At 40.1% G+C, this 144,179-nt stretch overlaps 1 protein-coding gene and 1 long non-coding RNA gene across 4 annotated transcripts; one reads left to right on the forward strand and one right to left on the reverse strand.

Annotated features, from left to right (window-relative positions):
* Positions 1-46,720: 46,720 nt before the first annotated feature.
* On the reverse strand, positions 46,721-53,315 carry LOC128619860 (uncharacterized). 2 transcript variants are annotated; one of them, XR_008388017.1, is made up of 3 exons: positions 51,178-53,315; positions 50,013-50,147; positions 46,721-49,725 (listed from the first exon to the last, which is right to left on the reverse strand). It is a non-coding gene; the product is annotated as an uncharacterized LOC128619860 (long non-coding RNA). The 2 variants fall into 2 exon arrangements; XR_008388018.1 differs by having other exon boundaries at positions 46,721-48,860; positions 48,977-50,147.
* A 234-nt stretch (positions 53,316-53,549) lies between these two features.
* Positions 53,550-104,268, forward strand: slco4a1 (solute carrier organic anion transporter family, member 4A1). Of its 2 annotated transcripts, none has more exons than XR_008388016.1 (13): positions 53,550-53,937; positions 76,582-77,205; positions 77,318-77,693; positions 84,955-85,045; positions 85,288-85,409; positions 86,515-86,626; positions 88,621-88,775; positions 90,040-90,277; positions 93,793-93,955; positions 94,164-94,339; positions 94,451-94,515; positions 95,094-95,983; positions 96,235-96,355. XR_008388016.1 is itself a non-coding variant. In XM_053644339.1 (13 exons), the coding sequence occupies exons 2-13, from the start codon at positions 76,792-76,794 to the stop codon at positions 99,189-99,191; spliced, it is 2,241 nt and encodes a 746-aa protein (XP_053500314.1). In that variant the 5' UTR covers positions 53,560-53,937; positions 76,582-76,791; the 3' UTR covers positions 99,192-104,268. The 2 variants fall into 2 exon arrangements, 1 of the variants encoding a protein (XP_053500314.1); XM_053644339.1 differs by lacking the exon at positions 95,094-95,983 and adding an exon at positions 99,012-104,268 and having other exon boundaries at positions 53,560-53,937; positions 96,235-96,383.
* The last annotated feature ends 39,911 nt before the right edge of the window (positions 104,269-144,179 follow it).

Below are 144,179 nucleotides of genomic sequence, written 5' to 3' on the forward strand. Positions count from 1 at the left end.
TGCACTCTAAATCATCCCTCATTTATGGATTATGGGAAATATTAGAAAAGCTGGTGGGGAATTTATTTATTTATTTATTTTTTAAATGGAAGTGTATCTTTTCCATGAGTCGCAAAAAATTATTTAGAAATGCTATACATGCACTTTTTGGACCTGGGTTGTCATAGATCACTTTTTTTTTCACCCATTCCTTTCCAATGCACTTTTTATTACACCAATATTATGCTCATCCACACTAGCAGTTTGTTCCATAGCAGAGATGTCTTTGTTGTGTATATATGAGAGAGGGTGGGAGGGAGAGAGAGAGAGCAAGAGAGAGAGAGAGAGAGATAGAGAGAGAGAGAGAGAGAGATGTTCTGATAGGTACGCAATAGATGCAAAAGTGTATTTTTTTTTTTCCCTGTTTGAGTTCCTCCTTTTCTGCTTTTTTTCTCCATGTTGGTGCTGCTCATTGAACTGCATTTGTGGGTGTGTGTGTGTTTGTGTGTGTAATGGACCAGTCAATGATATATACAATACATAGTTTGGTATTTAAGATTTTATCCCACCTCATTAAAGAGTTTACCATATGATGCTGCAGTAACAAATAGAAAGAAAGTGAATACAATGAAATAAAAAAGTCACAGTGCAGTAGAGGAGCTCCCCAGGAATCTCATTTCAGACTGTACAAGACAAACAATGCAACCTCTAGTAAATCACTATTAAGCAAGATTACAAAGAGACACAGTACAAATTTTAAATCTTCAGCAGTTTAAGAGTGTTGTCTCTGAATATTTTACTAAGACAGAGAGAGAGAAAAAGAGAGACAGAGTGAGAGCATGGTGATCACAAACACAAACATTAAATATTGTTACAATGTGAATTAAAAGATTTAATGAAAAACTTTGATTTGGGAAATTAAACAAGTGAAATTAAAGATCAAGGATTAGAGATGCCAATAATCACTATATAACCTTTACAGTTTAAAATTAGGATAATTAGATAGGATAAGCTTGTGTAACATCACACAATATAACAAGCAAAAGAGCACAGGCAACACAAAATATACTGACTATTTTTAAAGTACCCCTTCCCTTTTTTCCCCCCCCTGTCACACTGGACATTCTGGGCCTCTTTACTTTGTGTAGAGGAGAACACATGGATGAGCGTTAAGGCTTTTGTTACTGTCGCACTTTGCCTGGATCAGCCAATCAGGGGCTGAAAGAGTGCTGAGTAAGGGCTGAACGCTCACGTCCAAATGCAGGGGTGAGCGGAAAGGAGCTGCAAACGCACTGCAGCATGGTTAACACCTCTCGACAAAACCACACAACTCCAGTCCCAGGCTTGAGTGCATGTGATTTGCCTCATCAGGGCCTTAAAATGTCTAATGACTTCTTTTTTGCTCTGTAGGAATCTAAACTAGAAATAAAAAATAAAATAAAAACAATAGTAAATAAATAAGAGCCTAGTTAATCATGGGCACACACTAAAGTTTACAAGCAGGTCAGAAGTCAGTGTAATAAATAGCAGGTATTGAATGAGGACGATTAGCAAGCTGGCTGATTGTAACAAATACCATGGCTATGTGCAGTTACCACACAATAACTGGAATCCTGGCTATGGACTATGGCATTATACATCATTCTATTAACACCTTTAATGTTTGGTAATAAACTACATAAAAGCAAGTAAAACATAGTTTACTAATGATGGATTACTGATTCATTACTTAACAATTAATTAATAATTATGCATCAATAATTATTCAATAATTATTGTAAGTTTAAAATAGATTTTATATAATGTAGTTATATTTCAGTATAAGTTTTATTTTACATTTGCTCATTTAATGGTAAATTTAATTCTTAGACTCAACCTAGTCACTGACCTGCGCAGTTTCATGCTTCCTCTGCTCCTAGCACTCCTCAACTTCCTAATAATGAGTTGAAGAGCCCTTTATGAGTTATGAGGATCAGGTGTGTCAGGAGCAGAGGAAAACCTTATTCTTTGCAAGGAAGTGTGTCCCTGGAAGTCCCTGCCAACATTTCAAATATTTTTTTTGAAAGACTTAATTCACATATTTACTAACGTTTGCTTATATATTGTATTAAGAACATAGGTGTGAGATAAATTAGTTAACCACATATTACTCAACTGTAAATAATTAATTACCATATCTTAGATTAATGTTACCATAATTCTATTAGCTCCAACAGTGAACATATGACAGGAAAAACTACTGTGGTTGATCAAATTCAATGTAATTGAATTTATCTCAAATAAACTTGAAATGATGACCACTAGCTTATTGCTTGAAAGGTAAAGTGAAACTGCCACAGTGTTGTGGATGGTGTAGACCAACGACATCCAACCAATCAGGATAAAGTATATAAAGTGTCTTTATATACTTGTCAATCATATTATAAATTAATTCAAAAACGCTCAATCTCAGGTACCCTGTGTGGTTGTTTGGCTGTTTGTGCTGTAATTCTATACCTAGAGCTCCTTCTGGATTTGCAGAAATGTATTTTTACTGAATTTGCAGTATTAGGACTGGAAGCTTCACTATTTTTCTCTATATTCCCAGACCTCATGCTCAAGCCCATACCGCTTGATTTATTAAATATGCATTTACAGGAATTATTCTGTGTTTCTTCATTTCTTTTATCATTCTCTTAATAATGAATGAATCAATCTATACTCCCTGGAATAAATGCTTGCTTTATGTGTCTACTGCTCTGAAATCATGTTAAATCTCTGTCAGTGCTTGGTGTGAGGGTCAGATCTGTAGCACTGTCATGGCAAAGAAGGCATGGTGATAGGAGCCAGAGGCTAAAACCAGTGACAGGATGAAACTGATAGCTGAACAGGTGTCGCTCTTTGACCATTCCCCTGAGTGCACGTGTGTTTGTGAGAGTGTGTGTGTGTGTGTGTGTGTGTGTGTGTGTGCGCGCGTGTGTGTGCGTTGGGGGTTGTGGGCATGTCAGTCACACCACAAACTGAGATGCACTAAGAAATGTCCAGATAAGGCGAGAGAGAGAGAGAGATGACAGGAGAGAAGGGGGGAAGGGGGGACTAAAGGACCAAAGATGACTAACGATCATTAAGGAGAAAAATGGAGGACACAAAAAAAGTTGTGTGGTGAAAATGAAGGGAAAAGTGACATAATGAAAGCAGATAGAAGAACAATGCCTTCCCTGACTTTGAAAGCAAAATGATGGCCTTGAATAGTTCAGAGCTTGGATTATGTCAAACTCCATAGTTATTCACAGGAAACCATTCTCAGCTGTCCAGCCCCATACATCACCTGTACATTGCAAGCCTAGTTCCCGCATTCTAGTGTACACTCACGCACGCCTCAGCTGTCCTAAAACGTGACTGAAGAGATAAGGAATGGAATGTGACAGGGACACACATCCTCAGAATAGACCAGGGTATGCCATCTCTCCTGATGATACAAAACATGCACCCATATTGCACATTGAAACATTCACACCAGCTTTCAAATCTTCTACTATCACTAAAATGACAAACTTTGTACTCATACCCAGAAGAAAGCACTCACAATGCTTATACACATAACTACCCCGTCCTCCTGTAAGTTGAATTGCTTCTGCACTTTAGTGTTTCAGCCTTAAATCTCTGTTCTAAAGCATTATTTTTAAATTATTTGTAATGTACATATTATTTATTAATTCCAAACCAACCAAATGCTGTCATTCCTGCTACATTGCATGCATCAAGACACGAAAAGCCAGGGCTGTGATTTCAGAGAGGCCTCTAGGGTATAGCTTTGGTTTTGGCTATTTGTCCATAGAGGAGACTTTGGGGAATGAGAGGCCATGTTGGAACAGACTGTGATTCACTGATCTGTTATTCAGTTCCCTGCAGTGAGTGCTCTTCCCCTTGTAACATACCCTCTCAGCACATTGCGGCCTTACACTGGTTAGCTGATCACTAATTAACAAATGGTTTGTCACCACATTCATTGAAATGATGCATATACAGACCAGGTAGAAAAAAAAATATTCAATATATTTAAACTATACTATTTTTAACACAAACAACAGTGCTACACCTGCAGTAGAGGGAGGAGAAAAATATAAACAGGAAAAAATACAGTAGCTTTCTTGTAACTCCACCTTTCTCTTCCTCATATCCTATTTTATCCAATACACCCACAGTAAATCCCCAACATCCATCTACTACTGTCTCTCTACTGAGATTTGTATTAAGCTCCTAAGAAGCATGAAGGTACACTCTCCTTTTAGGTTCTTTCCACTCTCACATCTTCCTGCATAGCACATCGCAGTGGTGCAGTCATCACACACACACACACACAGCAAGGTGTCAGCATTGTCCGTTGTCGTTCATTCTGTTCTGTCTCCATCACAGGGTTTATTTTTAAAAGGACGGGAGGAGGTCAACAACAAAGTCACAGCCACTCAAGTATTTTAAGAGCCGACTAAGATGTAATGTGTGTGTGTGTGCGTGTGTGTGTGAGAGAGAGAGAGAGAGAGAGAGGTGAAAGTACTAGTAGTTGCATTATGGCTGTGCTGTGTTCTATTTATTAGACCCTCCCCCCATCCATACTATTAAGCCCAACCCACATACCAAATGCAGACACCCAGTGCAGCTTCAAATGCAGCGAAAAACACACACACACACACACACACTGTGATCAACTTTGCTAATGGCAAAATGATTAGCTAATGCTAACTTAAAAGTGAGACCCTCAAGGGCAAATCTAACATGTTGAGCTAAATAAAATGGATTGTTAGAAGCTTGCTTATGAAAACAAAGGATTGCAGGCCGAAGCGCAAATCTGAGAGAGAAAATGAGAGAGCGAAGACCATGGGACTATAGGTTGGTGTCTGTTAATTCTGCCCCCGCTATATTAGTGGTATTGACAAGTCTGTGATAAATTCATTGTTTTCTCAAGTTTGTCTGAAGCTGTTGTTTCTAAATCCTTTTACTTAAAGAATTTGCTCAGATGCTTTCAATTTACAGGATGCGCTCAATCTCCATGGGCTTCCGCAAACACACACACACACACACACACACACACACATATTGAAACATTACACATGCACCAGCTTTATGCAATTGTAATCTTAATATAACTACTTTGCACTGAAGAGTTTGGTTTGTTCCTCATGCTTACCAGTGATATACAGTGGGGAAAATAAGTATTGGATGCGTCAACATTTTTTTCAGTAAATATATTTTCAATGAGGCCATTCACATGAAATTTTCACCAGACATCAGTATTAACTCAAGAAATCTGGAAATATAAAGAATTTACAATATTAAAGTCCATAAATAAAGTTATGTGTAATAAAGTTGAATGACACAGGAAAAAAGTATTGAACACTGAAATTTATTTAATACTTAGTGGAGAAACCTTTGTTTATAATGACAGCTTCAAGATGCTTCCTATATGAAGAAATTAATCGGCCGCAGTATTTACGTGTGATTTTCTTCCCATTCTTCTAAACATATTGTCTTTAAATCTTGTTCCATTGGATTTAAGTCAGGTTATTGACTGGGTCATTGTACAGCCTTGATTTTTTTTCTCTGAAACCAATTGAGAGTTTCCTTTGCTTTATGCTTTGGATCGTTGTCCTGCTGGAAGGTCCACCCACGATTCATTTTCATCATCCTGGTAGATGGCAGCAGATTCTTCTCAAGAATCTCCTGGTAAAGGGCTCCATTCATCATTCCTTCAATTATATGAAGTCTGCCAGTACCCTGCGATGAAAAACAGCCCCACACCATGATGCTTCCACCTCCAAACTTCACTGTTGGTATAGTGTTTTTAAGGTGATGTGCAGGGCCATTTCTTGTCCAAACATGGTGTGTAGTATGACAGCCAAAAAGTTACATTTTGCTCTCATCTGAGCAGACTACACTGTCCCAGTATTTCACAGGCTTGTCCAAATGAGTTGTAGCAAACCTTAAACGAGCTTCGACATGCCTTTTCTTTATCAATGGAGGCTTGCGGGGTGAGCATGAGCAGTCGAGTGCATTGCCTATTGTTTTCTCTGTGATGATGGCATCCAAAACAAATGTAGACTGGATTAGCATAGGCCTATGACCGTTCACAAAGCTCTGCAAGAGTAAAGAGCTGATCTACTGTTCCATGGCCTGACAGAACCTCTCATATCCTAGGTACAACTACTGGGAGGCCAAAGAGGGTGATTCCTCTATAATTAGAAGACACTCTCTGTACCACAGTATGTGTAGATCTAAATCTGGCTTTATCTATTCCATCTCATACATTACATTTATTCATTTAGCAGACGCTTTTATCCAAAGTGACTTACAAATGAGGAAATATTAACTATTAAATTTAAATATATAAATAAATTTTATAATATATATATATATATATATATATATATATATATATATATATATATATATATATATATAAATAAAAAAAATACAACATTAACTCAGGCTCTTTAACTGCCAGTTAACTTACATTCCATGTTCCCAAAGCCAATTTCCATTGCATGCATCTAGTCTGTCTGAGCATCTCGATCTCATGCCTGCCATCTGACTAGCACTGCCCCTGACCTCCACCCTTCATCTTGCATGTAGTGAGCTTCCAAGATGGCTCTATGTTGGATTATGTGAATGGCCCAGTCACACTAGGCACTCGCTTACTGACATCATCCCCAGGACTGGGTTCAGGGGTGAACCCTGTTAGCCCTAGTCTGGGTTGGGCATTTTTTGTAACTTTTATGGAGGTCTTTAGGATCACTCTTTGTCTGACCTCACCTCTCTGTTTACCAAGGCTGGGAGGATTAAGCTCAGTATGACATAGCCCGGAGGTTCATTGTAGTACACAAGGCCTTTCACCACAACAAGGTCTCAATCCACTGAGGGGGAGTTTCAACTTAAATGTTGTAACAAGTGGGACCTTTGGAAACAATTTGGATACCTGAGCTTTCAAATAATTAATGCCCTGTACCCTGTAGCAGTTAGGACACATACAATAGTTTGCATCTCTTGCATCTACATTGGTTGCATTATGTACACTTTTACAATAGAGGCAAGTGTTAGTAAATTTCCAACTTATTGATCAGCTTAGTGGTTAATGTTAATTGGACACTTAAATGAAGAGACTTCAGAATTATGGCTTTTTTTGAGAATGGGAAATCATCAATTCAGCAAATGAAGGCAACATCATTACAACAAAGTTTATGTAAAAACATGACATAAGACGTTTTACACTGTGAACATACAGCATCACTATGTTTATTATGTAGATTATTATACAGATTATATATTATGTTTTTAAACAATATTCACAGAAACTGAACATATGATGATTTCCATGTAGTTCAAGCTTCAAACAGGCTAAAACAAACTGACACAAAGTATAAATAAATAGAGCAGGATGGAAAGGGTCATGTTCTGACACATCACAAAAGGCAAAAATGGAACTGTATCTGTGCACTCTGTACACAATCTATACTTAATACTTTGCTTTGGTTAATGGTTATTATTGTTCCTGTTTTGTCAATTGAAAACAGTATAATTTATTTGTTAAGAGTCTTTGAGGTGCTACAAGTGTATTGACGGCAAACTAATTAAGCATTGAACTTGTTACTTACAAAAGCGATGATCTGATCAGCTTTTCCTCTCTGCTGTCCTTTACAGATTCTGGCTGTGGCTGTGAGCTCCAGCACTACTGTCCCCCTCATCACAGAATGCTTTGCTAAAGCTGGTAAAATGGAACCAAATCAACTGTTCTATGGATTTGGTCCCCTTCAACCAGCTGTAGCTGTGCATTGATCACCCCAGAGTGCAGTAAGATAGACAGAGAAGATCTGGGAGCACACAAACACATACTAACACTCTACAGGATTCACCTTATGACCATATCTGACAGGATCTGAGCATCATATGGATTTCCTGATCCAGCTAGAACACCAACCTGATGCATTTCACCCCACACTTTATGATCTCTAACAACATGATTAAACACTGTGAGGTTACTAAAACCCAGGTGAACATTAGCCATGTCATGCTGTTCAACTCTTTATGACTGATAATATCTGATTACGAATCCAGCCCCAACTGCAGTCAGTGGAATATGGGTTTGCTGAGTTTTATGGCTGCCCATTGATTTCTTGTCTTGCTGGTGAAAGAGAGAGATGTGGAGGGACAGGACGGGAGAGAGGAATGCACGTTAGGCTGCTGAATAAGTAAAGCAATCATTCCTTTTTTCCTGTCCCCCCCACTCGTCGTGATCCTTAATGCTTGTTTCTGATCAATAAAAGCTCATCCTGAGGTCCATAAATGCTGAAGTGGGTGTTTTTTTTTAATGCCAGCTTCTTGGTGGAAAGAGGAAGGTCAAAGTGAAGGGAAATTGTGAGGAAGAAAAGGAAAAGAAGGGAAGATGGATGTTTGTATGGAGGACAGGAGCTGGCAGATGACATGACAGTACAGTTGAATAGTGAAAGAAAATGGGTAACATGATGCCTCACACTATCCTATATTCTAGCATAGGCTTGTTACAGGAATTGAATATTACTAATTATCAAATAACTAATTAAAACAGCACCAACCAAATATCAAGCAAAATTAAACTTCTAATCCTTATTATTATTGAAGCCTTAAGCATTTGTAACAGTAAGGAATTTTAAGTCATGACACCCCAAGGCCTCTATTTTCACACAGCATAATTTACTGATATAACACCAGGACATCATATATTTAGTTGGGCAGGAACACTCTCTCTCTCTCTCTCTCTCTCTCTCTCTCTCTCTCTCTCTCTCTCTCTCTCTCTCTCTCTCTCTCTCTCTCTCTCTCTCTCTCTCTCTCTCTCTCTCTCTCTCTCTTTCAAGTTCTGCACAGAAATGAATATGGCTATGCAGACTATATTGGGCAGCATGAACAGGGGGTGTGTGACAGTTGAAATCTGCTGGCGAAGTGGGATTTTCAAACTTACTTCGGTCCAGAACTGCTGGAATTTTTGACTTCATAGCTCACAACCCAGTTTTGTGGCTGTACTCTGCTTCTATCAACCTACATTAATGTAAATAGGGTTCTTCAACCAACTATTAAATACTACTGAATGGATTATTTTAAAGTGATAAATAAAAACAAACAACTGAATTGTTGCTACTAAATGTGAATCAAACAGGTGTCACCTTATTGCACATGGAACATCATATAATGAATAGATTTAAAAGAATTACATAACTAAGAGGTGAGGGATTAGTCGATCTAGAACTTTGTGAAAAGGCAGCTCTGCCTCAGAGGCAGGAGGAAATTAATTGGTTCAAACAGCCAGTTGGTGGAGTTTACTTTTCAAAACTTTGCATTCATTCCCTAGCTAGTTACAGTACTGCTCTTTGTTAGCTTGGCCTATGACTTTTGATTTTGCCTGGATAAAAGGGGTTCCTATTTATATGATGTTGGCAAAAATTATTTTCCATTTTCTGGTAGTGGTGTTAAATTAGAAAACTGTTCAGAAAGCTGATGTGGCCACACAAGGGTAAAAACAAAGAGTATAAACAAAAAGGACTGGAACAATGACAGAAAATAAAATAACCAAAAAAATAAGGAACACCACACCTCAATACGTTTACTATGCCACCCAGGTAGCAGCCCTTAATCTAAGAGCCACAGAACTCACAGGTTCGTTACAGTTAGAAATAGGTATAAGACATAAGTAGAGTACAAAACATCTTTATTTAAGAAGCCATATAAAAACCGTCAGCATCACCAGTTCTCGCTACACACAGAAGAAAATGAAAACAAAAAGGCACAAAAAAACACATACAACTTACACACATGCCACACCAGACTTGGGTCAGCACTCAATCACCCACGACAAGGGTCACCTGTAATCTCCTACGCAAAAGGACACCGCAACCACCTCTGAACATTCAACTGATGCACAGCACCCCAAAATTGAGCACAGCAGTCAGTGAAGGATACCACCACTAGAGGGAAAGGAGAAAGCGCTGAGCTCCCTGACTTCGGCTGCCCAATTCTGAAAAAAATAAATAAATACAAACAGTATAAACCACTAGAACACAAACATCCAAGAAAACACACACTCTCCAATGTTCCTCCTAAAAGTAGACCACATTATACAAAAATGCACATGGTCACAAGAAGACAAACAAAAAACATAACCAAACAACCAGGCCCGTAAGCCAAAGCAGGCCGATGTGCTGTGTGTGGTAATGGGCCATAGTTAATACACTAAAACAATTGCACCTAAATTGCAACGATAAAGAAAATATTCAAAACAAATTCAATCACAAAAGTAAAACAATAATAGAGAATAATAGAAACAAAGACACCAAATACAAATAAAATCAAAAATAGCACAAGCCTCGACTGCTAAGCAAACATGTACATTGTATATGCACACTGCATCAACACCATCTGAAAAACATAACATGGAAACTACCATGCAGCGAGCCGAATTACCAACCCAGCCAAGTGATAGAGACGGTCCAATGATAAGCCACGGCTGGTCAAACAAACCAAACCATTTCCGTAGTAAATTCTAGAAAAATGAGTAGATGTAGCCAATCTGGTAGACAAATCCGTCAGCCCAGTCCAACAGCCCACCGCAACGTCACTCTGCATATAAAAACCCCTTAAATGGTAACTGGCATCACATGGGGATCCTATCATGGAGGGAAAGCACCTGGAAAAGTGCTTTAATAAAGAAAGGTACACCGCGAGGCTCCTCAGTCCACTCTCAGGCACTCACACACCACGCCGGAATTGCAGTGGCGGAAAAGACGACGCCCAGAATGACACACTTCCATATAACCCGCACGTTACTTTTATAACCTACATGAACAGGATTTAATAAGCCACACCCTGCCCCCTGACTAGCTCGTACTTAGGCAAAGTAAACCCCATCTGCAACACTACCTATACACTATAATAAGGCACATATGCCATAAACTCTTTTGATTACTAACATTACCTTTTTAGTTAGCTGGCAACAATGTTATCTAACAACTTTGTGGATATCTAGCGTGCTTGTTGCATAAATGTTTAAATAAAGTGTAAATCTATGAAATATTGGAATGACACACTGCCTCTAAAGGTTTTTTTTAAGCTCTGTCCATGGGTTGTTAAGCAAAAAAATTTCATTCTGCCTCTGAGGCAGAGCTGCCTTCAGAATGATTGGCAATTTTGCCAGTTGATCTGTATAATAGAGTGCTCATATATTATTGAACACCAGAAAGTGCAACAACAACTTAGACAATGCATTAGTTATAGTTTATGGCAAACAGCAAGTTATTATTATTTATATTATTATTATTATTATTATTATTTTACTAACGTATTAACTTGAAATCTGTGATCAAAACTTCATTATAAATTACAAAAAAGGGTACTATGCTGATCCACAAGTAACCATGTTAAGCAGCTCTCACTGGGTATCTCAGTAGCTCGATAATATATTAAAACAAAACCCAACTTTTGTAAAATTACACCACTCTGGGCCACAATGCCACCTGTGCTGGCAATCAAAAAAATACATAATGTATGTGCCATAACTTCATGTCCTAAAAGCGTGATCTTGTGTCTGGTTTTCCCATTTGCATTATGATCACAAAAATGTGTTACACCAGCTCCACCTCATCATTCACTTCCTCAACCTAACCTCTTCTGTCAGCCTTGTTATGTGGTGTGGTAATGGTCACAGACGTTCGATGTGTGTGTGTGTGTGTGTGTGTGTGTGTGTGTTAAAGGAAAACAGAGCAGAACCATTTCCCCTGTGTAAAACATTTAATTCTGTTATTTGTCTTTTACTGGCTGATAAAAGATCCCATTACAAAATTACTGTGGTGAGTCCTGCTCTCTCTTTCTCGCACACACACACACACACACACACACACACACACACACACACAAATAAACAATAAACCAACACACACCCAGATATAAATGGGTATAAATTTTTTTTTTTACATATTGCAGTACTGTAAATGAAGTATTGTACTGTAAACTGTGCAAATGCAAGCTAATTTAGATATGTGAATAGTTAAGAATTTACAAGCCTGACCAGAAATTACAATCATGCACACACACACTGTATTGTAACTCAGCCATAATATAATATGATAAGTTTGTCCTTTGCTGGAGATGGATTTACATTGCAGATGACATTGGGGGAAAGGAAGCAGTGTTGCCAAGCCACATAAAACAATGACCGACATTTTAATATTGAGATTGAGAGGAAAGCCGGCTGCTGTGTCTTGTGTCAAATAGGATATCAGATGGACTGGACACATTTTACTCACACTGCATTGATGTTTGATCATATTTATCACCTTCTGCATGACACAGACCAGTAAAGCACAAGGTTACACACTACATCTACACACAAAAAAAATTAAATGTTGGATTTACTTAACTTTGTTATGTCAACAGGTTCCATGTTACTGGGTTAATTTGCATATTGCTGGGTTAATTTGCTGGGTTGATAACTGGGTTAATTTGCATAATGCTGTTTAGTTAAATCCATTTGACTTAATTTTGTTCAAAACTATTTGGTTAATTAAGTTCAATTATCCTATTTTTAAATAATTTTTATATAGTTTTATTTATTTTTTTTATTGTTCAACAGTCAAAACTTCAAAGTACATCACCACAATATTCAGTAGTCACCTTTGCAATTTCATATTCAGCCACTAGTCATTATGTCACCAGCGACTCCATTTGCTGGAATGCACCACCAACTACAAACATGGCCACACACACACACACACACACACACACACACACACACACCCCTTCCCTGGAGTTCTAATCACACTGCTGCCAATCTCCCACTCACTCACTCCACGCTCCTGGGCTGAATATTCCCAGAACTCCCTACATCACTCAGCGACACACCTCACCCCGTGTGTCATGGGCTACCAGCTGCCTCTGTTCCCATGGAACGCCAACACCACCGGCTCCCCGTACATCGACCAGTGGTTCCGAAGGAGTGAACAAGTTTGGGACAGCACACACCAACATCTAATACAAGCTACGCACACCTACAAGTAAAAGGCTGAACGTCATCGCAGTGAACACCCCCAGTATCAGCCAGGTGACAGAGTTTGGCTCTCCACCAAAGAACTCAAAACAACCATACCCGTGCAAAAAACTCAGCCCAAGATACAACGGACCATTTAGAATTGTCAAACAGATGAATGAAGTCACATACAAGTCGGACCTACCTAGACACAGCCGCATAGCTCCATCATTCCATGTCTGTCGCTGCAAACTAGTCATCACTGCCCCACTAGCCAGTGAAGTACCACTCGACTCCCCACATGCGCCGTTGGACATCAACGGCCAGCTGGCCTACCTTGTAAAAAAACATCCTTAACTCCAGGCACAGGAGGGGCAAGCTAGAGTACCTCGTCGAATGGGAGGGTTACGGGCTGGAGGAAAAGTACTGGGTTCCTTTTCAAAACATTCTAGACATAAGTCTATGCAGAGATTTTCATGCCTACATCCAGAACAACGACCCCGGGGCAGACCCAGAAAGAACTCTGCTCCCAGAGTGAGCCCTTTTGGGGGGGTGGGATGGCTCTATCATATGACAGCAAACCAGCGACTACATTTCCAAGAATGCACCACCAACTACAAACATGGCCGAAGACGACTACCCCCCCCACCACACACACACACGTTCACCTTCCCCGGAGTTCTAATCACACATACTGTTGCCAATCTCATACTCACTCCATGCTATATATGAGATTTTGGAATACTATGTATTTGCAAAGTATATGCTCAGTTGACCTGTTCTTTGCCTATACCAAGCCTTGATATCGTGTTTGATTTCCTGGTTTTGGCTTTGCTCTCGTGTACTACCTCGTTTCTCTGCCTGGTCTTGTTTTGAACGTTTGCCTGATTGCCTAATCTCTGCCTGTTTAAAGTTGTGGATTTTTGCTTTACCCTTTGGACTTGTTGTTTTTGTATTAAACTACCTAACCTGCACTTGCTTCTGTCCGTGCCTCCTTTACGTGACACAGTGGAACACAATCAAAACAAAAGCACATGAAAATTAAACAGTTGTTAAGCAGTCCTACTCATTCAGTCCACTTTATATGCTGCCAAAAATGATCCCATATTTTTTTTTTTTCCCATTTCTCCCTCACTATGCAGTCTTCCCAACATGCTCTCACATGAAGCAATTACAATAATCCCATCAATCCAATCTTTCAGGTTTGGGGTTTTGGGGAATTTCCAGTTGCGTAAAATCATCCTGGCAGCTGTGATACAACCAATCTTAATAAGGGTAAATGCATTTTTGCTATGTTGGGTACCCCTGATTTATCTCCAAGAAGGCATAGTTGTGGTTCCACAGGTACATTAGACCCCATCCACTCTTCCAATACTCCCAGAATTTTACACCAGAAAGGGGGAACTAAAGAACATTCCAAGATCATATGTAAATAAGTGCCCACTTTTTCGTTACATTTCCAGCATAGATTATTTCCAGCTATCCCCATCCTGCCAAACCTAGATGGTGTATATTAATATCTATGTAATATTTTTTACTGAATTAGTTTTCCCCTAGCTTCCCTTATGTTCTTTCCCACATTAGATTGGGTGTCCAGCCAGTCATTATCATGGATATTAATCCCCAGATCCTTCTGCCATACTGTTTTCCGGTTATTATAGGCATCTGCAGTTACACTAAGCATTGATTTGTTACACATAGAAGCAGTCTGAGCTTCACGTGGTAACTGAAGATACAGTAGGCATAAACAGGGTTATCACTTGCATTGAATTTTTCTTGACATGGTGTCTAATCTGCAGATACTTCCAAAAATTCAAAAAATGCCCCCAATATTATATTTTTTAACCAATTCAGAGTATGACATAAAATCACCAATTATGGTTACCCTTTAAGCTGCAATTGTTTCCAAAACACCCCTGCCTTAACTGTAGAGATCTCAGGATTATTCCATAATGATGCATATGACAGTCTATAATGTGATGTCCTGCACACTTAATGAATTTTGCTCCAAACATGTCTTGAATGTATTGCCACTGGATTTGAGTCCCATTTAGCTAAAGAGCACTGTGAAAGAATACTAATGGGATGAAATGGTGAGGCCAGTTTCTGTTGCATCTTGATCCAGTCCAACTCAGAATCTGCCTCATCCCACTGTTTAGCCAGTTTGGTCATTTCAAAAGAGAAATTATACATACTCACATCTTGTAATCCAATGCCCTCCTTGTCCCTTGGGGAGGTCAACTTGCTTATTTTAATCCTGGGTCTTTTTACTTCAGATAGAAAGTTCTTGATAATTTTGTCATATCATTTAAAGATAGAGTGTGAAATGTTCACAGGTATCATCATAGATATATAATTGTGGAGCAATAACCATTTTGACTATGTTGACTTTACCCCACAGAGAGAGCTTCACCTGTTCCTATTTGTCCACATTATTTTTTATCTTGTGGTTCATAATTCAACATCATTATATCCTCCAAAGTCTGCGTTAGTTTAAAGCCTAGGTACTTCATACCCTTCTGAATCAATTTAAAGCCATATTGGGTCACTGTATGGCAATGACATGTTCTAGATATTGGCATACCCTGAGATTTCTCACAGTTTATATTGTATCCTGATACACTTGAATATAATTAAATAATACTCATTAATGGAAGGAGAGATTTGAGAGGATCATGAGATAACAAAATATCATCCGCATATAACATTAACTTGTGTTCCATCAGTGTTATCAATGCTTCCATGAAAGTATTAGGTAATGCTTCAGCTTCAAAAGCCTCTGTTTAGACTTCTGTTAGAATTGGGCCACTATGTCAACATACTTTTTATAATATTTAGCTGGAAACCCATCCACCCCTGGTGATTTGCAAGACTTCATAGAGGTTATTGCAGCTTTGACCTCCTCTTTTGTAATGGGTCTAGGTCTAAAGACTCAGATTGCAATACATGTCATTTAGGTAACTATATTATATTTAAAATACAGTCTCCTGAAAGAGGGACATTTCTTTTTTTGCAGAGTATATATATATATATATATATATATATATATATATATATATATATATATATATATATATATATATGACTCTTGGTTGAAGAGTGGGGTAACATCTTTACAGCATTGCACCCCTTATTCAGGGACAATTATTTACACATTTTAATACATTTGCTGGAAATAAAACCAGTTGAATGTGAGAGGATGTTTCTTTTTTTGCTGAGTATATATGTCACACTTCAGATTGTTTCTCACCAAATCCATTTGTATGCCTTCAGAACACTTGGATTATACAGCAAGAGTCACATGGTATTTTGATGGAAGTGTGATGATGCTTTTATGTGTTTTTGTAGCTTCAGAAGAAATATTGTCATTGTATGGACAGAAACGAGCAACAAACTTGCCAAAATTTGAACGAATAAGGGGTTTGAACGACATGAGGGTGAGTAAATGATGATTGAATTTTCATTTTTGGGTGAACTATTCCTTTAATCTATTATTAATTATTGACAGATTGTAAATGACCATGAATTCAGCAGAACATACCTGATCCATAACTGACAGGATGCTTGTGATCTTCTGTGCCCTTGTTCCTCCTATCTTTTTAAAAATTCTGACAAGCTGGGTTGAGATACCTAATAAAATTTTAAAATGATAAATCAGGTCAGTTGCTGATAAATTTGTGACAAACCTTACAATATTATCGTATACCAGTACTTACTATATTTCTTTACCCACACTTACACATAGATGAAATACAAAATTGTTACAGATGACTGTAAACCTGAATTACATCTTAGTTTACTTGGTTGGTATTGTATGTAGATCCAAATTATAAATTGACATCCCTAAGTTTTAAAAGTGCATGTAAGTGACAGTAAGAATATGGACATGTATATGTGTGTCTGTGGACATAGTGTCCATGTACCAACCTGAAGTGTTTTAAAACCTTTGATCTGGATGTCTGTGAAGATCCACAATCTCTGCACAGCCTCATGTAAGGCACGAAAAAATGAAGATGTAGGCCAGCTACACTAAAGAATAATAATTAAAAAAAAAAAAAAAAAAAACCAACCTTACCAGACTGCGAACTACTAAACTTTAGTGAAATTATGAATGTCCTAACCAACAAGCCTACATTAGTTAGCAAGATGCCACCTTATTCAAGTGTCAAATGTGTTTATTGCTATATGTGTCACTTTGGGCTGCCAAAGTTGGAGAGTTTGATATTATTTGATATTAAATAAAAATGTTCAACACCATTATTTAATGCAGTTAATAAAATTAATAGTTACTAAAACTTTATTGTGCTTTATTTGCACACAACAGTCCCGTTTATAAGTAAATGGAGAAACCAGGGGTGTAACCTGGCCTGGAGATGTTTTCTTTAGCCCTGAATAGTTCTCCACTTGGAGTGGTATCTCATTATGCAACTGAACATCAGTAAAAGAAGACAGCAGTGTTGTAATTTTATATCTTCAGTGAACGGAGGTGAGACCAATCAGACAGGGTTTACAGTAAAATATGTGAGACTACTAGCTCCCATACTCAGTATTAGTGAAAAATGAATATACGCAAGTATAGGGGTTGACTTTACTTACTGAACTGAAACACTAACATCCTCTCATGCTGAGCAGGAAAACAAGGTGTGTAAATGTCTGTATGACTTCCGAGTTACGTGAACATGATAAGAGCAGAGCATAAGAACAGCTAACATACTTTGCAGGGTACTGTAGCAGTTAAAACCTATACAATGATAGCGTAGTTGTGCCTCCCCTTGGCTAGCGACACCAAGTGTTAGATAGCCAAAATGTTTTATATTTTATTGGTCTGGTAGTCCTGCAAACAGTGATAACACCTGAGACAAGTTTTATGATGAATCCAACTTTTTGTCTGATCAGTTGACAGCGAAATTAAGACATTCGAGTAGATGGATTATTTATGTGCAGATTATATGGTAAATCAAATCCAAATTATTCCTTCCTTCTCCAGTTTTCACATTTTTAAAGCAATTAGCCCTCACATGCAAGAAAAAAAGATGCATGGAAACAGTCTATTTGGAAGTATGTTTTTAAAAGGTTTTTTTGATGAGGAAGAATCTGAGCTCAGCCGCGGATGATTAACAGTCCAGCTAATGCGACAGGAGAAACTCTCCTAAACATTTGGCATCTTTGTGTATGGGAATTTAATTATTAGCAAAGTTCAGCAAGTATAAAATATCACATAGGAGCGGGAAAAGAACACCAACGTAACTAACAATAACATGAAAAACACCCGAGGAATACTGCAGCATCATTAGAATACCAGAAAAAAAACATATTATCTCCAATTAATTATTCTAATCTTCTGACAACTACAGTTTTAATGCATAAGAATTGAAAATATCTTACCTGTGTGTCCAGATAACGAGAATATTTTGCACGTTCCCCCTTTTGTGAGATTTGATTCACACAAAATAGCATCAAACTAAAGAGAGCTGAAGCATGAGCATTGAACCTGCTGTCCATTTGCATATGTGCAAATTTATATATGTACATATACTGTATATATACCAACCTGCGGTACTGCAGAAGCAACATGTCACAAACCTCGAATCGGCACGGAAGCAGGAGCGGGCGGCGGGGGTAGAGCGTAGAATCGGGAAGTTCAAGAAACGTAGTCGTAGGGTAAACAAGGGTCAAGCGATCGGACGAACAATACAAACGGGGATAGGCAGAAAGCGTAGTCGAGACAGAAAACAAGGGTCGAGGCTCACGATAAACAAACAAACTAGAACGGCTTGGTAACGCAGAGAAAGGAGCTACTGAGCGTATACTTCGCGTATAAACTGGGTGAATGACTTCCCTAAATACTAGCGGTGAGTGTGTGTGATTGGTGCCAGGTGTGACTGATCAGAACTCCAGGGATGGTGAGCGCATGCGTGCATGAGAAGTGAGTGTTGCATCTTGGGAATTTGAGTTTTGATCGGACCGGGCTGTGACAGAACCCCCCCCCCCCAAAGGGCTCACTCCGGGAGCAGAGTTCTTTCTTGGCCTCCCCCGGGGTCGTGGACCAGGGAGATGAGGATGAGTTGCGTGAAAGTCCTTAGTAAGCTGTGGATCCAGTATATCCTGCTTGGGAACCCAGCACTGTTCCTCAGGTCCATAACCCTCCCACTCGACCAAATACTCCAGCTTGCCCCTCCTGTGTCTAGATTTGAGAATGTTCTTGACACGGTAAGCCGGTTGTCCATCAATTTCCAGAGGGGTCGGAGGAGTTTCAGCTGGTACTTCGGTGGCTAGTGGACTGTTGACAACAGGTTTGAGACGTGATACGTGGAATGAGGAGGAGATGCGGCTGTGTCGTGGCAGTTCCAGACGGTAGGTGACTTCATTGACTCGCTTGAGGATCTTGAATGGTCCAGTGTATCTTGGCGTTAGTTTTTTACAACTATGAGCTTGTCTCAAGTCCTTTGTGGACAACCACACCCGATCGCCTGGTTGGTAATTAGGGTGTTCTTTGCGGCGGCGATCTGCTTTGTGCTTGTACATGTCTGTGGTCTCTTTCAGGCGTCGGTGGGTGTCAGCCCAGACACGCTCGCTACGTTCGAACCAGTGGTCAACAGCCGGAGCTGCGGTGGGAGTTGCATTCCACGGGAACAGTGGAGGTTGGTAACCTAGCACGCACTGGAAAGGGGTGAGATTGGTAGCCGAATGACGTAGTGAGTTCTGGGCGTACTCGGCCCATGGCAAAAACTTGCTCCAATCCTCTGGGTTATTGGCACAGAAAGTACGGAGGAATCGCCCCAATTCCTGATTAATTCGTTCCACTTGTCCATTGGCTTGTGGGTGATATCCGGAGGTGAGATTCACTGTCACTCCCATCTTGGTCATGAAGCTGGACCACACTCTGGAAGTAAACTGCGGGCCCCTGTCGCTGACAATCTCTTCCGGAATGCCGAAATGTCTGAACACATGCTGGAATAGAAGTTCGGCTGTCCCGAATGCAGTGTGGAGAGCGGGTAATGGAATGAAACGTACGGACTTGGAGAACCGGTCCACTGTGACTAGAACTGTGGTATTTCCTTGGGATCTAGGCAGGTCTGTTATGAAGTCTACGGATATGTGTGACCATGGGCGTTCAGGTATAGGTAAGGGCTTGAGCCTCCCAGCTGGGAGGGTCCGAGGTACCTTATTCTGTGCGCAACATGAACAGGACGTCACCACCTTGTGTATATCTCCCTCCATATTGGGCCACCAGTACTTCTCTTCTAGGAGATGGTGTGTGCGTTGTGTCCCTGGATGCCCTGTGCCGAGTACCGTGTGTGCCCAGATGATGAGTTCTTGGCGGTACTCCTCGGGTACAAACAGTTTGTTCAAAGGACACTTTACGGGTACTTGTGACTGGGGAATCTGCTCTAGCTCATGGTCCAGATCCCACTCTAGCACGTTGATAATACATGAAGGATGAATGATGTACTCTTCATGCTCGTTGACACGTTCTGTGTGGTCGAGACGAGACAGAGCATCAGCCTTTGTGTTTTTGGACCCGGGTCTGTAGGATAAAGTGAAATGGAACCTGGTGAAGAATAGGGCCCATCGGGCCTGGCGGGGTGTGAGTCGCTTTGCAGTGCGAAGGTACTCCAGGTTCTTGTGGTCTGTGAAGATGACAAATGGATGTGTAGCCCCCTCTAACCAGTGTCTCCACTCCTCCAGCGCTAACTTAACTGCCAAGAGTTCACGATTTCCCACATCATAGTTTCTCTCAGCGGGGGAAAGCTTTCGCGAGAAGAATGCTACCGGATGGAGCTTTGGCTTCTCTCCAAATCGTTGGGATAGAATGGCTCCTACCCCGGTCTCTGACGCATCCACCTCCACTATAAACGGTCTGGATGGATCCGGATGTTTGATGATGGGTGCAGTAGTGAAGGCTTTCTTGATTTTTTCAAAGGCGGATTGGGCAGTTGAATTCCATGATAGATGTTTGGGTTTCCCCTTTAGCAGGGACGTGAGGGGGTTGGCGATGGCACTGAAATTTCTGATAAACCTTCTGTAGAAGTTCGCAAACCCCAGGAACCTCTGTAGTTCCTTGATCGTCGAGGGTGTGGGCCAGCCTACTACTGCCTGGACCTTTTCCTGGTCCATGGAGATCCCCTCGGGGCTGATGACATATCCCAGAAACGCAATGGTGGTTCTATGGAATTCGCATTTCTCAGCTTTAACATATAACTGGTGACGGAGCAGTCGTTGTAGAACTTGGCGGACGTGGTGAACATGTTCCTCCCGGGAGTCAGAATATATCAGAATGTCGTCGATGTAGGCGATCACATGGTGTCCCAGCATGTCACGTAACACGTCGTTAATCAGACATTGGAACACCGAGGGAGCGTTAGAGAGCCCATGCGGCATGACCAGATACTCATAGTGGCCTGAAGTTGTGCTGAACCCGGTCTTCCATTCATCTCCCTCTCGAATCCAGACCAAGTTGTATGCACTGCGCAAGTCCAGTTTCGTGAAGATGGTGGCAGTGCGTAATTGTTCCAGAGCGGCTTGTACTAGAGGTAGTGGGTAACGGTACTTGACGCAGCACTGGTTTAGTCCTCGGTAGTCGATGCATGGTCGTAAACCTCCTCCCTTCTTCTCCACGAAGAAAAACCCCGCGGATGCTGGAGAAGTAGATGGTCGTATATACCCTTGGTGAACACCTCCTGAATGTACTCCTCCATGGCCCTTTGCTCGGTAACTGTTAATGAATAGACTCTCCCTCGCAGTGGTGTAGTGCCTGGGAGCAAATCGATTGCGCAGTCGTACTCACGATGAGGAGGTAGTCCGCTAGCCTTCTTCTTACTGAATACTTCAATGAGGTCGTGGTAAACACTGGGGATCAGAACGTTGTCTGCCTTGTCCGGGCTCTCAATGGATGTGGATGCTAAGGAGATCACAGGGACTTGAAGACAGTGATTGATGCAGTGAGCTGACCAGCTAGTGATCTCCCTTTGATTCCAGGATATTTGTGGATTGTGATGTTCGAGCCAAGGAAGACCGAGAACCACTGGATGCCGGGCTGTCACAATGACATGGAACGTAATCTTCTCCTGATGAAGAGCGCTGGTGCAGAGATTAATAGGTTCGGTACAGTGGGTGATTAAGCCATCTCCAATGGGGGCCCCATCAATGGCTTGGACACGGCGGGGGGTGCTGAGAGGACGAACGGGGATGTTATATTGGAGTATGGTCTCTTGGTTAATGAAGTTCCTCGCCGCTCCAGAGTCGATCAGCGCCTCTAAAATACAGGAAACACCTGAGTAACCCAATATAACGGGTAATACGAATGCAGACCGGACTGAGTACTGGGCAATGGGTTCTAAACTTACCCCTGGCTGAGGTTGTCTGGCAGTTTTGGTTTCCCCTCGGGTAGAGCGCTGTTTGAGAGGGCATTGTTGCACGAAGTGGCCCCTCTCTCCGCAGTAGAAACAACAACGTTCACGGCGCCGTCGTTCTCTCTCCCGCATGCTCACCCGGGTCAGCCCCAGCTGCATGGGTTCGCTAGGGCTCTCAGATGCCGGTGCTTCCGCCTCGCTGCGTAAGGAGCGGCGGCTCCATAGTAGACGATCCAGGCAGATAGCTACGCTGATGAGTGAGTCAAGGGTCAGCTGATCATCGCGGCACCCCAGCTCCGTTACGATGTCAGCATTTAATCCCCGGCAAAACATAGCTTTTAGAGCGGGTTGATTCCATCCGCTCCTAGCGGCCACAGTACGAAATTCAAGAGCATAATCCGCCACACAACGTGATCCCTGCACCAAGGACAATAAGTCCTCCCCAGTCTCCCGGTTGTCTGGAGAGTGATCGAATACAGTGCAGAAGCATGATGTCAGCTGCTCATACGTGCTGATACCGTTCCCCTCCTGTTCCCATTCCGCGGTAGCCCAGAGGAGAGCTCTCCCGGTTAAAAGTTCCATGAAGTGGATTATCTTCTGATTCTCCATCATGTCTGGGTACGTGGAAAAAAACAGGGAGCACTGGAGTAAAAAACCTCGACAGCGTGCCGGATCTCCATCATACTTCTCCGGCGCTGGAGTGGAAGGTAAGCGTGGGGTCGGCGCCGTAGAAAGCTGCGCGGCTTGGTTTAGCCGAGCTACCTGCTCAGTCAGGTGGGCGAGACGGTGGTCATGTTCACTAATCATCCGGCCATGTCCCTCGATGGCTTGCGGCCAACGATCTCCCGCTGCTTCCATTAGAAGGCGAAGTATTCTGTCACAAACCTCGAATCGGCACGGAAGCAGGAGCAGGCGGCGGGGGTAGAGCGTAGAATCGGGAAGTTCAAGAAACGTAGTCGTAGGGTAAACAAGGGTCAAGCGATCAGGCGAACAATACAAACGGGGATAGGCAGAAAGCGTAGTCGAGACAGAAAACAAGGGTCGAGGCTCACGACAAACAAACAAACAAACAAACAAACAAACAAACAAACAAACAAACTAGAACGGCTTGGTAACGCAGAGAAAGGAGCTACTGAGCGTATACTTCGCGTATAAACTGGGTGAATGACTTCCCTAAATACTAGTGGTGAGTGTGTGTGATTGGTGCCAGGTGTGACTGATCAGAACTCCGGGGATGGTGGGCGCATGCGTGCATGAGAAGCGAGTGTTGCATCTTGGGAATTTGAGTTCTGATCGGACCGGGCTGTGACACAACATAACTGTATTTCATTCATTTAAGTTCAGTAAGCTGTGTAAATTTGAAATATTACTTTTTTTGTGACACAATTGTTTTCATTTTAATATTGAAAATCTGAATTTGAAATTCATGGTAGTATTTTTAATACTCTATTTTTTTTACTCATTTTGTTGCTGATAATATAATTTGTAATGAAAACATTTGTGTTAAATCGAAAAAGAATGCGTGTTCTCAGCATGTTCAGTTATTGTGACACTGGTCTCCATTATAAAACATATGTATTTATCTTTGAGCCCCATTTCTGTCCCATCTTCAATAAACTGTTCCTCAAAAAAGGGGGAAAATGAAGTGGCACTACATCCTATATGTCATAAATAAAGTTGCTGACATACTGTGGGTGAAGTGAAAGTCTAATGAGATGTCTTCTTTGCCACATCATAGCATAATAGTACCATTCCCCTTCCCCCAAACACACACACACACACACACGCACAATGAATAACATTAATAAAAAATAATCTCCCAAAGGGAAAAATTCCATTCATAGAACATAAAAATTTGTCACACCATTTCATCAGCACTTTAAGTGATTATAAACACATTGCCCATATGGTTTGTATAAACTTTGAAACCTAAAAAAAATTGCAAGTGCATTACAAAATTTCTGTGTTTTGTGATTAATTATGTGTTAATCATTCTATAACCATTTTTAATTATACCTTGGTGACATTTGCTTTGATCCAGTGGTGCTCTTTATTAACACTGTGTGATGGATCAACAGCTTTGTGCTATCAGTACTGAAAACAATAAGAGCACACTGTACTGTAGCAAAGAATAGCATGAGAGATGTATATAGATGAATCAGCATGAATGACAATAGATGAAGAAAAAATTTTAAAAAATTTGAGATGGGAAATTATACTGCATTTTGAGTTTTTCTCAAAATGGGGTACAGGGATCACCAGGGTCTGTGAAGCATAGTCAAAGTGTCCATGATTTTTATAATTTTGTTACAGTGGTGGAAATCACAAATCAACATTATCAATGTTATTATATTTTATACAGGGTTCTTAGAGTTATTAGCCTATTTTGACTATAACCTCAATAACTCAAAAACAAGTAGCCCTTGGTGTAAATTTCATTAATAAAAATCTATGGTTTCAATAAATAACCAAAATATTATTGTACACATTTGAACAATGTACAATATTTAAATACATGGATTGTGTTCATAAAATAAACCTGTATGAAGGAGTCCATGGAATTTATTTTACAAGTAATGGGTCCCTGGCTGCAAAAGGTTTGAGAACCCCTGCCATAAGAATCTGCTGAATGAGCTTTCTGCTAAATTGCCTTTTCCCCCTACAATCACAGCAGCAGTTTTTGTACATTAGGATTAAAATATTTTTTTTTTACACAGAGATTGTCCATGGCAACTTCATAACTCAGCCCAGGTAACAATCAATAATAGAGGACAATGATCCTATATTGAACTGTTGTGTCAGCACATTTACCGTATATGCATTAGCAACCAAAATAGCTTTTTATAGTCTGCCTTTTTTCATGAACTTTATCTACTGCTGATGTGCAGTTTAAATGAAAAACATCCATCCATCTTCTATACCACTTAATCCTTTTCAGGGTCACAGGGAAACCTGGAGCCTATCACAGGGAGCATCAGGCACAAGGCAGGGTACACCCTGAACAGGGTGCCAATCCATCGCAGGGCACAGTCACATACACATTCACACACTATGGACACACCAATCAGCCTACCATGCATGTCTTTGGACTGGGGGAGGAAACCGGAGTACCCAGAGGAAACCCCCGCAGCACGGGGAGAACATTCAAGCTCTGCACACACAGGGCCATGGTGGGAAGCGAACCCCCGACGCTGGAGGTGTGAGGCGAACGTGCTAACCACTAAGCCACCATGCCCCAAATGAAAAACAAAACAAACAAACAAACAAACAAAAAAGCTATAGTTATTAGTCGTGTCAGTATTGTTCCAATCAATTGCATGTAGATTTAATTAATAATACTAATTCTAATTAAATAATATTGTAACTCCAATGTAGTGATGGATTTGAAGAACTATCCTTTAAACAGGAAACGTGAAATAGGTTGAGCTTCTATGCAAGCTTCCGTGCAGCATGCTGTTAAATTGCAATAAAACACACACACTGGAGTAAACTGCTGGCCACCCAATCCTGCTTCAGCCTTAATCACTGTTGTCTACATTTCCATGAACTTGCGGGTTATGCAACTGTAATTAACCTTACTTAGCATAGTTGTGGGGGTAATTTATTGGGCTTTTTGTGTGCCATAATAACTAAATGTTAATTGGAGTCCATATGAATCAATTAGGCTTTGGCTCAGAGTGATGCAGCGTTTGTGTCAAAGTGGCTGTCATATCAAGGTTATTAAAATGCTTGTCTTTGCCCAGATATGTTTAGTAGTTTACACCAGCTTACATAGAGCTATAGGAAGTAAAGTTTATGTGTATATTCAATCACATTTTTAATAGTAATAGATAAAATTACAGTTATAAAATACCCAGTCCTGCTGTATCTGCCAGTTTGGCAAAACAACAAAGCAAATGTATGACGGTGTACTGTATTTAAGCATGTAAATGATATTCAATGGATTCTGAAATCAGTCAAATGTCAAGCCTACAAGACAATCCAAAATTCACAATGCAAAAATACTGCAAAAAATTATATTGTACCAAGTGGAAATATCTTGAATACAAGTGGATTTATCTAATTATTCTCATTTTCTAATTCTCATTAAAACCACTGTCAGGTGAAATGAATAACATTGATTATCTTATTAAATGGGTAGCTGTCAAGGGTTAATATTGGCATCATTGGTAAATGTGAGCAAAGAAGGCTGTGAAAATTGTCTATATTGTTTAACCTTTTGATGTTTGTTAAAAAATTCACAAAAATGCTCTGCTCTCATGGATATCAAACAATTGCAAACACAACACAGGTTTATCCAAAAAATGCTTAATGTCCTTCAGAGGGGCAGGTCATGGATAAGCAGGCTTAATATTCTCAATCACTGCCAACATGTGGCCACCGTCACGTAGTATGCTCACTAAAGAAAACTGCATCAGCGGCACTCAGAGGGAGTGGAAGTAACCAAGCTCTAAATTCTTCCAACCCACTCCATCCAAGCATGCTTGTCCTTTGCTTCAGTCCTCCTTCACACACCAACTGCTCTTTGCCACACACACACACACACACACACACACACACTCACAATCAGTTTCCTGTGTTTGATACCAGTTTTCTCTACATTGCTATCTTTGTCTTTGATTATAACTGTGCCGTACAATTTAAATTGTTAATAAATTAGTTATAATCAGACGTACAGTACATCCTCCTGTCTTGGAATTCCTGACAGAAAACCTTGACGGGAGAATGTATTTATTGAGTGTTCTGGATTCAGAGTGAAGACATGATGCTGATCTTCATGAGGCTGTTACCAAACAGGGAAGGCTGTTGCATGATCACCAGCAGGAATTGGTGAGACTAGACTCCAATGCTGTCTTTGATTATCCACCAGAAGGAAGAAAGGGCAGTGAAAGATTGATGTACCTCACAGAAGATTTCTCCATAGTTACTGAATATGTATTTGTCTTTGCATAATTGCAAATTATGCAATGAACCATTGTATGCCATATCCGAATGGGTGGGTTCCATGTGACCTTGACTACTACAATGACAGTGTGAGTCTCATTAACATGTCTACTAACCTGGATAATTTCATTCATTTCCATTCACATCAGTTCTTTGCAGAAAGGCAAAGAAGACTGGATCTGTGCATCTACTGTGGAGAACCTGGTCAAAGTTTGGAGAGATGCCCTAATTTTTGCTTTTCTCAGAAATATAATCACAAGGTAACAAGGTAAGCTCCCTTTCATATTCCATCACCAGACAGATTCTTGTGCCCATAACTTTTCATTACTTTTTCAGCTCGCTTAGACTTTGCATTACCAAACTTCCTGGCAGCAGATCTGCTTAACCAACTACAGGTACCCATAGACCCTCTCAAAACACCTATCTTGGTACAAGCCATTGATGGGAAACCTATCAGTAAGGGTTCTACCCCACACATCAATCACCCTATTAGTATTAGGTTCCACTGACCAAGAGAGGGCTACCTTCCTCATCATAAGATCAACTTCATATAAAGTAGTTCTTGGATAACCTTTCTTACAGCTTCACAACCCCACAATAGACTGGCAGTTAGAACAGATCATGTCCTGGTCAACCTCTTGTAGGGAAAATTGTCTAAAGCTGCCATACAAATTTTTATCCTGCTCTACATTCATACAGATTCCCAAGTCTATGCTAGAGGCAGATATCACGTCTGTTATTCTGACCTCTGAGAAGTCTTAGGCACCAACCCACCTCAGAATCATATACTCTATGAGAACAGAAACCAAGCTATCCCCTATTTAGACGAGGCTCATCACCAGCTTCAGTTGGGTTTTAGTTTTCAAGAAAAAACAAACTAGTCTATGTTGTTGCACAAATTATAGGGGTTTGAACAAGATCATGTAGGCATAAGAGTACCCTCTCTACTTGGTGCTATCAGCTATAGACCCACCAAGTAACTCCTGTCGTTAACCAAACTTGATCTCATCAGTGCATATAACCATACTTGGATACACAGGTAAATCAATATCAAAAATCTTCTTACACCACATTCATCTAGCAGATTTTTAAGATCTTCTGATAGGTTTCTTCTGTATGTCCCTCTATCCTGTTTAAAATCTAAGGGGGATAGAGCTTTTTCTGTTGCTGCCCCTCGTTTATGGAATCAATTGCTACTGGACATCCGCCTTGCACGCTCAATTATCATTTTTTAAAAAGAGGCTGAAAGCATATCTCTTCTCCCAGGAGTTTTAATCAAATGTTTACTATTGTCTATTGTCTGTCTTTATTTGGCTTTATTCTGTTTTCTATTTTCTTTTCTTACTCTGTTCAACACTTTGGTCAGTGTTGCTGTGTTAAATGTGCTATATAAATAAAATTTACTTACTTACTTACTTACTTACACAAAGGTGATGAATAGAAGACACATATTTTTCACCAATAGGGGACTCTATGAATACCTTTTAATGCCTTATGAACTCATAAATGCCCCCTCTATGCTCCAAGCATTCGTCAGTGATGCTTTCCATGACATGCTGGATAAACAGATAATGTACTGCATATAGATGGCATTCTTCTAAGATGTTCTAAGATGTATACTTGATAACCAAGACAGTGCCTACCTAGACATATTTGTATGCTCCTCCTGGAACTGCTGTTATTATTTATTTTAATCCCTACAGTTACTGTAAATGTGCAGAACTCATATGAATTAATTCCTTACTGCAGACAGAACCTTTAAATGACAAGATAGCATATAGAAGGGAGGTGGCCAATTTCGTGCCATTGTGCCAGAACAATAATCTCTCGTTAAATGCCATCAAAACTAATGAGATGACTGTCAATCTACAAAAGAGTCAGGAACAGCACACACCACTATACATAAGTGAAACAGAGGTAGAGAGGGTGAAATTCCTTGATGTTCACATCAGTGAAGATACTTCCTGATAATGCTAAAGAAATTTGCACTTCTACAGGGGTATCTTTGAGAGCAGTCTCACTAGTAGCATCACAGTCTGGTCTGGAAGCTGTGTGTACCACTAGTTACATAATTGGACTATATTTATATTCATACAATGACAACAAATGTCTCTTTTATTGTACAAGTGCTATTGTCTCGTCACGCTACAGCCTACCTACCTCACATTAGTACTTGTAGTATATTTTATATCATACTTATAATATGTATATCACACTCCACCTGTACACCACATCCTATAGTGCAATTTCCAACCATTTTATAACACTATCTGTACAGTATTGATGATTTATCATTATCATATTTATAATTGTAAAGTGTAACTGTCTGTTTTCTGTGCATATAACAATAAACACTTGAATTTTGAATAACCACTTGAAAATGAAGAAATGTCTTCCACCAGATTTCTATTTCCTAGGCTACATCACTGAAACCAAGGGTTTCAGATGGATGACCACAAGGTGGCAGCAGTTGTAGAGTGGCCTGAACCTCATACCATCAAGCACTCCAACATTTTCTGGGATTCACTGGGATTCACTGTGCTTCAGATCCATTGCAGTTCCTCTCACTTCCTTATTGAAAGGAGGTACAACTAAATTAAAATGGAATTTGGCCACCACACAAGCCTTCAATGATTGCAAAAGAAGGTTCACATTGGCTCCTGTGTTCAAGCATCCTGACCCCACATTTACTTTTATTGTGGAGATGAATGAACTGAATACGGATGTTGAAGCCATTCTCTCACACAGAGAAGTAACCCATCCAAACTCTATCCATTTTTCCCACACAACAATTCACCTCCAAACAGTCAAACAATCATTCCATATTGCCAGTGGGCTTTCCCTCAAAACTTGTAAAGGGTGTGTCGAAGTTGTCACAAGGGTTCACAAAAGATAACACTCATAAATCATGCAAATACCGTACTTTATTGAGGATATGAATCAAGTATTAATACTGATTCCTATTGTGGAAGAGAATCACCTGAGGTGTTTATACTGCTTTTTAGGCTATGGAGGATGAAACTCACTCATCTACTGATACTGTTCTTTACTGAAAATAAGAACATTCACTCAGCATTCAGTACTCCTATAGAGGGTGAAAAATACTCATGGTTCTTATAGTGACCTCTTCATCTGGGACAGTTGGTCTGGTATGTTGGGTGGTGGGCACAGAGGGCCCATTATTAACTATAATTATTGTATAATCATATAACGTATAATTATTGGAATCATGGTCTGTTCAGTCCGTACAGGATTTTACAGAGGTTTTTTTGTGATAGTTGCGGCCAAAAATGCTTGATTTTGCTACCGATTATTTATTTATTTATTTTTGATGCAATTTGTGGAGGTTTTTTCTTTTTTTTTTCAGAAAACCACTTGAATTAGAGAAATTGCAATTTTACAAAATTGTTTTGCACAGTCTTTTGCAGTGATGTCTGTTGGTAAGCTTTTATCTGAACTCATGCTCAGTGCATGTGAATTGGGGGTTTTGGCTCAATGCGCATTGTGATGATGTCACATGGCACCTTATGATGATGTCACATGATACGTCTTGGCCCAATTGGGCAGAAAATCTGTGGTAATTTTGAAAAATTTCTGCGATTGCAAAATCGCTAAATTCTGGAGGTACTGTCTGTTCAACCAGTTTGTTCACCTACCTCAATAAAACCATATTCTCCATACAATAAATCCTACTGTACTGTAATTTTAACACCAGAGTGTTAAACATCAGTGCTGCTGCAGTGCTGAGGTCATGCTTTACACTCTTCACTCTGCTTTATTGTTGCCCCACATTGCCAAAGTAGGCCTCAATTTCAGACAATAATAGACAACCACATATAGGATGCAATGCAGACATTATACAGACCTTTAAGCTTTGTATTTCAAGCTCTGTATGTTGCATTTCTGCTAACAGTTCTTGCATTTGACTCACTCCCGTTTCCAGCTCTTCTTATCTGCATTCCAACAAAGTAAAGGGACTCTCCATTGGGATAGCTCAGCAGAGTTTCCTGCCCACATAGTTTATACACATAGGTTAAACAAAATAGTTTAGCATTTTCTTTTAGCATTGGTTGAAAGTAAACTTTTGTTTCACTTTTTGTTCTCTCGTTTATCCTCGTATACCTTCTATGTTTTTTGGCATACATGCTCCAACACTCACTGTCTAGACTGAGTCTAGTTTCACTTGTCTAAGGGGAAGAACTGAAACAGATGACCAATAAGGAAGAATCAATTGGGAGCTAAATTAATTAATCTTTGTCCCTTATTTTTCTCATTCTGTAGCCTGTGTTACCAGCACAAGTACAGGTACTCTAGGTAGTAGTAGTACTCTACTGAGGCATCAGTGTGTCGTCTTCACACACACACACACACACACACACACACACCCCACACCCCACTTTCTTTAGAAAACACCACAGATACTATTGTATACTGTTCCAGTTCAAACTGACTTTCCCCTAATTGTTATCTCTCTCTCTCTCTCTCTCTCTCTCTCTCTCGATTTTCAATTTCAGAGTATGTTATTGGCATGATTGTTTACACACAATATTGCCAAAGCATCAATACACACAAGAAAAAGCATTTTGAGATGAATTTTGCTGCAACAGGTGCGAGACTGCCCTCTCCCAGTAGCACCTACATTTGGTTTGTTTCTGATAGATTGGAAAACTGTAGTAAGAGCTTAAGAATTTTTCTAAGTATTTTTCTCTTGTGTTACGAAAGGCATCACAATGAAGGAGAAAGTGTGCCTCGGTCTCAACCTCACCAGTCTTACAGTGACAGCACACGCTTTCTTCCTTTGCTTGTGTCTGCCTTTCGCTATGGCTAGGGTGTGATCACTGAGCCTGTATTTTGTAAAGATCAATCTCTGTTTCCTATCTCTGATGCTGAAGAGGTATTTTGCAAGGTTGTACTTTCTGTTTAGGGCCCAATAATGTTGTAGTTTACTTTGGTTTTTACTTCCGCTTTCCCAGTGGTCCAAATATGCAATTTTAACATGGCTTTTATGATTTGGTTTATTGTAATTTGGTTTTGTTTAGTGGAGCTGGTCTGAAACCTTGTAAGTTTTAAAGCCAGCTGACAGTGGGGACTGGTTTTAGATCTTAGCTCTTGGGTTTTAAGGGTTTCATTTTGAAGTGTATTGGGGAACTTAATTTAAGGTGAGTCCAGAATTTAAGAGATTGTTTTTGAATATGTACAATAAGGGATATCTGCCTAATTCAGCTCCGCATGTGTTAATTGGTATTGGTGTGTGTTTTCTCCCTCTCTCCTATCCAGATTCAGGTTCCAATCAGGGTTTGGTGTTGTATGTTGTTTTTTTGCTTGTTTTATTTTGTCTTTTGTTTTTGTTTTTTACACTGCCTAACTAACTAAGTAATGCCTAACTTTTAATGCCTAACCTTTTCTCTGTGTGTATTAAGCAGCAGAACAACTTAAGTTCTGCAAAGCAACAAAACCAAAACATAAATTTAATTCTAGAACAATTGGCAGTATGAAACCTCAGCAATTACACAATGCTTGACAGCACAGTGACAGCATAGTGCCTTGCATTAACCCAATGCTAATGATGCCAGGGTATTATTCTTACAGTCAACACACATTTTAGAAATTTTAAATAAGTCATTGAACTTTATAAGTGTCAGCTGAAACTGTATGCAGTAGACTTAATCAACAAATCAATAAATACCCTGATTATTCCCCCATTTTTCACACTTCTGTCACTCTTTCCTCATTATTATCTGAGGAAGCGGTTGCTCTTCTAACAGTCCCCAGTGTGTATTCTATTAAATTCAATGTTATTTGTATAGCACTTTTAACATGTACATTGTCTCAAAGCAGCTTCACAGAAACATATAAACACAGGACACAAATTTTAAATGTGTGAATTTATCCCTAATGAGCAAGCCAGTGGCGACAGTGGCAAGGAAAAACTCCCTAAGATGATATGAGGAAGAAACCTTGAAAGGAACCAGACTCAAAAGGGAACCCATCCTCATCTGGGTAACAGGGGATAGTGTGAAAATAAAGGGAAGTTCATTATGATTTTTATATGAAGTCTGTTTTGTTGAACTAAACCACTGTTCACTAAAGGAGACTTAAGTGCAAAATTGTATGTGGTCATTTCTTTCTTAGGCCATAGCAGCAACCGTAGTTCAAGCACCACAGTGCAACTATACATGTGAAATTGAGGTCCAAGCATCCTCCACAATCTCCAGGCTGCACTGCTTGGGACTGTTCTCAGTAGCAGAATGTAGCCACCAGTTGATGAGAGCTTCAACCAGAGGTACGGCATCAGGATGGATCAGGCACGTCCAGAGAGCAGAAAGGGTCAGGATCACTGGCATCTCCATAATATCATGTGTAATTCGACAGAATGAGAGAGGGAGAGATTTTTAGGTATGCTTACAATACCATGATGGGTAAGACGGTGTACTTTGCATAAAAGAAAGTCTATTCATGGTAAGCTTGATTAAACAAATATGTTTTCAGCCTGGACTTAAACACTGAGTCTGTGTCTGAGTCCCAAACACTAATTGGAAGGCTGTTCCATAACTGTGGGGCTTTGTAAGAGAAAGCTCTTCCCCCTGGTGTAGCCTTCAATATTCGAGGTACCAACAAATAGCCTGCAACTTTTGATTGAAGTAGGTGTAGCAGATCATAAAAAAACAAAAGTTCACTCAGGTATTGTGATGTGAGACCATTCAGTGCTTTATAGGTCAATAGTAGTATTTTATAATCAATGCGAAATTTTACTGGGAGCCAATGCAGTGTGGATAAGATAGGGGTGATGTGGTCATACTTTTTAGTTCTAGCAAGGACTCTTGCAGCTGCATTCTGGACTAACTGGAGCTTGTTTATGCACCTACTGGAACATCCAGACAGTAAGGCATTACAGTAATCCAGCCTTGACAGAAGCATGAACAAATTTTTCTGCATCATGTAGTGACAATATATTTCTTATCTTAGAAATATTTCTGAGATGAAAGAAGGCTGACCTAATAATATTATCTACATGAGCATAAAATGAAAGATTGGGGTCAATAATCACACCAAGGCATTTTACTGCTGCACATGATGAAAAAGAAAGGCCATCCAGAGTTACTATGTAATCAGAAAGCTTACTTCTAGCTGCATATGCTCCTAGTACAAGACATTTCTGTGTTGTCAGAATTAAGTAGAAAGAAGTTAATAAGTATCCAATGTCTAATGTTCTTTACACATTCCTCAGCTTTATTAAGCTGGTGTCTGTTGTCTGGCTTTGCTGAAATATACTGTTGTATGTCATCAGCATAACAGTGGAAGCTAATTCCATGTTTACGAATAATTTGACCCAGAGGTAGCATATATAAAATAAAAAGTAGTGGGTCTAAAACAGAACCTTGTGGAACACCAAACTTTATCTCAGTATGCATGGAAAAGTTACCATTTATATCTACGAACTGATAGCTATTGGTCAAATAAGACCTGAGCCAGGAGAGGGCCGTTCCCTTAATGCCAACAACATTTTCTAGTCCATCAAGGAGAATAGTATGATCAATGGTATCAAAAGCTGCACTAAGGTCAAGTAACAAGCAAAGAGACACAACCCTGATCAGAGGCCAGTAGTAGGTCATTTACCACTTTTACTAGTGCTGTCTCTGTGCTATGATGAGGCCTAAATCCTGACTGATACAGTGAGGGAAAGAAGTATTTGATCCCCTGCTGATTTTGTACGTTTGCCCACTGACAAAGAAATGATCAGTCTATAATTTTAATGGTAGATTTATTTGAACAGTGAGAGACAGAATAACAACAAAAAAATCCAGAAAAACGCATGTCAAAAATGTTATAAATTGATTTGCATTTTAATGAGGGAAATATGTATTTGACCCCTCTGCAAAACATGACTTAGTACTTGGTGGCAAAACCCTTGTTGGCAATCACAGAGGTCAGACGTTTCTTGTAGTTGGCCACCAGGTTTGCACACATCTCAGGAGGGATTTTGTCCCACTCCTCTTTGCAGATCTTCTCCAAGTCATTAAGGTTTCGAGGCTGACGTTTGGCAACTCGAACTTTCAGCTCCCTCCACAGATTTTCTATGGGATTAAGGTCTGGAGACTGGCTAGGCCACTCCAGGACCTTAATGTGCTTCTTCTTGAGCCACTCCTTTGTTGCCTTGGCTGTGTGTTTTGGGTCATTGTCATGCTGGAATACTCATCCACGACCCAGGAAGGAGGTTCTCACCCAAGATTTGACGGTACATGGCCCTGTCCATCGTCCCTTTGATGCGGTGAAGTTGTCCTGTCCCCTTAGCAGAAAAACACCCCCAAAGCATAATGTTTCCACCTCCATGTTTGACGGTGGGGATGGTGTTCTTGGGGTCATAGGCAGCATTCCTCCTCCTCCAAACACGGCGAGTTGAGTTGATGCCAAAGAGCTCCATTTTGGTCTCATCTGACCATAACACTTTCACCCAGTTGTCCTCTGAATCATTCAGATGTTCATTGGCAAACTTCAGACTGGCATGTATATGTGCTTTCTTGAGCAGGGGGACCTTGCGGGCGCTGCAGGATTTCAGTCCTTCACGGCGTAGTGTGTTACCAGTTGTTTTGTTTTATACAGGTAACAAGCTGAGATTAGGAGCACTCCCTTTAAGAGTGTGCTCCTAATCTTAGCTCATTACCTGTATAAAAAACACCTGGGAGCCAGAAATCTTTCTGATTGAGAGGGGGTCAAATACTTATTTCCCTCATTAAAATGCAAATCAATTTATAACATTTTTGACATGCGTTTTTCTGGATTTTCTTGTTGTTATTCTGTCTCTCACTGTTCAAATAAACCTACCATTAAAATTATAGACTGATCATTTCTTTGTCAGTGGGCAAACGTACAAAATCAGCAGGGGATCAAATACTTTTTTCCCTCACTGTACTCTCCCTTCTGTTTTTGGTAGTTTTCAGGTGATTTGTACACACTGTAAAGATTTATGGCTCCCTCTAACACCAAGAATGATTCATTGTCATCAGTTGATTCAGATGTTCCATTTGTATATGGTTTCTTGATTTGGTTTTGATCCTGTTTATTAGACTAATATCTTGTTCCATAGCCTGTACTGGAGACCTGAAAGGTGCCACAAATGTCACCAAGTAGTGCAAAGTTCTTCCATCTACAGGGCCATGGTTATCATCTCCGGGTAACTGCCTAGTATGCCAATCTGATCTTCTCCTTCACGAAGAGATTGGAATCTTCATACTGCTGCAGGATGCAGTCCTTACCTTGTTCATTAGTCAGTGCTGCATTTCTGCACAAAATTTGCCTTTCTTTACTGATTATCTGCTGTACATATTATAGATAGTCTTCAGAAGCATTTCAATATCTTCCACTGTTGATACTTTTTTCCAGGCTTCATCAGTTCCAAAATCTTCCCTGTTGGAGTCTTCTGAGTTCCTTGAAGCAATCATCTGCATGGCTAGCAAGACATTGTCAATATGAATATAAATTTTTTTTCAGGATCTGATATTGCTTTCTGATTTCTGGCTCTTTGGATTACATTTCTTTATCTTTTTAAACCAGATATGAACTCACCATTTTCTATGCATAAAAGTACTCATGGCTTCTAAATTTGTTTTCTATTCTATATGGCATGTAAGGTAGTCCAGTTCTGCCTACTTTTCCTTTCCTGTGGTCATTTCTTCCTTCTCGCTAGTCTTAGTTTTGTAACCATGCTTTTCCATACATCTCCTGTTGTTTCCACAATTTGCATACAGTATTTTCTCTAGTGATTTTTTTTTTTTTGCCTGATGTGTCCAATGTACAAGTTGCAAGTCTAGTCATTCTGGCTTACAGTATTAAATAATACCTTTATTTCAAGTCAACAATTTTCTGGCTTGTCCAGCTCGGTCATCCATAAAATTCAATAAAAATACCCTGATTTGAACATGTTTGTTCTAACCAAAATGTATGTTCACTTGAAGAGCTTGTCTAAGGCTGTAATTCCAAGATTGATTCATGCTCCAGATTTATGACTGCTTGTCATTTCCTTGTTGATTATTGATCTAAACAGGCTGAAGTTGTTTATTCCTATTTCTATTGTAGTTAAGAGACATATGAATTTTAAATTGTTTTGGACTTTGGACTTTTCTTTTTTCTGTAAACCTTCCTTCCCTTAACCCTTCTAGTGCTGTGCAAGCTAAATCTCATGCTAGGAGTTCCATCCATCCATCCATCCATCTTCTACTGCTTACTCCTTTTCAGGGTCACGGGGAATCTGGAGCCTATCCCAGGGAGCATCGGGCACAAGGCATGCTAGCAGTTTTAGTGGCATATTTTTAAGATTATATGATATATGTATATAAAATCAGTGACGTGCGGGCAGGGGAGGCAGTGCCTCCCCTGTGTCATCATGAAATGTAAAAAACAAATGATTAAAAATAAATAAATAAACAAATATTTGTCCACTGATCTGTGACAGAAATGTAATTATTGTATGATTCCAATCATTGAAATGATTTTTATAGTCAATATCGCTGAATCTGTGTATTTTCCTGTTCAAATACGGGGGAAAGATGTGAAGGGAGGCAGCGACGAGCTGAGCCTCCTCTTGGATTGCGCAATCCCTCACAAACTGGGTTGAGCTGCTCATTTTTTTATTTTTGCTCAACTTGAGCACGTGCAATTGATCTCTCTGTATGTCACCAATGTAATGTTTGTACACACTTTTATTGTATGTCCTCACGTTCCATAGTCTAGGTCATGTATTTCACGTACGTGTAAAACATATTAGTCTTGCTGATCTGACATAACACTGCAGTGAAAAAGCAGGAGGGGAGGCAGTACCTCTGCCTCACTAAAGGGGGCATGTTTGAGCACACGGGCTTGTTCTGCTATTGTTCTTCTTCACGTATTACAGACAAATGGCAGTGTGGTTAATATGCTAGCTAAAAAAGTCAAGTAGAGAAAGTTAAGTGCACCGCATCAGTCCATCCATCCATCCATCCATCCATCTTCTACCGCTTACTCCTTCTTTAGGGTCGCGGGGGAACCTGGAGCCAATCCCAGGGAACATCGGGCACAAGGCGGGGTATATCCTGGACAGGGTGCCAGTACCGCATCAGTCCGTTTATTTTTATTTTTTGCCCTGACTGCAAAAATGGAAGATTATATATAAGCTAAAACACTTCTCAAAACTGGACTTTCAATCAAAACTGGAAGTGATAAATAATGGAAGACCGATGCCGGAGCTAAAAGATTTGCTTCAAACGATGGGACAGAAGATATCACGCTCTTTTCAAACGGAGTGGTACACCCGAAAAGACTGGCTGTGTGCTTTTGCTACGAGAAACCGCCTTTTCTGCTTTCCCTGCCTTTTGTTCTCAACTGGTGACAATGTCTGGACTACAAATATGAAAACATTATTTACGGCAGTGAAAATCCATCACTAAAAGGTAAGTAACATTTTATTATTTATTTCTTTCAGTAGAAACATAACATAAAATAACAAGGTCATTTTCCCGCTTTTCACTAGGTGCATTTTAAGACTGTCCCAATTAACTCGACCATGTTACAATTGTACATTTTTATAACATTATTGAGAAAAAATGTGCATGATGATGTAACATCAAATAAGTCATGATATTTCTACCAGTTCCACTGCAATTGGCTTATTAACCTACGTTTTGACTGTGTCAAAAAATAATAAAAATAAATATTATGAAGTTTAACTGAAGTTTCACAGTATGCCTGAATTCATCATTATTTCTTAACAAAGATAAGCCCATGTGAGTTCTACTTATGTATTTCTTAATATCATGTACTAGTTTTGATAATTAATATACATTTTTAAAAAAAAACTTTAATAATTTGTGTTAGCCCTTCTTTTTCTTAGCAATACCCTATTCTATTTTGATTCTATTATTGTTGTTAATTGATAGAATAGATAATAGGTTTAAAAATGAATAACAAGCTGGTGTGGCCGGAGCAGTATTCGATTCAGTAATCACGCTTGGAACACACCCCAGTGCACATAGACTTACTTTTACTGATGTTTTGTAGATGCGACCACTAGTGACAGTTTAAAAAATCATGATTAGGATAAAGTCATTACTGAAGATGATACATAAAGATGATACGAAAAAGTCTTGGGTAACAGTTGTTTCTACAAATAAGTAAATATTTCCATCTACTGGCAACATATTGCCATTGCATGGTGGTTTCAGGTGGACCAGAGCCAAATTTAGTCTTATCAAAACTCCCAGGTAGATGTTTTATTTACTGATTTTGAGAGTTTTTGAGCTTTTGTATACAATGTGCAAAATGAGAAACTTGAAATTTTGGGCACTGGAATAATATACTAATAATCAAATTACCTGTTGAACTTGACATACTAAAATAGATTTTCATAATTTATAACATAACATCACTGTAGCATTTCATTAATTGTGACAGTTAAGACTATTTCTATTTGCTTTCTATTATCTAGAATATAAAATGAAAGTTGTGTTTGTGACATAAAAACATTTTTGTAAAAAAAAAAAAAAAAAAAAAAAATCATTTTATTCCCCAAACTCATTTTGTTTATTTCTTAATTTAATTCATTTTTGTGAAACTCCTAACATATATTTGATAATGATAATGAGATAATGAGTCTTTATTAATCACATATACATTTCAGCACAGTGAAATTCTTTTCTTCACATACCCCAGCATGTTAGGGTCAGAGTGCAGGGTCAGCTATGATACAGTGCCCCTGGAGCAGAGAGGGTTAAGGGCCTTGCTCGAGGGCCCAACAGTAGCAGCCTGGCAGTGCAGGGACTTGAACGCCCAACCTTCCAATCAGTAACCCAGAGCCTTAACCGCCAAGCCACCACTGCCCCACATATATTTGTGGATCTCATTCTATATATTTGTGAATTTTTATAATAATAATATAATATAATAATTTTTGTGAATCTTGCTACATTTATTTGTGGATCGTAATCTATTTATCTGGAAATATGAAACAATTTTAACCCCATATAGTAGTGCTGGTAGGTGGATTGATGACTCTAAATCTGTGTGAATGTGTATGATAGACTGGCATCCCATTGAGGGTGTATTCCTGGCTTGGGTCCAGTGTTCTATGAAAGACTCTGGCTTTGGTATTTCAGGCTTATTTTAATGCAGAATGGTTTGGGGTTATTTAACAATGTTATGTGTGTGTGTGTGTGTGTGTGTGTGTGTGTGTGTGTGTGTGTATGTTATGCAAAGGTTCAATATATTGGAAGCAAAATGCTCGGAAAATGCTTTCTGTTTCTGAGGAGGAATTTCAAAGTTTTCAACACGGGAGCAAACGAAAGCGGTCCAGGTACAGTACAACCTTTTTTTTTTTTTTTTAAACAAAGTTTTTCTAAAACTTGAAATGTAAGTACTCAACACAGATAAGGAGACTACAGTTAACCAACAATGTATATTTAACCCCAAAATTTGATTGCACTCATGTTGTTCTGGTATGACACTTTCAAATTCTTTAATCATTTACGTCACCCCAATCCTGTATGACTTTTGTTCAACTTTAGAACATAAATGGAGATATCTGAAGAATGTTATAGGCTGTCTTTGTCCATAAAATAAAATGCAATAATTTGCTTTTTCCAGAAATGACAAAAGTTCTCCATGCGGCTTGAGTCATATATCTGAAGTGTTCTGAAGCGATACAATCACTTTTTATGGTGATCAAATGTAAATTCAAAGCGTTATTCACTCTCAAATCAAATCTAAACACAGATTGGCGGACACATATACAGCATCCAAAATGATGCCATGAACCTCTGTTAGCATCAAACCTCATTGGTTCTCACAGATATCATGATGTCAAACATGTGCAGATCAGTGAGGCTTCATGTTACAGTAGTTTTTGTTAAAAAATAAATAAATAAAGTAAATGACTTAAATTTCCATCTGATCATCATTTCGTTTCAGAAGACTTGGGATTTATGGCTCAAGATGAGCTTTTATGGTGCCTTTATGTCCTTTTTGGAGCTTGAAAAAACAAGTCACCAATGCCTTTCATTATATGGACAAAAACAGCAGCATGTTCATATTTGACCATTCTTTAAATATCTTAATTTATGTTCTGAAGATGAGCACAAGTCATGCAGGTTTTGAATGATGAGTGCATGATAGAATTTTCATATGCTGGTGAATTGTTTTAAAAAAAGTGGTTTGTTAATGGCTGTCAGTCCCTAACATTTTGCTAAAAACATTTTTATTTTTGGTGCTAATGTGTTTTACCATTTATTTATTTTATTTTTTTCTTTGTCTCCTCTTATTTAAGTCACAAAGATGATGACAGCAGTGGCTTACAGGATGTATTCGACAGAATTGAAGAAGTTGTGCTGGCTGCCCAAGGCCTACAAGAAGTCACATCGGTAATGAAAAAGCTCTCCGACATTGCCTCCAGTAACAAGAGAACCACGCTGGTGATGACTGACTTATATGCAAAGGTTTAAGTCCCGAACTCATTACTTTTCTTTATACAGTCACACACTGATGTTTATTATAAATTCAGTTGATTTTTTTTTTAAACCACAAATTTCAGTTAAATTGTTAAAGGTGCACAAAATTCTGTTTTGGCTAATATTGCAGTTGTTTTGGACTTGTGCGTACACTTACAAGTTGTTTGCAGTCTTGTGTAAATTTTGTGTAGTTTCCAGTTACTGATGCCGTATAGAAATGAGCTGTTTACAATAGGTCATGATTTAATCCACAGCAAATTAAACAAAAGCCTTTATACTTCACTGGTCATGTGGTATCCCGATGTCAGGGTTACGCATGTAACCCTGTTCCCTGAGAAAGGAATGAGACATTGCATTTAGCATAACACTATGGGGAGTGCCTCTCGTGCATGACCGGCATCTGAAGCTTGTGTAAAATCATGCCTATTTATAGGCCTGCCATGATCAGGTGACATGGCAATTAAGCACGTCGCGTGATATAAATATGGCACCTGTGAACCGCGCCATCAGCCTCTATTATCTGAAGCGAAGATGCAATTCACAGGCCTGCCCTGGTATCTCAGGGAACAGGGTTACATGTGTAACCCAGACGTTCCCTCTCAAAGGGAACTTCAACGTTGCATTTAGCATAACACTATGGGAATGAGAATACCCACTCCGTCATACCGAGGGTACGGCCTGTTCAAAAAGACCCAAGCCCTGGGTGGAATGAATATCCAGGCTGTAATAAAGAATGAATGTGGCGTAGACCACCCTGCAGCAGCACACACATCCTGTAAGAATACCCCTTTGGACAATGCTTTCGCAGAGGCGACCACCCTAGTGGAATGAGCCCTTATGCCCAGAGGCGTAGCAAGACCGCACGCCTCATAAGCAATAGAGATTGCTTCCATAATCCAATTAGAGTTGCACTGCTTTGACACAGGCATATTAGTAATATAATCCGGCATAGGATAAAGGAAGGCCTTGGCTAATACAGGGGCAAAGGAAGGAAGGGGCAACAAAGAGAGCGTGCAGATCTCCTACTCGCTTGAGAGATGTCAGGGCCAGCAGAAGAACTACCTTTAGAGTCAGAAGGTTCTCACAGGCTGACTCTAAGGGCTCAAATGGGGCCCCTGACAAACCTTCCACGACCACAGAAAGGTCCAAGGAAGGTATGCACGGCCTGCAGATGGGCCTCAGCCACCTGACACCATGCATAAACCTCGAAGGTAGAGGATGTTGCCCCACCGAGGCTCCATCAACAGGGGCGTGGCTGGCCGAAATGCCGGCCACATAAACCCTGATTGTAGAAGGAGCCCACCCTGCTGAGAAATGTTCTTGTAATAACTCCAGGACTGTAGCTATTGCGCAGTTCACTGGGTCTACAGTGGATCCCTGCAGATGGGAATCTCCAAAGAAGTGCCATCTAGCAGGGATATTAACTCTGTGAACCATATTCGAGCTGGCCAATAAGGTGCTACTAGCAGCAGACATAGACTGTCTTGGCGAACTCTCGCTAGAAATTGTGGGAGCAGAGCGATTGGGGGAAAGGCATACAGATGTGACCTCGGCCACATGTGCACCATGGTGTCCAGCCCTAATTGTGCAGGAGGAGTGAGGGTGAACCACAGTGTATGGTCTCCTCGGAGGCGAACACATGCAGTCCCGCTTGGCCAAACCTCACCATATGGACTCCACCACTTGTGGATGGAGCCACCAATTCCTGGGCCTCAGTCCCTGCCTCAACAGGATGTCTGCCCCATATTCCCAGAATGTACATTGCACTCACTGACAAATTTTCCTTCTGCCCAGAGAAGAATTAGTTGCACATGCCCGAACAGGGGGCACGGACATAATCCTCCATGGTGGTCAATATATGAGACTGTATATGAGATATATACAATATATGAGACTGTATAATATATGAGACTGCTGTGTTGTCTGTAAACACATGGTGACCTCTCAATTGAGGAAGAAGAAATTTCAGTGCTAGTAATATGGCCCACATTTCTAGGCAATTTATATGCCACTCCATATGAGGGCCGATCCAGAGACCGTGAGCTGGACCGCTGTCTAAGACCATGCGCCAGCCCATGAGGGAGGTGTCTGTCATTACCGTCTTGCGCTAAGGAGACACCCCTAGAGTGTGACCCAATGTTAGAAACCGGGCACACTCAAATTCTCAGAGCACGTAGTCATCGCTGCATTACACTGATTACTCTCAGAGGTTTCATCCTTGGAAGAAACCCCCAACTTCTCAGCCACCACTGAACTGTCTGAACAGTTCAGACTTGGAGAAGATCTGCAAAGAGGAGTGGGACAAAATCCCTCCTGAGATGTGTGCAAACTGGTGGCCAACTACAAGAAACGTCTGACCTCTGTGATTGCCAACAAGGGTTTTGCCACCAAGTACTAAGTCATGTTTTGCAGAGGGGTCAAATACATATTTCCCTCATTAAAATGCAAATCAATTTATAACATTTTTGACATGCGTTTTTCTGGATTTTCTTGTTGTTATTCTGTCTCTCACTGTTCAAATAAACCTACCATTAAAATTATAGACTGATCATTTCTTTGTCAGTGGGCAAATGTACAAAATCAGCAGGGGATCAAATACTTTTTTCCCTCACTGTACACACCGCCACCAAGGTGGCAGAAAAGGTGGCCATGGACCGGTTTTTAAGAGCTTTATCACCAACGGAACGCCAGGTCGTGGGAGTACATGCCCCAGGGACCCTCCAGGAGCTCCTAGCCACCCTGGAGCGAGCATTGGCCACCCTGGAACTCAGCCGGGAAGAACAGCGAACCCGTAGTCTGCCCCAAGTGTTCCTGCCCCACCAGCCAGACCACCAGCACTATCCTGAGGGGGGGAGGACCCTCGAGAGTTCACCTGTCCGTGAGACCCCCACGGACGAACCCATGCCCACGGAGCCGGACCTAGGGCCACCCTAGAAGGCCCAAAAGCCGTGGTTGGTAGGGTGCGCCCTCCACTCACCGAACCCACCAAAAGCCCCTACCCTGATGGTATGGGTCAAGGGGAGCCTGGTCACTGCCCTGTCGGACACCGGGAGTACCGTGACCCTCACCCGGCGGACGATCCTGCCTAAAGAACTCAGCCGGAGCGAGACCATCACCGTAACCTGCATCCATAGGGATACCAGGGAAGTCAAAGCAGCCGAGGTCCAGGTCTGCGGAAAAGCAGGCTCCTGATCACTCCTAGTCGGCGTTATCCCCGACCTCCCAGTGCCCCTGCTCCTCGGAAGAGACTGGCCAGGGTTCCCGGCCAGCCCAGCGCCAAAAATAGGCAGGGCGCTGTGACGCCTGAAGGAGACCCCAGTCCAGCAGGCCTACTTGGCGGAAGATGAAGGAGGCGCCACAGCAGAAGGTAAGCCTCACACACATGCTAACCTGATGTTGTCTGTGTTTCAACAGTTGAACCGGTAGGGAAATTTTGGGCGGGATCAGAAGGAGGATGACCACCTGAATCACTGTTGGGCCCAGGTGCGACAGATAGAAGGGGTCGACCAGGACCCTGACCAGAGGCTACCCTCCTCCTACTTCCTCATTCGGGGTGGTCTCTACCAGCGAGCCTGCTGCCGAGGGGAGCTTGTGGACCTCCTGGTAGTCCCCAAAACCAAAACACAGACTCTGATGCACCTGGCCCATACCCATCTGCTCGGCGGCCACCTGGGAGCACAAAACACCCTGGAAAAGCTAAGGGAACACTTTGTCTGGCCAGGGATGGATGCAGAAGTCCGGGGCTTCTGCCAACGTTGCCCCCAGTGCCAGCGCACTGCCCCACGGAGACCCCGCCGGCTCCCCTTATTCCTCTACCCATCATAGGTGTCCCCTTCGAACGGATTGGTATGGATCTTGTGGGGCTGCTTCCCAAGTCCGCCCAAGGTCACGAGTACATACTCGTCATACTGGACTACGCCATCCGATACCCCGAGGCGGTACCACTCCGCAAAGCCACCTCCCGCAATATCGTGAAGGAGCTGATGCTCCTCTTCAGCCGGGTGGGGATACCCAAGGACATCTTGACCGAACAAGGTACGCCTTTTGTGTCCAAACTAATGGCTGATTTGTGTCGGCTCTTGAAGGGTTAAGCACCTAAAAGCGTCCGTATACCACCCCCAGACCAATGGGCTCATTGAAAGGTTCAACCAAACCTTAAAGCAGATGCTACGGAAGGTGGTGAATGAGGAAGGAAGGAACTGGGATCTCCTCCTACCCTATGTCCTTTTCACCATCCGGGAGTGCCCCCAGGCCTCCACCGGCTTACCCACTTCGAGCTCCTCTTTGGGCGGCGACCTCGAGGACTGCTGGACGTGGGAGAGTATAAGAGGCCGCTCTTCCGCTCATTCGGGGAGAATAATCTCATATGACATACGAGACGGATCCAGACGAGGCCTCCGCTATCTGACTATGCACGTGGCATTGCTTGATGGCACAGAAGAGCCCTCGTTCATCCGGGAAGCCCGGCGCGACCCCGGAAGAATCCTGCAACTACAGCCCGCACGCAAACACACACACACACACACACAAACTATATATATATATATATATATATATATATATATATATATATATATATATATATATATATATATATATATATATAAGAAATGTCCTCTTACATTCAACTGCTATTATTTCCAGCAAATTTCTTAACATATTTAAATATTTGTATTAACATAAAAACATTCAACAGCTGAGACATAAACTGAACATGTTCCCCAGATATTTGATGAACAGAAATAGAATAATGAGTCCTGAACAAAGGAGGGGTCAATATCAAAAGTAACAGTCAGTATCTGGTGTGGCCACCAGCTGTTTTAAGTACTACAGTGCATCTCATCCTCATGGACTGCACCAGATTTGTCAGTTCTTGCTGTGAGATGTTACCCCACTCTTCCACGAAAGCTTTGCAAGTTTTCAATCACATCTGGGGGGGGGGGGACATAGTTACATGTAATTTTCCACTGCAAGGACAATCAGCTGTCCTTCCTGTCTCCCTGTAGCACTGTCATAGGTATTGTAGTTTATTGCTCTGGCCACATCGGCAGTACTCATGCCTCCCTGCAGCAGGCCTATGGCATGTTCAAGCAGGTGAGCAGGCACCCCAGGCATCTTTCTTTTGGTGTTTTTCACAGTCAGTAGAAAGGTCTCTTTAGTGTCCTAAGTTATTGTAACTGTGGCCATAATTGCCTACTACCTGTAAACTGTTAGAGTCTTAAGGACTGTTCCACAGGTGCATGTGCAATAATAGTTTATGGTTCATTGAACAAGTATGAAAAACTTTGTTTAAACCCTTTCCAATAAAGATCTGTAAAGCTTATTTGGATTTTACAAAATTATGTATAAATAATACAGTCTTCTGACAAAGGGACGTTTCTTTTTTGCTGAGTATATATATACATACGTGTGTGTGTGTGTGTGTGTGTGTGTACAATAAATGATCTTTTAAATCTGTAACCTGAGGTGAGTTTGTTTTGTAAATTAAAAGATACCCTCTCTATCCTTGAAATATGGTCCCTAGCAGGGGTACATGGCAACCAGGGCTGGTTAGTCACTGGACTCAGAATGCAAGAATATTAATTAAAAAAAAATTCCCTTGCAGATATAGAAAAAATAAAGCATCAAATTTGTAAAAGCAGGAACTGATTATGTTAAGCACACTTAATTCTTCTAAAAAAAAAAAAAAAACTAACTGACTTGTTCTTACAATATCATAGGCATTTTGCCAACAACAAATGTTTCATTGGGCCGTATTGATGAGTGGCATTGCAATGAAGACAGTGTTCTCAGGACAGAGGAAATATTTTATTTTGATGTCTTGTACCCTGGCCACACCAAGATTGTCATGCAACTTCCAAACTTTATAACAAGCTATGTTGGATGACTCAAATGGATACGAGAAGAATGACTCTTGATGCTTAAACTTTTGAAATCGGACAAAAATGTCTACCCCATCTACCTTAATGATATTTCGTACAGCAGCAATGTCACCCACTATTTGCATAAAATTACCCCCTTGCACTTCAAACAAAGTGTACTTTTCAGTGACAACTTTTCTGAACTGCTCTCCCGTGACTTCAAGTCAAAATGTAGTTGAATTAAATTGCACTTGTTTAGCTTTGGTAACTCTGCATTTGCATTTCGTATCCAAACAGACGATACTCCTCAGCCAGGTGAGTCAGCTGATGTATATTTTAGACTATTTCATGTCTACAATACAACTGTCCAAAGTGACATACAAAAGAGACAAGCAATCCATGAGTACAATCAGTCATCACCTCTGGGGTTCCAGAGGATAAAAGCCAATGCATAGCAACAGAAAAGTTATCATACATCTCTATTTCAATGCTACTGTATCTCGAAGCACAACAGGGCCTGAGTACAACATAAATGAGTGCAGCTCAGTCGCTTTCTAGTAATCAATTTCTGATAATGCTCTTGGTTTCCAGCTAAACTCAACAAGCATGTAGGGACTAATCAGCTTTAACTTTTCTGAAATTTCAGCTATGGTATGAGTGGACAACCTAGTGATACAGTGAGGGAAATAAGAATTGGACATGTCAACATTTTTTTCAGTAAATATATTTCCAATGAGGCTATTCACATGAAATTTTCACCAGACATCAGTATTAACTCAAGAAATCTGGAAATATAAAGAATTCACAACATTAAAGTCCATACATAAAGTCATGTGTAATAAAGTGGAATGACACAGGAAAAAAGTACAGAACATGCTAAGAAAAAGCAGTTCTCCAAGGCAAGGTAAGGCAAGAAACCAGGTGAAATCCATAAATAATTATACCCCCTATCTGTGCAAATTAATATCAGCTGGGTTAGTAAATTGATGGTCTATAAAAAGGCTTTTCGTTACCAAGGTGTTACACAAGAAACATCTCATGATGGGTAAAAGCAAAGTGCTCTTCCAAGACCTTCGCAACCTTATTGTTGCAAAACATATTGATGGAATCGGATACAGATGTATTTCAAAACTTCTGAATCTTCCAGTAAGCACCATTGGGGCCATTATCCGCAAGTGGAAGCAACATCACTCCGTCATCAACCGGCCATGCACAGGAGCTCCTCGCAAGATTTCTGACCAGGAAGTCAGAAGAATAGTTAGAAGAGTAGATAAGCCTATGAAATACTGGGAGAGTGTAGTCTGGTCAGATGAGAGCAAAATGTAACTTTTTGGCTGTCATACTACACACCATGTTTGGAGAAGAAATGGCACTGCACATCACCCTTAAAACACTATACCAACAGTGAAGTTTGGAGGTGGGAGCATCACAGTGTGGGGCTGTTTTTCATTGCATGGTACTGGAATACTTCATATAATTGAAGGAACGATGAATGGAGCCCTTTACCAGGAGATTTTTGAGAAGAATCTGTTGCCATCCACCAGGATGATGATGAGACATGGGTGGACCTTCCAGCAGGACAATGATCCAAAGCATACAGCAAAGGAAACTCTCAATTGGTTTCAGAGAAAAAAATCAAGGTGTTTGAATAGCCCAGTCAGTCATCTGACTTGAAATCAGTTGAACAAGCTTTAAAGACCATATGTTTAGAAGAATGGGCTAAAATCACACCTACATACTGCGGCTGATTAATTTCTTCATACAGGAAGCGTCTTGAAGCTGTCATTACAAGCAAAGGCTTCTCCACTAAGTATTCAAATAAATTTCAGTTAGTGTGGACTTTAATATTTGGATTTCTTTATATGTGTGGATTTCTTGAGTTAATACCAAAGTCTGGTGAAAATGTTATGTGAATAGCCTCATTGGAAATATATTTACTGAAATAAATGTTGATGCGTTCAATACTTATTTCCCCACTGTAAGTGCACATGACTAGCAAGGGCCCTTTGGAGTCTCCAAAAGGTGGTTTTGGTAAAACACAAAATGGTCCAATTGTGTTTTCCAGCTAATAGCTCCAAGCTGTAGTCATCTGCAGGGATCTGTATGCAAAAAAAAAAAAAAAAAAACAGGCAGGAAAAAATCCCTTCTATTTCATTATGTTCAAACTTCTATTACTCAATACTAGTAGCACTTACACTTCAGAGTGTCACTTTTCAAAAGAGACCAAAATCATGCATGTACTACAAATGGTTCAAGACCGGCTTTAATTTTACTTTGGGATAGGCATATTTTAGGCTAATTTTACAGGAGCTTTACGTGTGCATGAACACATATTTGCGTCATGATGCAGAGACGGGGTTTATAGGTAAGTGTTGCATGCATTTACGTTCTTGTGCACCATGAGCTAACTGCGTGTTGTGCCTGTCTTCAGTGCTGTGCGTCCACTGGCCTTCAGGTGAATGTAGATTTGGTTGGCATGAAGGTGTATCTGCTTGCTCACCTGGATATTTTTATCTTCTTTCTGTGGGTTTTATCAAAGTTTTCAGAGTAATGTTGTTCCAAATGCATCTTAAGTGTAAACAATAGTTTAAATGGGGAAAAAATCCCTTATGATATCTAGTATATAATGTCTTCAACAGGTAGGTGACATGCTCGTGCTCCCCAACCACTTTTTGATTGAGTTACGTTTTTAGTTTCTCAGAGCGTTGTCTTTAATAAAATGTCTCCTCTATTATAAATTATCACTGTGAATAGCTATAAATGAACAGCACGAGCTACTAGATCAGTTTCCTCCCTGCTTTTCAGGTTTGCTTTGGCAATATAATCACCTTAATGTATAATAGATTTATTTATAGAAAAATACAATCATGATGTGGCATGTGTGAATATAAAGCCTGAGGTTTTATATCATCTGTCTTTATATCAGCCAATTTCATTCTGCAGGATTTCACACTTTTTTTTTTTAACAGGTTCCCAGTATGGGACAGGTGATACAACCAATCATCCATCATTTAATTTCACACTAGTTAAATTGATGATGTTCATTATATGAGCTGCTTGATACTGCTGTGTACAGACCAGTGAAAATGTTTCAGAAATGCTTTTGGTGAGAATTGACTTGATTTATAATTGATCATGCAAGGTTTCTTTTTCCCCCAAAGACCTTTTACAAACAAAGTTACACCCATGTTGACTTTAATTTATTATTACTGCTTTGTCTTTGCTGTTGATTTTTTTGTTAAATTTTGGTGTTATTGTATGGACATGTTCACATTGCCTGCAAATTTGAATACTTCATGCTATGCAAGCATCATCTAATGATGTCCTGACATGCTGGAAGAAGTATAAATCAACTTTAAGAGGTATTCTGAGCATACAGAAATCATCAGTACCAGTTACAGATCTGAAGACCACTGTATGCTATGATACATGACAAAGGACATCAAACTTACTGTTACAGTACATTTTTTAACTGGAAGCGGGGCATTGTTGAGCGTCGTTTTTTGAAAGGAGGACTGAGACATAGAAGGTGACTGGTAAGGATCACATACCTCTGGTTTAGCTAATGAATGTTCTGTGTTGCAGTGAGCAACAGAAGGGATAAGGAAGCGAGAGATGAGAGCCTAGAGAGAGAGAGCAGACCAGCACAAAGCCTTATATGTGTGTGTTTGTGTGCCTTTCTTTGACTGTGTCCACTGAAAATTTAAGTAAAAATAAAGAGAAAAAAGAGCCCTTTTGAGTTGTCCTCAGCCTTCCCACCTCCTCATTCCTGGCCCAACCCAGGAGGAGTGCTACACTGATGCCAAAACCCTGAAAGTGTGTGTATGTGTGTGTGTGTATGTGTGTGTGTGTGTGTGTGTGTGTGTGTGTGTGTGTGTGTCTGAATGAGTGAGCTGAAAAGTGAAAGTAAAAATAAAGAGAATAAAGTTGTCCTCAGCCTGCCTCTCACCTCCTCATTCCAAACCCAACCGAGTAGAAGTGCTACACATTAGTACAACTTTGATTCTGATCTTCCAGTGCACAGGGCTGTAGCCTTGATTTTTACCAAGGTAATTAGTCCCAGCCCCACTAAATTACAGAGAAGTTTTTGAAGACTATAGCATAAATCGATGCATTTTACTGCATTTTGAGAGCAACAATAATCACTTTGCAAATAATTTCAGTAAAAAAACATAGATCAACACTGCACTAGCAATTAGAGTAGAATCCAGCATTGAAATTAAAGGGCTAAAACTGATGCTTTGGGATTTGTTTAGCATCTACAAATACTGGAGCACCTTTTAAGATAATTTGAGATAGATACCTAAATGTCACAACATAAAAACACAAAACAAAACAACATTTATGTTTTGTTTTGTTTGTTTTTTTGCAAAACAAAGTGCAATGTATTTATGTTGGATTGTGTGTGTGTGTGTGTGTGTGTGTGCGTGTGAGAGAGAGAGAGTAAGAGGGAGAGATACTCTTTATACTTTACTATTTACATTTCACATGTTCATCAAACACATGCCAGATGAACATCCATGCATCTATTTTCAAGACCGCTTACCCTGCATAGGGTCGCAGAGGAGCCTGGAGCCTGTCCCAGGGAACTCGGGGCACATGGGGGGGGCGACAATGGAGAGGGTGCCAGCCCATTGCAATGCACAGTTACATCAGGACTTCCTGTTATTTACAGGCTCTGGATGAAGAGAAAGGAGAAGTGCTGGGGTAGTAACATCTTACCCAAGGTCTAGTTGCAGTTGACGTCCCTGCCAGTGCTCCGCCACCCGTAGACTTTCTGGGGTTAAAGGAGCGAAACATTGTTGAGCGGTGGTACCCGGATGATGACCCTGCAGCTGACCTATGCCATATGGAACCTGTTGCACTGAGCATGCCCTGAGTCACTGGGAAGGTCTGTAGGTCTGAAGGTATTGCGTTAGGCAAGAATGTCTGAGTGGTATTAGGTGTAACAGGAGGAAACCATGTGCAACCAGTGGCATTGAGCATGCATTAACAGTGCCAGTGGGGTTGCTACACCCTTAATCACTGGGGAGCCGATATGGTTTGGATGCGTTAGGTACATGGGCATCAAAGGAGGTGCGACAGCCTGCAATGTCATACTGTAGCAAGTCAACATCTACCTGTGTAATCAGCAGTATGAGGCAGTGTTTGCATTAAAATATCTTCTGCATTTACAAACAAAACAAAAAGAATGCATACTCGCGCAGGGATTGCACCAGAGACCTTTGAAAATCCCCCTGGTGGTACAGGAATATTATAACGCTTCAAAATCTTATCATACTGTATGTGAAGAGTAAACCAACTGTATTTAAACAACTGGTCCACCGGTAGAATATTATTTCGAAACCAATTTTCAAATAAAATAGTCTTTTGTTTATATAAAATGTCCTTATTGTTCGTCGATTATTAACATAACATCATAAGAGCACGTCGTGTACTGGAATAAAGTTGGTTTGACGTTAGACGTTCGATATTCGCAGATGTGCGGAAATTAAAGGACCGTCTCTAAAGTTACATACGACATTGTTAAACACGTTTCTAACTTCAATAGCATTTGAAGGGAATGACTTACAGTCATATAACCAACTGTAAAGTGTTCATCTAGGTGTCAGCTATAATGCACACCTTTTAGATTTCTGATATTTATTAAAATAAGCTATTAAATCATATGTAAATATGTAAATATTATAGGTGACACCTTGATGAACACTTTACAGTTGGTTGTGTGACTGTAAGTCATTCCCTTCAAATGCTATTGAACATTAAATAATGGTATATTTTGTGTATGGGCCCATTCTGTAGTGAAATAAATGGCAAAATGTACATATGATTTAATAGTTTATTTTAATAAATATCGGAGATCTAAAAGGTGTGCATCTTAGCTGACACCTACATGAACACTTTACAGTTGGTTGTGTGGCTGTAAGTCATTCCATTCAAATGCTATTAAAGTTAGAAACGTGTATAACAATGTCGTATGTAACTTTAGAGACGGTCCCTTCATTTCCGCATATCTGCGAATATCGAACGTCCAACGTCAAACCAACTTTATGCCAGTACGTCGTGTTTAGTAGCAGACAAGTGACATTTTTTAAAAGCGTGTGAGGCGCGCGCACAGCTGTATTGGCATGCGGTTGGTTGAAAAGCACGGTGGCACCACAGGAGGGCGGGGCTCTCACTGGAACGGTGTCTTAAGCGCTTTGGATCAGCGCACTACAGTATGAGAGGCGCACACTCGACACGCGTGGATGTGGAGAGATAGCCCGAAGAACTCGTCTTAGAGACATCTGAAGCCGTCGTCGTGTGAAAATGTGAGTGTCTGTTAACGTTCTTTCTAGTCACAGTGACGATTAAACAGACAAACCCAAAAACAATGAACAGTAGCGATGTTCATGGGAGTGTAGAGAAGCCCAAATGAGCATCACTTAAATCCGGCGATATGGCTGACAGGTCTGGATGCTTAGCTAGCTAGCTTAGATTGTGCATGCTAAACAAAAAGCGGTCGTAGCAGATTGTCTGATATTTGGTCAGTATACATCTGAGTTGGGTTATCCATACATCTTCTATAACGCTTATCCTTCAGGGTCGCGAGGAACCTGGAGCCTGTCCTAGGGAGCATCGGGCACAAGGCGTGGTACACCCTGGACAGGGTGCCAATCCGGGTTGTGTTATTTCAGGATTTAATCCTATGATGAAACGGAACGAAAGTGTCATTAAATCGTGCTGTAGTCAGCATGCGTGTTCTCTACCAGTACAGCAGAATAGGGGAGGTGAGCCACATCGGTCCTCCAGTGTCCACTTTAAATGCCTGTCTGAATAAGAATAATGCTAGAATTCATGACGACACTTGTGTAAAAAAAAAAACAACAACCTTATGCAGAGTAAAAATATGTAAGTGCTGAAATATGAGCAGAGAAGTACATCAGACTGGAGCCCTGCCTATGCTAGGTACACTACAGTATACTGTACTGCTCAATGACTCTCTACTGAACATATAAAACACTGGAGAAATGTAGGGGGTACAGAGATATATGAGCCTGTTTGCCTCACACCTCTGGGACTGGGGGTTCAATTCCTGCCTCCGCTCTGTGTGCATGCTTCTGAGTTTTTCTCTGGTTTCCTCCCCCAGTCCAGAGACATGCATTGTAGGCTGACAGGCATCATCTAAATTGTCTGTAGTTTTTTAATGTGTGTGTGAATGTTTATATGATTGTGCCCTTTGATGGGTTGGCATCCCATACAGGTATGAGCAGTAGAGAAAATGGATAGCAGCTGGATGATGGATAATAATAATAATAATAATAATAATAATAATAATAAAAAATAATAATAATAATAATCATTAATTCAGCTTCAGTACCTGTTATATTCTGATCTGTGTTGCAGTGAACAATGGGCAGAAGGTATAATAATTCACCTTGTATGGGATGCCAGTCCATCACAGGGCACTCTGCGCACACACACTCACATTCACACATAGGGAATATTTAGAGTTGACAGTCCCACTACTGGCATGTTTTTGGGGATTTGGGAGACATTGGTGAACCTGTCTGACATTCAAGACTCCACCCAGATAGTAAACCAAGCTCAGTATCAAACCAGGGACCCTTAAGGTGTGAGGCATCAATACCACTCTCTACATGGGTTATTATTGTTATTATTATTATTATTATTATTATTATTATTATTATTGCATTTATATAGCACTTTTAGAAACATAAAAAACACGCTTACAATGATGAGCACACAAACAACACATTATAAGATGTCAGTTTGCTTACCATTCATATCACAGATGGACATGTGTATGTCTTTCGTCAGAGTACCCAATAGCTTTGAGGGTATTAAAAAAAAAAAGTTCTGTATTATGTTGAGGCTGTCTACTGACACAAAATGTGATTAAGTTGTAAGAAGCCCAGTGGACATCTGTTCCCCTAAGCCTTATGCCTAGAGGTGCGCTAAGCTCTCAGAAGGATTTGTCTAAATGTGTACACAAAAATATCAATAAATATAAATATTTATATATAAAAAATGTATAAATTACAGTATATATTTGTTTCCAGCAGGATTTATTTGGACACTATATACCTTTTATGTTCATTATAAAGAAGTGGGTTTGTTGTGCAGGATTTTCTGTATTTTGATGAATAATCATGCCTAATACCACTTAATAGACTACTGCTACTACTATTATTAATATTAATTAGTATTGTAAACTTTTAACCCTACCGAACAACTTTGGGATGACTTCTTAATGTGACTGAATGAGCAAATAATTTGGACATCTGGCCCACCCAAAAAAAAGTGCTCTTATAGCTAGGAGTTACACCACGGTTTTGTTAACATCACCAAACCCAGTTCTCGCAAGGAACTGTCATTTTAAGAAGCTGCATTGAGTGACGTTGCTCAACTGCTGTCAACATTTCTGCATGATGTGTATCCATGTAGCAGGCTACTTCAATAGACTTTACCATGTCTGAAATTGCCGCCATGCTGTGTCTTTTCCCCCTGTTACTCGTACATTGTAATCAGATGATATAATAACATGAACATGTATTTCAGTTTCTGTTAACACTGGAAGAGATCATAATTACTAAAAAAAAAGTAAAAAAGAAAAAAGTATAGGTTATAAAACGATATCTTTATATCCATGCTATCTCTGAAAAGGTGTATTATGACATAATTTATCATGTTATCGATATTATCGCCCAGCCCTAGTCACCATAAATGCCTAACAGCAGCTACAATGTTGGGTCCATTGTCTGTGGTTAAGGATGACATTTAGTTTCAACTTGACTCATTCCTGTCGAGTTGGGTGGCAGAGAGAGGTCCAAACAGTCAAAAACACAATCCAAAAATCAAGATCAGACAGGCATGAAATCAAGCATTCAGTGAACAAGCAATAGGCAAATTCAAATATCAAACAAAACAAAGTCAGAAATAAAGCAGAACAGTATTTTATATTATAGAATAGTATTTATATTAGAACAGTATTGGCTTTGTCAAGCCAACATAACTAGAACAACAATACAGAATGCAAATGACTTGGAATCATAACTTGTAATACCAGGAGACTTAGCAATGTGTATGTATGTGTGTGTTTGTGTGTATGTAAAAGATTATTAAAAGTGTGTGTGAAGGCAACAGGTGAGTGTAATCAGAATTCCAGTAATTCAATTCAATTCAATTTTATTTGTATAGTGCTTTTGACAATGGACATTGTCTCAAAGCAGCTATGAAACATCCCAGCCAACACACCCGTGTGGGGCCCAAAGGTTTTGCACCTGGGCTGATAGTTGGGGCCCACCTGGGCTATCCAACTGGGGCCCAGCCAATTTTGTCCTCAGTTTCCATGGAGGCCCAACATGGGTTAGCCCAGATAGGTTGGTGATGGGCCCTTGATGGGCTCCATATAGGGCCCATATGGGTAACCCAGGTGTCTCCCATTTGGACCCTACAGGAGTCGGCCTAGGTCTTATCTAGTGCACTTATATATATAATTTTTATATATATAAAAATATGTGTGTGTGTGTGTGTGTATATATATATATATATATATATATATATATATATATATATATATATATATATATATATATATGTCTGCTTGTGTTACCACATTTTACCACATTTTACCCCTAAATACAAATGTTTCATTTAACCCACTAAAGTACACTAAATTGTTAAATGTATTGCTTCAATGAAGAGAGACTAGTAGTTCATGCTTTACTTCATTAAGCAAGGCTTTAATGGGAATAATTTGTACATAACTATAATAACTTGTAAATATAAATATAAAAACTCATAAAGTATTCAGAAAACTGAAAAATGCAGTGAAGCCAGATTTTAACTTGTACTGTTCATATCTGCATATCTGAAAACTCTAAAATGAAGTATTCCAAAACAAAATAAACAAACAAAAAAAATGCAGTGCAGCTCCTCACTCCTCTGTCCCCTTTAAAAAGAGAAAATAAATTAATCAACCATTTTGCCACTCTTTTTTATTCCCCTTTTCAAAGTTAAATCAGATACATTTATGACAAAGAACTGTACATATGCAGATGTCATGACAATCTATCAATAAATCATCATGTGTAAAATATAGCGGCTGTGGATGAGAGAGTTGACTGCTGGAAGTCACAGATGTTGTATTTAAGTTTATGTTCTGCTTGTTAAACAGTTGTTTAATTAATTGCTATTAAACACATTCGGACAAATTTGAATTGCTAGTTTTATTCTCAATTCTTATTGTTTTGGTTATGGGGCAGCAGAAATTCAGGAAAAATAATATACCGTCTTCTAACAGTATAAAAGAGGCGCAAACTCTGAAGGAGTTAGCTATCCAGTGATGTTAGTTAGCTGTAATTCTAACGTGACAAGCCAAACTAATGTTTTAGTTAACATTATGTTGTGAAAACAATATATTTCTAATACATTTAATTTTTCAGTTTTGATATAATAATGTATGTTCTTACCTTGGGTACACTGACAAAGTCACCTCTGGAAAATTGACAGCACAATGGCAGTGGCATAAATGGAAAAGTCGGGGGGTGGGAGATGTGCATTATGATGTTATCTGGCCAGATCCTGGAAAAAAGTTTCACAAGATCTCACAATAGTCTTTTTTTTCCAAACTGTTTTTTTTTCTCCATGTCCGCACCCTCTTGATCCTTTTAAAGAGCGTAAAATCTGGTAAAATTGCATAAGTGTTGGCATTTTTAGACTTTGATTAGATTGAAGTAGCTTAACTTACCAGCTATAACATTTGAACATTAGTCCAAGTGTCAAAGCAACAATAAAATATATATATATACACAAATAGGCACAGTTGAAATATATATATATATATATATATATATATATATATATATATATATATATATATATATATTTCAACTGTGCCTATTTGTGTACTATCTCAGACCCATGTAATCAGCCTATATGGGATTGATTGTGTTTGCACTTGTCTAACCCATTTGGTAAACCAAAATGGGCCCTATTTGTGTTGACCATTTTGAGCCCGTGCACTCATTTTCCATTAGTGACCTAGGAGCCACACAAGGAGCCCACCTGGGTTCGCCTATGTGGGACCAACTTAGTTGACCCAAGTGGGCCCCAGATAAGATGCCCATTTTGGGTCCATGCCCACTCGGTACCCCTGTAGCCCAAGTGTAACCCATGTGGGGCACACATAAACATGTTGGATAGGATATGGCCTGGTTTGTAGCTCTTGGTGCTGATGGGAAATGGATACTGATTCAGCCATTCAGTGTTACAGCAGTGCATTCTGGGAATTTGAATTTGTGACCAAATTCCAATTCTGAAATGCCGACTGTGATGTGACAGGACCCCCTCTCTTGAAGTTAATGTTTTTTGGTCTCACTCTGGGACATGGGTCATGGGACATGGGCCTGGATGATCAGGATGTCTAGTGTGGAATTCCTGGCAGAGTAATGGGTTGAAGACATCTTGGGCTGGGTGCTAACTCCATTCTTCTGGGCCATACCCCTCCCATTCAATGAGACATTTCTACGTCATGAGTCCAGTTGATACATGACACTGTTGATGCATCTGAAAATTTTGAATGGGCTGGTGAACCCAGTGAACATTGTATAAAAGTGTGTATAAAATCAGTTGAAATTCAATGATTGTTTTGGGGACAGGCCAGTCTCTTATGTCATTCACATTTCCTTTTTATGTTTTATAAATTTGTTATGAGGCAAATAGGGTTGTCACGGGATCAACATTTCAGTAGTTGGTACCATCCATCCATCTTCTATACCGCTTATCCTTCCTTCAGGGTAACGGGGATACCTGGAGCCTATCCCAGGGAGCATTGGGCACAAGGGTATAAAAGGGCACATTGGGTACACCCTGCCGGGGCACACTCGCCTGCCGGGGCACACTCACATACACATTCACACACCCATTCAGACATGCCAATCAGCCTACCATGCATGTCTTTGGAATGGGGAAGGAAACCGGAGTACCTGGAGGAAACCCCCACAGCATGGGGAGAACATGCAAACTCTGCACACACAGGGCCACGGTGGGTGGGAATCAAACCCCCGACCCTGGAGGTGTGAGGCGAACATGCACTAAGCCACCATGTGCCCCTAGTTGCTACCAATACCAGTAAAATTCCACGGTACTCTGTACCAATTTCAGTACCAAAGCAAAACACAAAAACATGCTAATTAAACAACACACTATTTTATTAATAAAGTTAAATATCAGTATAAAATTAATTTTTTTAAATGCCATTCTGTATACTTCAAGTATTTCATTATTAAAGCTACTAGATTTATCCAGCCAAGAGTAGAAATATTTTCCTGACTGACTGATATTAAAGACATAAACAGTGCTAGCCACACATCTATTATTTTCTAACATATAAATTTCAGATATATAGGTCAGCAAAAAGCCTCTGGTGTGTAAAATTAGTAAACCCCATCATGTCCTCCCATTTATTTTATCCCAATAAAGGTTAATGCATTAAATGGTAAATAAGGACTCTTGACCATATTAGCGTTAAATGCACATATTCTAACCATTAAGTAAGCAAAAAACGAGGATGTTTTATAATACACTCAAATTAAACTATGCTACAGCATTCATAATACAACCGCTACCATAATTTGAAACTCACCTGCTTGAACTACTTGAATAAATACTGCAAGTTAAGCCAGCCACTCTTCCTGAAAGCAAAGTTAATCTATCCACACATAAATTTTAGGGGCACGGCTTTTACACACTTAGCTGTAACACCACTGAAAGTGGAAAACGACCGTCAGTGAGCTCCTACACAACAAAAGCAAATTAACAATGATAATTTTAAATAATAAGTAACAAAACCAATAATTGACATAAATCTGTCTTTATGGTGCTTTAATAGGTTAGATGCGTTTCCTCCTTTCGTCACAAAACTTAAATTACACCGTTTGCAAATCGGTTTTTGGTTATTGATGATGTTCCATTTGTGATCTGCCTCAAATTCAAAGTATTTCCAGACATGGCTCTTTGCACCTTTCTAGTCCACAAACTTTTGTGGATTTGGAGCCACCGCACCAGAAGCCCCGGCGGTTGCCATGGCTGTGCCTGAAACCACAGGTATTTTGCATGTACATGTATTTTGACTCATATATAGTAGATAAGTATGTGGTTTCAGATGCAGCCATGGCAATCAGCGGAGCTGCTGTTGCGGTGGCTCCAATGTCTTCTTGTTGCACAGTTCACCCATGAAAAGTACCTGACTGACTATCTGTCAGAAAGCGCATCAGTACCGGGTTGACCCAGTACTCGCTACTATCGGTACTTATGACAATCTGGTACCATCAACTTTTTTTTTCATTTTCGTACTGACTTGGTACCAAAGTACCGGTACTTTTGACAACCCTAGAGGCAAATGGAATTTTTCTCCTGTGACAGAATTTGCTTTCTAGTAGTTTTGCCAGCACATGCTCACATGACTTTCAAGAGTGGGGGAGTAGATCAGAATACCGTCACTATATGCAATGACACATTTTTTTCAGCATGTTGCACAAGACATCATTTATCAACACCTGAAAGACGGAGGATGTCTTAGAGAGCCCATATAGCATGATGCAGTATTTAAAATGAGCAGAGGTGGTGCTAAAAAGTGTCTTCCACTTGTCCCATTCAAAAATGCAAAAGAGGTCATAAACACGTGAGGTGGAGCTTAGTGAAAATATGTTCCTCTGAGTTGTTGGAGAGCTGTTGGGACAAGAGGCAGAGATAACTATATTTTAAAGTCATTTGGTTAAATTTTTGGTAATCAATACAAGGATCTAAGTCTGTATAAAAAAATATAGCACAAGCATAGTATATATATAGGAGAGGTGGATGGACCGATATAACCCAGTTTAAGTGCCTCAGTGATTTAATCCTCCATACACAGGAAGGTGAAATTGTTTGGGTGAGGTGGAGGTAAACCAGAGACTTTGGTTTTCCTGTACGCCTCCTTTAACTTGGCATCAACTTGAACTCATCATTGGGCTTTGAGATTTCTATGTTGGTGGTGGCCACCGTTTGACATGGTTGTTGGAGGCACAAATCATGACGGAAGGGTGACCACTGAATGACTTCACCTTGGGTTCAGGAAATGTGAGAGTTATATTTGAAGCCATGGGAGGCCTAGGACTATGCGGAACTTAGCAGATGATGAGATTGATGAGATGATGAGAATGAAGAAGATCAACATTTTGGAATGGCAAAGTCAGAGCCCAGATCTAAATCCTATTGAAAACCTATGAAATGACAAAGAGGGCTGTGCACAAGAGATCCCTTGAAACTTGATAGATTTGGAGTATTTTTGCAAGGAAAAGTGAAATAAAATTGCTGAGTGTTGAATTACAAGCAGAAGGTACTTTAAGAATGTACTGGTATTAATTAAGGGTTGTGCACACATGATTTTTTTTCCCTTTTTTCTGTAAAATGTTTCATATGTTTTTCACTTAAATATTGGTGGTTGCTATAGAACATTAAAGGTTTGTCTTGGTTTCATTTTTCATCACAAAAACATGCAATTTTATATACACAGTATCTTCATGCTGAAAGAGGAAGAAGGCAGTGGTGACATCCCCCTAACTCACACTCTCTCTCTCTCTTCCTCTTTCTCTAGCTGTTTTTTGTTATATGTATTCCATTATTCCCTGCTGGTTGAAATAACTCTGCTTCCCTGTGTCTGAGGGGGGGAAAAAGGGCTGGGCAATGCAAATCCCTGAAACAACATCAGAAAATTTCTGGCTGCCTCACGATAGATGTTAATCATCCTGAAATAAATCACATTTTATTTCTAGAATGCATTTATAGACGTATTTTGTGGTATCCTTTTGTATCAGGCCTGAATGTGTAAATTGAAGTAGATAAACCAGTGGCTCTTTTATGCTGTGGGCATGGTTTGGGTCCACTTGATCCCTTAAAGACTGGATCCAAAACAGGATCTGGCACCTCTCAGATTTGGAGTGCCTGTGTTCCATAACTTGGGTCTGTAAATCAGCTTTTGTTTTCCTTTTAATGAAAACATTAAAAATAATAAGTAATAATAATAAAAATTATATTTATTGGTGATCATTCTTGTCACCTCCCTTTCAAAAAATACAATTGGCTTATTTCCCTGATGACCAGTTGGTAAATTAGATATAGCATACTCACGGTATCCATCACATGTGCTCATGCATCATGGATATGGTGGAAAAATTGGCGGCTGACTTTGCTGTCACATGTATTGAGGTCATCATACTAATGTTAGGCCTATGTGGTGGCATTCAACAGTACTATGTTAATTGAAGTGTTTGGAGCACTTCTGTGGAAGTGGTCCTTTTCCCTCCCTGTGTATTTGACGGATAACATCTCTCTTGTTGTACCAGTGCCTCATGTTTAACAAATTAAGCAATGCCGATCACCTTTATATTAGGATGAAACATTTATATCCTTGCGGTAGTGGGATCTTCCAGTATGAAAATGTTCTCATCCATAGGGCACAAACAGTTTTTTTTTTCTTCTAGGCTTAGATGTGAGTAACAGAGTAGCTGAGTAGCTGATTTGTCTGTGTTTATGGGTCATTCATTCCAGTTAAATTCACTAGCAAATGGCTGAGGTGCACAAAATGCTCCCTGGAGAAGTAGGGTACTGGGTTTTGTGTGTGTGTGTGTGTGTGTGTGTGTGTGTGTGTGTGTGTGTGTCTGTGTGCACAATTGCACTGGGTTAATGCCAGGTCTTGTTAGGCCTAACCTTTTTATCATGGTTTGTAACAGTCATGATATTTTAAGAGGTTGCAGTGTCGACTATGAATGTCAAACATCATGGAGAATAATATAATTAACATGGCCTCGGTCAGTGTGTCATAATGGTGTTTATTGGCATGCAAGGCTCAGTTGTAATTAAAAAGTTGTCTTAATATTACTTAGGCCTGGACTCGTACTATGTGTCCTGTGTATGTGTGTGTGTGTGTGTGTGTGTGTGTATGTGTGTGTGAGAGAGAGAGAGAGAGAGAGAGAGAGTATGAGAGATTGCTAATAGTATAAAATTTTACTATAGCTATATACAATACAATAAAATTAAATGTGATCTGATCACTCAAACCACATTCGGAGGTGGTCTGGGACACACATAACTAGGGCTGCAACTAACGATCATTTTTCATGATCGATTAGTTGGCCGATTATTTTTTTTCGCTTGGTCGATTAGTCGTATTGGGGGGGCAGGGGCAACTTTCAGTGCCAGAATATATATTATTTTTATATATATATATATATATATATATATATATATATATATACACACACACACACACACACACACATATATATATATATATATATATATATATATATATATACACATATATATGGATATATGGATATAGATAGATAAATATATATAAGTTTATAATTATTATAAATATAAATTGTATAATATAATAAAATTACTTTTTACGGATGCAAAAAAAAGCACTGAAAAGCACAAAAAGCACTGAATTAAACTACGGTCCTAAATTAACAATAAAAACTCACTTTCACTGCACCTTGTGGTTTCTCTTACTCACTGTCTTTAGGAATATTATTTTACTTGTGTTTATTTGTGATCATAGTGTTTTAATTAGACATTACAGATCTTACTCGCACTACACTCTGTATCAGCGCGTCTACACTGCACGTGATTAGCAACATGGCGTCGTTACTAACACATAATTTCCACTATAATAAACAACAGACGTTACATTGATACAGCATATAATGACAATAAACTTAAATTAAACTAAACCTTTTAAGCAACTCGCGACCGCATCACTGTCATGCTTCCGTGCTACACAAACTCCGCTTTATAAAGTTAGATCTTCTCCATGGTGTTAAATGTAAAATTCCCCCTGCCTTAGAGGACTTGGAGGTCGCACACTTTCTTCCTCAGTCACTTGACGATTTCGTCTCCATCTGATGATGACTGAGGTCATGTTGGGAATAAAAGATAACGTTGACATAAGCAGTAAACTGAAGAAAGTCATTGTCGGTGACTCTGGGTATTTAGCTAAAGCTAGCGGCGTCACATTACATGCGTATGACGTCATGCGCCGTCGACTAGGAAGTGGCTTATACTTCTGGTTAGTAAAAAACCCGCTAGTGTTCCATTTGAGATGATATTACCATTCTAAAATTCATACACTAGACGGTAGAGTACATTGTGCATGGTGTAAGTGTACAGTACGTCATATGGGACACAACTTTAGTATTTACTCCGTGTTTTCGGAAGAGAAGTAACGTAATGAGTAAACATACCCCTGCCGCGCGCAGACCAACTAATCGATAATGAGATTCGTTGACAACGATTTTCATAATCGATTATTATCGATTTTATCGATTGGTTATTGCAGCTCTACACATAACCACATCACATTTGGACATACTAGATGACTACGCGTCATTGCCCTAGCCAGAAAATATGTGATCATTGTGAGACTTTGGCAATCGTGCTGAACAGTAGAGCTCTCTGCTACTGGGATAATGGATAAAGATGACTGCCTTTCAAAGCTTTACTCATCATCTCATTTATTTATAAGTTTCGTTTGCAGACCATGTGATTAAAGCGTTCGAAACAGTCCATACAGGTACAGGAAATATGATTTGCAAGACAATTCCTCCTGAAAATAAAAGCAGTGGAAGACTGGTGTAACAAATGTGTGTGACAACCTTCCTCCAGGGGAAATGATATATGAAATCCGATCACACCTACTGGCATGTTTTGGGGAGGTGGGAGGAAACCTGAGAACCTGGAAAAAACCCAAATAGACACAGGGAGAACATGTGAAACTCAATATGAAGCTGTGACATGGCAACACTTCCTTATCCTAAACCAGTTATGTACTGAAGTGGTTCTCAACCAGGGGGGCGCAGAGAGATCGGAAGGGGGCGCAAATTGTTTAAAAAAAACAAAAAACAGACAGGGCATCATTTGGGATAAATGAAATTGTGCATAAATGAAAAACTCTGCGTTCTCTCTCCCTCTATATTTTCTTTTTCTGGGAAGAGGCGGAGCTTAGCCTGCCTTTTATCTAGTTGTCAGTACAGACCAGTGTTGCCAACTTAGCGATTTTTCAGACCTCTTTAGCAACTTTTTTGCAGCAAAAAAAAGCACCTAGCGACAAATCTAATGACTTTTTGGACAAACCTTAGCAACTTTCCAAATATCACCAGTACTGTCCTGCAAGGGTGAGGTCTTGCTTTCCCACTGCACTCACACCTCTCTCTGCATCTGCTCTGTTCGGTGAGTGGCTGAGAGCCGGAGATTTAACAACATCATGGCAAACGAGATGCGCCCTTTGTCCCAATTGACATCATTCATATGGGAATGATTTTAGAATTCAAGACGAATGGAATGCAACATGTTTTACATGTAAAATAGTACACGTTATTACAGCCTAGTTCTCTTGTTCAAAGTAGTTATAGTGTTCAGAAATGTTTTGATCGTTCATGTTCCATACTTATCTGCTATTTAGTTTTATTAAAATCATAAAAAAAAAAGTTATGAAAAGTAATTTTAAAAAGTACAAAAGCAAAAAAATCGATCTATCTATCAAAAACAGATTATAGATTAGCTGTATAATTCTAGGTTATACATGGGTCATCAGTACAAGGAACATTACACTTTCCAGTTTCTCAGTAACATGACAAGGAGCGTTTTTTGGTTTTCTTAAAGTCAGGAGAAAGGAAAAAAGGAGGCTGGTCAGGGAATTATAATTTTTTAGCTGCTTCAGTGTAAGTGACAACAGGGGCTTGTCTCAACATCATTAAATGTAACTATAAAAAGTTAAAAAGCACAATGTGTTGTTAATTCAAATTTAGAATTGTAAATGTGGGCAAATCACTGTGATAAAGGAGGAATAAAATACTGTGGGATGTCCTTTTATAGGAAAATAGCCCACTTTAGTGTGGCAACATCACACTATCCCAATGTGGACTATTTTCCTATAACAGCATACCACATTGTGTTTCAATATCTTACCTGTTACACAACCAAACTTTTAGTTATGTTTTTGCTCTTCTGCCAATAGCATCTCATAAGTCATTTGTGACTGAAAATCAGTGTTTATAAATGCACTCTATGCATAATACGTAATGGTAAATTTAGTATTCAGTACATCAGAGGTTCTCAAACTTTTGTAACTAAAGCACCCCCCAACCCTCCCCTATCATGTGGCACCCCCCCCCCCCCAGTTTGCATACTGAAACACTCCACACGACCTGCCATCTGACCCAGTCATCTATAGCTCTCACAATTTGGCCCTTGTCAAAGTTGCTGAGATCCTTACGCTTGTCCATTTTTCCTGCTTCCAACACATCAACTTCAAGAAATAACTGTTCACTTGCTGGCTAATATATCCCACCCCTTGACAAGTGCCATTGTAACAAGACAATCAATGTTATTCACTTGACCTGTTAGTGGTTTTAATGTTATGACTGGTAGGTGTATATATACATTTAACACAATAAAAAGTTACTTAAATATACTAATAAAAATACTGGGGACACTAGGGTAATATTTTACATTTAATTTCTGTTAACTCGATGAACAAACCTTGAAATTCAGCATTAATGCACAACTAACATTTGTACAAGTAATAATTCACTAACACTTGTATTAATTTTTTTAAACAGTAAAAAATTCAAATAACCAACAACTTCATTAAACAATGTTCATAGCATCAGTGAATAAAATTAAGCCACCAATAAACAATATGGTCTAACACCTTAATTAAGATGTTTATTAACTTGCAAAATTCAGAACTTAGGCTGAAAAGCAAGTTCCAATATTTATACCTGGAGACCAGAATTCAAAAGTTGTCAACATTTGAATCTGTAATTGCATTTTTGCTAATATACAGTATATGGCCAAAAGTATGTGGACCTAAAGATCATGTAGATGATGTACATATGTACCCATATGTAGGTCTTCCCCAAGCTGTTGCCAAAAGTTGGAAGCACACAACTATCTAGAATGTCTTTGTATGCTTTAGTATTAAGATTTCCCTTTACTGGAACTAAAGGGCTCAAGCTTCATTCATCATGGTAATGCCCCTGTGCACATAGCAAGGTCCATAAAAACATGGTTTGCCAAAGTTGATATGGAACTTGAGTGGGTTGAGCCCTGACTCCAACCTCACTGAGCACCTTTGGGGTGAATTGAAACGGTGACTACGCCAGGCCTTTTCACTTGACACCAGTGGCTGACCATACTAATGCTCTTGTGGCTGAAAGGGTGCAAATCATCACAGCCACACTCCAAAATCTAATGGAAATCCTTCACAAAAGCTTGGAAGCTGTTATAACAGCAAAGGGGGGACCCAGTCCGTGTTAATACCCATGGGTTTGAAATGGGAACATATGGATGATATGGTCAGGTGTCCACATACTCTTGGCCATATAGCATATATGCACTAATTTTTAATTATGATTTGAATAAAATGCAGCTGTATTTTGTTTAAGCAAACATCTATCAATATGAGTTAACGTCCTTTACCTATGGTTTGTTACCTAACATTAACTAATGTTTATTAATGTTACCAATGTTAACTAATGATGTTAAAATTATTAGTTAAGGGAACCACCATAAAGTATTACCATTGTAAGGTATTACCATTTGTAGTAAAATGAAAAATAATTAAATGCACAGTGCTTTTTTTGTGTGTATCTCATACTAAATTGTTTCAGACATTAAAACAAAATCTAAGCTAAAACACAGGCAACCTGAGTAAACACATAATACAGTTTTGGACAGGACAGCATCAAATGACCTATAGGCCTCTCTTGCATCAATAAAGGTCACTGTTCATGACTCCACTATCAGATAGACACTGGGAAAAAAAAGGCATCCATGGGATAGTGGTGGTGTGAAAACCACTGCTAACCCAGATGAACATTAAGGCTCATCTGAATTTTGCCAAAACATACCTTGATGATCAGCATACCTTTTGGGAGAATGTTGTGTGGATTTATGAGTCGAAAGTGGAACTGTTTTGAAGACGGGGTCCATTACATTTGGCGTAAACCAAACACAGAATTTCACAAAAAGAACATCATACCTGTGGCCAAGCATGGTGGTGACAATCAGTGCGTTTACATGGACAACAATAATCCACTCTTAACCCGATTAAGACCATACTTTGATTAAGAAACTACCATGTAAATAGCAATTTTTAATTACCTTAATCTAATTAAGGTCATAAGCGAAGTAAGCAATAATCGAATTAAGACAGGTGGAGTACTCCTGTTTTATTCGCATTATGGACGTGTATTACAGACATGTAAACACCTTAATCAAATTATGAACGTCGTATGAGAGTTTTCACCGCATCACACGATCACACATGGCAGTTTAACGTTTTACGGCGAACAAGAGAGTTCAGCTGCGTCCCATACCGCATACTTGCCTACTATAGGCCTGTAGTGGGGAAAAATACATGTATCTCGGCTACTATATACCCGGTAAGTACGCAGTTTGGGACGCAGCCCATGGCTTCAAGCAGTTGTCTATTAGCACGTACAGCATGACAAATAATTAACTGCACTTCAAGCGTTCGTAAAAAAAATTAAATAAAAACAACCAAAACTGTATACGGGACCATAACGAAGAGGAACTGTATTTTGATACGTGAAATTCTGGAGGGACGTCGGACGGCGTGGCCGGGTGACGTAATGAAGCGGGCTGTTAATCTAATTATGTTCTAAAACATGTAAAACGGGAACATGACAGGAGTATTCTAAAAGCGACTCATGTAAACACCTTAATCACGTTATTATCTTACTCAGAGTAAGGTCAATAATTAGATTACTGCTGTCCATGTAAACGTAGTCAATGAGTACGTTTACATGGACAACAATAATCTGATATTAACCCGATTAAGGCAATACTCTGATTAAGAAACAACCATGTAAACAGCAATTTTTGATTACCTTAATCCGCCTAAAGTCACACTCGAAGTAAACACAAATCAAATTAACACGTGGAGTATTCCTATTTTAGTTGCATTATTGACGTGCATTACAGACATGTACACACCTTAATTACACTATTAACGTCGCGTGGGAGTTTTCACCGCATTTTGCGACAGGACACATACACACATGGCAGTGCTCAACCGTTTGATGGCAAACGAGAGCACGGCTGCGTCCGAAACCCCGTACTTACCTACCATATAGTAGGTGATATACACATATTTCAGGTACTATATAATAGGTAAGTACGTGGTTTCAGACGCAGCCCACGGCTTCAAGCAGTCGTCTATTTGCACGTATAGCATGACAAATAATTGACTGCACTTGAAGTTTTTGTAAAATTAAAAATGAAACCCCCAAAACTGTATACAGTATCATAACTAAGATGAACTGTATGTTGATACGTGAAATTCTGGAGGAAACGTCAGACAGCGTGGCGTGGTGACGTAATGACGTGTGCCGTTAATCGATCTCTGATCTATAACATGTAAAATGGGAACATGAAAGGAATATTCTTAAAGCAACTCATGTAAACACCTTAATCACAATATTGTCTTATTCAGAATAAGGTCAATAATTAGATTATTGCTGTCCATGTAAACGTAGTCCAGTGTGATGAGGTGGGGATGCTTTGCTGCTTCAGGGCCTGTGCAACTTGTAATAATTGAGGAAAACATGAATTCTGCTCTCTACCAGAAAATCCTAAAGGAGAATGTCCGGTCTTCAATCCATAAATTGGAAGTCAAGCGCAACTAGATTATGCAGCAAGACAATGATCCAAAGCATAGAAGTAAGTGAAAGACTGATCACCATTTATTGGAAGCATTTGGTTGCAGTTATTGCTGCTAAAGGTGGCACAACCAGATTTTAAGTTTAAGGGGTCAATTAGTTTTTCACATTGGTGATAAGTGTTGGATAGCTTATTTTGCTTCAATATAAAAAAAAAAAAACTGTATTATGTTTACTAAGGTTGCCTTTGTTTTATGTTGTATTTCATTTGAAGATCTAAAACTATTTAGTATGAGATCCAGAAAAAACAGAAGAAATCCGGTTGGGGCAAATAGTTTTTCACAGCACTATATAACTTTACTGTTATGGAGGAAAAAGAGGAGCGTAATAAGGTCTTTGTGGTGATACAGAGACACTGAATAGATGGTGTTTCAGAAATAAGATCCAAAACATTATCTTCTGCAGTGTATTAAATAATAGTGTTCTCCTGTTGGAAATCTACTTAAAACATCCAGTTGTTACATTAACTGAATAAATTACATTAGCAAGCTTGTTAGACCTCCTGTCTCTCTCAGCCTCAGACATCCTCTCTCTCTCTCTCTGTCGCTCTCTCTCTCTCTCTCTCTTTCTCTCTCTCTCTATCTTGCTGACAGTGTCTCTATCTCCATTGACATAATGATATATTTAGATTTCCATAACCAGAACACAAGCGTTAACAGATAAGCGACAGTTAAAGCTGGAAATTAAAGTCACTTCAATGTTCCTTAAGAACAGAGTGCTAGTCTGAGTGACCTTTAATGTCTTATTATGCTATATAACTGAGATTAATACTCAGTCTCCAGCTAGTTTTGTGAATGTTGATTTAAGTGAAGGCCTAAATATGCATTACATAAAACTTACCTTCACTGGAGTGACCTGTCACGATTTCATTCCAATGACAGTTTGCCTGTGTGTAATGGAATAGGTAAGCCCTGTAAAATGTTCAGTTGTGAATTTAACATGAGCTTCCAGTGACCTACAGTTTAAAATGCTTTTAAAATTTGAGCAGTCGAGCCACACACAAATAAAAAAGTTGAAGGAAGTAGTGCTTCTGTTCATCAGTCCATTTGTTCAGAAGTTCCAGTGCATTGATAGCTTTAATTAGACTGATTTTCTCAAAATGTCACAATTTTGGGTCCTTATAACTGCATTCATAGATGAGTGAAGAGCATGTAGCGAGGAGTTCGTACCAAAATCGATATTTAGACCTCAGAAGTAACGAGATGTATGCACTATTCGGCCAGCACAAGTTGCTTGAGCTTTGCTTGAAAAATGTAATGAATGAGGAGGTGTAGAACAGGTGTTCTTTCTAAAGTGGTCATTTAGTGGATCTCTAAGTGATGTGATCTATAAGTACTAAGGAATGGGCTAAAATTTTTCCAAGCTGATGTGCAATTGATCAAAAGTTACCCAAAATTGTTTAGTTGCAATTATTGCTACACAAGGGGGTATCACCAGATACTGAAAGCAAAGGTTCACATACTTTTGGCACTCACAGATATGTAATATTGGATCATTTTCCTTAATAAATAAATTAGCAAATATAATATTTTTGTCTCATTTGTTTAATTGGGTTCTCTCTTTGTACTTTTAGGACAGAAAATTCTAAAGGGTTCACAAACTTTTAAAAAACACTGTATATATACATCAATCAGTCATAACATTAAATTTCATTAAGTTAAATTACATTTTATTTATAGCATCAGACATAAAAATAACTATTAATTTATTGCTGGTTCAGATTCCATTTCGATTTCTTGGATTAAAAAGAATACAATAGCCGTAATGAATATTTGCGACTCTTCATCTGAAAACATTTAGCAAATAAGAGCCTGTCTGATGGAGTGAAATACAAGTTAATGTGTGTTGTGACCTGCACTGTCATGTGTAATTATTGTATAATCTCACACTTGTCATTTTACTTTAAAAGTAGTTTTGCAAATGGTCTTGTCTTTTATATTTGTAGCCCTGTTTGCACTGCGTATAGTCCTATGTATATTAATTCTGACAACAAAAAAAGGTACTGTAACTGATTCTCAAAGCAATTCACAGCACAATCTCTACAAGCTGATATAAAAAGCTGCTGTTATTGCTGAACTTCCTTCCTAGATGCTGTCAGTGAAAGCGTATGGTCTGCTTGGCTTCCTCCTGTCTGTTGTTTATGCCCTTGGCCTGTTAGCACCCAGCTATGCTTCAAAGAGGCTAACACAGCCAGGACTCCAAAGCAAATACTGAGACTATTCTCAAATACATAGACACCGCTCACTGATAAGCTTCCCTCTGTTTGTGCTTTGAATCCAGAAAAGAATGGCTTGTGGAACAGAAAACAAATGATACAGGGGGCTGAAAACTAAAAACTCCACAAAATTTATTTATTCCTTTTGAGACCCATAGTTCCTGAGCAACAAGTGTCCAATCACAGTGCAGCAATTCAAAGTGCCACTTCTGACGCGATGGTCACGCCACCTAATTAATATTCTGAAACCCGAATTACGATTTAACATAAAAAGCCCATTCTAATGTGTTTTGGGCTTTAGATAAACACTGTTTAAAAATATAAAAATATGTTTATCAATATTTACTACAAGCATACCTATGGAGAAAATCACACTGTGTTTCTTTTTATATACAGCACCAACATGTCTAAATATACTTACAGAGAAGTACACTGTGACATAGGCCTACCATTTACATTTGACATACTAACATTTCTGTGTATACTCCAAGAAAAGTACACTAGATGACAATTATTATTCACTAATGTTTGTTTTTATCCAGTATGCATTGCCTTAATGGTCAGGTTCACAATGGAGACAAAGCCTATCCCAGTAACACAGGGCATGAGGTGGGAACACACCCTGGATGGGATGTGATCAAACCAGAGACCCTGGAGCTGTGAGGCAATAATGCTAGCCTCTGCATCACCACCACCCAGTTTACAGTGTGCTCAGAATATATTTTTTGTATTCTGAAAAGAGATTTCAAAAGAGATCCTCCTGTACTCAAAATGTCATGTTAACTTCAGCCGACAGTTTTTCCTTCTCGGTCCAACTAAATTACATTTTTATGATAAATTACATAATTATGATCAGTATTTTTAGCTTCCTCCATTAAACATAATTGATTGCAATATTGGTGGGTTTAGCTTAATTTCACGTCTAAGTGTGTTTTGCATTAAAAAATACTCTTGTGGCAAAAGATGTGCCCAAGGGGCCGTTTTATTTTTATTAGAAACTGATTCTACTACTACAGTAAATAAAAAAGTGATCTAGAAAATTAGTCAAGTAAGAGTAAATAAATTGAAAAACTACTTCTCTGCTTTACAAATTAGGTTTTTTTGTTTTTTGTTTTTTTACATGTCTACAATTGACACTGCTATTCAGAAAAGGTTCTATTTCTGGGGAATACATTTTGAACAATTATGTTAACTATCCAAGTGAGCTATGCTGAAGTGAACACCACCTTGATTATAAACAGTATGTAAAGAAAAGTAAAATTAGCTGACTAGCTAACTAATCCAAATGCTGTTGGGGTTTCAGTAGCTTGCTAGGTTTGTTAGTTAGCTAGCTAGCTCATGCTAATTTGTGCATTTTTCTAGCAACATAGTTAGCTTTCTAGCAAAGATATAAAATATAGGACTATAGTCTGTAGGAGCTCTTAGATATATTTAACATACCAGTCAATTGCTACCAAACATTGAAGTGGCACCTTAAATTTAATAGACTGTACTGTACAACATTAAAAGATCTGGCTAGCTAGTCTAGCTCACTCAGCTAGCTAATGGCTTACTTGTACATGTTTCCACAGGTTAGATATTGAGCTGTGAAATGGAGATATCTCCACTGGTTTTGGCTCTCATAATTGGAAGATCATTATCATGCCGTTTCCTTTGAAGCATTTAAAACTTAAGATAAATTGGACCAGGGATGCTCATCTGTCTCCACTATCTCAAACTGCTGCTGACTAAGCATTTGGGGCTTGAAGTGTAGACTTTTGGCAGAAAAGTGCGTTATTTCAACTGCACATACTGTGTTTTAATTGGCTTACAGTCTTCAGAGAGTTAAACGTATTTTTTTTTACTTATTATTATTTTTATTTGTTTGTTTCTTTTTCCTCTGTAATTGTGATTGAAAAAATGACATTGAATATTTTGTTAATTATACTCAAAAAAATAGAGTTACAGTGAACCATGTACCGCAATGAGAGTACATGTAGTTTGTTAGTAGTATCCACCCTGGTCATGAAAACAGGTAACTGTCATTGGTAACTATGAGCAGGGATAGGAGTGTGCATGGAGGTCTTGTGATGAAATTGATTGTGAAGGATAAAGATAATAAATCCGTATCTTTGGGTGGACATGGTCATGACATCGGTGACTGGTGTTACTGTATTTTTCACCTCTGCTCTGTATAAAAATTAATAGTGTTTCCAGACTTCGGCACTGAACAGTGGCATATATTGCATTCTGGTCTTGATTCGCTTGATCAGGCCTAAGAAATCCAAACCACTTTCCTGTCCCCATAGCCTGTCATCGTAGTTGTTTAAACATGATTTCTCACAGTGAGCATGCAATTCAGCCAGACTCTGCATAACTAGAAAGTATAAAGGAATCAGCTACTTTCTTGGTTGGCTCTCTCAATTTGTCTACTAGCTAGGGGAGGACAGACAAAGTTCTCTGGTATACCAAAGTATTTAAAATTGTGCTGCATAAACTTAATGTCTTGGGAAGATGTTAAGCATGGCACTAAAGCTTGAATCATCATTCTCATCAGGTGGTGTGATGAGAAGCCAGTTATAGTGGGCACTGCCATGACGGTACTGGGATTCATTACTTCTTGTAGCAGGCTGGCGGAGATTTGCTGTCCGCCGACCACATGGCCTTGGGCAGAGTGGGCTTGGCAGATTTCCTGCATCTGTGTTTTGGCGACGTGTCCAGTCATGAAGCAGACAGACACATGGAAGTGCGGGTTTTCTGTGTGTGTGTGTGTTTTTTTTTTTTTTAAATAATATAGCAGACAAACAGAAGGGCCTCAGAAACATGAGGAAAGCAAGTGGTCAGGCAATCGGAAACCAGGCATAAACTAGACAAGGCTAAAATCAGTAAGCGTGAAACAAGCAATAAACAAACCAGTAATCGAAACAGGCAGATAGCACATGCTTGGAATCATCACGGACACAGTGCTGGAACATGTAACACTGAGAGTTTGGGTTTTCTTTCACAGCTTTGTATTTCATAAGTAGGGCTGTGACGGTGGATATGACAGCCGCACCACTGCGGTGGTAGTTGGTAGTTTATTTAATTTAAGGTTATAAAATTTTATTTATATATATATATATATATATATATATATATATATATATATATATATTACATTATATTATATTACGTTACATTTGGTCATATTATATTATTACGTTTGGTCATTAGCCACCGTAGTGGTAAAAAGCTGCCACCGTCACAGACCTATTCATCAGACATGGATCTTGTAATCAATTTTCTGAAATATCCCACTGTGTGTCTCTCAATTCCTCTCTCTCAAATTGAGAAATTTATAATTTCTCAAGTCCATTCAGTCAAATTTAATCATTCAGTCATGTTCAACGTCCACTTTATCCTAGTCAGGGTGATGAATGGATCCGGAGCCTATCCTGGAAACAGTGAATTTAAACGTTATCCTCCAGATATACTGATTGTACATAGACCTGTATTTGAAAGAGTTCTGTCACAACACATTTCTTTCACAGCTTCCTATTTCAACAGGTATTTATCTCATAACCACCTTTTTGCAATGTACCATTATATGTTTAAATGTGTCTCAATGTCACGGTCTGTTCCTCACCATTTTTGTTGCTCAAGGCTATGTCTCTATTAACATGTTCCCTTTTTCCATTACTTCTTCTCATTCTCATTTGTATAGCTGTTTATTTCACCTAGAACTCTATTCATGTATGTTTTAAAAGAATGTGAGAGCTCTAATTTAAGAGAGCTTCCAAAATTCCCAGGTCCTTGCTTCAGTGTTGTAATATTCTGCATGTTCCATTCAAAAAGATGTTAATTGCTGATGTGAGCATCGCATCCAATCTTTGGGATCATTTTTGTGGATGTATTGTTATTGTGTGTTCCCTGGGTAATCACAAGACATCTTTTGAATGTTTTTATCCATGTTTTTTTTTTTTCAGATTTGTAAGTCAGAATCTTTCAGGATGTATTCCTACCTCCAAAGCACTTCTGTCCCTCCTCATGGTTTGGTGTAGCACCAATATCTGAACTGCAGGTCTTAGCTCAGGCAGAAGAAGACAACATAAAAAAATCAAGAACCAGAAAGCTAGACTTGATATTCATTGACTTTGCCGCAAAGAAAAGTTTTAGTTTTTTTTCTTGAAGGGGCCATGCCCCACCTGCTCAACAATGACAGTTCCTTCAGCTCCAGGCAAGAGCTCCTGGACCTGGAGGATGGACTTGTGGGTCCCAGTGTGGTCTTGCCAAGCCCAGTGGAGTCGCAGGTCAGCACATCTACTGTCTCCACCCCTTACTGTCCATCCATAGATGCCCCCATCAAAACGAACAAGAACACTATTAATCTCTCTGGGGCAACAGTGGGGGTTAATTTTTTGTCCTCGGACACAGAGAACCTATGTGGATGGGGAGCTCTGACACCCCGCTTCATCCAGAGCTTCAACACGGCCCGCTGGGTGCTCTTCTTCCTGTGTGTGGCCTCATCCCTCCAGGGCATGATAATCAATGGTTTCATCAACACCGTCATCACATCCATCGAGAGACGTTTTGACCTGCGCAGCTATCAGGTCTGTGTTTTTTTGTTTTTGTTATTACAGATTATGCCTAAAGATAACTAACTTTGAGTGACTCAGCTAAGAAGTAAATGGTATACTGTTTTTGTAATTACTTTTATTACAGGCTGGACTCATCGCTAGCTCTTATGACATTGCTGCCTGTGTGTGCCTGACGTTCGTGAGCTATTTTGGTGGCACAGGGCACAAGCCCCGCTGGCTGGGCTGGGGAGTTTTCATAATGGCTCTTGGCTCACTCGTATTTGCACTGCCGCACTTCACCACGCCAGCTTACCAGCCGAGAGTACTGGCGCATACAGGGTTGTGCTCCGCCAATCAGACGGAAGAGTGTGGGGACAGCAAAGGAAGTGGACTCTCATTGTATCGCTACGTCTTCATGCTGGGCCAGTTTCTGCATGGTATTGGTGCAACACCGCTCTACACACTTGGCGTTACTTACCTGGATGAGAATGTCAAGTCCAATTATGCACCTGTCTACATAGGTAAGTGCAGAGCTAAATTGTGAAAAAAGCATTACATTGCTTGAATTCTTTTTCATAATTGTGATTGCAGTGAGTGGTTCTAGGATAGGCTGATATTCAGTGGGCCTTGTTCATCAAACTGGATATAAAATAATATATCTGTAAATTGTACACTGTGTGTGTACACTGAAATGTGTCATTCCTGAAAATCCAGGAAAACATTTGCATTCTACCAGAGTTCCTGAGTTTATGCAAATTTATGTATAAGGAGGCTCACTAGTATGAATCTTGATTGATATGCTTCAATTCGTATGATAGACATGGTTTACTGCAATTTTATATACAGATTATGTTGGCAATTGTAATTCGATTATTTATTTTACTTGTACACAGGTAATGAAAATGAAAACTCTGTGGAACTCTTTGGTTTTATATTAATTACTTGAAAGAAAGCAGTCCAAAAGAAATCTGTAAATGAAGACAAATAAGACCACCTAATCGGTTAGGATAAAAGAAATGCAGTCATGTAACAGAAAAAAGTGTTATTCTGCAATGAGCTGGGTTTATTGGATGATTTAGAGCACTGTGTGTAGGAGGCATGTTTTTGCCATTTAGTCACCATTTGGTCTCCCTGTGAGCTTTGCATTTTATGATGTTTTTTTGGCGTCACTAAATGTAGATTGGCTGTGCCGTGAACGTGCTTGGCAATTTACGGATGATTGGAATCCATCAACATAAACACATGCCGTCTGACACCACGCATGAACCTCGAAGTTAGAGGATGTTGCCCCACAGAGGCTCCATCAATAGGGGCATGGCTGGCCGAAACGGCGGCCACATAAACCCTGATTGTAGAACGAGCCAACCCTGCTGAGAAACGTTCTTGTAAGAACTCCAGGACTGTAGCTGTTGCACAGTTCACTGGGTCTAGCTGACGTTCCTCACAGCACAAGACAAAAAGCCGCCAATTGAACGCATACAATTTCCTTGTGGATGGTGCACTAGTGTTTAACATGGCCTCTACAGCCTCAGTTGTGAGACCAGAATCTATGAGCTGGTGCCCCTTCAGGGGCCACACCCACAGTTTCCATAGTTCTGGCCGAGGGTGATAAATCAGTCCTCCGGCTTGAGACAGTAGATCCCTGTGGATGGGAATCTCCCAAGGAGTGTCGTCGAGGAGGGAAATTATCTCCGAGAACCATATTCAAGCTGGCCAATAAGGTGCTACTAGCAGCAGACGTAGACAGTCTTGGCGAACTCTCGCTAGAACTTGTGGGAGCAGAGCGATCGGGGGGAAAGCATATAGATGTGACCTCGGCCATGTGTGCACCATGGCGTCCAGCCCCAATGGTGCAGGAGTAGTGAGGGGGAACCACAGCAGGCAGTGTGTTGTCTCCTCGTGGGTGAACACATCCACTTCCGCTTGTCCGAACCTCTGCCATATGGACTCCACCACTTGTGGATGGAACCTCCGACCCCCGGGCCTCAGCCCCTGCCTCGACGGGATGTCTTCCCCTACATTCTGGCTGCTCGGAATGTACATTGCACTCACTGACAAGAACTTTCCTTCTGCCCAGAGAAGGATTGGATGCGCCTGCCTGAACAGGGGGCGTGAATGTAACCCTCCCTGGTGGTTGATATATGAGACCACCACTGTGTTGTCTGACACAACTAGCACATGGTGACCTCTCAACTGAGGAAGAAAGAATTTCAGTGCTAGGAATACGGCCCGCATCTCTAGGCGATTTATATGCCACTCCAGATGAGGGCTGCTCCAAAGACCGTGAGCTGGACAGCCATTTAAGACTGCACCCCAGCCCGTGAGGGACGCATCTGTCATTACCGTCTTGCGGTAAGGATACGCCCCTAGAGTATGACTCAAGGCTAGAAACTGCGGGCACCTCCAAATACTCAGAGCACGTAGGCATCGCCGCGTGACACTGATTACTCTGAGGTTTCTCTGAGGTTTCTCTGAGGTTTCATCGGGGGTTTCATCCGAGGATGAAACCCCTAACTTTTCAGCCACCACTAAAACGGTCTCATGTGCAATAGGCCCAACGGTATGACGTTGGCTGCTGCTGCCTTAAGGCCCAACAGTCTCTCGTAGAGACTGGAGGGGATGCCCAGACCTAGCTTTATCTTGCGCAAAGTTGATAGGCTCGATCCTACGCGTGTTGGGGATGGAAACGCCCTCATCGTATTAGAATCCCATATAACCCCTAGAAAATTTGTCATCTGCACTGGAGAAAGCATACTTTTCTTGAGGTTCAACCTGAGCCCCAAGCTCCTCATGTGGGCGAGAACAACATCTCGATGTTGAACCACTTGTTCCCTGGATCGTGCTAGAATTAACCAGTCGTTCAGGTAGTTTAGTACACGGATGCCCTGGAGTCGCAAGGGAGCCAGAGCAGCATCCATGCACTTTGTGAAGGTGCTAGCCCAAAGGGAAGAACCCGAAATTGGTATGTGTTCTCTCCAAACGCAAACTTCAGGAACTTCCTGTGACTGGGCGATATTCCTATGTGGAAATATGCATCTTTTAGATCTATCGTCACAAACAAGTCCTCAGACTGAATCTGTGGCACGAAAAGTTTGAGCGTCAGCATCTTGAACCTGTATGTCCGAAGAGTATGGTTCAGATGACCCAGATCTAAAATTGGCCGCATACTCCCATCTTTTTTGCGGACCAGGAAATAACGGCTGTAAAAACCTCCCTCCCTTAGGGAACGGGGTACAAGTTCTATGGTCCCTTTGTCCAAAAGGGAACTTACTTCCTGCGCTAACATTGAGCTCTGCTCTGTGCTGACAACTGTGGTGAGCACACCTCTGAACCGGGGGGGTCGAGCTCTGAACCTTTTCCATGGTAGACAGAACCCATGGAGACACATTTGGCAGTAGTTTCCATGCTGCCAAATGGTCTTATTGTGATGTTAGCTTTTCCACATTTCGTTGGAGAGAAAGCGTCAGATTTCTGTCTCTCTGTGACACCTCGCTGACCAAAGAAGGCTGAAAACGTGGGATGGCCTTGGCCAGGGCAGGCCCTACAGTAGCACTGGGGGCTAACTGCCCTAACAACCTCGTGTCCCCTGATACGTCCGTTCGTGTCCCATCAGGACCGTTCCTTCATAGCCTGTTTTGCTTTTATGATCATTCTTAAATCAGGCCTCTTAGCAGGCTGTGGCGCCCCATCCCCCGGCTTTCTGCGGGGGGAGGCAGACCACCACACTCGCCTTCTGCGCCTCCCTCGCACTAGCGCTGGCGAACTCGACACGATGGGGAAGGAACTGGCTGAACGCCGCCGTTTGCTGTTTTGCCTCGCGAAACCTGTGATGGCATTAACTGTGCCGCCAAACAGGCCGGAAGGTTTAACAGGGGCGTTCAGCAAAGAGACCTTATGTTTTTCCCCCATCCCTGAGAGGTTGAGCTATAGGTGCCTCTCCGCCACATCCAGGCTACCCATTGAACGGCCGGTACGACGGGCCGTTTGTTTGGTCGCCGGAGAGATAAATCTGTGGCACAGCGCAGCTCTGCCACTGTCTCGGGCCCAATTCCCCAGTGTCGAGCTCACTCAGCAGGTCCACTTGGTAGGCCTGCAACACTGCCATTGTATGCAGTGACCCACAAGCAAGACCGGTTGCCGAATAGGCTTTACCCACCAACGCCAAGGTGGCCTTACATGGCTTAGAAGGTAAAGTTGGCCTCCCTAAATTACCTGCCATTGATGGAGAGAGGTGGCTCGCAAGCGCCTCCTCCACTTTTGGCATCGCTAAATAGCCATGCTGCTCACTCGCCATGACGGCTGAGTAATCAGACGTCGTGGGGTTATAAACACAGCTAGTGTATGGTGTTCTCCAGAAGCGTGATATCTCATCATGCACTTCTGGAAAAAAGGAGAGTTTTCTGCGGTGTGAGGGAGCTTTATATTTATTTTCACTGGAGAGGAAGCGCTCATCCAGCCTTCTACGCACCACTTCCTCCTCCCCGGGCCAGTCTATATTCAACTTTTCAACTGCCCTAGTGAGTACCTCAAGCAGCTCTTTATATGCTTGAGAACTGCTGTCGGTTTTTGGTGCAATGGCACCCTCTACCGACTCCTCGGAGTCAGCGAGGGTGTTTTGGCTTTCCATAGGGGAAGGAGGAGTCGTGACGTGAGCTCCAAAGTCAGGTGGAGAGCCGGACCCGGAAGACAGAGCAAGAGATAGAGCAGCGCTCGTCTCCGGCTCCTCTTCCAGATCCATACGAGAACCCCACGACCTTAGATCCACGAGGCTCTGAAACCCAACTCCCTTCAGACGAGAAGAGAGCAAGCCGAGAGCGTAGTTGCCTAATCGTGAAATGTTCACAATGCTGACAGACTGACCCCTTGAGGGCTGCTGTAGGTGCCATATATATATATATATATATATATATATATATATATATATATATACACATATATATATATATATATATATATATATATATATATATATATACACATATATATATATATATATATATATATATATATATATATATATATATACACACACACATATATATATATATATATATATATATATATATCATGCGACGCGCTTAATTGCCACGTCACTGATCATGGCAGGCCTATAAGTAGAGGCATGATTTTACACAAGCTTCAGATACCGGTCACGCGCGCAGGGGTGCTCCCCATACTGTTATGCTAAATGCAACGTCGGAGTTCCCTTTGAAAGAGAACTTACGAACAGATAAATGAGGCTTGGTGTTGTTGGAATATTGTGTTGTACTAGTAGGGAAGAACTACTACTATGTAGTAACTTTTAGATACAATATAATGATTACATGGCTGGGTGATATGGTAAAAAAAAAAATCTTAGCACAATATGTTTTTTCATATTTGTTTACCATAGCAATAAATAATGGTGTGAACCATGAAAAAACCACAAGGCGTATTCTTGTGTAATAGTTATTTCAATTATAATAATTCTAAACTTAGAATATTACCTTCTAATAATTCAACTACACATACAGTGAGCTTGAAAGCAATGAGTTCTTTTCTTTTTTTGGAAAGATTTTATGGTAAATGTATTTGAAATAGGTATCACTGTGTTTGTATTGACCCCTGATGGAGCTCACATAATATTGTGGGTGTTTACTGAATGTATCACAGATGTTGTTGTTATTGTAGTGTTATATGTCAAACGGCAATCATTACAGCACTGTTGAGCAAAGGGAACAACTTAAAGGTCAACTGAGACTCGTGACATCATCAGCCCTCTTACTAAAAACAGTCTAGGTTGCGGAATGAAAATTGTCTGTATATGCTGTATACAGTGCATCCAGAAAGTATTTACAACGCTTCATTTTTCCCACATTTTGTTATATTACAGCCTTATTCCAATATGGATTAAATTCATTATTTTCCTCAAAATTCTACAAACAATACCCCATAATGACAACATGAAAGAAGTTTGTTTGAGATCTTTGCAAATTTATTACAAATAAAAAACAAAAAAAGCACATTTACATAAGTATTCACAGCCTTTGCCATGACACTCAAAATTGAACTCAGGTGCATCCAGCTTCCACTGATCATCCTTGAGATGTTTCCAATCAGTTGATTGGACATGATTTGGAAAGGCACACACCTGTCTATATAAGGTCCCACAGTTAACAATGCATGTCAGAGCACAAACCAAGCCATGAAGTCCAAGGAACTGTCTGTAGACCTCCGAGACAGGATTGTATCAAGGCACAGATCTGGGGAAGGGTACAGAAACATTTCTGCAGCATTGAAGGTCCCAATGAGCACAGTGGCCTCCATCATCCGTAAATGGAAGAAGTGTGGAACCAGCAGGACTCTTCCTAGAGCTGGCCGCCCGGCCAAACTGAGCGATCGGGGGAGAAGGGCCTTAGTCAGGGAGGTGACCAAAAACCCCGATGGTCACTCTGACAGAGCTCCAGCATGTCTCTGTGGAGAGAGGAGAAACTTCCAGAAGAACAACCATCTCTGCAGCACTCCATCAATCAGGCCTGAATGGTAGAGTGGCCAGATGGAAGCCACTCCTCAATAAAAGGCACATGACAGCCCGCCTGGAGTTTGCCAAAAGGCACCTGAAGGACTCTCAGACCAAAGATTGAACAAAGATTGAACTCTTTGGCCTGAATGGCAAGTGTCATGTCTGGAGGATACCAGGCACCACTCATCACCGGGTCAATACCATCCCTACAGTGAAGCATGGTGGTGGCAGCATCATGCTGTGGGGATGTTTTTCAGCGGCAGGAACTGGGAGACTAGTCAGGATCGAGGGAAAGATGAATGCAGCAATGTACAGAGACATCCTTGATGAAAACCTGCTAGAGAGCGGTCTGGACCTCAGACTGGGGCGAAGGTTTATCTTCCAACAGGACAATGCCCCTAAGCACACAGCCAAGATAACAAAGGAGTGGCTACAGGACAACTCTGTCTTGTTATGTGTGCCTGTTGGTCTTGTATAAAAGGCTTCCTTGTTTAACCTCTGGTCTCAGTTGTGACATTTGAAGAGTATTTCATGTAAATGGAGTTTAAATGCCTTAAAAAGGTTAAGAAAAGAAGGTGTATAAAAAGAGTCACTCATCTAATTGAAGTGCAAACATGGGCTGTGTGTATGTGTGTATTAAACCTGGGCTTTAAAAGCACTCATGCACTTCAGTCCCCCAAAAGTTCATTTCCTGTAAATGGTGTTTTAAAGGCCATGAAAAACAAGTACACAAAATTCAGTCATTTTAATGAACTGCAAACATGGAGCAGTGTGACATCATGCTGTCATGTAGGGCTGCTTATTTTTTGTGTATAAAGTATGTGAGTATTAAAAGTGGGCTTCCAAAGCACTCAAGTACTTTAGTCCCAAAAATGTTAAGACTGAGAGTAATTAAATTTGGGATGTTGCATATAAAACTTGCATCTACATATAGTCATTAGCTTTTTTCAGTTATCCTACAGTACAGTTTTGTTCCTATCAGACACCACTGTTATTGACCATTATCAGTAAGCTTTACTTTCAACATCAATAAAGTGTCCCACAATTGTGTTGTTTCCCAGTCCCCACCGTCCGCATTTCAAAGGTATTCACAGACAATTGAATCTCTGGACTATAGTTTCCATTTATAAACATGGTCCAGCCTTAGTAGAGATCAAAAATCCAACATGGATTGTATGAAATGGAACAATAGTGTTTTTTCTAAAACTCAGTGGGTGAGACATGAAAGATCTAGTTCTAATTTGCTAGCGTACTAAACTAACAAGCCTTATTTTCCCCAGGTATCTTCTACACAGCAGCTATTATAGGCCCAGCAGCTGGATACCTGCTGGGTGGCATTTTCCTCAACATATACACGGAAATTGGCCAAATGTGAGTATTTTATGCCTGCCTAGGGTCATCTGGGGCTCTGGGGTGAATAGGGTCATGAGGCCTTTAAGGTCTGGGCAGAAAAGAAAGGTCAGAAAGAAAATATATATATATATATATATGTATATATATATATATATATATATATATATATATATATATATATATATATATATATATTTTCTTTCTGTTTGGTCAGTTGAACTGCACATAAAAAAAACTTTGCATTCCTTCTATTTCTTCAGAACTCTGCTGACCCCAGAAAGCCCACTGTGGGTAGGGGCATGGTGGATTGGGTTCCTGGCAGGAGGAGCCGCTGCCCTTGTCACCGCTCTACCCATTTTGGGCTATCCTCGACAACTGCCAGGTACAATCATTCAGTCCACCCCAAGCAGCCCTATTTCATTCATTTCAAATAATTAAGGTCCAATGGATATAAGAAGTTTACACACCTCTGTTACAATTGCTGTTTTTTGTTAAAAAATTAACAAATATAAATCATGTCAGATATATTCCCACCTTTAATATGATACAGCAACCCACAAAATTCAAGTGAAAAACAAATATAGAGTAATTATCATACACTATGATATCAATGATGTGATTTTGATTAACTCAGAATAAAGATTATCTGTTTCTGTTGGATTTTCTTGATATCTTCTTGTTTCGACTGACTGTTGAAGCCATGGTCCGCAAAGAGCTTACAAAGCATGTGTGGGATCTCACTGTTGAAAGGTATGAAAAAGGAGAGGGTTCAGAATAATTTCCAAAATATTAGATGTGCCATGGAACACAGAGAAGTGATCAACAAGTGGAGAAAATATGGCACCACAGTATCATATTAACAAGAACAAGCTGTCCCTCCAAAATTTATAAAATGACAAGACAAAAGCTTATCAGTGAGGCTGCCAAGAGTCCTATGGCAACATTAAAGGAGCTGCAGGAATATCTGGCATGTTCTGGTCACTCCCTGCATGTGACAACAATCTCTTTTATTCTTCACATATCTGGACTGTAGGGTAGGATTTTTCTCATGGGAAAAAAACCAAGATACAATCTATCTACATTTTGGCAAAATATTTTTTTCTTTCTTTTTTTCTAAAAAGTTTCAATTTGTTTTTCACATGAATTTTGTTGGTTGCTATATCACATTAAAGGTGGAAAAACAATTATCTAGGTTTCTTTTTCACACCACAAAAATCTGCAAGGTGTATATCCACTGTAGTTCATTAATTTGTATATAATGTCCTAGTCAGTCAAACTTGATATGTATTGTATCCTTTTCAGATACACATATATAGCAGTGAGATGAAATATTGTGCATGGTGCAACATAGAAGAAAATCTAGAAGGAAAATGAAATAAATATGACAACACGTCTATATTGATGTTATTAACTGTAACATAAATGTTATTGAATGATAACTCTCTCTCTCTCTTTCTCTCATACACACACATACTAATACACTACAGGTTCTCAGCGCTTTATAGCCATGCGTGTGTCTGAGGCTCATCAGCTGAAGGATGGAAGTCAAGTGACAGCCTCTGATCCCCAGTTTGGCAAGACAGCAAAAGACATTCCTAGGTACAAGCACCTTCTCAAGAGTGAAAGCATATAAAAACGAGTACTGGTCACTGATCAAGAATGCCGATGAGAGAGAAAATCCAAGTGATGCTGAAAATTGAGAACAAGAATATTTAGAAGACAAACTAAATAAAACCGAAAGGGTCAGCAGAGGGTCATACTACATGCAGAGAGCAGATGGTGAAATACAATAGGAAGATTTAAAAACAAACTTGTGTGGTCAAGTCTAAATGGATTTTTAGGCCAAATGTGTGTGTTTCAGTTCCTCTTGGAACTTCTGCTTCAGTTACTTCAAGGCTAAGTATTGTAACAGCACAATGACTGACTTATGAAATGATAAGCACACAGACACAGATAACAGACACAGAGAGGTCTTCATTGTCATACACACAGCCTAGATAGAAGCAGAGCAGAGCTTTTAAATCAGATAGTATAACTGCTTCTATAAATCTTACAGTATAGTCACAAATGAGAGAATAATATACAATCTATTAAAGTGTGTTCATACCTTATTATTTAAGTGCATTGATTACCTTTTTTTAATACTTTATACCTCACAGCTACTTCCAAAATTATTGACTCTGTTCATTTAATTAGCCAAAAAAAGTGTATATATTAAATGAATAACATATGCAGTAACTGACAGTTTGAACTTAAATATATAGGGACAAATTATATATATTTTAGTTTGTTTTATTTTATTTTATTTTATTTGTTCAAAGCTAAGAAAGCCTTTTCCTGTAATTTTTAACAATGTTTAACACTTCTTGCTCTGTGCAATTCAGACAACATGTTGCTGTAAGGAAGGACTTTCTTACGGAGGTGGTGTCTAATAGTTTATTTTACAACCTGACAACCCCGATTATGTGTTGTATTCCTGGAAAAATTTCAGCTGTTCTTGACTTTAGATTTATATCTTAAAATTGTTGTATTATGGTACTGATTATGATTATTTTTAAATATCCCATTATCATGGTATTATGTACATATTCATATTTGGTTTCTGGTGGACTAAGAACAATTTCAGAATGACATGATTTCAGTAATTCCTTCATACCTTCATAAAATCTAGAACAGGGTTTACTGAACTTGAATATACACTCTGAATATAGTCACATTATAAGGAACATACATGCTTATTCATGCAGTTATCCAATCAGTCAGTCAATCATGTGGCAGCAGTAAAATGCATAAAATCATGCAAATACAGGTCAAGAGCCTCAGGTAATGTTCACATCAAAGATCAGAATGGGGCTCAGTGAGTTTGACCATGGCATGGTTGTTGGTGCCAGACTGGCAGGTATGAGTATTTGAGAAAGTGTTGATCACCTGAGAGTTCACTCAGTTTAGTCTACAGTTTACACAGAATGGTGCGGGGGGGAAAAGAAACTTACAGTGATCTTTTGATCTATGGATAGACACACAGCTGATGAGAGATCCCACTGTAGTCTCAGTGCCTGTTCTTAGCTGACAGGAGTGGAACACAATGTGGTCTTCTGCTAAGTTTGGTGAGTTGCATTTTCTGTGATGCCTTTCTGCTCATCACATTTATAAGAGCGTTTATTTCAGTTACTGTAGACTTCCTGTGAATTCAAACCAGTCTGGCAATTCTCATCTGACATCTCTCAACAACAAGGTCTTACTTCCCCCAGAACTGACACTGAGTGTTTTTTGTCATTCTGTTTAAAATTTTCACACTGGTGTGAAAATCCCAGGAGATCAGCAATTTCTGAAATTTTTAAACCAACTCATTTGATGTCAACAAACAGGTCATGGTCAAAGTCACTGAGAACATTTTTCCTCATTGTGATGTTTGATTTGAACACTAACTGAAGCTCTTATCCAGTATCTGCATAATTTTATGCATTGGTTGGCTAATTGGATATTGGATATAACTACTGTAACAACACACTGAACATTACACAGTACTAGTGGCCACAAGAAAGTCATCCTTTCTCAATTTTTCTCCACATCCCCCCCCTCTCTCTCTCTAGGTCAGTGTTGCTTCTGCTAAAGAACCCTACATTTATTTTTCTGTGTTTGGCTGGTGCTACAGAGGCCACTCTAATCGCGGGCATGTCAACATTTGGGCCCAAGTTTCTGGAGTCTCAGTTCAGTCTTAGTGCCTCTGAGGCAGCCACCTGGTTTGGTAAGACAGCCATGTTGAACAGTCACATTCATTCATTTCAGTGCCCCTCACATAACCTGAATTGAAGTGTTTTCAGCCATGCGAGAGGGAGGGAGTCTGCTTTGTATGAATTTAACACTTTGGGACAGCCAGTGTAGTTCCTGAATCTGGCTAAATTATTGACCCAATTCTGTTGTGTTAACCAGAAATATTTCTCCATTATGCCTATTTCTCATAGTTTGTTAATCATGTTAGCAGTTTTTTTTTTCTATGAAAATCTAGTTTTTGTTTATTTAATTGAGTGAAAAATATATGGATTTTTACAAACTTTTTTTGGCATGTCAGTTTTTCCATTGTGTCTTTGATTGACAGATGTGGTTCATTATTTGAGTTAACCTTAGTTTTCATGAGCAAATAGTCGGAGGTCTCATACCATAAAGTGTTGTACTCATGCATATTTAGCATCACCCACACACAGTGCTTGTAACATTGTAAAGCTGGCCAGGAGAGAAAAAAGTTATGAGAGCTGGCTAAACCAGGAGAGAAAAAAGTTATGTTCCTACATAAAAAATACACTTCAATTCAGTTTATGGAGGAGAAATAATTTATTCATTTAATTTTCATTTTCTTTCATTCTCTTTCCCTCTTTTCTCAGCTTCAAAATGGCTTGCTTTTCTCCCATAGACAGCTCTCTGGTCTTCATGTTTGTTTATCCTTTTTAACAACAAATGCAGTGTTCACATGCAAAACCTAGGGCTCAAACCAAGAGTAGACTTTCAGAACTGTTACTTCTTTAAACAATCAATTTAACAGGTCACACCTGGGCAGCTATAAACACCTATCAATCACATGTTCCAATATTTTTGATCATGTGAAAAAATGGGTAGGCTCAAACAAAAGGTGCCATGTTTTAAGTTGTTAACACATCTAGACATTCCTGTACATATGAGGAAATGAAAGCTGAAATTCTATCATCTCATATTCATCTTTTGATCTTAAACCCAAATGTCTTCAATGCATAGCAAAAACAATACAATTGGCCTTGCTGTTCTAATACCTTCGGAGGTGACTGTATTTGATATTTTGATTCACTAAAATATTGAATTTCATCAAGAGTGTTGAATAATATAGACACATTTGTAAACACTTGCCTCATTTTAATGATATTTTAAGGGGGGGCATGCTTCCCATGTAGTCTTAATGCAAATGTCTGTGACACACAAACATAGAGCAAGTTCAGAACAAAGATACAAAACACACTTAAACAAGCATGTTCTCTCCTAAGGCTACATGGTGGTACCCGCTGGAGGGGGTGGCACCTTCCTGGGTGGCTACATTGTGAAGAAGTTGAACCTACGTTGTCGTGGCATCATCCGCTTCTGCATGCTCTGTGCCCTAGTGAGCCTTGTGGCCGTGTTCGTCTTTCTCCTGCACTGCCCCAACTTGCCTATGGCTGGAGTGACCACACCATACCAGAGCAGCTCTCAAAACAACAACCCCTTCTACACACAACTTCAGAGCAGGTACAATACACTGTAGCAGCAGGTGCACCTCCCTCTATAGGCCATGTGAGGTAGTACAATGTGGAACACATGAATATATCTTTATTTTGTTATTTATAAGATATCACTTATAGTACTGTGAAATAGTCTTAAGCACATGCAAAGAAATGTAGAGCAAAGATACCTTCAAAAATAATGAAATTAAGTGTTTCTACATTTAAAAAAAATACTATAAAGAACAGTAAACAATAATAAATGAAACAAAGCCAATATTTGGTGTGACGACCATTTGCTTAAAAAAAAATTAGTAGTAGTCTCAGGTACAATTTGTGCAGTTTTATAAGGAAATTAGCTGGTAAGTTTTACTGAGCATCTTGCAGAACCAGCCACGGTTCTTCAGGGGACTTTGACTTTCACACTTGCTTGTTATTTTTGCAGCAAAACTCAGCAGCCTTCATTATATTTTGTTCATTATATTCTGAAAAGTGGTCTCTTGCATAATATGCTGCTTTCTTTAATGATATACAAACATTTTTCTGTAACATTTAATTTTGTGCTGGTAAACTAATGTTTGGAAATCTAAAATGTTTTTTGTACTGACTCAGCAATGTAGAAGTCATAAAATAAAAAAAACTGTTTGTCTAAAAATATAGGGTGCTTAAGACTTTAGTGCAGTACTATGCAAATATGTTTCTCATATGAATTCATAGGGGTGCCAATAATTGTTGCACACCTATATTTAACAAATATATTTTGGGGATAATTGTTTGCGATTGTTTGATATCCATGAGAGCAGAGAATTTTTGTTTATTTTTTTTAACAAAAGATCAAAGCCTTCTTTGCTCATATTTACCAAGGGTGCCAATGTTAATGGAGTTCACTGTATATGAATACTGGCTTAGAGGCATAAATGCTTACCATGTTGGGAAAGAGGATAGGAGCTGTCCATCTACAGGAAAGTATTTCTCCAGGCCAGAATCGAGTATTCAGACAGAACATGGTACAAAGAAGACGATGTTTATGCCATAACACTCAGCTCAGAAAAGATAGATGTTCTCAACCAATTCCCTTTCTTTTGGGAACAGGTCTTGATCTCATTCAAAATAAAATTCCCAAAATAACAGAACAGAAATTAGTTTACAGTGATTGCATTCTTTAAAAGATAAAGAAATGAAAGCTTAACCATTGAAGAAAAGGGTACTGATGAATATATTGGAACTTTCTAATGGTTTCTCATGGTTTATGTTAAGTGGTTTAAATATGCCACCATATGAAATGAATTTTAAATGTAAACAGTAACAATACATTTTAATCCTATTTGCAAATATCTCAAAATGCACTACAATGCCTATAAATCCAAGTAGATTTGTATTTCTTTTCTCTCATTTTAAAGATATGTGGATTTCTAGGATTTCTGTAGCTAATTGACTTTCTGCTGTCAACAGTGTATGCTGAGAAGTTATCTACAGGGGGCATTTACAGTCGCCATCTGACTTTTTACAAGGAAACTGAGCAAAAATATAGACATATGCAGTGGTGCCTGAAAGGTGTTCTATATATTTTCTATATATCTGCATAAATATAACCTAAAACATAATCAGAAGCCCTAAAAGTAGATAAAGGTAACCAAACTAAACAATTGAGACAAAAATATTATACATGGCCATTTATTAATTGAGGATAATGATCCAATATTACATATCTGTGAGTGGTAAAAGTATGTGAGCCTCTAGGATTAGCAGTTAATTTGAAGGTGAAATCAGAGTCAGGTGTTTTCAATCAATGGGATGGCAATCAGGTGTGAGTGAGCACCCCGTTTTATTTAAAGAACAGCGATCTATCAGAGTCTGATATTCACAACACTTTTGTGGAAGTGTATCATGGCACGAACAAAGGAGATTTCTGAGGAGCTCAGAAAATTAGTTGTTGCTGCTCAGGCTGGAAAAAGTTACAAAACCATCTCTAAAGAGTTTGGACTCCACCAATCCAAAGTCAGACAGATTGTGTAAATTCAAGACCACTGTTACCCTCCCCAGGAGTGGTAAACCAACAAAGATCACTCCAAGAACAAGATGTGTAATAGTCTGCGAGGTCAGAAAGGAACCCAGGGTAACTTCTAAGCAACTAAATGCCTCTCTCATATTGGCTAATGTTCATGAGTCCACCATCAGGGGAACACTGAACAACAATGTTGTGCATGGCAAGGTTGCAAGGACAAAGCAACTGCTTTTCAAAAAGAACATTGCTGCCCATTTACAGTTTGCTAAAGATCATGTGGACAAGCCAGAAGGCTATTGAAAAAATGTTTTGTGGATGGCTTAGACCAAGATAGAACTTTTTGGTTTAAACAAGAAGCTTTATGTTTGGAGAAAGGAAAACACTGCATTCCAGCATAAGAACCTTATTCCATCTGTGAAATATGGTGATAGTATTGTGGTTTGGGCCTGTTTTGCTGCATCTGAGCCAGGACGGCTTGCCATCATTGATGTCAGGGGACATCTGTCCGTGAACTGAGTCTCAAGAGAAAGTGGGTCATGCAACGAGACTGTGACCCTAAGTACACATGTCATTCTACCAAAGAATGGTTAAAGAAGAATAAAGTTTTGGAATGGTCAAGTCAAAGTCCTTACCATAATTCAACAGAAATGTTTTGGAAGGACCTGAAGCAAACAGTTCATGTGAGGAAACCCACCATCATCCCAGAGTTGAAGCTGTTCTGTACTGAGGAATGGGCTACAATTCCTCCAGGCCGATGTGCAGGACTGATCACCAGTTACCAGAAATGTTTAGTTGCAGTTATTTCTGCACAAGGGGGTCACACCAGATAGGTTCACATACTTTTGCCACTCACAGATGGCAATTTTCCTCAATAAATAAATAGCCAAATATAATGGTTTTGTCTCGATTGCTTATTTGGGTTCTCTTGATCTACTTTTAGGAAAATCTGATGATGTTTTAGGTCATATTTTTTCTGAAATATAGACAATTATAAAGGGTTCACAAACTTTCAATCTCCACTGTATATAAAAATGGTGACCTACTGGTTCATGTTAGCTGCCCAAGAAAACATATAACGTTATTCTACATACTTTAGCTATGCACATTAGTTTAGATGTAGTTGTAGCACAATTTAAATGGAAGTCTAGTGCAATCATTTTAATTTCTACAATTTTGTGAATTTTACTTTAAATGAGATCAATATCTGTTTTTAGAAGAAAAGGAACTGGTTGAGCCTGATCAATCAAAGTTGTGGGAACATGGGTCTGTTCCCACCCCCAAAGACTCAAAATTCAACTTAACTTGTGAGCAGAGTGTAGCCTTGCAATAAGCTTTGCATGATCACTAATCACAACACCTAGTGCACTTGCTAACACTGTTCTGCACGCTCAGTTTGGCCGCCCACTTTCTCTGTTTTCATAATACTACAGAGTGTTCACACAAGCAAACAATATGCTGAGCTGAATGAGCGCTTCTCTTCCCCCTCCTTCTCTCTCTCTCTCTCTCTCGCTCTCTCTCTCACTTTCAATCTGTCTCAGTTTTGTAGTAGGTACGAATTTGACTGTAGACTGCAATGCAAAATGTCACTGTGTGGAGGTGCTGTATAACCCAGTATGTGGAGCTGATGGTGTGATGTACTACTCTGCCTGCCATGCTGGCTGCAGTGCTGTAAACAGCACACACATGCCCACAGGAAGACAGGTACTGCATACAATCCACACCGTCAATTGCTAATCTAGATTGACTAATCCAAATTATACTATAGAATTAAAATGTCATACTCTATATACTTCATTGACTGCACATTATTTTAAGTATTCATATGGCTGATTTTTTTTTTCAAGTTAACTGTAGCTCTTCAAAAGCACTGCCCCAGATTCATGCATTAAGTATGTGCATGTGTGTTTAGATGTTCACAGACTGTAGCTGCATTATGGGTAATATGTCGAGAGGCGAGGAAGGCCTGGCCATAGCAGGAAAGTGTAGCTCGTCCTGTAACCACATGCCAACCTTCCTCACCTTCTTCTTCATAATCATCTCCTTCACCTTTCTGTGCAGTATCCCGGCTCTCACAGCTACTCTGAGGTATAACCCACTGTCACAGAGACAGTTTCTATTTTAGTGCACTCAAACACTTGAGTACAGTCTGAATACCTTCACATTCACATGGCTGAATACCTCTCTTCCCTCTTTTAGGTGTGTCCCTGACAGTCAGAGGTCATTTGGACTGGGAATTCAGTGGATTGTGGTGCGAACACTGGGTATGTTAAAATCTCATAATATTGGCGTAATGTTGGTAATATTTCTTACTCTATGGTGATGTCAGAAGACATTAAAAGGTGGGGAAACACATTGCATTTTGATGAAAGGTTAGGGGAATAACATGACTTGTGATTGATTTAGCACAATTGACCTCAACCAATATGTCACAATATGACTAGTTACATAAACAAGGAAACAAAAAGGTCACTTTTGATTTCAGGTTGACTTTAAGCAAAAAAGTAAAGTAGTAAAGAGACAATAGTATATTTTTATCATAACTCCTAATGTTTTGGATATGTTTCATCCACAGTTACATTGTACAATCTAAGATAAAACAAAGGCAACCTGAGTAAACACAAAGTGCATTTTCTAAGTGATAATGTTATTTATGGAAGTAGAAAATTATCCAATGCCAACTGGGCCTTTGTGAAAATGTGTTTGCCCTCGTAATTACTAATTCACCAAATCTATGAAATTGCATTCATAATGGGGTTCAGCTGGACTAGATGCAACTTGGACTGATTACTGCAAACCCTGTTCAATTAAATCTGCACTTAAATAGAACTTTTTCTAACAGCATGAAGTTGGTTAAAAGGTCTTACCCAGTAACACACTATGCCAAAATTGAAAGAAATTCCAGAAATGATGATGATGATGATGATGATGAGGAGGAGGTGGAGGAGGAGGAAGAGGAAGAAGAAGAAGAAGAAGAAGAAGAAGATGAAGATGAGGAAGAACAAGATGATTGAAATACATCAGTATTGGAAGGGTTGCAAAGCTATTTCAGAGGCTCTGGGACTCCAAAGGACCACAGTGAGAGCCATTATCTCATGCATTGGAAAAACTCAGTACAGTAGTGAACCTTCCCAGAAGTGGTCGACCTTCCAAAAAAAACTTCCAAGAGCACAGCAGCTACTCATCCAGGAAGTCACAAAAGACCCAAAGACAACATCAAAGGACTTATAGGCCTCTCTTGCATCAATAAAGTTTACTGTTCATCACTCCACTATCATAAAGACACTAAAATGTCATCCATGGAAGAGTGGCAAGGTGAAAACCACTGCTAACCCAGAAGAACATTAAGGCTCATCTGAATTTTGCCAAAACAAACCTTGATGATCCTCAAACATTTTGGGAGAATGTTCTGTGGACTGATGAGTTGAAAGTGGAACTGTTTGGAAGATAGGGGTCCCGTTACATTTGGCGTAAACCAAACACAGAATTCCACAAAAAGAACATCATACCTATGGTCAAGCATGATGGTGGCAGTGTGATGGTGTGGAGATGCTTTGCTGCTTCAGGGCCTGTGCAACTTGTAGTAACTGAGGAAAACATGAATTCTGCGCTCTACCAGAAAATCCTAAAGGAGAATGTCTGGTCTTCAGTCCGTAAGTTGAACGTCAAGAGCAACTGGATTATGCAGCAAGACAATGATCCAAAGCATAGGAGTAAGTCCAAGCCCTAGAAGTAAGTGAAAGACTGATCACCAGTTATCGGAAGCATTTGTTTGCAGTTATTGCTGCTAAAGGTGGCACAACCAGATTTTAAGTTTAAGGGGACAATTAGTTTTTCACATGGGTGATAGGTGTTGGATCACTTTTTTTCTGCTTTAATAAATTTTTTTTTTTTTTAAACTGTATTGTGTTTACTCAGGTTCCTTTTTAATGCTGTGTTTGGTTAAGGTTTCTGGTTTGTAACTCATTCCTGTGTCATTGCAGGTGGCATCCCAGGTCCAATAGCATTTGGTTCAGTGATTGACATCTCATGTCTGCTGTGGCAAGAGCAGTGTGGAGAACGTGGGTCTTGTTACCTTTACCAGAATTCTGCCATGAGCCAATACACACTCATTGCTGGCATAATCTACAAGGTAGGACAATACACTTCAACACTTGATCTAGACCAGTGGGGGTTCATTGCTCCTGGCAGTGCCTTTTAAGATACTGTTAAAATAACAAGGCTGACTTAGTATTTGTCTAACAGCATGGGAAAACCATTTGCATTATAAAAGTTTGATATTTTCTACTATATATACTTATGAAATCTTTTCTGACCTGAGATGTTTCTTGTTTTGCATGTATCTCAACCACAAGTAAAGTTAGAATATTTTAAAGTTTGATTACCCTAGAAATTGATAACTCCACTGAAAGTCACCCTGCTTTTTGAGTAGTTACTTAAGCTACTTATTGAAAAACAATTACTGCTATTATTTCAGTTATAGGCTTACAATGGAAATGAGTCATCGCTCAATTATGAGCATCATCCACATCAGTCTCTCTCTGTCTCATCATCGGAGTTAAAAGTCATTCCATTGATCACAACCCACTAATGAGTAATCACTGATTAATTCAGTTCTGTTCTGTTAATTAAATTTCTTGACATTGATGTCTTTTATTAGGTCATTTAAAACATTTTAAAACTTTATCCACCACAGTCTATACAAAGTCTGTCACTATTTGGGTGATGATGTGATGTAGGTGCATTGCAATACTTTTTACAGGCAGTAACTGATTACAAACTGGACTTATGAAACATATCCATTTTGCTATTGCAGATAAATTGTGCACAACAAATTGTGAGAAATGAGTGTGTGTGTATTCATGTATATGTGTGATACATTTTATATATATATATATATATATATATATATATATATATATATATATATATATATATATAATATAGTATCTCACAAAAGTGAGTACACCCCTCACATTTTTCTAAATATTTGATTATAACTTTTCATGTGACAACACTGAAGAAATGACACTTTGCTACAATGTAAAGTAGTGAGTGTACAGCTTGTGTAACAGTGTAAATTTACTGTCCCCTCAAAATAACGCAACACACAGCCATTAATGTCTAAACCGCTGGCAACAAAAGTGAGTACACCCCTAAGTGAAAATGTCCAAATTGGGCCCAAAGTGTCAATATTTTGTGTGGCCATCATTATTTTCCAGCACTGCCTTAACCCTCTTGGGCATGGAGTTCACCAGAGCTTCACAGGTTGCCACTGGAGTCCTCTTCCATTCTCCATGATGACATCACGGAGCTGGTGGAGGTTAGAGACCTTGTGCTCCTCCACCTTCCATTTAAGGATGCCCCACAGATGCTCAATAGGGTTTAGGTCTGGAGCCATGCTTGGCCAGTCCATTACCTTCACCCTCAGCTTCTTTAGCAAGGCAGTGGTCGTCCTGGAGGTGTGTTTTTGGTTGTTATCATGCTGGAATACTACCCTGCGGCCCAGTCTCCGAAGGGAGGGGAACATGCTCTGCTTCAGTATGTCACAGTACATGTTGGCATTCATGGTTCCCTCAATGAACTGTAGCTCCCCAGTGCCGGCAGCACTCATGCAGCCCCAGACCATGACACTCCCACCACCATGCTTGACTGTAGGCAAGACACACTTGTCTTTGTACTCCTCACCTGGTTGCCACCACACACGCTTGACACCATCTGAACCAAATAAGTTTATCTTGGTCTCATCAGACCACAGGACATGGTTCCAGTAATCCATGTCCTTAGTCTGCTTGTCTTCAGCAAACTGTTTGCGGGCTTTCTTGTGCATCATCTTTAGAAGAGGCTTCCTTCTGGGACGACAGCCATGCAGACCAATTTGATGCAGTGTGCGGCGTATGGTCTGAGCACTGACATGCTGACCTCCCCACCCCTTCAACCTCTGCAGCAGTGCTGGCAGCACTTATATGTCTATTTCCCAAAGACAAGCTCTGGATATGACGCTGAGCATGTGCACTCAACTTCTTTGGTCGACCATGGCGAGGCCTGTTCTTAGTGGAACCTGTCCTGTTAAACCGCTATATGGTCTTAGCCACCATGCTGCAGCTCAGTGTCAGGGTCTTGGCAATCTTCTTATAGCCTAGGCCATCTTTATGTAGAGCAACAATTCTTTTTTTCAGATCCTCAGAGAGTTCTTTGCCATGAGGTGCCATGTTAAACTTCCAGTGACCAGTATGAGGGCGTGTGAGAGCGATCACACCAAATTTAACACACCTGCTCCCCATTTACACCTGAGATCTTGTAACACTAACAAGTCACATGACACTGGGGAGGGAAAATGGCTAATTGGGCCCAATTTGGACATTTTCACTTAGGGGTGTACTCACTTTTGTTGCCAGCAGTTTAGACATTAATGGCTGTGTGTTGAGTTATTTTGAGGGGACAGCAAATTTACACTGTTACACAAGCTGTACACTCACTACTTTACATTGTAGCAAAGTGTCATTTCTTAAGTGTTGTCACATGAAAATATATAATCAAATATTTTGTGAAGGGTGTACTCACTTTTGTGAGATACTGCGTGCATATATATATATATATATATAGCAGGCAAATGTTTTGGTCAAAACCTGCCAAACAGTGAATCCTGAAGAATTTAAAAATAGTAGTTAGTACATTTATAAGTCATATTCAAAGAATCTCTCTCTCTCTCTCTCTCTCTCTGTTTCACTCTCTCTGTGTCTCTTACACTCTTTCCCAGTTTTTGGGCACTGTATTCTTCATGCTGGCAAGTGTGCTGTATAAGCCTCCTCCAGAATCTCCTCAGAATAGCTGCGAGAACACAGACCACAGTACAGCAGACAGAGGCGTAGAGGTCGGACACCTGCCAATCAAAGACCTCCCACCTGAGATCATAGCCAACGTGCATGCCAAGTTGTGACCTTCGACTCCAAACGTGCACCTAGATGAGCGCGTGTGAATATACACGTGTCCATCAACTTTATCACAACCCCAGACACATGAACCTGCACTGTGGTTATTATGTCTTTTCTTCAGTTGCACACAAATTGGGCCAGACATGCCTCGCACAAATATATACATATGATACATGAAGATCATCTGATACTCCAAACATCTTGCAGATGGATCACATTTGAGCTGTTGAGCTCTTAATGATCTGTTGATAAATGTGAGAAGATGCTAAAGAAGAGACATGGGTCATGCATTAAATGTTCATGTATGAATAACCCTATGTCAGGGGTGTCTAATCTTCTCCAGAAAGGGCCGGTGTGATTGCAGGTTTTCATTCCAAACAAGCAGAAGCCACACCTGAGTTTATTGAAAGCCAAGCTCAACTGATTGGTGGAATCAGGTGTGGCTTCTTGTTGATTGGAATGAATACCTGCACCCACACTGGCCCTTTGTGGATAAGATTGGAAACCCCTGCCCTATGTGATCAGTATATTTTAGTTATTAAAATTATTTTTGATAGCGCAAGTTATCACAGATCAGAGATTCTAAGCTCAATCCTAGAGGCCCACCACCTATCACAGCAGATCCAATTTATACAATGCTTGATAAATTGCTCATGAGCTCGATTGGGTGTGTTTGGAGCAGGTAGATGCTACAGGGCACCCAGCCAAATATTTGTGTTTTTTTTTTTCCTTCAATTTATGCAATGCCATTTTTGAGCCAGTGCAAACAGTATAGCCATTATTCTTGCAGGAAATTATCTTATTATACTGTAGTAGATACCACAGTTTTAAAGACAGAAAATTTCACAAATTCAATTCTCATTCTTTTTCTTCATTAACTGATTTATCCTGGTCAGTGCCATGGTCAGTCTAGAGCTTATTCTGGGAACACTGGGTGCGAGGTGGGCATGCACCCTGGATGAGTCCATTGCAGAGCCCCATTCACACATTCACACACTCATTCACACCTAGGGCCAATTTAGAGTAGCCAATCCACCTATTAGTAGGTGGGAGGAAACCAGAGGCAGTAACCCATACTTGGGATCTATCCTGGAGCTGTGAGGCAGCAAGGATACCTGCTGCATAACTCTGTTACTCATCATTTCTCAAGAATATAGATTAGGTATCAAATATACATATATTGACTTATACTTTCTACTATAAAGGCCTATCTTATTTAAAAGCACTTGGAAATTAAACAGTAGGTTCTAATACAGTATGAATGATACAAAACAAGATGAAAATGATCAAATGATCAAAACCACAGTAATTAAATCAACAATTAATAAGATAGCAAGGATAATCTATGTATTATAGATGTCTTGTTAGACTACTTCACAAGAAACAAGCAATTCAGATGATCATGTAAGGATCCTGCTGAGCCTGCAACTCTTATAACCTGCAACTCTGTTTGCACTTTAACTTCCTAAAACTAATTCACTGATTCACTGAACACCATATAGGGTTATATAGGCTACAATATTAATACAGTATATAAGCCATTATCAGTGTTCTTACTATGGCACACAACTCTTTGAGCTATTTATGCCTTCTTTCTATGGCTAACTATATGACCTACAGCTTTATGCTTTTTAAACAGAATTCCAGTGCCAAAATACCGTCCTTAAGACTGTGCAGGTCAGAATGGCCTTATGGATTTAGGTTGCAGCTTACAAAAAATGAATGTGAGGTAAAAACATGTTTATCAATTTACCTATTGGGAATTGTAAGCAGTATCCATGGTGATTTATATTTTACAACAGCAGATATTCATTAAATCATAATAATTTTTTAATTACTAGAATTTTACATCAACTTGGGCCAAGCTGAAAGTTAGATCCATTAATGTCACATCACCACACTGTGATCATTTGCACTGTTTCACTAATGTGGATGTGTAATGTTAAAATTAGCAAACTACCAAATGCATCTAGCCAGTGGCACCTTTAATATGTTTTATGATCATTTTTACCAGCATATGACCTTTTTTACTTACTTGTGTTGAAAGACTATTTACAACCCCAATTCCAAAATAGTTGGGACGCTGTGTAAAATGTAAATAAATGTATATAAAAACAGAATGCAGTGATTTGCAAATCTCATGTTATTCACAATAGAACATTGAAAATATATCAAATGTTTAAACTGAGGAAATATACCATTTTAAGGAATAAAAAAGGTAATTTTGAATTTGATGGCCACAACATGTCTCAAAAAAAATTGGGACGGGGCAACAAAAGGCTGTAAGAGTAAGTGTTACCAAAAAGAAACAGCTGGAAGAACATTTTGTAACTAATTAGGTTAATTGGCAACAGGTCAGCAACTTGATTGGGTATAAAAATCATATCTTAGAGAGGCAGAGTCTTTCAGAAGTAAAGATGGGATCAAATCTGGATGGAAGCATATGTTGCACTAAAACCTGTATATACCTTTCAGTATTGATGGTGCCTTTCCAGATATGCAACCTACCCATTCCATAGGCACTAATGCACCCCCATACCATCAGAGATGCAGGCTTTTGAACTGAGCTCTGATAAAAAGACGGATGGTCCCTCTCCTCTTTAGTCCTCTTTAGTTTAGAGGACACAGCATCCATGGTTTCCAAAAAGAATTTCAAATTTCGATTCTTCTGACCGCAGAACAGTTTTCCACTTTGTCTCAGTCAATTTTAAATGAGCTTTGGCCAAGAGAAGACTGCAGCGTTTCTGGATCATGTTCACATATGGCTTCTTCTTTGCATGATAGAGCTTTAACCATTATTTGTGGATGGCCCGGAGAACTGTGCTCACAGACAATGAGTTCTGAAGGTGTTTCTGAGCCCATGTAGTGATTTCCATTACAGAATCATGCCTGTTTTTAATGCATTGCCACCTGAGGGCTTGAAGATCATGGGCATGCAATATTGATTTTTACCCTTGTCCTTTGCAGAGATTTCTCCAGATTCTCAGAATCTTTTGATGATATTATGTACTGTAGATGATGAGATATTCATAGTCTTTGCAATTTTACGTTGAGGAACATTATTCTTAAATTATTCCAAAAATTGTAGATACATTTTTTTGCAGATTGGTGAACCTCTGCCCATCTTTACTTCTGAAAGACTCTGCCTCTCTAAGATACTCTTTTTATACCCAATCATGTTACTGACTTGTTGCCAATTAATCTCCACCTGTTTCTTTTTAGTACCACTTATTGTTCCAGCCTTTTGTTGCCCCAATCCAAAGTTTTTGAGATGTGTTGCGGCCATCAAATTCAAAATTACCTTATTTTTTTCTTAAAATGATACATTTATTTAAACATTTGAAATGCTTTCTATGTTCTATTGTGAATAACAAATGGGTTTATGAGATTTGCAAATCATTCCATTCTGTTTTTATTTACATTTTACACAGCGTCCAAACTTTTTTGGAATTGGAGTTGTATATGTCAAATAAACATTTGAACATTTTTTAAAAGGGACAAGTGTATTGAAGTCCTAACACCCTCACTGGGTTTATTCCCCAAGAAATGCACTCAAACATTTTGAGGGTTTGCACAATGGTTCAGGAGTGATAATATCAGATTTTTTTTTTAGTTTGTATTGTTTAAAATGTATTAATTGTGTTTGCCCTAATAACTGCAAGCAACTATGCCGTATGCCATCATGTTATTCCCAGTAAACATTTGTAAGTGTGATGATTAATGTAATTCTCTTGATGTTAGTTGCAGAGTTGAATAGCAAAGTCCCATCACATTCCATTAAAAATGGGGTTGGGGTAAGAAGGGACTTTACAGTTCTGGTTTGATACTTTTGTTTAAGATCTCTTTTTGATGCAATTGTTTCAGTAAATGTTTTTAAAGAAGTGACCACTAAATCCACACAACGGTGTCTGAGTCATGTTTCATGTGATTTAAACACAGGACATCTTCATCTTGACCTTAAAAATAGAAATTATATTTTCCCCATATATAGTCGCCAAGCCAACATGTTTATTGTCTGAAGTGTGCTTCTTTACTTTTGTATTGGAGCAACAAAGATTGATGTATGCAGTTTCTGATCATTTTTAACACAAATTGGACAAAATACTTTTTATAGTTTAAACTACATTATTGCAAGGCAGATTATTTTGTTTATGTTCTACACTTAATACATTTGGGGCTGAGGTTAAAAGATGAATATGAGACGATTTTCAGCTTTCAATTTCTGATATTTATATCTAGATGTGTTAAACACCTTAGAACATGGCATTTTTTGTTTCAACTATCACATATTTTTTTAATTATCAAAAACATTGGAACATGTGATTGACAGGTGTTTCTTATTGCTCAAGTGTGCCCTGTTAGATTGATGGTATAAATAATTATCTCTGAATGGCTACTCTTGATTTGAGCTGTGGGTTTTGCCTGTGAAGACTGCATGTTGTTGAAAAGGTTAAACCACCATGAAGACCAGAGAGCTGTTTCTGGGAGAAAAGAAAGCCATTTGAAGCTGAGAAAAGAGGGGAAATCTATTAGAGCCATTGCACAAGCATTGGGCATAGCCAATACAACAATTTGAAATGTAGTGAAAAAGAAAGAAAAAGAATACTAACTATACTAAGAATACTAATAGAAAGAGTGTACTAACAACCAGACATCAAATAGGTCAGCCAAGGAAAACAACAGCAGTTGGTGACAGAAACATTGTGAGAGCTTTCAGAAAACCTAAAGCAACAGTAGAAACATAGAGGCCATACCACAAGATGCAAACTACTCATCAGCAGTAAGAATCAGAAAGCCAGATTGGAATTAGCAAAAAAATACAGAGATGAGTCACAAACGTTCCTGAAAAAAATTAACCTCTACCAAAGTGATGGAAAGGATCTGCTCATGATCCAAAAAATAGGAGCTAAATCAGTCAAGCACAGTGGAGGTAGTGTTTGCATGGCTGCTTCTGGAATGGGCTCACTAATCTTGATCCATTGATTATGGAACTTATGATGGTAGCAGTAGAATGAATTCACAAGTCTACAGAAACATTCTGTCTATCAATATAAGAAAATTACTTGCTGCAAGACAATGACCCAAAACACTATACAACAGAAACAGGGTTTTATCGGGGGGGAGGGGGTGGGGGGGCAATTTAGATTGGCCATGTTAATCACAAACCTTAACCCAATTGAGTTCCAAGTTGTTTAACACATCTAGATGTAAATATCAGGAAATTCTGATCAATCATAGATCTGAGTTTCTTCCCTCGAGATGCCCTTAACAGGCCTTTACTACAGCTGCCTTAAGTTTTGTCTTGAGTAAAGTGAAAAGCATGCTCAGCTAGGTTGAGGTCATTGAGGTGCCTTAAGAGGCTCTTGGGTTGCTTTTGTGGTATGTTTTGTCATTGGCAGCCATACATGTCCATGCCATAATATTTCCTCCACAATGTTTGACAGATTATGAGGTATGCTTTGGAACATGAGCCCTTCCTTTCTTTCTCCAAACTCTTCTCTTCCCATTATTCTGATACAAGTTAATCTTGCATCAGAGCTGGTCAGGCTTTGTAGAGGTTTGTTAGCAAGTTTAATCTGGCCTTTCTGTTCTTGAGTTTTACCAGTGGTTTGCATATTGAGGTAAACCATCTGTATTTACGTTCATGGAGGTGTTTCTTAACTGTAGACTATGACAATGATACACCTACCACCTCTGAGTGTTCTTGACTTGGCTAGAGGTTGTGAAGGACTTTTTCTTCAACAAAGATAGAATTCTGCATTCAACCAATTTAGCTGTCTTCCGTGGGCTTCCGGGCTTTTTTGTGTTACTGAGCTCGTCAGTGCATTCCTTCTTTTTAAGAATGTGTTTTTTTATTATTATTTGGCCACTCCTAAAGTTTCTGCTATCTCTCTGATAGGTCTGTTTTGTTTTTTCAGCCTAATGATGGCCTCCTTCACTTGCATTGACACTGCAGATTCGGAGTTCCCATAAACAGCTACCAAGTGCAAAGTCAACACTTGGAATCAACTCCAGACCTTTTATCTCCATACTTTGTCATGAAATAACAAGGACACAGGCCACACCTGGCCATGAAACTGTTTCAGTCAATTGTCCAATTACTTTTTTAGACTGTGAAAATGGAGGGTCTCTGTAAAAATGGCTGGAATTCTTAAATGGTTAATGTAATATTTTTATTTTTGTTTTTTATTAAACCCCTTGAATTATAGCTGTAATTCTACACTTCAATCACATCTTGATTGCTTCATTTCAAATCCACTGTGGCGGTGTATATATACAGAGGCAAAATTATGAAAATTGTGTCACTGTCCAACTATTTATGGACATGACTGTATATTGTCGCGTAATGGAGGCATAGATGGAAGCAGTTGCAGGTAAGGCAGCTTTAATGAATAAACCAAATCCAAATCGATAAGGAAGCTCAAAATCAGTAAGTAGGCAAAGGTCAGGCGATCAGCAAACAGACTAGACTAGACAGAGCAGTAATCAGGAAAAAATAAACAAACTGTGTCAAAAAAAACAAACAGAGATGCAATAAAAAACAAAGTCTTGGTAACATCAGAGACAAAAGGCAACTGATATACTTATATACTGCATATACTTCACAAAGTGTTCATGACTTAAGGTCCGTTCACACCGGGATATCTTTGTCTCTTCCCTGCAAATATGCAAATGATAATCCGCTGATTGATAGTTCATTGTATTTATTTTGCACCTGGCATATAAGTAACCTATTCTTGACCTCTTATTCAAATAGCTAAGTGTCCCATTATTGAGTCGTTGTATTATCATGTTGACCACAAAAATGACTATTCATAGTCAACACTTCATCAATTTGCAGGAACATCAAAATTTTTGTGCACAACAATAGTTGTCTTATACCCCATCCCCCCAAAAAAATACTTATTACTTATTTAAAAAGAGTATATTGTTTAAAATGAGAACTTTAAGGATTAGCTTTCGAAAAGTATTTGTTGCAATGGACAAATCACCAAATACCTTACATTTCGATAGAACACGTAGAACATGTTAGATCAAAAATATTATATATCAGTTGCTGTAGTGAGTGCTGGTGCTTATAGATATTATGTATTAATCTCAGTTAACCCGTTCACAAAACGTGTGTGAACGGCTTTTTACAAAGACATAAATACTGGCTTTCTTCTTCTTCTGCTCCTCCTCAGTGATAAGCGGGTGTCAGAAATGGAACGTTTTGCAGCGCCATCTTGTTTACCGGGGCATTTCTGCTTTTCAGTAAGTCAGGGCAACATGTTCTCACTCCCAACTCGTCACATATGGACGCTTGGTCAGGAATCCTTGGCGTCACTTTTTAAACGCACTGGGTTGGCCTTTGGCGTCATTTTTCGACGTGCAGGTAGTCCAATAAACTTCTATAGAACTCGAAACCCGAGCATACAGCGTTGAAATTTGACGTCTTAGGTAAGCACACCGCAGCCCGTTGTCTGCTGTGTATGGGTCGAGACTACAATAAATAGGAATCAAAAGGAATAGGCTGCAATAAATGAACTATGCCAAGGCTAGTCAAATGATGGGCCTAAGTATCTGGCCCTCCAACTAGTTTTTGATGTTAGAAAAATCCCTCGCAGTCTGATATCTATATCTATATCGGTATCTGAAGCTTGTGTAAAATCATGACTAATTTATAGGCCTGCCGTGATCAGGTGACGTGGCAATTAAGCGCCTCGCGTGATATATAAACGACACCTGTGAACCACTCGTCAGCCTTATTACCTTCAGCGAGACTGCATGTCGGTCGTTAGTGTACTGAAAACAAAAAGACGCTTCATTTCCCCATCTTTTCTCAAAATCTCTGGACTTTTCTATCCCTTTAAAAAAAGAGAAGGAAAAAAAGAATAAGCGAGAGAGAAAAGTATGAGTGAGAGATTTCAGGAAGTGTGTTATGCCTTGCTCCCATTTCATCACGGGGAGGAGTGCACAATCTCTGTGTGAAGTGTCTAGAGAAGGAGCATACCACGGCAGCCCTCAAGAGGTCTGACTGTGCGCATTGTAATGCCTTAAATTAGGCAGCTCCACTCGTGACTCTCTCGCTTCTTGGAAGCCGAAGCGAGTTGGGTTTCAGAGCCTTGCGGATCTGGGCGGCCGTTGCCGAGGCAGCTAGCTGTCTCAGGTCTGGGGGATCTAGTATGGATCTGGAAGAGGAGCCGGATACGAGCGCTGCTCTATCTCTTGCTCTTTCTTCCGGGTCCAGCTCTCCGCTGGATTTTGGAGCTCGCATCACGACTCCTCCTTCCGCTATGGAAAGCCAAATAAAAAACCACACACAGACAAAAATAAAAAAAAATAATTCCTCTCTGACTCCAAGGAGCCAGAAGGGTGTGCTAAAAACTGCTGTGTCAAAGCAGCGTATCTCTAATTGGATAGTGGAAGCAATCTCTATCGCTTATGAGGCACGTGGTCTCGCTACACCTCTGGGCATAAGGGGTTATTCCACTAGGGGGGTCGCCTCCTCAAAGGCTTTGTCCAATGGGGTATCCTTACAGGATGTGTGTGCTGCTGCAGGGTGGTCTACGCCACACACATTCATTCGATATTACAGCCTGGATATTCATTCCACCCCGGGCTCGAGTGTCTTGCAGTGACCCTCGGGCTTGGGTCTTTTTGAATAGGCCATACCCTCGGTATGATGGAGTTGGTATTCTCGTCCCCATAGTGTTATGCTAAATGCAATGTGGAGTTCCCTTTGAAAGGGAACGTCTGGGTTACCTGAGAAGGGAACGAGACGTTGCATAGCTTTGTCAGAACCAGGGCAGACGTGTGAATTGCGTCTTCGCTTCAGATAATAGAGGCTGACAGCATGGTTCACAGGTGATATATATATATATATATATATATATATATATATATATATATATATATATATATATATATCTCACGCGATGCGCTTAATTGCCACATCACCTGATTCTTACACAAGCTTCAGATGCCGGTCGTGCGCGCGAGGGCGCTCCCCATAGTGTTATGCTAAACGTAACGTCTCATTCCCTTCTCAGGGAACAGGGTTACATGCGTAACCCAAACGTTTTTTTCCTTTTTTTCCCTTACTTGACACTAGGGGGGCTCCGGCTCCTAGATATCAGAGTGCCCTCTGCGTAAAACTTAGCGTTCATAGGCAACAGCATTCAGCAGTGAGTATAACAACGCTCAGCTGCAGGTGAAACAGCATTCAGAGGTGAGTTTAACAACGCTCAGCTGCAGCTAAAAACAGCATTCATCGGTAAGTTTAACAATGCACATCGTGGTGTGCAACATCATTCAGAGGTGAATTTAACAATGTTCAGCTTTAGGTGAAACAGCATTCTGAGGTAAAAGTATTGTTCCATACTATTGCAACAGAGTGTTTCTACAAGATCTCTAGCACTCACTGAGCGATTCCTCAGGTGATGATGCATCACCTCTTGGAACTCCAGGAGATCCTCTTCTGGCTTCCTCAAACTGGAGCATACAACAAAGTCTCTTTTCAGAGAGGTGGAGGGCAGAGAGACCCAGTCTGGTGAACACAGCTGCAGCACAAGAAAATGTGGCAACACACATCTGCCAGGAGCAGTCCAGCTGCTGTCTAGTGTTGTGACTGTTGACCACAACCCTTCTTCTGTGCTGTCAGCATGCACACCAGACATGTCTTCCACAACAGAGATGCCATGATTGCTAGATTCTTCCAGCCATTGCTTCCAACAACTTTCATTGTGGATAAGGCTCTTTCCCATTGTGGTAAGTTCTGGTTTGTGTGTATACAGCACGTATCTCATTCTCAGAATAGTTAAGCTCATAAGCTTTACTATTTAAATGATGCCTTTTTTTCTCTTATTGTTTGATCTCAAATTTACATGGATACTCCGTGTCAGTCAGCTTTTTGAGCATATCTTGTTTACTTTTTCAGCAATGTGCTTCATTACCATTGAGCCATTACAATGTTATATTACTCAGTCTATACAAATTATCTTAATTCACAGCGAACTGTCCACTTTGGTCATGTGAGTATTGAATTTATTTATTCTACAATATTGTTAATATCTTTGAATTGTGGGTTGAAAAGCTGTTAGATGCTAATGTATTTGTTGTCCATTATTAGCTGTTGGTTTCCTTATATTTAATAGACTGGCAAGATCTCAGCAGACAGTTTTCAGAAAAGTTTTTTTTGAGTGGGAGGCTGTGCGATTCAAGGTGGACAATATCTGGAAGGAAGAGCCCTTCATCTGTCCTGTGTGCACCCCTGATATGCTCACAGTTTCAGTAGATGGAAACCACAAGCATTACCGTTTCAAGAATGCAGCTAGGTAATCCAAACTCTGTATAAATGTCACAGTGTTTGTGTTACTAACATATATCTCTTTACTGTGCACCAAGTAATCTTAGATTATAAGTTATCATAAATTGTTTTGTACCCTTTTTTTGTTTGTTTGTTTTTTTAGATACTTGGAACAGGCCATCTTTGAAGGCGTCCATGTAGCCAAGGATGAAGACGTGACAATACTTGTCGACCACATTCACAACACAACCAAACGTGTAAAATTGCAGATGATAATTAGATGACAGGACTACAATAACATCCTACTGAAGAGTTTGTTTAGGAGAGTCTTATTTTCGTCAACCATTTTCCATATTGTAGGTCAGTGGAAGAGGTGCTTGTGGAGGGGAATGGTCAGCAGCCAGAAAGACGTCCCAAAGATCTGTCAGCAAGGTAGACGAGGAGCGATTGGAGCTTGTGGTGTGTCGGCATGGAGTGCTGCTCTGTGCTTTAAATATGTACAAGGCGGAGATTTTTGCCTATCCCCTGTACCTGCAACAGTAAGATGTTAAGACTTTTGATGTCCCTTTTTATTTCTCTTGAATCTCATTTGTCTTTATACTATTGTATCTGACCTTATGCTGTACTCTACAATAAAATGTTGTACATGGTGTATTGTATAATAAAATATGGTAATTATTGCGTATTTTGAAAATAAACAATTGTACTACATACCATCCTATGAGTTTGTTTAATTTCATGATTTTGTTAAACAACAAAATGACTTACCATGCTTCTTTTACATAATTTTTTTTAGTCATATTAATGACATTTGTGACAATAATGCACTAACCCTAACCCTAGCAACCTCCACAGCACAGCACAGCAGCAAGAGAGCCTCACACTTGGAGGCAGCAGGTGCCATCATCACAGAGAAAACAATAGGCAATGCACTCAACTGTTCACGCTCACCCCGCAAAACTCCATTACTAAAGAAAAGGCATGTCGAAGCTCGTTTAAAGTTTGCTACAACTCATTTGGACAAACCTATGAAATACTGGGAGAGTATAGTATGGTCAGACGAGAGCAAAATTGAACATTTTGGCTGTCATACTACACACCATGTTTAGAGAATAAATGACACTGCACATCATCCTAAAAACACTATACCAACAGTGAAGTTTGAAGGTGGAAGCATCATGGTGTGGGACTGTTTTTCATCGCATGGTACTGGCAGACTTCATATAATTGAAGGAACGATGAATGGAGTCCTTTAACGGGAGATTCTTGAGAAGAATCTGCTGCCATCCACCAGGATGATGAAGATGAGACGTGGGTGGACCTTCCAACAGGACAACAAACCAAACATACAGCAAAGGAAACTCTCAGTTGGTTTCAGAGAAAAATTATTAAGGCATTATAATGGCCCAATCAATAACCTAACTTGAATCCAATTGAACAAGATTTAAAGACGATATGTTTAGAAGAATGGGAAGAAAACCACACGTAAATACTGCAGCCAATTAATTTCTTCATACAGGAAGCATCTTGAAGTTGTCATTACAAACAAAGGCTTCTCCACTAAGTGTTAAATAAATTTCAGTGTTCAATACTTTTTTCCAGTGTCATTCCACTTTGTTACACATAACTTTATTTATGGACTTTAATGTTGTGAATTCTTTATATTTCCAGATTTCCTGAGTTAATACTGATGTCTGGTGAAAATTTCATGTGAATATCCTCATTGGAAATATATTTCCTGAAACAAATGTTGACGTGTTCAATACTTATTTTCCCCACTGTATTTGTCTGCAAAAACATACAAAAGTAGAGCCAAATTAATTTATTGTTTATATGCAGCTTCATTATGTTTATTATTTTATTACTTCTTCTTTCATTCATGAAGAACTAATGATTTATTTTCTTGTAAAAAATTTAAAAGTACATTTCCTGTCAAATGTAATGATTTTTACTTGTAACATTTCTCCAGCAGAGGTCACTAGAAGCTGTTTACAGATTCCTGTTGAATTAATTATTTTACCATTCAGACTAAACCAGGAAAGTCTAACTCTGGTCCTTTATGTCTAGAGTCTATGACAATCGTTCCAGTACACACACACACACACACACACACACAGTCCTCTCTGAAAATATTGGAATGACAAGGCCAGTTAATTTAATTTATTTTTCTGTACACTGAAGACATTTAGGTTTGAGATCAAAAGATGAATATGAGAAAAGAGTTTAGAATTTCAGCTTTTAATTCCTGGTATTTATATGTAGAGGTCTTAAACAACATAGGCACAAGTGTGTCCTGTCAGAATGACTAATGCTCTGAACATCTACTCTTGGTTTTAGCCTTCAGTTTCACCTGTGAAGACTGCATTCATTATTAAAAAAAGATAAATCAACATGAAGATTAGAGAGCTGTCTATGGGAAAAAAGAGGGAAAATCTGTCAGAAGCATTGTAAAAACATAGCCAATACAACAATTTGGAATGTCCTGAAAATGAAAGAAACCACTGGTTTACTAAGCAACAGACGGCCCAGGAAAACAACAGCAGCTGATGGCAGAAACATTGTGAGAACTGTGAAGAAAACCCCAAAAACTCCAGTCAGTGACATCACCAACAACCACTATTGTATAGGTGTGAAAATAACACAATCCACCAGTCGAAGAAGATTATGAGAGGATTAATATAGAGGTCATACCACAAAGCTGCAAACCCCTCATCTGCAATAAGAACGGGAATGCCAGATTAGAAATTGCAAGGAAATACAGAGATGAGCCACAAAAGTTCTGGAATCAAGATGTGTGCAGAAAGAAAGGATTGGCTTATGATCCGAAACATACAAGCTCGTCTGTGAAACATGGTGGAGGTAGTGTGATGGCTTGGGCTTTCATGGCTGCGTCTATAGTGCAAACAAATAAATTGGCCCTGCTGTGCCAAGAGGTGTGCTAACCCTAACCTTCCATTGACATAATTATTAATGCAGCTAATTAATGCTTTGCTACACCTGAAGCTATCCCTAACCATAACCTCAGTGACCAAAATGAAGCATTTTGGCTCTTTTAGTTTTTTAATAACAGCTGCAGTCAAGATAAAAATAATAATAATAATAATAATAATCCGATATCTCTCTTTGTGGGGACATTTCCATCCCACCAAATCATGAAAATGCAAGAAAGAGATCTTTTTGGAATATAATTTTGGAATTTTGCCTTACATTACAGTATTTCGTGAGAACTCTGCAGGAACTCTGAATTAACATTAATAATCTCTGTGAGCCTAACACACCTAATACATGTAATTCACTGAGATGAAAATTACCATATGTGCTCATTCTTGACAGAGGAATATCTTATTCTCATTTGATGAAATAAGGACACATAATCAGTTAAATTCAGCTAAGTATGTAATCTATTGTAATGAACTGCTTTCAGTGAAGCATCATTGATGAATAAGATTTTCTTTTTTCCTAACCCCACATCATCAATCTCTTCCCCATTTATTCTCTCATTTCATTGGTTGTCGTTTTACAGCTCAGTACATTCTCATTTTTTCTGCCTTTGTTTCCTGCTCCATATTTCCTCCAAAGTTACAGGACAGCCATCATGTTTGAGATTAATACAATTATATTCTTCTCGAAAGGTTTAAACAGATACAAGCCACAGACACAAGCCTCTTAATTTCATAAGAGTTAACCTTGTGTTAAATAAATGTAAATGATTTAATGTAAATGTAAACCTCACACAGCACAAATCAAGAGTACAGTCACCTTAGCGGTAACCAAGAATAAATTTTTTCAAACATGTAGAGCTCCTGTCAGTGATATCTTGTGTGCATATGTGTGATGAGGAAAGTGAATGTGAAAAAAGTAATTGAATGTTAAGCGCTGCCTTAAAATAAAAGCACTTCATTAAAGCTCACAGCACTATAATTCAACATCACTATGATGCCTTATAAATAACATCCAGATAATAAAAGTATCACTGCATATGAGCAGGGCTTCTGATTGAGTTTCACCTCCATCTGTAAAAAAAAAAAAAAGTCATCGAAATATTCAGTGAACTTCAAGACATCATTTGTGTGAGATACCACTTAAATTTGCAGTGCAACTGTAGCAATAAAGAAAACATAATTGCATAATAGAAATAAAAAAGACAATTCAAGACAGTAAAAGCCCTGTATAGAATTGGCAACCTCCAAAAATCATTTACTTGCATCATCATCTTAGCATGTTTATACATGCACTCAACTGTCCATATACTTCAGGAATCATGGAATATTATTTTATTATCTATACTAATTAGCCATATCCTAAATGTAGTAAAGTGCACTTCACTTAAGTCCCTGATTCTATTCATGACCTCTTGTGCGTGCTGAAGGAGTTCCCTTTCAAAGGGAATTTCAACGTTGCATTTAGCATAACAGTATGGGAAGCGCCTTGCGCGTGTGACCGGTATCTGAAGCTTGTGTAAAATCATGCCTCTACTTATAGGCCTCGCATGATCAGGTGACGTGGCAATTAAGCACGTTACATGATATATATATATGGCATCTGTGAACCACGCTGCTAGCCTTATTATCGTCAGCGTGACTGCATGTCTGTTGTTTGTGTGACAAAAACGCTTCATTTCTACTCTATATTTTCTCAAAATCTCTAAACTTTTCTATCCCCCCTTTTTTTAGAAGAAGAAAAGGAAAGAGAGGGAAGTAATGAACGAGAAATAATTCAGGAAGTGTGTTACGGCTTGCTCCCGTTTCGACAAGGGAATAGTGCACACTTTCTAGGTGAAGTGTTTAGGAGTGTAGCATGCGATGGCAGCCTCGAGAGGCCGCGCATGGTAATGCCTACATTAAGCAGCACGGCTCGCGACTCGCGCTCTTCTCGGAAGCCGAAGCGAGTTTAGTTTCAGAGCCTCGCGGATCTGGGCCGGCCTCTGCCGAGGCAGCTAGCCGTCTCAGGTTTGGGGGCTCTCTTATGGATCCGGAAGAGGAGCCAGAGATGAGCGCTGCTCTATCTCTTGCTCTGTCTTCCGGGTTCGGCTCTCCGCTGGATTTTGGAGCTCGCGTCGCGACTCCTCCTTCCGTTATGGAAAGACACACACACACACAAATAATAGTAATAATTCCTCTCTGACTCCGAGGAGCCAGAAGGATGTGCTAAAAACTGAGAGCAGCATATAAAGAGCTGCTTGAAGTGATTACTAAGGCTGGATGGGCCTTTTTCTCCCCAGTGAAAGTAAATCCCTCACACTGCTGAAAGTGCATGACAAAATATCAGGCTTCAGGGGGAAAACCATGCATAAGCCATATTTATTGGATTATTCGGGGAATGAACGGCATGGCTATTTAGCTATGCTGAAGGTGGAGGAGGCACTTGCGAGCTACCTCTTTCCATCGACGGCAGGTAATTAGGTGGGCCGGCTTTGCCATCCAAACCACCGTGTAAGGCCACCGTGGCATTGGTGGGCAAGCCTAAGTAGTAGTAGACTTGCTTGTGGGTCACTGCAGACAATGACCGTGCTGCAGGCCTACCAAGCAGACCTGCTGAGTGAGCTCGACATATGGCAGCATCCAAAAAAAAAAAAAAGCCAGTTCCTTCCCTGTTGTCTCGAGCTCAACCGGGAATCCACGAGTGGAGCCTGGGCCAGCACTAGTGCTAGGGAGACCCAGAAGGCGAGTGTGGCAGCCCACCAACCCCTGCAGACAGCCAGGGGAACCGGGCGGCCACAGTCACGATCTGCTACTAGGCCTGATCTGAGAATGGTCATAAAGGCCAAGCAGGCAAAGAAGAGCGGTCCTGAGAGGCCGTGGAGGAACGTATCAGGGGACATGAGGTTGTTAGGGCAGGTAGCCCCCAGTGCTACTGTAGGGCCTCCCCTAGCCAAGGCGGTCCCCAAGTTTTCAGTGTTCTCTGGTCAGCGAGCTGTCACAGGGCAATGAAAATCTGATGCTTTCCTTCCAATAGAATGTGGAATAGTTAACGTCACTAAAAGACCATCGGGCAGCGTGGAAACTACTGCCAAATGTGTCTCCATGGGTTCTGTCTACTGTAGAAAAGGGTTACATTTTATAGCTCGGGTCCAGTTTATAGGTCCAGTTTATAGCTCGACCCCCCCAGTTCAGAGGTGTGCTCACCACCGTAGTCAGCACAGACCAGAGCCCGACGTTAGCGCAGGAAGTAAGTTCCCTTTTGGACAAAGGGGCCATGGAACATGTACCCCGTTCCCTAAGGGAGGGAGGTTTTACAGCCGTTATTTCCTGATCCGCAAAAAAGATGGGAGTATGCGGCCAATTTTAGATCTGGGTCATCTGAACCATACTCTTCGGACATACAGGTTCAAGATGCTGACGCTCAAACTTATCGTGCCACAGATTCAGTTCGAGGACTGGTTTGTGACGATAGATCTGAAAGATGCATATTTCCACATAGGAATATCACCCAGCCACAGGAAGTTCCTGAGGTTTGCATTTGGAGACAACACATACCAATTTCGTGTTCTTCCCTTCGGGCTAGCTTTATCCCCTTGCACCTTCACAAAGTGCATGAATCCTGCTCTGGCTCCCTTGCGAATCCAGAGAATCCGTGTACTAAACTACATGGACGACTAGTTAATTCTAGCACGATCCAGGGAACTGGCGGTTCAACATTGAGATGTTGTTCTCGCCCACATGAGGAGCTTGGGGCTCAGGTTGAACCTCAAGAAAAGTATGCTTTCTATAGTGCAGAGGACAACTTTTCTAGGGGTTATATGGGATTCTACTATGATGAGGACGTTTCTATCCCCAACACGCGTAGGACCAATCCTATCAACTTTGAGCAAGATAAAGATAAGTCTGGGCATCCCCTCCAGTCTGTACGAGAGACTGTTGGGCCTTATGGCAGCAGCAGCCAACGTCATACCGTTGGGCCTATTGCACATGAGACCGTTTCAGTGGTGGCTGAAAAGTCGGGGGTTTCATCTGAGGATGAAACCTCTGAAAGTAATCAGTGTCACGCCGGTGATGCCTACGTGCTCTGAGTATTTGGAGGTGCCTGCAGTTTCTAGCCTCGGGTCACACTCTAGGGGTGTCTCCTTACCTCAAGACAGTAATGACAGATGCATCCCTCACGGGCTGGGGTACAGTCTTAAATGGCTGTCCAGCTCACGGTCCTTGGAGTGGAACTCATCTGGAGTGGCATATAAATCACCTAGAGATGCGGGCTGTATTCCTAGTGCTGAAATTCTTTCGTCCTCAGTTGAGAGATCACCATGTACTAGTAGTGTCAGACAACACAGCGGTGGTCTTATATATCAACCACTACGGAGAGTTATGTTCACGCCCCCTGTTCATGCAGGCGCAACTAATCCTTCTCTGGGCAGAGGGAAAGTTCTTGTCAGTGAGTGCTTGTAGACCTCCCACTCAAGCGAGTGGGAGGTCTACAAGCTCTCTCTGTTGCCCCTTCCTGAATTGACTTTGCCCCTGGATTAGCCAAGGCCTTCCTGTATCCTAGACTGGATTATATTCCTAAAGTGCCTACATCGGCTGCCCACCCTGTGGTGATGCACGCTTTCTGCCCTCCTCCGTTCCTCACACCGGAACAAGAGAGGATGCACCTGCTGTGTCCAGTAAGGGCTCTCTGTACTTACATCCACCGCTCCGGCCAGTGGCGTAAGTCAGAGCAGCTGCTGGTCTGCTTTGGCAGCGACAGTAAAGGTGATGCTGTGTCAAAGCAGCACATCTCTAATTGAATATTGGAAGCAATCTCTATGGCTTACGAGGAGCGCGGTCTCGCCACGCCTCTGGACATAAGAGCTCATTCCACTAGGGCGGTCGCCTCCTCAAAGGCTTTGTCCAAAGGGGTATTCTTGCAGGATGTGTGTGCTGCTGCAGGATGGTCTACGCCACACACATTCATACATTATTACAGCCTGGATATTCATTCCACCCCGGGCCAGAGTGTCTTGCAGTGACCCTCGGGCTTGGGTCTTTTTGAACAGGCCGTACCCTCGGTATGGCGGAGTGGGTATTGCCGTTCCCATACTGTTATGCTAAACGCAACGTCGAAGTTCCATTTGAAAGGGAACGTCGGGGTTACGCATGTAACCCTGTTCCCTGAGAAGGGAACGAGACGTTGCATAGCTCTGTCATACCAGGGCAGCCCTGTGAATTGCGTCTTCGCTTCAGATGATAGAGGCTGGCGGCATGGTTCACAGGTGTCATATATATGTCATGCGACGCGCTTAATTGCCACGTCACCTGATCATGGCAGGCCTATAAGTAGAGGCATGATTTTACACAAGCTTCAGATACCGGTCACACGTGCTGTTATGCTAAATGCAACGTCTCGTTCCCTTCTCAGGGAACAGGGTTACATGCGTAACCGTGACGTTTCCTGTGCATTAAGCAATTACTGTGACAAATTATCGTTTATAATTGCATTATTATCTGGAATTTAATTAATATCAGGTTAATATCAGTGCAGGTGAATCAGTTTTTTCATACATGTCTATTTTACATGCACAAAGAGCACAGATCATTGGTTCTACACTGCAAAAAATGACATCTTAGCAAGTGAAAATATCTTGAATATAGTCAAATTTATCTAGTATGCTTAAAATTTCTTTATACTATTGACAGATAATTTTGCTTCTTTCTGAAAAATAAATGCTTAAAAACAGCAAACTTGTCTGCCAGTAGAATACTTTTTCCAGCTTGTAAAAAGAAAAATATCTAGAATAGGCTTAATAATCTTACATTGTAATCTTATAGGAAATATTAGATAAATTGGACTACATTCAAGATATTTTCACCTGATAAGAAATTGACTGCCAGGAGTGCTATTACTTGATTACTTGATCCATCGTTACTAAATGGAGCTGGGTTCCCTCTTAGCTTGCCAGCCCTGTTAACGATAACTCAGTGCACTGTCTGCAACATAGCTACAATCTGTTTTTGTTGCTCAGTAAGCCACTCACATCTTTCGCTGGGTGGCGTCTCCCTTTGTGTGTTTTTCAGATCACCTCCTAACTAATAACCGTCAGGGCCTGTGAATTTGTGGTGCCAGCATGGTTAAGTAATACTCTCATCATACTGCATCCTTAGCAGGACTCCACTAAAAAGCATACATGGGTCAGTGTGGGTTTCTCTCCTTTTCTGCTCATATATATTTGAAAATTATTCTACTTTATTGGCATCTTTTTTTTATGTAGTCATGTAAAAGCTGTGTTATTGAATAAATAATCATTGAATGTATAGATTCATACACTCATTCACACTTAGATGCAATTTAGAATAGTCATGTTTCTGAGAGGTGCCAGAAAACCAGAGATCCTGGAGGAAACCAATGAGGACACAGGGAGAACATGCGAAACGCCACACAAAAGTGGGTCGAGCTTACAATCAAACTGTGGAATCTGAAGCTGTGAGGCACATTGCTATCAGCTGCACTACTATGCCACTCTTGGGAGAATTGTAACGTTACATTTTTCTTCACGAGTTACTGCTGAATGATGCAACATTGGATTTGGCCACCATCTAGCAGAAAGTAAATTAAATCTATGGAAATACTATTTCAATACTTTCATTTGTGATAACTTATTTATTTATTTTTTATTTTACCGCAAGCGATGGTTAAAACTGCTGGGGCCAAAGATTGCCCACCCCTGTCCCTGCATTATAACTACTTAATGGTCTCAATGGTCAAAGCTCTTGCTTAACCTACTATTTTCTTATAATAATAATAATAATAATAATAATAATAATAATAATCTGACCAAAGTAGGATAAAGGATGTAAGTCATATGTTATCACTTATGATATGTTTTAGTCATTTCTAATTAAGATTAATTTAACAATTGCTGTTACTTACAGTAGCAACCTGCTGGCAGTGGAATGATCAGAGCAGGAGAAGGCGAGTGTTAAGGAAGGCACACCTGTGCAGAATGTTTACTAATGAATATTCTCTGTTGCAGTGAGGCGAGGAGAGGATAAAAGAGTGAAAGGCACGCACCTCAAGAGAGAGACCACGACGCCAGGAGTGAGGTGGAGAGAGAGAGAGAGAGAGAGTGTGTGTGTGTGAGCAAAAGATATATATTATATCATATAAGATATATAAGGAATAAAGTGTTAAGCCTGCCTCTGTCGTCCTTCTCCTTGCCTGCCGTTAAAAAAGTGTCACAAACATTTTACAATCAGATTGGTGGTTGGAACTAACTATTTATATATTTAATTATTTTGAACCCCTCCGGGTACTCCGGTTTCCTCCCCCAGTCTAAAGACATGCATGGTAGGCTGATTGGCGTGTCTAAAGTGTCCGCAGTGTATGAATGGGTGTGTGAATGTGTGTGTGATTGTGTGCCCTGCGATGGACTGGCACCCTGTCCAGGGTGTACCCCGCCTTGTGCCCGATGCTCCCTGGGATAGGCTCCAGGCTCGCCCGCAACCCTAAAAAAGGAGTAAGCGGTTGAAGATGGATGGATGGATGGATTATTTTGAACAAATGTTTCACTTGTTCTTTTAGCACACAGTTTAGTACTTGTAAAAACTTGACACACCAAAAATTTGGTTGATTTATTCTATTTGTTCCACTGCCTTGTGCCCCAAGTGCCCTGGGATAGGCTCCAGGCTCTCCGCGACTCTGTGTAGGATAAGTGGTACATAAAATGGGTGGATGCATGGAGTCTATTTGTCCAGCATCATGGTATCTACTTTAGCATCGACATTTTATGCTAAGATACAAAAAAGTCTCCAAATGCAAATGGAACATCTACAATTAACTATTTCTTACCTTTCTTGTGATACAATGATGCAAGGACACTGCATAATAAAGTTGCAAAGTTGTAACACTGAGTAGTTACACTATGTGGCCAAATGTTTGTGGACACCCGATCATCACAGCCATATGTGATTTTTGAACATTCCATTCCAGATTTAGTCACTTGACCCCAGTCTTCATGAACCTCGCTTTGTGCACAGAGGCATTGTCATGCTGGAACATGTTTGAGCTCAACCCTTAGTTCCAATGAAGGAAAATTGTAAAGCTACGGCATATATTATATACAATTATATATACAATTTATGTAACATTATATACAATTGCATGCTTCCAACTTTGTGGCAGCAGTTTGAGGAAGGCTCACATATGGGTGTGATCATCAGATGTCCACATACTTTTGGCCATATGGTTTAGTTCTTCAGTATTTGTCCCATACAACGAGGGTAATGTGACTCACAAAAAGGGAATAAACAGGTGCAAAGAAAATATTAAAGTGGGATTAGAGATGACAGTGTTTAAGGAAAGGTGTTCTAGACTCTTTTACATTATGCATTTTCCAAGCTAGTAGAGGGAGGCCGAGGAAAGAGAGACTGCTGCTACAGCTGCCACTGTAGCAAACTTACTCAAGGAAATACTTCAACAGTAATTAGCTTGATTAGACACCAGCTGAGCGATCTGATGACGTGTTAATTGAGCAGTTTCAGAGTCTAAAAGTCCTTGTAAGCTCATTTTCACAATTAGCTTCTTACTGTTACTAGTATCTCTAGTGAATTTGCCACTGACTGTATAAGAAAGAATCATGTTTTTTAGTACAGTTTCTGTATTTCTTTCCTTTTGTACAGTTTTAATTACAGTGGATTCAGGGCCTATCCCAGGTGCACTGGGCATGAGATGGAAATATACAATGAATAAGATGCCAGTCCATCACAGGACAAATTGTACACACATTCACACACTCTTTCCCGAGCTGAGGCTCAAACCTGGCAGCCTGGAGCTGTAAGGCAGCAATGCTACCCACTGTACCGACCTTCTATGTTACAGTAGGCAGTTAATTGTGAGGAGAGTAAAGCTCATTTTAATGTATCTTATTAATGCAGACACATTATTTACACTGATTCTATATCTTGCTGTGCGATGCTCTGTTGATCAGTGTAGTTTTTGTAAACTAGTTGGAGGGGGAAGTAATGTTCAACATCAACACATTCATGTCACAAGTCAGCTGCACATTCACAGGATGGAAATCCTTGTGACTAATTTTCTTATGGTACTGGGATTAAATTAATGCAGTCAAAGAAAACCAGCAATTACATAATAATCCTGTTTCACAGGTGTCTGATGTGCATCAGTATAAGGCACTTGGAGGAGCCAAGAGATAGTATGATATTCAACACTGATTGCACAATCCTGCTCAGTGATAGTTGGGGAATTATTTCAAATTTCTCTCTGAAATGTGTCTGTAGGTATAAACACTATGTTAAAATCAGTTGGTCTTTCACATGTATTTGGACATGTGACATACTTTGTTTCCTTTTACAACTTGATGGCATTTTACATGGCAGTGGTCACTCAGTGGCTAGGGCTCTCAACTGCTAATTGGAAGCCTGGCACTTTTGACCTTTGAGCAAGACTCTTGACCTTCATCTGCTGTGCTTGGCTCAATTTTAACTAATTTGGAATAAAAGTGTCTGTCAAATGAATAAATATGAAACAGCATGAATCCATGGACCCAACCTGCCTTGTGTCAACAGTCCAAGCTGGTGGAGGTGGTGTAATGGTGTGGGGAATGTATTCTTAGAGCACTTTGTGCCTTTTAATACTAAACAATCATCACTTGAATGCCACAGCCTATTTGAGCATTGCTGCTGTCCATTTGCATCCCTTCATGGCCACAATTTACCCATCTTCTAATAGCTACGTCCACCATACACCATAACACAAAGCAAAAGTCATCTTAAACTGGTTTCATGAACATGACAATGAGTTGAATGTTCTTCATCAGCTTTCCCAGTTACCATACATGAATCCAATAGAATACCTTTTGGATGTGGTAGAACGGGAGATGCATGATTAAGGTTTACCTGTAAAAATCTGCAAGAATTGCGTGATGCAGTTATGTCAACATGAACCAGATTCTCAAAGGAGTGTTTTGAATATCTTGTGGAATCCATGCCAATAAGAACTGAGCGTGTTTTTAGAGGAAAGGAGGCTCTACCCAGGGCTCAGTGAATGTATTTGTTGTATTTCCAGGAGTGGATAATCTGCTGATAAGCCATCCAGTTTAGAAATCAGTCCAGTCCCTAAAAATGACACAATGTGCCACATCTTTATGGAAGTATAATAGTGCCAAATGTCCTCAAGGCAAAATGGCATGTTGAATTACATGAATTGAATAAAAACATATCGCAATGACAATACTTGAATTTTTCTGCCCAGTAATTTGACACAAATTGAAAAACAAAAACAGCCTTAACAATGCTTGAATTAGTTTCCTCTGCAATTCATTGGGTTTGTATATTTTGATTGAAAACAAAATTCCAGCCCTGCATTCCAGAGCCGCCGGGGGCGGCGCCCTGCATTCCACTTCCAGCGCCGCCAGGGGCGGCGCTCCGACTTTCAACCCCGGTGGGGGTTTTGCTCCGCCCCTCCGCTGCCCGACGGAGGCTGCCTCGCTTTCCGTGGCAGCGAGATACAGCTCGCACAGGGGCCCGGGACCCCCGTTGGAGGGGGGTTCTTGGTGCTCCGGGAGGAGCACCCTTTGGAGGGGGGTTCTGTTACGCCACGGCCAGCAGAGGGCACTGGCTCGGCTCCTGATGAGTCACGTGACATTGTTTTTGTTCGCTCGCTTCCAGATTGAGCATTTCGTATTATGTGACTTTAATTTGCCCCAAGTGTCCATGCTTTGAGTTAATCATGTTCTTTATTTAAATGCCTGGGTGACTGAGCACTTCGCTCAGTATTATATCGTGTCTTTAGTTGATCCTGGTTAGTACTGTTTGGATCAGTAGTCTCGTTTGTTTTCCATGCCTCGAATGTTCTCGTTTCCCGGTGAAGACCACGTTTACTTTAATCGTGAGTTTTGTGTCTAATAAAGACTGTGACCTGCACCTGCATCCACCTCCAGTCTACGTTTCGTAACACAGGAACAGCAATGGATTGCCGATACTATTGGTAACATGTTACTCTGGGCCGGCCCCTAGTGGTGGTTGTGTGAGTAGTGGTGGGATTGAGCAGACAAACAACAAGAGAAGATGAACCAAGCGGTATGTACAGTTACACTTTTAATCAATATGACAGTATATATTTTATGCAGTTTTTCAGTTATTTTCTCTGCAAGAAAAGATGTTATTCATATCAACTTCGGTGAAATTATGTTAGCTTTTTACCACTGGCTAACTAGCTGGCTAGTCAGTCACTATGCTTGGTTTATGACCAATCTGGCTAACATTATCCATCTGCATGGAGCCTATGTAGGTAAATCGGTTTAGCTGAGTAACCTACCAAGCTGAACTACAGGGTTTTAGTAATTGCCTAGCTAATTATAGTTACAATGATAGACTATAGTAATTACTGGGATATTAAACCCATTTGTTTTCCCCACAGCACTAGCTCTTGGACTATGTTTTAGGGCAATTCCGCTCTCGCCTCTCATTTTCAAAAAGCAGCACATAGACAAAAGCTCTGCTGAGCCCTGCAAGACATGGTCCGCCATCAAGATAGGAATGGCCGAGCATTCGTCCTGCTACCAGGAAGAGGTCACTTTCGACAAGAAACTGTGAAGATGAGGGCACCAAGTGGTCTGGCTGCCCCTCAAACAGGCAGGTAACTCCCATGTTTCCTGTTCAACATAAAACATGCAGAAACAGTAAAACTGTTTGACATAATTCTACTAGTTAACAGGCCAAATCAATTATAATAACTGCCAGAAGTTAGAGTAATGATGTTGCATACCCAAGTTCAAACTGAAACCATACTTCAGTTTGTGAAGAATTGTGGAAAAAAGTACCTGGTGACACCATCACCAATTGCAGTGTCCTCTAAAGAACACACAAAGCGTACACAATAGCTACAATACTGCAGTGCTACACTACACATTGCATTGAATTCATTTTCATCTTCAACTGCTCTTTTCTATGCTTTTTCCTTGCAACTGGCATCTAAAGGGGCATGCCCATTACCCATTTTTTTTTGCTTGTAGAAGTTTATAAGTTCTCTCTCTTGTTCTTGAACACCTGACCTGAGGTCCATGTACATCAGAAGCAGCTTCCCAGTCTCAAGGATATGAAGAATTTCCTGGGTGTACAAGGACAAAGCCACTTTGGGATCAGGGTGGGTATTCCAATCTAGATGGGCAGAAAGCACAGATTTTAAGTGTGGCAGTGATAGATAAAATGAACTCAAATGTCACCCAACAATTATCCACTGGCAGTAGTCAAGTACAAAAAGAAGCATCAATTGTAATTACCGTTATCCACATACAGCAGTTCACATGTGTTGTTCATTGTGTCATTGACTGCTCTACAGTGTAAAAGAAATCCCACACATATAGGACATGGAACATTTAAAAAATATCATCATATTTTAATAATATCAGATTTTATCCATCTTGATTACCTTTCACCACATATGCTGGCATGAATTAACCAAGACATCAAGGGCCATTTCTTCCCCGCATATAAGACAGCAAGCTTATGATGTATATATATGGACACAAATTTAACTAAGATATTATTGAAATGCAAACGTATTATGCGTTTGCATTTCAATATTGTCTAGTTAAATTTGTATCCGTATCTATTTCATGTTTTTTGTAATAGTGTGTGTGTGTGTGTGTGTGTGTGTGTGTGTGTATATATATATATATATATACACACACACACACACACACATATATATATATATATATATATATATATATATATATATATATATACACACACACACACACACACACACACACACACACGTATACATATATATACATACATACTTTTTTTCCCCCTTGACTTTCCGAAATTACATGCATTCTACAACTGGTGGTTGATGGTGTACTCATGAAAACAAAGAGGACCATATGATTCTTGACATACAGCACCAACAAACTAGTCAAATATATAGTGACTGTTCAATTGTACACAACTCCAAACTTGTATCAAGTAAGATTACGTGTTCACTGTTCCCCCAGTTCCGCTTTATTTTATCAAGACAGATTACCTGTCCACTGTTGCCTTGTTGGCATCATCCACAATAACACCAGAGCATGAGTTGATGTGGTCAGGAAGAACCTGAAGAGGATAGGATGAGTTGCATTTTTGTTGATGGCAATGGAGTAGTGTCAAGCTCCTCCTGGAGTAGAGCTACATATATAACAGTATTTTCTTCTGTTCTTGACGATTTTAGTATCCTTCCTGTATAGCCACAGTCTGTAGGTGCCACCACAACAAGTTTTCTATGTCCCCAACCACCTTTAAGTGAAAACAAAACGTATAGATGCAAAACCATTATAGACTATAGACATACCTACACGTCTACATTACACCTACACAAGTTAATGAAGCAATACCTAATACTATACCTGTCTCCAGTACTTACCTCCTGTTCTGTAAAACAGCCAACCACCAGTGACATCCTTCAACTTCGGGTATAATTCAGAGAGCACATCACATATCTTTTACAGGGAAAATGAGACCACAATTATGAAATAATGAAATTAACCAAGCTAGTAGACACTCATCTGAACATATTCAATTAGTCAGACAACATATTGCCGAGAACAAAAATGACTTACTTCCTCACAAGTCATATTTTCATCCAAATGTCCCAATCCTGCTTGAGCGTGAAACAGTTGCTCTTGGTCATTTGGAGACCTCTCACTCTGGGTTGGTAGAAGGTGGAACAACACCTGAAAAGGCTTTGGGTTGCTGGGTTTTTCTTTGCAATTTACAAACAATCCTGGGAAGGATCTAGAAAAAAAAGGATTTCTTCTAATTGTCAAAAAGACAACCTAGATACCAGTAAACTATTATGTAGTATAGAATAAAAAGTGCTAAACCTGGTAATTTCTGCCTGAACAGATGTCCTTGCTGTGTATCCTCCTTGACTGTGTTGTCTGTAAATTTATTATGAAGAAAGAAACTAACCACAGAAGTATTTACAAAAATTCTAAGTAAATGTTTGTGTACAAATGTACAACATAGAAAATACATACAAAATACTACCTGTTGCTGTCCTGGTTAGGCCCAGCTGAACCTCTGTGAAAATTGCTCAACAAGGACATAAGATGCCTGGCTGACCTCAGCACTTCCTTGTTGCCTGCCTAGTAAAACAGTCATGAATGCAATGTATTCCATATACTGTAGAAACAGAACTGTGACACCCCCCTTGACTTCAGTGGAACAAGCAAGCTTTTGCCCAGTATAGTAGCGCATGGGGCACCTCAAAGGTTTCAAACATTCAGTTGAACTCTATCTGGTTTAACTGCTATGAGTGACTGCTTATTTAGGGGTTCAGGCCCAAAGGGCTGAAACCCTATTGTAATTGTAAGGATTTTTATTATTCTTTTATTTGTTTTATTATTTTTTATTATTATTATTCTGCCCTAAAACTGCTTGTGCTGACCAAACCGTAAGTCCTAGAGAGCTGAAACTTTGAGGGAAGGTAATACCCCAGAGTACTACAGCGTTGCAAAGTTTCACTCCGTATACAATACTATGGATGTTTTAGATCAATAGTTATCAAAAAAAAAGTTAAACATTTGATTTACCCTCGCAAGGGCACAAAGTGGGCATGGCCACTTTTACTTAAATGGCTGTAACTCTTGAAAGGAAGGAGAAATTTTCACCAAACTTGGGGTACTTATGTAAGGTCTCCGTCTGATGGTACTTCTCAAAAATGGAGGAGTTTAGCCATTTGGTGGCACTGTAATAGAAAAAACCTTGAAAATGGCTGTCGAAATGGTGTGTAAATTATTGTACATTATTCAGTGTTTCAGACATACACATTCTTTGTATCATACATTAGATCTCCTCATTCTGAACAATTGTGCCGCTAGGACCACTTCTGTCAATCAAATTGTTCATTAAATATTTGAGATTATTTCAAAAACCTAGACCTAGGTTTTTCACTCAACATCAATGAAACCACAGCAGTACAATTATCTGTACTCTCTAGGTCAATAATTATATGAAAAATGTGAAACTTTACCGTTTGGATCATTGTAACAGGGCCATTTTGAAAATGGGCCTGTTAAGATATACTCAAAGGCCTGTAGATCCTAAATGAAAAGTCAAAACTTCACGAAACTATGTGAGGATTTGCAATATATAATTTAAAGAAGCATGCAAACTATTATGGAGATTGGACACTAAGTGGTGCAATAACTATTAAAAAGCTTTAAAATATATATATATATATATATATATATATATATATATATATATATATATATATATATATATATATCTCCTTAGTAAATTGCCTGTATTGGTTGTAAATTGTCGTTTCCATCTGTGACCTAGGTGGCTATGGGCTAGTTAAAGAATACATAACACCTTTTTACACATGTGCTTAAAGGCCTTAAAATGTGGGCTTCAGCAAGTGTACCTAAAAGCCTATAACTCATCAAGGAATGCTTAGACCTTCTGGAAAGTAGGTAAACTCATGTAACATATGACTCTGAGCAAGCAGACAAAATATTCCATCCTGAATGCTGGAATTTTGTTTTCAATCAAAATATACAAACCCAATGAATTGCAGAGGAAATTAATTCAGTCATTGTTAATGCTGTTTTTGTTTTTCAATTTGTGTCAAATTGCTGGGCAGAAAAATTAAAGTATTGTCATTGCAATATGTTTTTATTCAATTTATGTAATTCAAAATGCCAGTTTGCCTTGAGGATATTTGGCACTATTATACTTCCATAGTTGCTGTGGTTTAACTTGGATTTTTGTAAATACTAAGTTCATTAGACAAATTACTGTAAATGCGAGAGTGGGCAGAATTAAGGGACAGGTTGAAGTGGGGATAAAAAAAGAGTCCTGTGCACACCACTATACATAATCATAAACATGACAAATATTAATGTTTAATGTTCCATTAAACCTAAAGACATTTGGTTTTAGAATAATACCATGTGTAATTGACTTTAGAATTGACTTAATGTCTGCCTTGCTACTCCCCCCCCCCCTCCACTGTCTAGACTATTTGACAGCTCCCCACAGCAATGATGGTCTATGCAGCCTAATGTGTCATTTATTGTACAAAAGTTATTGTCAGTTTAGTGAGGTATGAAATAATATTGGTGTAATTCCTATTTCACTTTAGGAAACCACCAATTGCTCATGACAAAAAACTGGGTGATTAAAAATTAACACACAATAATGTATAATTTTTTCATTTAAGCAGACATTTAGGTCCTTATTAAACAATAACAATATATGGCCGCACACACACACATACTGTACATGCATACACATGCACACACACTTCTCACATAGAGGAGAGAATGAACAGTGCTTTGTTAGTGGTGTTAAACCTCTATGGTAATCGTGAAGCTTGCTCTAAAGGTCAGGTGTGAAAGAGGGCAGACTTCATGACTTTGTGTGATTAACATTTAAGATCATAAACAATACCTTTAATTCCCTAGGGCCAAACCCACACACACACAATACTCTAGGTCAGCAGATTCAAGTCACTAGCCAACATCTGTCATCCCATTAGTAAAGAAATGACCTGCTTTCCCAAATATAAACAAGTGCCATCCTACAAGAATATAATAAGCACAAAATCAGTCATGAAGACATACAATAATGATGTGTCATTAATGAACAAGATTTGAATACAGAAAAGGGAATAAGAAGTTAAAGAGCTGGTCAAGTTTAATAAATAAAATACAGTATCTCACAAAAGTGAGTATACCCCTCACATTTTTGTAAATATCTGATTATAACTTTTCATGTGACAACACTGAAGAAATGACACTTTGCTACAATGTAAAGTAGTGAGTGTACAGCTTGTGTAACAGTGTAAATTTGCTGTCGCCTCAAAATAACTCAACACACAGCCATTAATGTCTAAACCGCTGACAACAAAAGTGAGTACACCCCTAAGTGAAAATGTCCAAACTGGGCCCAATTAGCCATTTTCCCTCCCCGGTGTCATGTGACTTGTTAGTGTTACAAGGTCTCAGGTGTGAATGGGGAGCAGGTGTGTTAAATTTGGTGTCATCGCTCTCACACTCCCTCATACTGGTCACTGGAAGTTCAACATGGCACCTCATGGCAAAGAACTCTAAATAAATCACCTTAAGAAAGAGGAAAATTGTATAGAGCTTAATTAGTCATGGTGCTAGGAGTGTGACCGGTATCTGAAGCCTTTGTAAAATCATGCCTAATTTATAGGCCTGCCGTGATCAAGTGACGTGGCAATTAAGCATATCGCATGATATATAAACGACACCTGTGAACCACGCCTCTATTATCTGAAGCAAAGGTGCAATTCACAGGCATGCCTCAGTATGACAAAGCCACGCAACGTCTCATTCCCTTCTCAGGGAACAGGGTTAAGGGTACTTCACATTGCGTTAGTTGAATGCTGCGAGAACGAGAATACCCACTCCGTCATACTGAGGGTACAGCCTGTTCAAAAAGACCCAAGCTCGAGGATCACTGCAAGACACTCGAGTCTGGGCCGGAATGTATATCCAGGCTGTAAAACCGAATGAATGTGTTTGGCATAGACCACCCCGCCACAGCACACACATCCTGTAAGGATACCCCTTTGGACAAAGCCTTCGAGGAGGTGACCCTCCTAGTGGAATGAGCCCTTATGCCCAGAGGCATAGCAAGACCGCACGCCTCATAAGCGATAGAGATAGCTTCCACTATACAATTAGAGATGTGCTGTTTCAACACAGCATCACCTCTGCTGTCGCCGCCAAAGCCGACCAACAACTGCTCTGACTTATGCCACTGGCTGGAGTGGTGGCCGTAAGTACAGAGAGCCCTTACTGGACAGAGTCGGTGCAATTTCTCTTGTTCCAGTATGAGGAACGGAGGAGGGCAGAAAGCCTGCAACACCACAGGCTGGGCAGCCGATGTAGGCACTTTAGGAATATAATCTGGCCTAGGATACAGGGAAGCCTTGGCTAATCCAGGGGTAAAGTAAAGGCAGGAAGGGGAAACAGAGAACTTATAGATCTCCTACTCGCTTGAGAGATGTCAGGGCCAGCAGAAGAGCTTCCTTTAGAGTCAGAAGCTTCTCAGAGGCTGACACTAAGGGCTCAAATGCAACACCTGACAGACCTTCCCGGACCACAGATAGAGGTTAGAGGATGTTGCTCCACAGAGGCTCCATCAATAGGGGAATGGCTGGCTGAAATGGCGGCCACATAGACCCTGATTGTAGGACGAGCCAACCCTGCTGAGCAACGTCCTTGTAAGAACTCCAGGACTGTAGCTATTGCGCAGTTCGCTGGGTCTAGCTGATGTTCCTCACACCATGAGACAAAAAGTTGCCACTTGAGCGCATACAATTTCGTCGTGGATGCCATTCTAGCGTTCACCATGGTCTCTACAACCTGTTGTGAGACCAGAATCTATGAGCTGGTGCCTCTCAGGGGCTAAACTCATAGTTTCCATAGTTCCGGCCAAGGGTGATAAATCAGCCCTCAGGCTTGAGACAATAGATCCCTGTGGATGGGAATCTCCAAAGAAGTGCCGTCTAGCAGGGAAGTTATCTCTGAGAAACATATTCGAGCTGGCCAACAAGGTGCTACTAGCAGCAGACGTAGACCATCTTGGCGAACTCTTGCTAGAACTTGTGGGAGCAGAGCGATCAGGGGAAAAGCATATAGATGTGACTTCGGCCACATGTGCACCATGGCGTCCAACCTTAATGGTGCGGCAGGAGTGAGGGCGAACCACAGTGGGCAGTGTGTTGTCTCCTCAGAGGCGAACACATCCACTCGAGCTTGGTCAAACCTCCACCATATGGACTCCACCACTTGTGGATGGAGCCACCAATCCCTGGGCCTGCCTCAACAGGATGTCTGACCCCACTTTCCAGTTGCCCAAAATGTACATTGCACTCAGTAGCTGCGTTTACACAGACAACAATAATCCACTCTTAATCTGATTAAGACCATACTCTAATTAAGAAACTACCATGTAAACAGCGATTTTTACTTACGTTAATCTAATTAAGGTCATAATCGAAGTAAGCAATAATCTAATTAAGACAGGTGGAGTACTCCTGTTTTATTCGCATTACGGATGTGTATTACAGACATGTAAACACCTTAATCACATTATGAACGTCATGTGAGAGTTTTCACTGCATTTTGCGACAGGACACGATCACACACGGCAGTTTTACGTTTTACGGCAAACAAGAGAGTTCGGCCGCGTCCCAAATCGCATATTTGCCTACTATAGGCCTGTAGTGTGGAAAAATACATGTATCTCGGCTACTATATAGACGGTAATTACGCGATTTGGGACACAGCCCACGGCTTCAAGCAGTTGTCTATTAGCACGTATAGCATGACAAATAATTAACTGCACTTAAAGCGTTTGTAAAAAAAAATTCAATAAAAACACCCAAAACTGTATACGGTACCATAACGAAGACGAACTGTATGTTGATACGTGAAATTCTGGAGGGACGTCGGACGGCGTGGCGCGGTGACGTAATGACGCAGGCTGTTAATCTAATTATGTTCTATAACGTAAAACGGGAACATGACAGGAGTATTCTAAAAGCGACTCATGTAAACACCTTAATCGCATTATTATCTTAATCAGAGTAAGGTCAATAATTAGATTAATGCTGTCCATGTAAACGTAGTCACTGACAAAACTTTCCCCCTGCCCAGAGAAGAATTAGTTGCGCCTGCCTGAACAGGGGGCGCAAACATAATCCTCCCTGGTGGTTGATATATGAGACCACCGCCGTGTTTTCTGTAAACACATGGTGACCTCTCAATTGAGGAAGAAAGAATTTCAGTGCTAAAAATATGGCCCGCATTTCTAGGCAATTTATATGCCACTCCAGATGAAGACCCTGAGCTGGACAGCTGTCTAAGACTGTGCCCCAGCCTGTGAGGGAGGTGACTGTCATTACCGTCTTGCGCTAAGGAGACACCCCTAGAGTGTGACCCAAGGCAAGAAACCGGGGACACTTCCAAATTCTCAGAGCACATAGGCATCGCCGCGTGATAGTGATTACTCTCAGAGGTTTCATCCTCAGACGAAACTGCCAACTTCTCAGCCACCACTGAAATGGTCTCCTGTGCAATAGGCCCAACAGTATGACATTGGCTGCTGCTGCCATACGCTCCAATAGTCTCCCACAGAGACTGGAGGGGATGTCAAGATCCAGTTTTATCTTGCTCAATGCTGATAGGATTGACCCTATGCATGTTGGGGATAGAAATGCCCTAATCGCCCTAAAGTAATTGATATGTATTTGTTTCTTACAACAGTTGGAAGGATCTAATCATCAGATATTTAGTTAACATATTTGTATTTTGTCTAATGTCTTTTCACTGATGGCATCTTTGAGCTAACAAAGCATGCCTTAAAGTTGTTATTCTTTCTAAAATACGCCTTTTTCTTCTCCTCAGGAAAAATAAGTTTTGCCAAAACCAAAACTAGCCAGACGGAGTACATTTTGTGCCTGGTTTACCTCATGAATCAGCTTGAGGACACTGACAGGAATTTTTTTTTTTTTTTTAAATAAACAAATAAATGTGACACAGTAGTGTTTTTATTTTCTTTATTTTTAAACATAATAAATAAGCCTAATAGTAAATAAAGATGACAAGCAGTTTTTGTTCTCTTTATCAACTAATACAATAAACGTGAGAAAATGAACTTTACTGTTTTACAATCCATAATGTCCACGACAGAGGGCTCTCAGATGCTTTATCAGTGTCTGAATTCACTCACTCATTTTCCTTCACTTCTTCCCTATATAGTAGGTTCAAATGTCATTCATGATTAGAGAATGAGTGAACGAGCCAGTGGTTTCAGATATAGCAATAAACTCCTCTGCCCTGAAGATTAGCCTCTGCTGGGGCTCTTTACAAAGCAGCTTTTTCCACCACTGTTATAAAACGCAAGCATCAAAGACCTCTTCCAGTTGTGTCATTACTAAATAGGAAATTAAACCATAGTTAAAATAAAACCACAATGTTTAGGTGTTATGCATATTGTCTTTTGATAAAATGTTAATTTATCAAAGCTTATCAGGGAGCTATTTCAACACTGCCAATGCTTAGGTGAGGGTTACAGTAGACTAAAGTTAAATATTATGAATTACATCATATGTGTAACCTATATTCAATTCAATTTTATTTGTATAGCGCTTTTTACAATAGACATTGTCTCAAAGCAGCTTTACAGAAATATCAACACGGTATACAGATATTAACGGTGCGAATTTATCCCAACTGAGCAAGCCACTGAGTGGCGACAGTGGCGAGGAAGAAACCTTGAGAGGAACCAGACTCAGAAGGGAACCCATCCTCATCTGGGTAACAACAGATAGTGTGAAAAAGTTCATTATGGATTTATATGAAGTCTGTTTGGCCTTAGAAGCAGCCGTAGTCCCAGCAATCTGGAATTGGAGTAGATGAGAGCTCCATCCAGAGGTAGGACATCTGAAACGGATCAGGCAGGTCTGGAGAGCAGAGAGGATCAGGATCACTAGTATGTCCATAAAATCATGTGTGGCTTACACGAAGGAGACAGAAGGAGAGAGGGAGAGAAAAAATTATTAGGACTGTGCTTAGCATAACAGAAAGTCTAGTCAGGGTAGGCTTGAGTAAACAAATACGTTTTAAGCCTGGACTTAAACACTGAGACTGTGTCTGAGTCCCAAACACTAATTGGAAGACTGTTCCATAACTGTGGGGCTCTATAAGAGAAAGCTCTTCCCCCTGCTGTAGCCTTTGCTATTCGAGGTACCATCAAATAGCCTGCCTCCTTTGATCTACGTAGGCGTGGCGGATCATAGAAAACCAAAAGGTCGCTTAGATACTGTGGCGCGAGACCATTTAGTGATTTATAGGTTAATAATAGTATTTTATAATCAGTGCGAGATTTCACTGGGAGCCAGTGCAGTGTTGATAAGATCAGGGTGATATGGTCGTATCTTCTGGTTCTAGTTAGTCCTGCATTCTGGACTAACTGGAGCTTGTTTATGCTCCTACTGGAACATCCAGATAGTAAGGCATTACAGTAATCTAGTCTAGAGGTGACAAATGCATGAACGAATATTTCTACATCATATAGTGACAATATATTTCTTACCTTAGAAATATTTCTGAGATGAAAGAAGGCTATCCTAGTAATATTATCTACATGAACGTCAAATGATAGACTGGAGTCAATAATCACACCAAGGTCTTTTACTGCTGCACATGATGAAACAGAATGACCATCCAGAGTAACTGTGTGATCAGAAAGCTTAGTTCTAGCTACACGTGGTCCTAATACAAGTACTTCTGTCTTATCAGAATTGAGTAAAAGGAAGTTAGTTAGCATCCAACATCTAATGTCCTTTACACAATCCTCAACTTTACTAAGCTGCTGTCTGTCATCTGGCTTCGCTGAAACATACAACTGTGTATCATCAGCATAACAGTGGAAGCTAATTCTATGTTTACGAATAATTTGACCTAGAGGTAGCATATATAAAGTAAAAAGCAGTGGGCCTAAAACAGAACATTGTGGAACACCAAATTTAACCTCGGTATGCGTGGAGAAGTCTCCATTTACATCTACGATCTGATAACGATCGGTCAAATAGGACCTGAGCCAGGAGAGGACCGTTCCCTTAATGCCAACAACATTTTCTAATCTATCAAGGAGAATAGTATGATCTATAGTATCAAAAGCTGCACTAAGGTCAAGCAACACAAGCAGCGAGACACAACCCTGATCAGAGGCCAGTAGTAGGTAATTTACAACTTTAACTAAAGCTGTCCCTGTGCTATGATGAGGTCTAAATCCTGACTGATACATTTCATGAATGTTGTTCCTATGCAAGTATGAGCATAGCTGCTGTGCTACAACCTTTTCTAAGATCTTGGAGATGAAGGGGAGATTTTATATAGGTCTATAGCTGGACAGTTGAGAGGAGTCAAGGTCAGGTTTTTTAATCAAGGCTTTAATAACTGCTAATTTAATCGATTTAGGTACATAGCCAGTGCTAAGGGAAGAATTGAATATATTCAAAAGTGGTTCAATTACTCCAGGACAAATCTGTTTAAAGAAACATGTAGGTACAGGATCTAGTATGCAAGTTGATGATTTTGCTGAAGAGATTAATGAAGCTAGTTCAGTCTCTCTAAGGGGAGTAAAACATTCTAAACATTGATCTGATATTGCAATATTATCATCTACAGGGTTAGTTATAATACTGTCTGGTTTTAATTTAATAGCCCGAATTTCACATTTAATATTTTCAATCTTACCAATGAAAAAATTCATGAAATCTTTACTGCTATGTTCTGTAGTGCTTCTTTCTGTAGTGGTTTTATTCTTAGTTAATTTTGCTACTGTGTTGAATAGAAGTCTAGAATTGTTTTTGTTATCTCCTATTAATGTGGAGAGATAGACTTTTCTAGCATTACTAAGAGATTTTCTATAGTTCAGTAGACTCTCCTTCCATGCTGTTTGAAATACTACCAATTTGGTATGACACCATTTACATTCTAATTGTCGAGTGGTCTGTTTTAAGGTACGCGTTTGATCGTTATACCAGGTGCTAGTTTTTTCTCTCTAATTAATTTTCTTTTGAGTGGAGCAACTCTATCTAGCGTGTAGCGGAGCGTTGACTCTAAGCATTCAGTCACCTGATCGAGTTCTATCGGATCAGACGGTGATCCAAATCTAAATGATGTCTCTGCGAGGTTATTTATGAAACTGGGTGCAGTAGCTGATGTGAAAGTACGTTTTACACAGTAGTGAGGTGAGGTGGAAATATTATGATCAATACGTACAGTGAGGGAAAAAAGTATTTGATCCCCTGCTGATTTTGTACGTTTGCCCACTGACAAAGAAATGATCAGTCTATAATTTTAATGGTAGATTTATTTGAACAGTGAGAGACAGAATAACAACAAAAAAATCCAGAAAAACGCATGTCAAAAATGTTATAAATTGATTTGCATTTTAATAAGGGAAATATATATTTGACCCCTTGTTGGCAATCACAGAGGTCAGACGTTTCTTGTAGTTGGCCACCAGGTTTGCACACATCTCAGGAGGGATTTTGTCCCACTCCTCTTTGCAGATCTTCTCCAAGTCATTAAGGTTTTGAGGCTGACGTTTGGCAACTCGAACCTTCAGCTCCCTCCACAGATTTTCTATGGGATTAAGGTCTGGAGACTGGCTAGGCCACTCCAGGACCTTAATGTGCTTCTTCTTGAGCCACTCCTTTGTTGCCTTGGCCGTGTGTTTTGGGTCATTGTCATGCTGGAATACCCATCCACGACCCATTTTCAATGCCCTGGCTGAGGGAAGGAGGTTCTCACCCAAGATTTGACGGTACATGGCCGCGTCCATCGTCCCTTTGATGCGGTGAAGTTGTCCTGTCCCCTTAGCAGAAAAACACCCCCAAATCATAATGTTTCCACCTCCATGTTTGACGGTGGGGATGGTGTTCTTGGGGTCACAGGCAGCATTCCTCCTCCTCCAAACACGGCGAGTTGAGTCGATGCCAAAGAGCTCCATTTTGGTCTCATCTGACCACAACACTTTCACCCAGTTGTCCTCTGAATCATTCAGATGTTCATTGGCAAACCTCAGACGGGCATGTATATGTGCTTTCTTGAGCAGGGGGACCTTGCAGGCACTGCAGGATTTCAGACCTTCATGGCGTAGTGTGTTACCAATTGTTTTCTTGGTGACTATGGTCCCAGCTGCCTTGAGATCATTGACAAGATCCTCCCGTGTAGTTCTGGGCTGATTCCTCACTGTTCTCATGATCATTGCAACTCCACGAGGTGAGATCTTGCATGGAGTCCCAGGCCGAGGGAGATTGACAGTTCTTTTGTGTTTCTTCCATTTGCGAATAATCGCACCAACTGTTGTCACCTTCTCACCAAGCTGCTTGGCAATGGTCTTGTAGCCCATTCCAGACTTATGTAGGTCTACAATCTTGTCCCTGACATCCTTGGAGAGCTCTTTGGTCTTGGCCATGGTGGAGAGTTTGGAATCTGATTGATTGATTGCTTCTGTGGACAGGTGTCTTTTATGAAGGTAACAAGCTGAGATTAGGAGCACTCCCTTTAAGAGTGTGCTCCTAATCTCAGCTCGTTACCTGTATAAAAGACACCTGGGAGCCAGAAATCTTTCTGATTGAGAGGGGGTCAAATACTTATTTCCCTCATTAAAATGCAAATCAATTTATAACATTTTTGACATGCGTTTTTCTGGATTTCCTTGTTGTTATTCTGTCTCTCACTGCTCAAATAAACCTACCATTAAAATTATAGACTGATCATTTCTTTGTCAGTGGGCAAACATACAAAATCAGCAGGGGATCAAATACTTCTTTCCCTCACTGTATTATGAACAAGATAAGATAATGATCCGAGACAACTTCAGACTGCGGAAAAATTACAATATTTTCTATATTTAATCCGTATGTTAGTATGAGGTCAAGAGTGTGACCACCATTATGAGTAGGTCCGATTACGTTCTGACTGACCCCTACTGAATCTAAGATAGACACAACCGTTGTTCTCAGAGGGTCTTCCGGGTTATCAAAATGAATATTAAAATCATCGACGATTAATGCTTTATCTACAGAAACAACCAGATTTGAGATAAAGTTGCAAATTCACTAAGAAATTCAGTATATGGCCCTGGGGGTCTGTAAATAATAATTAGAGGAATTAACTTATTTTTTGTGGCTACATAAGTTATATAGCTATAGCAAACTCTTTGTAGTTTATAAACAAGTAGCGCAGTTTGAAGCATTCATTGTGTGGCTGTTATATTTCTTAGAGATTCACCCTGGATCCAATGTATTTGTCACCACCAATGCTTGGATGGCTGCGGTACATGCTAACACTCCCACTACAATGGCCAGAGTACTGCTAGTGGCTGTGTTTGATGAGGAGGTCCTTCTTAGAAGCAATCTTTGAGGTAGACCATCAGTCTCACATTTGCCATCTTTTGGAAGAATCATGTACAGTGCTGTGAAAAAGTATTTTTCTTCTGGATTTGTGTATATCTCATACTAAACAGTTTTAGATCTTCGAACGAAATACAACATAAAATAAACGCATCCTGAGTAAACACAACACAGTTTATATATATATACAGTATCTCACAAAAGTGAGTACACCTCTCACATTTTTGTAAATATTTGATTATATCTTTTCATGTGACAACACTGAAGAAATGACACTTTACTACAATGTAAAGTAGTGCGTATACAGTTTGTATAACAGTGTAAATTTGCTGTCCCCTCAAAATTACTCAACACACAGCCATTAATGTCTAAACTGCTGGCAACATAAGTGAGTACACCCCTAAATGAAAATGTTCAAATTGGGCCCAATAAGCCATTTTCCCTCCCTGGTGTCATACAGCGGTTTAACAGGACAGGTTCCACTCAGTTGAGTGCACGTGTTCAGCGTCATATCCAGAGGTTGTCTTTGTGAAATAGACGTATGAGTGCTGCCAGTATTGCTGCAGAGGTTGAAGGGGTGGGGGGTCAGCCTGTCAGTGCTCAGACCATATGCCGCACACTGCATCAAATTGGTCTGCATGGCTGTTGTCCCAGAAGGAAGCCTCTTCTAAAGATGATGCACAAGAAAGCCTGCAAACAGTTTGCTGAAGACAAGCAGACTAAGGACATGGATTACTGGAACCATGTCCTGTGGTCTGATGAGACCAAGATAAACTTATTTGGTTCAGATGATGTCAAGCGTGTGTGGTGGCAACCAGGTGAGGAGTACAAAGACAAGTGTGTCTTGCCTACAGTCAAGCATGGTGGTGGGAGTCTCATGGTCTGTGGCTGCATGAGTGCTGCCGGCACTGGGGAGCTGCAGTTCATTGAGGGAACCATGAATGCCAACATGTACTGTGACATACTGAAGCAGAGCATGATCAGTATACAGTATTCCAGCATGATACCGACCCCAAACACACATCCAAGACGACCACTGCCTTGCTAAAGAAGCTGAGGGTGAAGGTGATGGACTGGCCAAGCATGTCTCCAGACCTAAACCCTATTGAGCATCTGTGGGGCATCCTCAAACGGAAGGTGGAGGAGCACAAGGTCTCTAACATCCACCAGCTCTGTGATGTCGTCATGGGGGAGTGGAAGAGGACTTCAGTGGCAACCTGTGAAGCTCTGGTGAACTCCATGCCCAAGAGGGTTAATGCAGTGCTGGAAAATAATGGTGGCCACACAAAATATTGACACTTTGGGCCCAATTTGGACATTTTCACTTAGGGCTGTACTCACTTTTGTTGCCAGCGGTTTAGACATTAATGGCTGTGTGTTGCGTTATTTTGAGGGGACAGCAAATTTACACTGTTACATAAGCTGTACACTCACTACTACTTTACATTGTAGCAAAGTGTCATTTCTTCAGTGTTGTCACATTAAAAGATATAATCAAACATTTACAAAAATGTGAGGGGTGTACTCACTTTTGTGAGATACTGTGTATATATATATATATATATATATATATATATATATATATATATATATATATATATATATATATATATATATGTCACAGCTCAGTCAGATCAGAACTCAAGTTCCCAAGATGCAACACTCACTTCTCATGCATGCATGCGCTCACCATCCCCGGAGTTCTGATCAGACACACCTGGCACCAATCACACACACACACACTCTCTCACCGCTAGTACTTAGGGATGTCATTCACCTAGAGTCAATGCGAAGTATACGTTCAGTCAACTCGTTTCTCTGCGTTACCAAGCCGATCTAGTTAGTTAGTCTTCTCGTTATCCTCGACCCTTGTTTCCGGTTTCGACTCCGCTCTCTGCCTGACCCCGTTTGTGTTGTTCGTCCGATCGCTTGACCATTGCCTGTCTTAGGACTACGTTTCTTGAACTTCCCGATACCACGCTCTACACCTGCCGCCCGCTTCTGCTTCTGTGCCAATTCGAGGTTCGTGACATATATATAAATTTTCTTTATTGAAGCAAAAAAATGTTATCCAACTCCTATTACCAATGTGAAAAGCTAATTGCCCACTTAAACTTAAAATCTGGTTGTGCCGCCTTCAGCAGTAATAACTGCAACCAAACGCTTCCAATAACTTGAGATCAGTCTTTCAGTTTTTAATTGTTTATGTACTTTACTTCGATGCGTTGGATCATTGTCTTGATGCGTAAGGCTGCAACAAATAATCGATAATTAAAATAATCAACAACGAATTTCATTATCGATTAGTTGGGTCTGTGACCTCCGCTTTGTGTGGTATATCTGTTTTTGTACTTAAAAGTTTTACAGTTCTCTCAGAGACATGTGACAAAGATTAAATGGATATTTTTTTTCCTCATCAGTCTTCCTTCACATGAAAGATTTCAGTTATATGCAACAGAATGTTCCTTCACGCAATCTGCGATCAATCATCGACTGACGCTTAGTACGTCCCTTTCAAGAACCTTCAAACTAACTGTTCACCAGTGGTGGAATGAACTTCCAACCTCAATCTGGACCGCAGAATCTGTCACCATCTTCAAGAAACAGCTAAAGACCCACCTCTTCCGTGAACACCTAACCAACAGCAAAAAAAACAGCAAAAAACAGCAAAAGTATAAAACCTTACTCTGGCACTTACACCTCTACACTGCGCACTTTGCTTCTTCTGGAACTCAATTTATGGCTCTTGTATGGTAGCACTACTTGTATTGTTCTCTGCTTGATATTACTTTGCTTGTATTTTCTCATTGGTAAGTTTCTTTGGCTAGAAGTGTCTGCTAAATGAATAAATGAAAATGTAACAGAAAGTAAAGGGACAAATTATATGAAATTTCAGGTGTAGAGAAGGTTGATGGAGGAATTTTCACAGAAGCTGTAGATGGACTGGCAAATCCTAGGCATGATGCACCGTGATCCATCCATCCAGTGTAAGTTTGCACCTAATATTTCTGGATTCACCATAACCCTGATCAGGCTGAAGCAGTTACTGAAAATAAATGAATGAATCTGAATCATAGCGAGCAGAACATGCCAATTAAGTTTATGCAGTACAAGTCCTGCTCAGTGATGTCTCTAGACATTAAAGGTCACACATGTGAGCTTCATGTGTCCATTAAAGACAAATAATCAGAATCAATTTACTATATTACTGAGAAAGCAGTCCTGTCTAAATGCACATTTATGAATATCGATCATGAAAAGGCATTTCATCAGTAATCTATAGTCTGTTCTCATTATGATGATCTGTTTATCGGCATGTACCACAGTGGATCACTGCTTATCAGCCAAACACACCACTTCTGCAGTTTCACTGCCTGAGTCGCAAGCAGGTCAACCAATATCATTGGCATGAACAAGTGTGGGGAAAAAGATGTGACCAACCTTGACTAGCTACTTTGGAAGTCTGTGCATGTGCTGCAGCATTTGACAGGACTGTCATGCTGAAACAAGGTCAATGTATTTATTTAACCAGAAAAGAAAAAGGGGAAAAAAGCTGATTAGAAATGTAAAAAGTGTATTAAGGGGTGGGGAAGAGAGAAAACTAATGAGTCCTCGGTATGTGGGCATGTTTAAAAGGAGGTTAGAAAAGATCAGAGATAGTGGATCCGAGGCTACAGAGATGGAATTCACAGTCAGAATCAGCCTTTGGTTATTAAATCTCTGTCCAAAAGCCTTCATCACTAGAGGCAGAAAACAATCATCAAGAGCTCAAAGGGACTCGGTTAACCCAGAAGGGCAATAGCAAGCAAGTCACAGACAGGCTGATAAATACTGTAGGTACTCCTCCAAAATGGACTTTGACAACTAAATTATTGCAGTCATATGAAATACCCCTGAAAATGTTCACAGTTTAAGGTAAGCAGCATCTTTTGTCCTAGAGGCTTCAAATTGAATCTGGGGCACTAGGATTCACAAAATACACATTTAAGGTATCAGTAATGCACTCAAAAGTGAATAATGCATGAAACATTCTGAAGACCGGGGTCATCAGTGTAAGCAGTATTTTCTATTCAATGTTCTGTTAAAATGCTAAGATTTTGATCTATGCAAGAAGGAGGCATATAAGAGATTTCTATTCCATAAATAAAAGATCACACAGCACTGTGGCACAGCGGGTAGCATTGCTGCCCCACAGAGAGAGGGTTCCTGGTTTATTCCTGAGCTTAAGTTACTGTTCTTCAGTACTGTTCTGTTTCCTCCCAGAACCTAAAAACATGCCAGTAAGTGGATTGGCTATTCTAAGGTGTCGCTATGTGTGAATGGGTGTGTGAATGTGGTGCTGTCACGAATTCCCTCTCTGCTCATGTTTTGATTTTATTCTCCATTTGCTTAATTGTTTACATTGTCGTGTTCATTTTGTTTTGATTTCAAAGGGAACTTCGCGGTTGCGTTTAGCATAACGCTATGGGAGCGCCTCTCGCGCGCGACTGACATCTGAAGCTTGTGTAGAATCATGCCTATTTATAGGCCTGCCATGATCAGGTGACGTGGCAATTAAGCGCATCGTGTGATATAAATATGGCCCCTGTGAACCGCTCCATCAGTCTATATTATCTTCAGCGAAAGACTGCATATCGGTTGTTTGTGTAAAGAAACAAAAAGACGCTTCATTTCCTCTCTGTCTTTCTCAAAATCTCTGGACTTTTCTATCCCTTTAAAAAAAAAAAAGAGAAGAAAAAAAAGGAATGAGCGAGAGAGAGAAATGAGTGAGAATTCAGGAAGTGTTACGGCTTGTTCCCGTTTCATCACGGGAGTAGTGCACACTTTCTGGGTGAAGTGTCTAGGGTATGGAGTATGCGATGGTAGACTCGAGAGGTAATGCGACTGCGCATGGTAATGCCTCCACTCTGCTTGTGACTCGCGCTCTTCTCGGAAGCCGAAGCGAGCGGGGTTTCAGAGCCTCGCAGATCTGGGCCGGCCGCTGCCAAGGCAGCTAGCCATCTCAGGTCCGGGGGATCTCTTATGTATCCGGAAGAAGAGCCGGAGACGAGCGCTGCTCTATCTCTTGCTCTGTCTTCCGGGTCCGGCTCTCCGCTGGATTTTGGAGCTTGCGTCGTGACTCCTCCTTCTGCTATGGAAAGCCAAAAGGGAAAAAAGACAGAAACACGCACACACAAAAATAATAGTAATAATTCCTCTCCGAGGAGCCAGAAGGATGTGCTAAAAACTGAGAGCAGCATATAAAGAGCTGCTTGAAGTGATTACTAAGGCTGGATAAGCTTTTTTCTCCCCAGTGAAAGTAAATCCCTCACACAGAAAACTCCCCTTTCTTCCAGAAGTGCATGACAAAATATCATGCTTCTGGGGGAAAATCATGCATAAGCCATATTTATAACCCCACGATGTTGGATTATTCGGCCATTGTGGGGCATGAACGGCATGGCTATTTAGCTATGCTGAAGGTGGAGGAGGTGCTTGCGAGCTACCTTTCTCCATCGATGGCAGGTAATTAGGGGGGCTGGCTTTGCCGTTCAAGCCACTGTGTAAGGGCACCGTGGCATTGGTGGGCAAGACCTATGCAGTAGTAGTCTTGCTTGTGGGTCACTGCAGATAATGACAGTGTTACAGGCCTACGAAGCAGACCTGCTGAGTGAGCTCGACATATGGTGGCATTCAACCAGTTCCTTCCCTGTTGTGTCGAGTTCACTCGGGCATCCACGAGTGGCGCCCGGGCCAGCACTAGTGCGAGGGAGACACAGAAGGTAAGTATGGCAGCCCGCCAACCCCCGCAGACAGCCAGAAGAACCGGACGGCC

This window comes from Ictalurus furcatus, chromosome 15, assembly GCF_023375685.1.
Source record: "Ictalurus furcatus strain D&B chromosome 15, Billie_1.0, whole genome shotgun sequence".
NCBI lineage: Eukaryota > Metazoa > Chordata > Actinopteri > Siluriformes > Ictaluridae > Ictalurus > Ictalurus furcatus.

What these genes read in the sequence shown, in the direction of transcription:
- slco4a1 (XM_053644339.1), top strand. Translation starts at nt 76,792, where the DNA reads ATGCCCCACCTGCTCAACAATGACAGTTCCTTCAGCTCCAGGCAAGAG. An exon ending in TTATGCACCTGTCTACATAG is followed by an intron (nt 77,694 to 84,954) that starts GTAAGTGCAGAG and finishes TATTTTCCCCAG; the next exon opens with GTATCTTCTACACAGCAGCT. An exon ending in TGAGGCAGCCACCTGGTTTG is followed by an intron (nt 88,776 to 90,039) that starts GTAAGACAGCCA and finishes TTCTCTCCTAAG; the next exon opens with GCTACATGGTGGTACCCGCT.